This window comes from Thamnophis elegans, chromosome 4 (assembly GCF_009769535.1).
Source record: "Thamnophis elegans isolate rThaEle1 chromosome 4, rThaEle1.pri, whole genome shotgun sequence".
NCBI classification, from domain to species: Eukaryota; Metazoa; Chordata; class Lepidosauria; order Squamata; family Colubridae; genus Thamnophis; species Thamnophis elegans.
The window spans coordinates 92,156,793-92,278,645 of NC_045544.1; the positions used below are offsets into that span (position 1 = coordinate 92,156,793).

At 38.1% G+C, this 121,853-nt stretch overlaps 4 protein-coding genes and 1 long non-coding RNA gene across 5 annotated transcripts; 1 reads left to right on the forward strand and 4 right to left on the reverse strand.

Annotated features, from left to right (window-relative positions):
* The first annotated feature begins 59,549 nt into the window (after positions 1 to 59,549).
* Positions 59,550 to 61,667, forward strand: RD3 (retinal degeneration 3, GUCY2D regulator). Its single transcript, XM_032214896.1, has 2 exons — positions 59,550 to 59,864; positions 61,370 to 61,667. Exons 1-2 carry the CDS (start codon positions 59,569 to 59,571, stop codon positions 61,665 to 61,667), a joined length of 594 nt encoding a protein of 197 aa, XP_032070787.1. The 5' UTR covers positions 59,550 to 59,568.
* Positions 61,668 to 63,043: 1,376 nt separating this feature from the next.
* LOC116508338 lies at positions 63,044 to 64,935 on the reverse strand. The gene has a single exon (XM_032216910.1). It carries the CDS (start codon positions 64,246 to 64,248, stop codon positions 63,139 to 63,141), a length of 1,110 nt encoding a protein of 369 aa, XP_032072801.1. The 5' UTR covers positions 64,249 to 64,935; the 3' UTR covers positions 63,044 to 63,138.
* Positions 64,936 to 71,131: 6,196 nt separating this feature from the next.
* Positions 71,132 to 77,184, reverse strand: LOC116508174. The gene is made up of 3 exons (XR_004255291.1): positions 74,942 to 77,184; positions 73,542 to 73,634; positions 71,132 to 71,822 (listed from the first exon to the last, which is right to left on the reverse strand). It is a non-coding gene; the product is annotated as an uncharacterized LOC116508174 (long non-coding RNA).
* A 107-nt stretch (positions 77,185 to 77,291) lies between these two features.
* Positions 77,292 to 85,271, reverse strand: LOC116506917 (putative uncharacterized protein DDB_G0271974). Its single transcript, XM_032214805.1, has 4 exons — positions 85,124 to 85,271; positions 82,829 to 82,900; positions 82,024 to 82,170; positions 77,292 to 77,656 (listed from the first exon to the last, which is right to left on the reverse strand). The coding sequence occupies exons 2-4, from the start codon at positions 82,896 to 82,898 to the stop codon at positions 77,553 to 77,555; spliced, it is 321 nt and encodes a 106-aa protein (XP_032070696.1). The 5' UTR covers positions 82,899 to 82,900; positions 85,124 to 85,271; the 3' UTR covers positions 77,292 to 77,552.
* Positions 85,272 to 87,261: 1,990 nt separating this feature from the next.
* Positions 87,262 to 119,801, reverse strand: TRAF5 (TNF receptor associated factor 5). Its single transcript, XM_032215007.1, has 11 exons — positions 119,522 to 119,801; positions 97,948 to 98,174; positions 96,814 to 96,871; positions 96,233 to 96,334; positions 94,767 to 94,931; positions 92,700 to 92,777; positions 92,273 to 92,347; positions 92,003 to 92,095; positions 90,574 to 90,675; positions 89,399 to 89,567; positions 87,262 to 88,055 (listed from the first exon to the last, which is right to left on the reverse strand). The coding sequence occupies exons 1-11, from the start codon at positions 119,558 to 119,560 to the stop codon at positions 87,478 to 87,480; spliced, it is 1,686 nt and encodes a 561-aa protein (XP_032070898.1). The 5' UTR covers positions 119,561 to 119,801; the 3' UTR covers positions 87,262 to 87,477.
* Between the last annotated feature and the right edge of the window lie 2,052 nt (positions 119,802 to 121,853).

The following is a 121,853-nucleotide window of genomic DNA, read 5'->3' on the forward strand; positions in this document are numbered from 1 at the left end:
AAACTAGGCTTATCGATTTAAATATTAAACCTTATGTAACTTTGCAGAGCTAACAAATGACATGGTGAACAAAAAAAAAAAAGCTTTCATTGGCTGCTAATGGAAACAAAACAAATCAAACCCTCTGGAGAGTGCTGAGCATAGAAACCCACAACTGTTCTCCCGCCAGAAAATATAACAACTCTTGTTTGTGCAGCTGAATCTGTCTTCAGAACCAGCATGAGATGAGTTGGTAAATTGTCAAGAGAACCGTATTTTTCAACCTCTTAGCTATAAAATCATTATTTCTCAGGCTATTGTATTCATCCGCAGAGAAAGCTATGGTGCTGAGCAGCTGTGACAGCTGTGAGGCTGAGGGTGTGCCTTGCCAAACAGCTTCTTATAGACATCTCTGTACCACGATGGAAATAGGGTCTACTTAGGGTCTAGACTAGGTGGATTTATATGAAAATTATAAGAAAAAAAATCCTTGTAAAAAGGAATTATGTGGTTCCTTGCCTTAAGCTCCTTGCTGGAAAAGCAAAGTATAAATTATAACTATTGTCTGCAACATAGGAGTTCCTTGTAAGTCAGGAAAAAAAAGGTAAGGAAAATTAGATATTCCTATATTAGTGGAATTAAATTTTAAAAGAAATATGAGTTGAAAACAATAATTAAACCATAGTTACTAAGAGTACAGAACTCCATTAACACTGTTGCCATGTTCAGTTCTATGTCAGCGATTGCAGTTTAACTAGTGCTGATGAACTCAAATATTTGCAACTACTGTATATGATGTTTTTGTTAATCCTAATGAAGGCCTGATATATTACTGTTACTTCTCTCCTCCTGCTCTTAATTTTAAGAATTTAATCTGAAACTATTTTGAATTCCCCGCCCCCCCTTCCTATTATATTATAATTGGATTATCCTAACAAGTGTTTTTGGTGCCTGTTTTAGTCAAGAATTTCTGTTAAGAGATAAAATTGATGACATGTGAGTTAGCCTCTTATCTCATGGTCAGTGAGCTTTAAGTAAACAGAATCCTGATTAGGTTATATGGTTCATAGCAGAGATGTCTCAGGGAGTGTCTTTTCCTCTGACTTTGCACTTTGGTCAATGTAGACAGTGGTGGTAAGTTGTAAATTGAAATTGTAAGACTTCTGAGGAGATGTATATAAAATTGCCCCATTTGGATCCAAGTAGACCTGTATTATTAAACTTGGCGACTTTAGGATGTGTGGACCTGAACTCCCAGAATTTCCCAGCCACACATTGTAAAGTTGCGAAGTATAGAAAACACTGATGCAGACAAATATGGCCATTTTAAGAATTTGGGAGGCTTATTTGAGATATGCAAATTTAAGCTGTAATGATGTAAAAAAGATGTGGAGACTCTAAAAAGAGTACAGAGAAGAACAACAAAGAGGATTAGGGGACTGGAGGCTAAAACATATGAAGAATGGTTGCAGGAACTGGGTATGTCTAGTTTAATGAAAAGAAGGACTAGGGGAGACATGATAGCAGTGTTCCAATATCTCAGGGGTTGCCACAAAGATGAGGGAGTCAAACTATTCTCCAAGGCACCTGAGGGTAGAACAAGAAGCAATGGGTGGAAACTAATCAAGGAAGAAGCAACTTAGAACTGAGGAGAAATTTCCTGACAGTTAAAACAATTAATTAATGGAACAGCTTGCCTCCAGAAGTTGTGAATGCTCCAACACTGGAAATTTTTAAGAAGAAGTTGGATAACCATTTGTCTGAAGTGGTGTAGTGCCTAGGCAGGGGGTTGGACTAGAAGACCTACAAGGTCCCTTCCAACTCTGTTATTGTATTCTATTCTAAGCCCTTCCTCTTTCAACTTACTCTTAGCATGTCCCCCACTTCTATTGGCTTTATAGATTATAGTCAAGAGTCAATAAATAGTTAGTTGGGAAGCTCAAAAATACTCCAACCGCTTTTGGGAGTATATTTGAACTGATTATTAATACTGCTCTAAGTGATATGTGTCCAGCAAGCTGACCACTTCAAATAGTCTTTGCACAAGTCAGAAATCATGTGAAATGATCTACAGATGTAACATAACGAGTTCAAGGTTGGGATGAACAGAATTTGAAAAAGAGAATTTATTTTGATTTTTCTATTGATGTTTGTAACAGATTACTTCATTTAAAATTCAGCAGGCATAATGAAATGGATTCTATTTTTCCAGCTTGCCAAGAAACCCCTATTCTCTAATAATAAACATGTTGATCAGTTCCTTAAAGATGAAAACATTTATTGCAGACTAGGGACAGTTACAGCCTAGACTATTCACACATGTAATAACTGTACTAGCATTTTGGACTCCCTTATGGACTGAGCTCCTAGATTCAATGCCTGTTTAGGTCCACAAAGTTGATTATTTAGTTGCTGTCTTAAGGGCTAGGGAATCATCTGCCACTGTCTTCCTTTGGAAAAATTGTGAAATTTAAATATACTACACACACACACACACACACACACACACACACACACACACACACACACAGCAGACATTTGTTCAAATGAACATTCAACCTATCTATGGTACAGGAATATGTTAACATGTCACATGCCATTTTAGCAACACAAAACACTTTGCTGTATTCCTATATATGTTCCATATAATTATAGAGAAAAATGTGATAACCAAAATAAGCTAAGCAAGATAAATGCTGATTTGAAGACAGCAATCAAGAAGAAGTGTTAGTTGTTGTTTGATGCAGAAGTAATGGCACATTTGATGTTTGAAGAGTTAATATTGTAGGGGGGGGGGATGGAAGAGCTCATTCTGTAATAATGCCAGTGGGCACACCTATTCAGTGATATATTTGATCACAGTGTCCCAAAATTTCCTTTTGAAAGATTGTCCAATAAGGGGCAGTTCAAGAAAACCCACTACTTGAAACATATCTGGTGCTGCTAGAAATGGTCTAAGATCACCTGCTTGGATGGGGTTTATGTAGATGACCTACAAGGTCCCTCCCAACTCTGTTATTCTGTTGGAAGCCACTTAAAAAGTCACAAATTGTGATCACAGTACCTCAAGACATTGCAACCATTGTAAATGCAAGCTGGTTGCCAAGTGCCCAAATTGTGATCATGTGACTATGGAAGTGGTATGGTAATGGTGACTTTGATGCTGGGTCATAACTCAGTTGTCATTTTGAACCATTATTAGGAGTGAAGGGCTGTATTTGGTTCATCTTGCTAGTGATGTATGACTTGAACTAATGCTAAACATGAGTCTACCACTCTTTTGAAAGAGCACTAAACTTATGTTCATAAAGAACTCAGCCAACAGACCAGTAGAGCAGAGAAAGAGTAAGGTAGATTGGTGAACTTCATCCCATGAACCTCTATTGTTCTACCAACCTGTCAGTGGAGTTAGTTTTAGATGTGGATTTAGTATTTTTCGGAGAACAGCTGTAGAGCCGTGTGGAGAAATACAGTGGACCCCAAAACAATCCACAGCTGTAGTGTGTGTGTGTGATTGATGAACATCAGATGTCTGATATTCATCAATGCCAGATGCCATTTCATTCCACCTCTTCCCCAGACTCAGATAAAAGGATGGAATTCTTTCTAATTTCACCCAAACTTTCATACATTCCAAGGAAACAGTAATGTTAATAGCCATGGCCAGCAGTATGAGAAAGTACTCTGTGATGAGGGCAAAATGGCATAGAAGAAAAAACTTGGTTCACACAAAAGAAGAAAAAACTAGTTTCATGCAGACACACATAAAAACTAGCTTCACACAAAACTCCTTGGAAGAAGCAGCAGATAATTTGTAATGCACTCGTTTAGGACCGGCCTAGCAACACATAACCGGAAAGTATGGTTCTCTTTCCTGCTTTGATTGCTTTTTTAAAAAAATGCTAAAGAAACAGATCTAAGTACTCTTTTAAAAGACTAGAAGAAGCCAACATAAGACTGGACATTGCTTCAGAGTGCAGAATTCTGTTGGTAGATGCCCTCTCTGAGGAAATCCAGTCTTTCCTTCAATCTAAGGTCAAATGTTACTGAGAATACTGGAAGTAACTAAACAAGTGGGGAGATTGAAGAGCAGTGTTTCTCAACCTTGGCAATGTTAAGATGTGTGGATGTCTAGAATTCTTTGCCAAGATTGAGAACACAGTGAACTAAAGAGAAGGAAAGAATGAAAATCCTGGAAGCAAAAAAGAAAAAAAAAGATTGCCACTCAGGTTATATGAAGTCATTTTTATTTACCTATATAGTAGTTTATTAGACAAATCACAGCTGGAGTTCGTACACAAGCTGTAAGGAGACACATCCCATGACTTAGGGCACATAAAAATTAAGCAAAATATTAAGCCTTGGCCATCTGCTTGTAATGAGGGGGCTTGAGGTAAGATGAAGCACTCCATTAAGTTTCATATGAAGCATCATGAGGGACTCCTAAAATTAAGATTTTAGAGCAATATTTCTCAAACCTGGCAACTTTAAATTTGTTGACTTCAACTCCCAGAATTTCCCAGCCAAACATTTTGGGGGTTGCAGTCCCTATATTTTTAAGCGTCAATTTTGAGAATTCTATTTTAGAGGGCAGTAGTGGGAGTCCTTTTGTAGATCAAGTCCAGGATCTTTGATTATTGAGACACTATATGTCTCTCTATATTATTTCATTTCACTATTTCATTTTTTTATGAAGTAACTTCCCTCCCTGATGTAGATTTACAATCAGAAAGACCAAATGTAGGTGCAAACATGCCTCATACATTAATGCTGAACTTGTTAATTACACTGATCAAACCTGTCATTTCACATGTCTCAAAGTTCAGGATTTGCTGTCAGTTAAACCACTGGAGAGGGTGTGTTACTTTCTGAATATTTTCATCATAACATTTTCATTGCTGCCTGTGTTATTTTAGGAACAGCCTTCAGTGTTTCCTGTTCTTTGGGTGGGTTTTCTATTTGCTTCTTTTTTATTATTAGGATTTAATTAACACCTCTTTGCCCTTTAGGCTATAATTCTGTACACATTTACCTCACAGGAAGTACCTCTGGCTGGAACTTACCAGTTGCAATATGTTCTTATTGTGTGCCATCAAAATTACTCTTACGATACCATTATAATTATTTTTCTATTTATATGACTTGAATATCATTACTTCTAAATGAATGAAAACACAACAGCAAAGATTGTCTGACTGGCCGCTTGGGAAAAGGGAACTAGATGCCACTTGAGATAAAAAAAAACCCCAAATGATACAGATTGTTTCTGTTTCCGTGGTTAAGGGAATCTGTGGTTTTGAGTATTTTAGAAATCTCCTTACACCCAAGCTCATATGATTTTCTGGCAGCTGCACTTCCTGGCTGGGTTTCCAAAACTGGCAGCTGTGTTTGTTTTAAGGCATATGGCTAGAATGGGTCAAGTGATTAGCAGATTCTCGAACCTTTAGATATCAAACTATGACTGTCAAACATCTGATAGCTGAAGTACAATGCTTCTGAAATTAATTAGGAGGTATTCTTTCTTACATCTGAAAATTGCTTGAACTGGTTCGGGGATGTGGCAGGCCTGGGTAGCTGTCGGTTCCAGCGACCCAGGCCGCCAAATCACTATTGGTTCAGCCAAACTGATCTGAACTGGTAGGAACTGACCACTGGGTAGAGGACTAATCCTATCATGTCCTGAGGACCACGTCTTAATCCCATCACCCTGGAGTTGAAGGGGGGGGGGCAGGGAGCTGCTCTGTCTTTAAAAACATGTTTCTCCTTTTCTCATCCAGGGAAAAATAATATTCTGCCTTTTTAATATTTCCTAGAATATTTCATTCTTCTAAGAGGGGTGGGTGCTAACTTCCTACAGGGGCATTGTCCTGCTTCAGTATGTTGCAATCCTATGTCTATAAAAGATGCTAAGCACAGCAACGTAAGGAAGAAGCACCAAGTTCAACCGTAACAATCTTCAGTTAGAGTAATTGGGACACCTAGGAGGGTTCAGCACCAGTTCAATGTACCTTTTGAGTTTTGTGAGCTTACCTGTTGGCTGGGTTCAAAAGCTAGGCCACCTTATTTCTCACTAGAATTTATCATACTGCATTTGTTTTGAACCCATAGTAAAAGTAGACCTACCTTTCTTCCCTTTTATCTGTGTGTGAAATGGTAATGGAAAAGGAGATGAGAGGAGCTATGATTCACTAAAGCTTGTGCAAGGTCTGTTTCCTAATTTACAAGAATTCTGGCCTGCTGGTTCCTGGGCTTCAAACCTTTCAAGAGAAAGGAACTTCCATATCTTCTCAATCCTCCTCCCTGAAAGGAACAATTGGGATATTTATTCATCATCTTTAATTTGACAAATGCTTACAACATGATAGAAGGATATAGATTTGGGTGGGGGTCAGGGGAATGTAAGTAACTTGTTTTATTTCCGGTGGAGATGAGAAGATGTTTTGTTACTAAAGATAGTTTGGAGCAAGGCAGTGATTATTCCTAATTGGTTTTTGAGTTGGCAGGTTTGAATCAGAAGGAAGAATTGTCAGCATGGGAGCATTCTGTGTTAGGAAGCAATGTAGAAGGTGTCTCTTTAAGATCCTTAGAAATTGCTCCACACTTTGAATTTATAATACCTCTGGTATAAGGTAGTAGCTTCCTTGTACAGTTACATAATTTTAGGATGAAACTTATGATTAGCATACTCTACTGTGTATTGCATCATTATGTCTTTAATTATTGTTGCTGTATTAAAAAAACATACTGTGACATATGGTAGGTTTGGCAAAGGTTTGGGCCAATGGGTAGAATTGCATTAGTGAGAATATAGTTTGTTATAGATCAGGGATGTCAAACTCCCAGCCCGCCGGCCGGATGTGTCACGCACTGGCCATGCACACACACACGGTTTAGCGAAGGGTAAAAAATACTGATTCGTCGTGTGACGACGCCGTGACAACACGAGTTTGACATCCCTGTCATAGATAAAACAGTTCCCATAAAACGGCTACCAGATTGCAGCATATGTGTGTGATTCCATAATCAAAATGTTCAGCATGCCTAGTTCTAAATAGCCATTCTTTAGAAAGGTTGCTTGCCATAAGTCCACATGCTATCTCAGATACTTCGTTTCCTAGCAGCAGCATCCATCACCCATGTTATCTTCTAAAAATGCTTGAATGTCCATGTTGGTGTAAATAAATAAAGATGATACTGTGCTTGCTCTGCAATTTCATTGTTTGTATCGGTAATTTAAAAAATCAAGTCAGGTGGAATAATGAGTGCTAAGGGAAGTGTCTACAGGGAAACTCGTATCTATCTTGGCCTATGGAGCAGCTTAAAGGTAAAGGTTCCCCTCGCACATATGTGCTACTTGTTCCTGACTCTAGGGAGCAGTGCTCATGTCCGTTTCAAAGCCGAAGAGCCAGCACTGTCTGAAGACATCTCCGTGGTCATGTGGATGACATGACTAAACGGCGAAGGCGCATGGAACTCTGTTACCTTCCCACCAAAGGTGGTTCCTATTTTTCTACTTGCATTTTTACATGCTTTCGAACTGCTAGATTGGCAGAAACTGGGACAAGTAACGGGAGCTCACTCCATTACGAGATGCTAGGGATTTGAACTGCCGAACTGCCAATGTTTCTGATTGACAAGTTCAGTGTCTTAACCATTGAGCCACCATGGTCCTCATGGACAAGCTTAGACCTTTCTTTTTTAGCAGAAATTTCTGATGAAAAATTATCCTTAGAGATATTAATATGAGGTTTAGAAAAAAAGAACCTATTGCAATCAAGGGGACATTTTCATGTTTCACCACCAAATTTTAAAGAGAAAGAGAAATACTTTTTAAAAATTATATTTATCACCACAGGGGAAAATTCCAAACATTGTAATGCAAGTGAAAATTGCCTTTTCTACTCATAATTGTTTTAAATGTAGATTGTGTACATGATACATCAAAGAGCTTAACTGTTAAATACTGGGTTTAACAATTTGTGCCCTCCTATTTCTGAGTTTGTACTATGCATTAATTTGTCTCAATGTGATAAATACAGGCTTTAGAGTATTTGTACACTTAGGGTCAGGGACGTGCAGTCAGGGGAGGCAGGGGAGGCAGGGAGGCAGGGCCTCACCACTGTCATGATGAAAAGAAAAAAAAATTAAAAGGAAAAAGGCAGAGGTAGTTGCTGCCAGGGTCACAGTGGATGACTCTGCTTAGTGCTTAACTGCAGGAGGAGGCAAGAGAACCACGTGCCTCCTTTACTCTATCTTTATGATCACTTGAGCAGAGTTAAGCAAGGGTTAAAAGGCGAAAAATTCCTTATGCAAAGGAGGCACGTGACTCTCTCGCCTCTTCCTGCTCTGGCAGCAGCAGCTTTTGCCTTTTTCTTTTTACATTTTTTACATTTTCAACATGGCAGGCAAGAGGAGAGTGGAAATCCTCTGTGACACAGCTGGAAAAGGTATGTGGGTCGGATGGAGGGAGGGGGGAGGAATTCAAAATTATTGTAATTTAATTTGTAAATAATTTTTTATTGTGCGTAATTTGCGTGTGTGTGTGTGCGTGTTTGTTTCTTCACTTCACTCAAACAAACTCACTCTCAATTTGAGAGAGAGTTTGTTTGAGAAGAGAGGAAGGGGGAGAGGCAGGGAGGGCAGCCTTGTTTGAGAAGAAAGGGGCAGTCCACCAGCAGAAGTGGGTCTTTTACCTGCCTCTGCTGGTGAGCTGGCGCTTTCTTTCTTTTACCTGCTGTGCCCCCCTTCCCTTTCTCCTCTCCCTCCCACCAGGAGTCCCTTCCTGCTCCCCTCTCCCTTTCCTCCTCTCCCCTTTCTTCGCCGGCTGCCATCTCGCCCCCCGCCTCCTCCGTCCCCGCCGCTGTGTCCGACAGGCGTCTTGCGTCTATGGCAGACATAAATGTGAGATGCCTGTCGGGGACAGCAGCAGAGATGCTGCTTCTTGCCGCTGCCGCAGTCTGCCGCCTCATCCCCCTGCCTCCTCCGTCCCTGCCGCTGTGTCCGACAGGCATCTCACATCTATAGCGGACATAAATGCGAGACACCTGTTGGGGACAGCAGCAGAGACGCTGCTTCTCGCCACCGCTGTACTCCGCCGCCTCGTCCCCCACCTCCTCTGTTCCCACCGCTGTGTCCGACAGGTGTCTCGCGTCTAGGGCGGATATAAACGTGAGACGCCTGTCGGGGACAGCGGCGAAGACGCTGTTTCTTGCTGCCGCTACGCTCCACCACCTCACCCCCCGCCTCCTCCATCCCTGCCGCTGTGCCCGACTGGTGTCTCGCGTCTATGGCGGACATAAATGCGAGATGCCTGTCGGGGACAGCAGCAGAGATGCTGCTTCTCACCGCTGCCACGCTCCCCCACCTCGCCCCCTGCCTCCTCCATCCCCGCCGCTGTGCCCAACAGGCGTTTCGCGTCTATGGTGGACATAAATGCGAGACACCTCTGTTGGGACAGCGGCGGGGACGCTGGTTCTTGCTGCCACTGCGCTCTTGCCTCACCAACAGTAATCCTCACCGCACGTCACTGCTTAGGGTATGCTTTAGTAATCACCTACAGATTCCGTTGACTAAGCCCCTTGACCTCTTCTCTAAGGTGCTGTTTTAAGTACAGAGATTTTTCAAGTATTGTTGAAAAAGGAGATAATCGTCTTCTGAAGCAGGCTGACTCTGTTTTGTCTTTGGACTCTTGAATGAATGATGCAACAATATTCAGATTTGATGAAGCCAAGACTCACATTATTCAGACACCCAGTAGATACCTTACTTATAATTAGGTCTTTGGGCTTACATTCACTTTGATCATGTTATTAATGTACTTCTCATCTCTCTGGTGTACACTTTGGAAATGAATGCTACAGACTAAGATTAAACCAGAGCAGGCTTTCAAAATGGAATATGCTAATGTATATTTAAATTATACTCATTATTTCTAAATCTGTATCCATAGATGTAATTAGTGTATGCAGATGTGATACCATCTTTTGTTCTCTTTTTTCCATGCTGAATAAATGACCATATTTGCTAATTCTTTGCTGACTTCACAATCAAGCCAGTGGAGAGGGGGACTGATACAGGTGAAATTCATGATTTTAGAAGAATAACTTCTTCAGTGGGCTAGTAATGATACATTGTTGCCTAGGTCATCACAATCATTTCCTAAATGACCATGTTTCAGAAAAGAGAAATATTGTTTGTTGCTCCAATTTTACCATGGTTTCTACTGATAGTGCTTACAAACAGCAGTTCAGTGTTTGTGACATCGTTTCGACTAATTTTCATACAAAAACAAAAGGAAAAATGTTAATTTTGCCTACCATGTTAGGGAAGAAGCTGTTGTTGGTTGAGTAGTTGGAAGAATATTCAGTCAAAAGTGAAATGTTTTCCCCAAATAAGGTCCTGAGCAGAGATGGGTTGCTGCCGGTTCAGCCCGGATCGGCGAACCAATAGTAGCGGTAGCGGGAGGCTCCTCCCACCCACCCAGACGCTTCTGCGCATGTGCAGAAGCATCACACAGGTGCGGGAGTGTGCGCGGGACCATGGCCGAATTGGTAGTAAAGAAATTGGCAACCCATCTCTGATCCTGAGGGAGATGGGTGGTTAAGAAATGGGAAATATAAATGCATAAATAAATTTAAAAACCTGACAAAGCATTTAGGAAGGCAATGAAAACTGGTTCTTTTTCATCAGACAGTTGTGATTTAAAATATTTAAATAAAATACATATTTAAAATTTATTTAAAATAGTAACATATTTAATAGCACTGTCTTCAATTCATGACCAATTGTTTTAGCGATGATTCAAAGTTATGATGGTGTTGAAAAAAGTGATTTACAACTGGTTCTCACACTTATGACCATTGCAACACCTTCCAGTGATTGCAATTTTGATGCTTGGCAACCAGCTCATACAATGGTTGCAATGTCCTCTGTGTGTGTGTGTGTGTGTGTGTGTGCGCATGCACGCGTGTGTATGTCACATGATCCTCATTTTTGACCTTCCCAGAAGGCTTCCAACAAGCAGAGCCAATGGGGAAAACCAGGTTCACTTAATGACCATATGACTTACTTAACAATCACAGCAAAAATGATGATAAAAGATGATGACTCACTTAGCAACTTCATCACTTAGCAATGGAAGTTATGGACCCACTTGTGGTTGTAAGCATGTGGGAATGACCTTGGGAAGCAGAAAAAAGAGACCCAGCCAAGGGAACAGTCAAATAAGCAACTTAGCCCACAGCAGGAAGGTGGATAGGGACAGATAAGGAACTCTCCCTAATTTCCTGGGTTGTAAATGGGATGGGGGGGGACAAATATACTTTTAGACTTACAATATAGTCTAGACCAGTGTTTCTCAGCAAATGCTGGCTGGGGAATTCTGGGAGTTGAAGTCCGGACATCTTCAAGTTGCCAAGGTTGAGAAACACTGGTCTAGACAAAAAGCAAGGCCAGATGAGCTAATTCTACTTTATTGTAAAGTAGCATTAACAGAATCTTGCAATTGTACTTCAGAGTTATTTTCAAGGGCCATATAGAGCACATTACAGTAATCCATTCATGAGCTAAGTTTCAAAGGTTCTCTGAAGGGCCTCTTGACCAGACAAGAGTGCCACCAGAGAACTAGATGTCCCTATGCAAAGGTCCTCTCACTACAATTGCCACTTGTTCTTTGGGAATGAGCTATGAATTCAAGTCAACATTGAACAGAGGCCAATTTTCCAACTTGGTCCCCTCTTGATGGATTATAATGCCAACTCCCAGAATTCAGAGCCAGTAGAGTCATTGGGAAAAGATGGAAAGACTGCATTAATTGGAGGCAACCTCACTCTTTGCACACACAAACGTGAAAAAGCCTTCTGTTGAATGAAAGATTTCACAACTTACTAGAAAGGAATCAGCTAAGGAGAAATTGGTAGGGTTTGAAGGGAAAGAAATGAGTAATCTCTTGTCTTTCAATTTCCAGTTCAATTTATTCCCAACTCTATGGGAACCACCAATGCAAGAGAAATTGCAATGTAACATGCAGCTTATTTTCTAGGCTAGAGAAAATGGTCAATAATATTAGCTTGGCACCTTGCATTTGAATTCAGTTTCAAAAGAAAGAATTACAAAAATGAAGAATCTGGAGACCTAAAATTTGCTTGTAAAAGAATAGCTATTTGAGGAGCCTCTCCTGGTAATCTTTTCTATATAGATAGATTTTCTATCTCAGAACTGTTTAACTAAAACAGTTATCCTAAACACACAAGATATATGTAAAATTGTGTGTTTTCTTCAACTGGGGAAAAGGCCCCCTTTCTAGCAGTCATCAGTCCTTGTTTCTTCTGAGAGTTTTATAGTCCCGTGGAAGACTAAATTAAGAATCTCTAAGCTTCGGTCTGCTCCCTTTCCTCTCCCCAGATGGATTAAGTGATTATAACAAGGATACATGTCATTTTCTTAAACAATGATGTTCATGGCAAGATATGGCAAAACATCCACACATGGCAAGGTATTTATTTCATCTGAACCTTCTAATAAAGGAAGAAAATTTTGGCCATTGGCACTGACATCCAATGTTGTCATGGAAATGTTTACTGTAATTTATGCAACTTTTAAAAGACATTTTATTTTTTTTTAAAAGGTTTTCTACTGTACAAAAGACTGAGTCTCAGGTTACACCCCAAATAATTGTGGCTTATTTAGTATATAGTTAAATCATGGCTTAGTCCAATGAGAATCAGCCTAAAACTACAGCCCCTATGTTTGATATTAAGTTATGGTCGGAAAGGGGTTTGAAATGGTATGGCCTAAGTCCTGATTTGGCAGTCAGAGATCTCTTATGTTTCTAACCTGACAGGTGATCATGCAGATTCTGATGAGGGAACAGGTAGTTCACAGAAAGGGAGTGGAAAAAACCAGTGGCAATTATTTTATCCACAGTCAGCTGTTGGGCCAATTATGTAACCACAGAGCAATTAAGCAAATAGACCACTTGTTCTTTTCCAAATGTCCCTTAGGCAGGAAGCATGCCAGACCTCTTGGATCAACTTCCTTGGCACTGTTAGAATGAGAGAGCTTAGCTTTTGCCACTCCCTGGTTGTTAGGGATACCATCACACCTTAGTTGCTGCTGATATCATCCTTTCAAGCTCTGTGCACCACCACATGCCAATAACAAGCCTCAACCTGATAGCAGTGAAGTTGCTGAAAGGATAATATCTGTTTAGGATATAAAAAGTAGGTTAAAATGATCCATCTTAGTCAGGACGTTAATGCAACATGCCAAGTCATGGCAAGCCACATACAGCTGACTCTAGGTCAGAATGCCCTGTCTTGCTCACACATGCACATGCTATGAATGTTAGAAGTCTTTATTGAGACTTCTCAAACCTTGAATAGTCTTCCCCATAAATTCCCCACACCAACACCAGTGCAACCCTGAAGGAGTTCAATAGCTTAGTCCAGGAAAAACCAAGCACAAATCCACAGGACAAAGGCAAGTCCGCAAGGCATATCTAGAGTTCAAGAGGCACGATCCAAAGTCCGAGATACAAAATCCAGGTCTGGGAGCAAAGCAAGAATCACAGCGGCTAAAGAACCCACAGTAGGGAAACAGAAGAGTTGTTCCCAGTGTCCTTTCCCTCTACATGCTGAACTAAGTAGCTACTCCCTGGTGCAGCCCATCATGAGAGGCGATACTGCCTCCTCACAACTAGGTTGACCTTTGTTGTGTCTGCATCTTCTCATCCCTATGCACTCTTGGATTGAGAAGAGGAGGCAGTTCTTCCTCATCTTCGCTGGCCAACTGCAGCTGCGCTGCATCTCTGCCCGAAGCCTTTGGGCTTCCCAGCTGCAGCTGTGCCTCTCCTGTCCCTAGTTCAGCTGTCCACTCATTCGGTCACTCCTCCTGGGACTGCTCCGCTATGCTTGGCCTCACTGCTCCTGGTTTGGAGCCTCCAGCAACCTCTGGACATTCTTCTATGTCTCCCTCTGATATCCCTGGAACTGGCTCTTCCTCATCTGGACTGGCATCTGGAGAAGTGTCTGGACACCATCACAGAGTGCAATTAATAGTTTTACCTGCTATTTTCTTTAATTCCGTCACTTCACAAACATGGGGTCTGTGTGCTATACTTTGATTAGCTTTCCTCCAAACATTTTTAAAAAAAGTCGGAAAAGAAGCATCTATCTGTTGAGTATGGGGTACAAATAATATTTAAAAAGAAAAAGTGAAGTCACTTTATAAATTTTTTTGTAATGGGATCACTTGTCCCAGGACTTAGGAGGGCTAAAATAGGCTCCCATCATCCAGAACGTTCAGGCAATTTTAAAAAGTCAAAATGACAACTTTGACTATTTGATAAAGGCATTGCCATTTTTTAATGTGTTGCATACATATAAAATGTGTGAAACCTTGCATTGTGTAATCAGAGCTGCCATATTGACATTTTGACCTTCCATGTCTCGGCAACTTTAGAGATACAGCTGATGATCTGTAAGACATAAGATGCTCATTTAGGTCCTCAAAGCCTTTCCCCAAATATGGAAATGTTAGCTTCACCCATTTCAAGAGGACCCTGAAGATTACTAATGTGGGATTTGCATATGGTGTTTTGTTTTAATTTATGTAATTGTGAGTTGATCTCATTTCACTAATTAAACTAGGAAGCAGTTTGAGACAAAGCAACTGCTTCAAATTCAGTCAATAAATCCTGCTCTGCAGTAGTGGGATTCAAATAATTTAACAATCGGTTCTCTGCCCTAATGACTGGCTGGACAGGCGTGTCTGGGTGGTCATGTGACTGGGTGGGCATGGCCAACTCAACATCACTCATGTTGAGCGGCACCTCGCCTCACCCAGCCTCTCCTCACCACACCTGGCCATGCCTCACCCCTCCCCTCTTAGCCACTCCTTGTCACACCCAGCTGTTGGCCTTGCCGCCCAGCTAGCTGAGTGGCCAAGTAAGCGGTCGGGCAGTGAGGCGAGGAGTAGCTGGGAGGCGAAGGGCAAGGTGGGGCCAGGCATGGGGAGGCACCCTATTCAGCCAGTTTGCCGAACTGCACAAAAAGTTAGCTACCGTTCTACCAAACCTGTGCGAGCAAGCTGAATCCCACCACTGTTGCTCTGGAAAACATGACTAGGAGACCTATACTGAATTCTTATTCTTCTCATAGCTTTTCACCACCATCAAATTGACCACTGTGAAAATTAACGTCCAGAGTAAAGAGGAACATTAGTCTGTTCAAAATGCATATTTACATCCTTAAGAATACAACAATGCAACAATTACTAGCTCTATGTGGGAAGGAGTAATGGACCAAGAATCTTTTGGTGGTCTCTATCCTACTTGATAATTTTTCATTAGATCGCCTTTTTAAAAACCAGTCATTTTGTTTGCAGTTGTTGAATAATTCTGAGACGAATTGGGAAGAGGCGGTCTATTTGCAGAACTGTTTTCATTTCACCATTTTTTCCTCAGAGGTCTGTACAGGTAAAAACTGTTGTGTATGATGTGAAACAGAAGCCTTTGAATCCGAAACACAGATTAGATCTAAAAATAACAGAATTAATTGATTTATATGAAACAATTACTCAGCTTGAAAATTGTGATAATATGTCGCAGATGTGGAAATAGTATTGGAAACAAAGATCTTCAGTATGAAATTTACAGGGTCTATATTACAGACATAATTTATGATTAGAAACATGAATTACAACAAGAAAGAGTATATGACCACCATATTCCATATGCTTCATGAAAAAAGAAAAACTAACAGGCAAGAAAAACACATTTAGGGAACTTATACATATGCCTGAAAAACTCTCATTCAATTTATATAAAGCGTTTATGTTTTCCAAACAGAAACCTAACTCCCTCTTTGCACTCAGTTGAGGAGAATAATTGAATCACATAAGCATAACAGACACTGGGAATGAATACCAAGATCTTGTAAACTATTAACTTCTAGCCTGAAACAATTACAGAAAAGCAATTTTACTTTCGAATACCATACTCTCTGAGATTAAATTGGCTTCAATCCTTCTAGCTTTCCAAAAAGCCTGAAAGGCCTGGAACTATTCCCAGCTATTGAGGGGTGGGAGATTAACTGCAGTTCATGCAATATTCATAATTTATTAGATCTGGTTTTAGCTTGGTGATCATTATCAATATAAATTTATTATTTTACAAGATGTTTTCATCTGTTGTTAGTTACTTAAAATCTCTATGGTGAGGTATACATCTAAATAAGTAAATAAACTATATTATTTCACTGCCAAGGATGCTTGGAGTAAAATACGTAATGCCTCTGATTTAAGAATTCAGCAGTTTTTCTATTTTTGTACTCAATTTAATAATACCAAGATAAACATCACTGAGGAAGAAATTAATGATTTTTAATACAATGTAGCCCTTCCCAAGATTATTCATCACCAAGCTTTTTATCTAGGCGCACCCGGATATCTTCAGGAAATAATTGATGCTATTAAATTTGTAAAAACAGGGTAAGTTCTTAGTACAGATGGCTGTCCTATTGAGAGATATAAAATATATATTGGCTTTTTCTTTGGGTTTTTTCTCTCTCTGCTATATATTTTGAGTTACGAAGATGCTTTTTTAAACAAAAGGTTTTAAACTTTTTTTAAAAAGGAAATTTATATAAGTAATTTTGAAAGGTCCTTTTGGTTATGCAAGCTTTTGCTCAACATCCTTGTTAAATGATGATGCCAATAATTTGAAGTGCATGCTGTCTTTCTGCACCTTTCTTAATCCAGCTGAATCTTTTCTGAGGATATCATAGGTGCTCTCCTTGGTTTAATACATTGTGGACAAGTGCTGTGTGTATGCTTCTGTTTGCTTAAGGATTCCCTTTTGCTCTTGGATGTGGGATCTGCAGCCTAACTGATATTCTATGTCAAGCTCTGCAACACAGCTATATTTGAAAAGAAGGAATCATAGAATAAAAACAATACAAAACCCTCAACCATATTTAGTATGTTTGGCTTCCTTTCAATACATGGGGTCAGTATTGAAATGGGAATGGACAACCTAGTGAGATTGTCTATGGAAAATCAAATTAATGCTGATCCATAATATTATACCTGTGGTACAGGGGTGTCAAACTGCTGGCTTGTGGGCTCCGCAAAGGGAAAAAATGTTGCATTATGTCACGTGATGGCAATGTGATCCTGTGAGTTTGACATGCAAGCTGTAGTATATATCTCTGCAGATTCCCTTGTACTGTAGAGTCCTTGAAGCATCTTCTAGTGCAAGGAACATAGTTGATACTAATAGTGAAATCTCTCTGAATCTGCTTTGAAGTCTGTTGAATTCAATGGTGCTTACTTGCAGTTGGATTATAGCCTAAAGTATCATCTCCCGATTGAAGCAAGAGTTAAACTTGTTATGTGAAGTCTTAAAAGGTATGCCAGGGTTTACAATAGTTAGCACTTGCAGATTATGTTACAACTACTATTTTTTAAAGGAGATGAAGATGTTGTGTGTGTGTTGGAAATGTTGAGACAGAGAGAGAGAGACAGAGACAGAAGAAGAGAGACAGCAAGGCAAAGAGAAAGGGAGAGGAAGAGAGAGAGAGAAAAAAAACTTTCCTTCTGGAGACATTTGTTTTGCATATTTATTTTCATTTCAAAGTCAAAATAAAAACAATAAAGGAAGGTAGTAATTAAATCATCAAAAGTAGTGATTCATTGTAGATATATTATTTAAGTAAAGTCTGTATAAATACATGGATGGGAAGTATAAGACAGCAAAATGCAGACTAAATGTATGCAACCTCATTGTTATGGTGGCATAACTTTCTCTGGATTTAACATCCTGAATAGAATATTTATTAAAACAGAATGCTGGAGTCTGAATTTTTTTAAAAAATCCCACAGAAGGCAATGATCATTTTTCCAATGGCCCTTTAGTAATTATCATTGTTTGTTCCAGATCATTATTCTTTAACATTTCTCCTTGAATTACACAAACATGCACACATTTTTTTCTTGATTACTCAATAATATTTTAATTAAAAGTATGGAACAGACAGCACACAACTCCTCAATTAATTATTCCATAACATAACAGTGTTCTGTTTTTCTCCTAAGCATTCCAGGAAACCCCATGGTGATTAACAATCCCTCCCCCCCAACAGTCAACATTTGGAAACATCATATTAGAATATTTCAAAGTTTGTCTGAAAATGGGATGGGCATCATAACTGACTTGAAATGTAGAACCATGGACTGTTCCCTATCAGTGTCTATGACCCACCACTTTGGGTCACACCAGTCATCAATGGACCTACCTGATTATGGAATCAGAGTCATCTGGAGGCAGAGACCCACTTCCTGGGAATAATTTAGGAATACTGAGCTATGGATATGACTGAGCAGATTGATTGGCTGTAGGCTCAGTCTCTCTGATGGGGTCCAATAGGACATTTTATCCTTGATGGTGATGAAATGGTTGTAACAACAATAGAAACGTATAATTGAAGTTTCTCCCTCAGTGGTGAGATATTTGACTAGGCAGTGTAACTATAGTGGCCATATTATTTTCATATCATTTTCAGTGGCGAAGAACTGCAACCTGGAACATGGAGTGTGGAAGCAGTGTGAGTGGGAATAAGGACAATCTGTGGGATATTTTATTACTGGTCCAAGAATAAGAAGAAAACTGGATAGAAATGAAAAAATGAACCTACATATCCAGGAAGTCTGATGGTTCTAAGATACTCTGTGCAACAGATAAATAGATATGAGAGCTTATCCTATTCCTCCTTGATTTCCCAGCAGCTTTTGCTTATGGGATCCTGGATTAGTTGGAAGTAGAAGTAAGGACATGGTATTAAGATGTGTTGTGTCCCAGCCCATGAAAATCCCACACCTACAGGTAAGTCTTATATTTTTACTAAGAAGGGTTATCTTTCATGCCTAAAATACCCAGCCCAACCAACTTAACTCAACCAACTTAAAGACATATCATAAACAAGGTACTAGAGGGTCAATCAATAGTGGTATGAGGTCTACTCTAGGATCACTGCTTAAGAAGGAGGCTGAGGAGCTGAGGAACATGTTGGTGAGGTAAATGGAGTTATTGCTCACAGATCTGTGAGATGCATAGCTCCCCTTTAAATAGGGGTGATGTGATCTTGATTTGTTCCTTTGAGTGGCAGTGTTCCTTTTGGCCAATAATCTTGATGAATGCCTTTATTCAGCTGTCCTTTCTTCATTGTGGGCCCTTGCATTGGTTGACAAAGGTGTTTGCTCCTCATCATCTTCTGAGGCCAATAATAGATGCCTCTCCTGGTTGCTAGGAAATGCTGCTTTCCCTGCCTGTGACTCTTCTAGTTGTATAACCTCAGGCTGATGACCCACCTTTATCTTCTCTTTATTTTCTGAGTCTGAGTTGGCCATGACAAGAATGGTTCTCCTCCTTTCTCCAAATCCAAGTTAGTTTGGAGAGGTTGAAGCTAAAGCCCCTGATTTGTGAGGTGTCATAGGACTTGATGTTCTCATATTTAGCATCTTTTTGTATAATATCTTCATGAGGCCACTGGGGAAGGTTATTTGTAGGTTCAGAGTCATGTATCATCAATATGAGGATAATACCCAGTTAAATCCTGGTGATCAAATAAATCCTTCAAGGTGTTAGAGGCTGTTGAGATCTGGATTAGGAAGAACAGGTTCAAGCTCAACCCTAGTAAAACCAAATTGCTATGCGTGCTTGGTCCTTCTATTTGTGAGAATTTTCTACCTTTGATTGTGAATGGATTGAACGGATGGATTGAATGGATCTAGAGGTCTTGTCTTCTTGGATTCTCAGCTCATGCTTGAAGAGCAAGAAGCCACTCCTTCCTGGAAGGTCTTTGTACAAGTTCATCTTTTGTGCCAGTTGGGTTTATCTCTGGATCAAGACCCTTCCTTGTCTTGGTCTCATTTCAGGTTGGCTATTCTAATGTGCCCTGCATGAGGCCATCCTTGGAGACCACTCAAAAGCTACCACTAGTTTGGAATGCAGTGACACGAGCAAGTCTTGCTATGCCCATGTAATATCTCTGCTTTGTTGCCACTGAGTTTCTGGGAGCAATTCAGGATGCTGCTTACTTACAGTTTAAAGCCCTACATGACAGAGGGGCTAGCTAGCTGCCTGCTTAATTACTCAAAGTTGGATTGCTTCAGGTCTTATTAATCAGGATCCAGGAAGTAGGTCTTTTCTGTTAGAGAACCTGCCCTCTGAAACAGCATTCCTCTGGGGATTTGTGTGCCCCACCCTTTTAAATGACCCCTAAAAATTGGTACTTTTCTCAGACATTGGGTTGTTTCTCAGGTCCTTTGACTTGGGGGTGATGTAGAAGGTGTTTATTTGTTTCTTCAGGATGACTGGAGTATTTTTATATAATGTTGCCTTATTGTTTTTAATCTTAGGAAATCATCCAGAACTCTTAGGTGGGCTAAAAAATAGATAGAACGATCATCCTTGATGGTCTAACAAGAGCCAAAATGTGCGTGTCAGCAAAGAATCTTGTGTTGTCTCTTTCCAGTAGTTTTTCTTAACCCATATTGTCAAACTGTAAGAATAGTGCCTTAGTACTGTATTGTTACATTCCACATTCATAGAATAACATAGGAAGACGCATAAAAGTCAGAACATAGAATCAGCTCACATGTTCAGCTCTGAGACCCTGCCTAGATTCTTGTATTACCTCATTTGTTGTGGCTTAAAATGCTGTAAAACTCCAGTCAACTAGATTTTTTTCAATAAGCCATGGTTAAACTAACAATAGCTTAGTGCATTTTGTGAATCCAGCCACAGATTGCTGACAGTTCTCAAATGTTTCACAGAGCAAAATTTTACAAGGTGTATTTTTGGTATTTCAAACTTGTGCAGAGCTATAAAGTGATATTCCTAGAAATCCACATGCCTTTAAAATGGTTTATGTATTATGGTGAAAGTTCCTGCTGAAAAGGGCATTCTTTCTGTCCTAAACACATGACATATTTATGACTCTAAAGGTGGTCAGAGAGGGATATTCAGTGTTTTGGCCTTTTCTGTTATGCAATCAGTTCTGGAATTGCATGTGGTATTTCTTAAACCAGAGGCCTTTGTTTTCCCTTGAACTCTTACATGGTGCTAAAATATCCTTGAATGAAATCCAATATGTATTCAGCATTTATAGGCTAAGTTCTGGAAGGATGCCCAGTATGTGTGTGGAGCCCTGGAGGTATAGTTCAATGGCACATTTCCCAACAGAGAATGAAAAAGCAAAATTGGATTAACCATCCCTAACAAACAGGCCGTGCCTTTTAGTTTCAACAGTTACTTGAATTCGCGGAATCATTTGGGTGTGTTTGTCTCCTGTGTTGCCCAGGCCACACTGCATTCGGATAATTTTAGTTTATGCAACCAATGTTTGCTTGGCAAACATTAAATTTCAGAAGAATAAATCTTGCCATATCCAAATATATATATTTCCTTAAATAGATCGACATGTGGTTTAACTGTTTACCTACTTTATATTAGCACCTCATCATGAGAGAGATCTTAAGGTTTAATGGAAAAAGCCAGAGATGCTACTCTCAATGACATGTTTAGAATAAAATAGAATTCTTTATTGGCCAAGTATGATTGGACGCACAAGGAATTTGTCTTTGGTGCATATGCTCTCAGTATACATAAAGAAAAATAAAATTGAATACATTCATCAAGAATCATAAGATACAAACATAGTGATAGTCATAGGTTACTAATAAGCAATCCAATCATACTAGGAAACAAATAAAACAATATAATAATGTGGGAAGATTAGGTACTAGGAAGGATGATGATGATGATGATGATGATACAAAAGAATGGAGAGTTGGCAGAACAAAGCACTGCATGGCCAATTTCTGGAAAAAATAAAAGATGAAGTGGACAGTGAACAAACTTGGTTATGGTTAACAACAGGTACATTAAAGAAAGAAACAGAGTCACTAATCCTGGCTGCGCAAGAACAAGCTATCTGCACAAATGCCATTAAGGCCAAAATCGAAAAATCCTCTGATGATGCCAAATGCAGACTTTGCAAAGAAGCTGATGAAACTGTTGATCACATACTCAGCTGCTGTAAAAAAATTGCGCAGACTGATTATAAATTGCGGCACAATTCAGTAGCACAAATGATCCATTGGAATTTGTGCAAAAATTATAATATTAAAACAGCAACAAACTGATGGGAACATCAGCCTGAAAAAGTCACCGAAAATCAGATGGTCAAGATCTTGTGGGATTTCCGTATACAAACGGACAAAATACTGGCGCATAATACACCAGACATCACACTGGTTGAGAAAAATAAGGTCACAATCCTAGACATCGCAATACCAGGAGATAGCAGGGTCGCCGAGAAGGAACATGAAAAAATTGCAAAATACCAGGACTTAAAAATCGAAATTCAACGACTATGGCACAAACCAGCAGTGGTAATTCCAGTGGTAATTGGCACACTGGGTGCTATTCCAAAAGCACTGGAATTACATTTAAAACAGTTAAAAATTGACAAAATCACCATCAGTCAAATGCAAAAAGCCGCACTGCTTGGATCTGCACACATATTACGAAAATACGTTACGACGTCCTAGGCCCCTGGGTGGGGCCCGACTAGTAACCAATGCCAAATCCGGCGAGACAACTGGCCGCTTTGATACAATTGTATAATAACAACAACAACAACAACAATAACAACAACAATAATAATACAATCTTAGTAAATAATTTGACAGTGTTGTGGGAATTAGTTGTTTCGCAGAATGATGGCATTTGGGGAAAAATCGTTCTTGTGTTTTGTTGTTCTGGTGTGCAGTGCCCTATAGCATTGTTTCGAGGGTAGAAGTTGAAACAATTTATATCCACGATGTGAGGGGGGAGATATTTTCACAGCTTAGGTTAAGGGAGATTAATCCCACAAATCTGAAGATTGCCAGATTGACAAATATTATATGACATGTAATTTTATTTGGCAATATTGCTTTTTAAAACTAGGATTTGTTTTCAGGATGCATGTATGGGATTGCAGTTAGTTTAACAATTGCTGATATTAACTCACCATTAAAGTATCTATTTTTATATTAAAATATATACATAATATTGGCTCAGAGCTTTCTCCTAAAGCTATACCACACAAACACTGAAAGATATTTTGACCTAGTAATTTTCCAGCCAAATTACCAAATTTTCTTCTATAATTTGTATTTTATTCTATTTGTACTATTGTATTTTTCTTGTAAAAATATTCTACAAGCAAATCAAAACTTCCCACATGTCTTAAGATAAAAGGGACTTGTAGCCTATCTTTATTTTGTATTAATTGTATGACTTCTATCTGTATCTGAGGAAAGTTAATGCAGAGATGGAAAATATTACTTTAATACTGGTACAATTAAGTATAGTTTGAGCCTAACCTATATATGGGCTGAGACTAGTTGAAGGTATCAGAATATGAATAAAAAAATATTGGAAGTGTATGTGCTTGTAATGGTGAGATGAAAGTGGCGATATGAAAATGAACTGCTGCTCAGACCAACAACACACCTCTTGTAAAGTAAAAAAAAAACCAACCACTTATTCCTTTTCTTAAAATAAAATCCCATTCGTTCTCTCTCACACTCGTCTACTGCTTGACAGTCTACAACTATAATTAACAATAGAAAAAAGCTGTCAATAAAAACAAAGATTTTTGTGACTTGAAGCACACCAGACTATAGCATCACAATAAATTACATTCCTGCATCTTATTTCATCCTTTTCTGTCAAAAAATTTCACATATTCATCTATTAGTTTTAAACAGAACATTAAATTAGAGCGGAAGAAACCAAACTGTTGGAAAAGACAATGGAACTTGCCAATCAGAGAAGAGAAGCCAGTCAAGAAAGATAAAGATCTCTGAAAGGAATTTCATAAAGAATTTCGGAGACTTGTTAGAAGAGACCAGAGGCAGTATTACTGCAAAAGCCGTTAAGACCTTGAAAATGAAAACACACATAGAAAAATACAAAAAAAGTCTTCTAAAAGATCCCTGGATTCAGAAGGAGGTTCTAACCTTGAATTGGCATGCTACAAGACATCAAGGGACAATTGAAATTGAATCAAACAAAGGTGAAATAAATATAGTATACTGCAATTTTCTGAAGTAGAGATGTTAACATTCAATATATTTTAGAAGTATCTTCTCAAAGATGGCTGGTCTGGAGGGGGGGCAGGGAGGAATTGGAGGGTGCTTGGTAGTGCCAATCTGGGAATGTTGCATTTATTTAAGGAGCTCATCTTGCAATTTGGAGGCATCAGGTGGCCCCGATTCATTGCTTTCACTGAACTCCAGTGTGTGTCCTACTGGGGCCATTCTCCCAGCTTTAGAAGGTGTTGTTCTTCTTGTCCAGCCTTGTTTGTGATCTTTCCCACTGCATGGCAGGGGGAACTGTGGGATGGTTGGCTGGATTGTGAAGACCTTCAGATAGTCATTCATGCCACAGTTACCTCACAACTCAACTACTGCAATGATCTCTACCCTGGCTGTCTTTGAAGATTACTCAGTAGTTTCAACTGATTCAGAATGCAGCAGCCTGGACAATTATATTGTTATACCAATGTGAGCTGTGCTGGTTTCCAGATCCAGTTCAATTTGATGGTTACAATATATTAAATTCTATATACCATTGGATAGGTCACTTGAGGGGTGGCCTATCTCCCATGATTTTTGCCCATTTGGTAAATTCTGTTAGAGATAGTAGTCCTGGGTCCCTTTGATACCTCCTTTGTCGTGGCATCTACCTTTCTCATAATGGTCCAGAAGACCTTGAAACATGGCTATTCACCCAGCCTTTGATAGATTGAGGAAATGATAGGTAGTAAATTTAGACTATGCTATCGAGACAAATGCTGATGTTTTGTACCTCTCATGTGGTTTATTATATTTTTTTGTATTTCTTCTTTTAAATAGTGAATCACCAATGTTACCTTGAGGTAGGGTGGTAGAAATCTAATGAAGGAAATAAAGACAATATTCCTATTTGAAAGGCTCTGTAGTAGTTGAAGATGAAATTAAATTAGCATTCCAGCCATTACCAAGTAAGAAGGCTGCAGGAAACGATGGGATATCTACAGAAACATGGCAACCAACAGAAGGATAATTTATAAAGTTTCTAACCAAACTATGCTAGCAAATCTGGAGAAAGAATCAGTGGCTAAATGATTGGAAAAGTTCAGTCTACATACCAATATCAAAGAAAGGAGTTAACAGTGTGCCATCTATTGTGCAATAAACTTAATTTCACATGCTAACCAAATAATACTTGGGATCATCCGATAGAGATTGGAGCCATACATGGAAAAGGAAATGCCAGGTGTTCAAGAAAAGGATGAGGAACAAAATGCATTATTGCTGATGAACCATGAATAATTGAGAAAGTTAACATGTGCACCCACTGACTATAGAAAAGCCTTCAATGGCATGTCACTGTGGAATTCAGTATCGCCACTGTTGAAAAAGCCAGACAGAAGAAATTCCCTTTTAATATATTCCCTTCGGATTAAATGGAAACATAAGAATCCAAGACGGATGTAGATTATGGAAGGAAGATTATATCAGTGATATGTGGTGAGCTTCATGGCCGGTGAGGCAAGCATGAAAGCCCCACCGAAGCCCCAGTGCCGCGTCCGCTATAGAGCGGGACCGGGACCCGCTCTATGGCGGATGCGGCACCGGGACTTTAAAGTCCTGCCGCCAGGGCCCTAACGCCACTTTAAAGCCCTGCCGCCGGGGCCTGAGCGGCCATGATTCCCCCCTCCTCAGCCAGCCAGCCCACCCAGCCCATTCCTCCCCCCGCCACCGCTGTGTCCAACAGGCCAGGTGTCTCGCGTTTATGGTGGACATAAACGTGAAATACTTGGCCTGTTGGACACAGTGGCGAGAACGTCCCTGCCACTGCTGCGCTCCGCCACCTCACCCTCCCGAAAGAAACACATGCACACACACTCACACACACACACACAAATTCCTCACAATAAAAAGATACAAATTAAATTACAATCATTTTGAATCCCCCTCCCTCTGTCCGATCCACATACCTTTTCCAGCTGTGGATTTCAACTCTCCTCTTGTCCGCCCACCATGATGAAAATGTAAAAAATTAAATAAAAAAGCAACTTACTTAGACAAGGCATGATTTGCTGCTCCCAGATCGGGAGGCGGGAGAATCACGTGCCTCCTTTGCATAAGGAATTTTTTGCCTTTTAACCCTTGCTTAACTCTGAGCAAGGGTTAAAAGGCGAAAAATTCCTTATGCAAAGGAGGCCCATAGTTCTCTCGCCTCCCCCTACAATTAGCACTAAGCAGACTCAGAGTCACTGTGACTCTGGAGTCTGGCAGCAACTACCTTAGCCTTTTTAATTATTTTAAAAATTCTTTTCTTTTCCTCATGACACTGGTGAGGCTCCGCCTCCCTTGCCTCCCCTGACTGCACATCCCTGGATTATATAATGAAAGGCAAAACATCAGAATTTTAACTCTTAATTGTAAATTTATTTTCAAGAAATTAACTAACAACAGTTAAAACATAGAAAGCAAGAATATTATTAGAAATAACTAAGTGAAAGTATCTACAGGAAAATATCTTAGAATTCCTCTTTTTGTGTTATCTCCGTGGCATAAAAGCCACTTATAAGACTACCAGATCTGCAGATGACCAGTAGATGGCAGCACAAAGATACAGAAAACTGAATTTTCTTTCTCTATTCTAGTGGGTATCTGGGGGTTTGGTAGAATTGGAGGGAATACACTTTATTCCCGCATGTGGGGTTCCCTAAAAAATCTGTTTTCCTAGAGATGGAGGAGGCTGATAGATATAGAAAAAGGACAGGTATGGCAAATGTCAATTTACTCTCTCATTCCTTGGAAGCTGTGGCCAGCCTGGTCCCTCTTTAAAAATGCTGCTGACTCAAAACCCAGGATTAAGGTTGTTTTGACCACACATCTGAGAAACAAAGTATACTATTCATTTGGTTGTTCCAGAAATACACAAACAAGGCTTTGTTACATTACAGTGCTAAACACCTTCCAGAAATGATGTTACTGACCACGGAGGTATAATTATCTAATTTCATGTGTCACTGATTGCTTCAGCTTGTGTGAATAATAAAGCCTGATAAAATGATTTGCATTCAGATTAACAAGAATAAGCAATGTCAGCAAAGAAGCAAGCAATCCATATTTAAAACCTGCTCTGGATTGCAATGCTCAGAAATAAGTAATTAACCCTAAGATCCCTTAACTCCATGTCTGGAAGAGCTGAAGAAACAGGCCAGGGCTAACTGCTTTCTTCAAATGATATTGACTCCCCTCATGAAATGATGACATGTAGCAGTTCTGATACTGTTATTAAAATTCAAAGGAACAAGAGATAGGGAAAAAAATACAAGAAAGAAAAAAAAAAGATGAAGTACAGGGAATTGTCGACTTATGACTGCAACTTCGCCCACCATTTCTGTTGATAACGAGACAGTTATTAAGTTAATTTTGCTCTATTTTATGACCTTTCTTGCCACAATTGTTAAGTGAAATGCTGAAATCATTAAGTTAGTAACACGGTTGTTAAGTGAACCGGTTTTCCCATTCACTTTGCTTGTTGGAAGGTCACAGAAGTTGATTACATGTGTCTCGGGACCTTACAGCTGTCAGAAATATGAACCAGTTGCCAAGCATCTGAATTTTGATCACCTGACCATGGGGCTGCTGCAACGATTATAAGCAGTGGCGAGATTCAATTTTTCTTACTACTGGTTCTGTGGGCATGGTGTGGCTTGGTTGGCGTGGCTTGGTGGGTATGGCAGGGGAAGGATACCGCAAAATCCCCATTCCCTCCCCACTCCTGGAGGTAGGATACTGTAAAATCTCCATTTCCACCCCATTCCAGGGCAAGGATACTGCCGAGGTGGCGCAGTGGTTAAATGCGGCACTGCAGGCTACTTCAGCTGACTGCAGTTCTGCAGTTCGGCTGTTCAAATCTCACCGGCTCAAGGTTGACTCAGCCTTCCATCCTTCCGAGGTGGGTAAAATGAGGACCCGGATTGTTGGAGGCAATATGCTGACTCTGTAAATCACTTAGAGAGGGCTGAAAGCCCTATGAAGCAGTATATAAGTCTAACTGCTATTGCTATTGCTAAAATCTCAATTTCTACCCCACTTTAAGTCAAGGACACTGTAAAATCCCCATTCCCTCCCCACCCCACTAACCTACTTTCCAGCTCCGTTCTCCTGTGCAGGGCAACAGAAGAAAACCCAGCTGATCAGCTGGGACTTGGGAGGCAGGGAATAGATAGGGGCATGGCCAGCCAGAAGTGGTATTTGCCAGTTCTCCGAACTACTAAAAATTCCCCTCCAGTTCACCAGAACCAGTCAGAACTGGCTGAATACCATCTCTGATTATGTGTGAAAAACAGTCATAAGTCACTAAAGTTACAGTGTTGCTGTAACTTCAAATAGTCACTAAATGAACTGTTGTAACTCGAAGACCGCCTGTATTCCTATTTCCCCAATAGGGATCCATTTCCCTTGTATCATTCCATTTCTCACCACTAGATGACACTACAAATGCTTAAAAAGGACTAGTAATTCTGGAAACAAAAATGAAAATAAAAGGAAGGGACTGGTGAGATAAAAATTCCCTTATTTATTTATTTACATATAAATTATTTATTTAGAAACAAACAAACAAACAAACAAACAAATAATGGCTATGATGAATGTGGAAACTTCGAGAAAAAGAAAGTTTGCTTGGAAAAGACCACCTATATCGACAATCAGAGGTCAGTAATATTAGAACGCATTTCAAAAGTTGAAAACATAGACCCATGTTCAAAATGGCTGCTCTGGGAGACATGAGATGGCTGCCAGAACAGGCATGACCTGTCACATACCAACCATTTCCTAGAAGGCAAAATAGCTTCCTGGGATGGTCCTAATAGTCATCTCAATTCTTCAATCCCTGGTCGCTATGCAGCCAAACTTACTTGCCCTTGGACATTCTAGCAAGTCCAGGGAATCCCAATATTCTAGTAGATCTTCAGAGGAGGAAAGGGCTGAGGGAGATGTTCTCAAGAACAACTCCGTGTTCAGTGGACATAAATATTGAGGGCTCTGGAGAAAGGGGAAATAAGGCAGAGTGGCCAATAACACCCAGCACTTCAATACCTTGTTTTTACCACTCAATTTGTACATGGCAACTTTGCTTAAAGTTACCTGATAAATTTTGGGCTTGGACACAATTTGGGACAAAGCTTCTTCATATTCTTTGCCTACGTATTGTGACTAGAGCTTGCTCGCTAAATGAGCCTGTGATTGCTCTTACAGCAGAGAATGCACAGAAGAGTAATTTGTCATAAAAATAACCCCTTGCAAATTGAGTTTTTGCATTCGTTTTTACAAATGGATTATTTTAAGCTACTATTATATAAACGTACTTTGCTACATCAGGACACAACATCTGTTTATTTCAAGGACTACTGCAAAATTCTGCCTTTGTGGAGATTCTGGTACTAGCCATAAATTGTTTCCTGCGTATATTAATGATGTGCCTGATGTAACTGTTACAATAATTTTATGAGAATTTCAAGTGCCAATTCTTTATATTCAGGTTCTTAGTCTATGAGCCTCTGTTCCCACCATTTCTCTTCGATCTGGATACATTTTCAGATTGCCTGTCACAATTCTATTTGCAAAGAATGCGATAGCTCTCAATGCAGAAACAAATGCACATTTTCTTTTAATGTAATTATGAGCAATCGAGGCTTTATTAATTATTTTATTGTTCTCAAGGAACTATGAGGGACAGTTGATTTTTTATTTATTTTAGAAACACAGTTGAGCTGCTAAACAGTGTGAGGCTCTAGGTCTAAAAATAAATATTAAGAAAAAAAGATAGCCATACCAATAGCATAGAAATATCATGTATGAGACTCTTCCTGTAATACAGATTTTCTAATACACATTTTCTAATATGATTGATTTATGATAATAGTCACTCAGTTGTGAATGAATGATATTTAGAAATAAGATGGTGTTTGCATGGAGTCATCTCATTTTCTTAGGATTAAAAGTGTAGTACTGATTTAATGCAAAAATACTTCTTCATAGAACAATTAATCAATGGAACAACTTGCCTCCAGAAGTTGTGAGTGCTCCAACACTGGACGTTTTTAAGAAGATGTTGGATAACCATATGTCTGAAGTGGTGTAGGATTTCTTGCCTAAGCAGGGGTTTGGACTAGAAGACCTTCAAGGTCCTTTCCAACTCTGTTATTCTAAATATGTGATATGAATTGCCTGTAATAAAGATCTAGGTAGGTAAACCAATAGGTGATTTTGATTTAAAGCAATTTCTTATGTTCCTTCCTGTAACAAGAAGTTTGCTAAAGATCCTAAGTAGATCTGGGTGATACAGTATGTCAACAGTTTTTAAACAGCTAATACTACATTATAGTTAATTTATATATACATGCATGCTACTTTCATATACCTCTGTCCTTTTAAAATTTAACTTTAGACTAACATAAACTATATTTCTCCAGTTTCAGTATAGCTCTCTCATGAGTACATTACATTGTCTCTCAATATTTGTTCAGTTTTACTTGAGGATGAGCCAAACAATAATGAAGTGAAGTTATACAAAACACAATTGAAATACACATGCAATAGATTAGTAGATATTGGAAATTCTCTTGATTCTGATTTTCACTTTTTAATGGTAGTAGCAATGGCAAAGTTTCAGTAGGTCTAACAGAAAACATATGTAAAAAAAAGAGAGAATATTAACCAATTCAATAATAGAGAGGACAAGACATTACACAGAGATTTTATTTAAAGAGAGCTGGAGTTTGCAAATATGCAGCATTAGCAATTCCAACAGCTGGAATAACAAGGAGATGGAGATCAGTTTATGTGTTGCCCTGTTCAGTTCAGTAAGATTAAACTCTCTTAGCATCTGAGTAATAAGGGATGAAACCTTGGCTGAGCCAGTTTTCCAGATCTTCCAAGAAAGCCTAACAATCACCTGAATTTGAGAAACAGTTAAATAGCACCTTAGCTTTCTGATTGCATCTCTACTGTTTTATACAATCTTTATTCGATATGTGCCTGTGCATATAGTAATGTGGTGTATTATGTGTTTTTGTTCTTATTACTTTAAAATCCCATTTAAAGTTTCCATTAGCAGCAATTTCTGCACAAATCTATCATTTCACTGAAATGAAGAAATTCCTCAATAACAACAACAAAAGGGTTTGTTTTCTTAAGAGCTGTGTTCTTATTCAGTTCTGGCTTTTAAAGCACACTCTTAGGGTTAGAATTGTTTATTTTGTATGTATGGTGATGTCCTTGAAAACAAAATCTCACTGACTACCACTTACTCTGAATAATTTCGCATCTTCTAATCATGTTTTACCTTAGGAAGAGGAAAAATTGTGTTCCTGTGGATCTTATCATCTGGAATTATAAAAAAAATATTTTTATTTATTAAACACTTTCATAAACCTGGCTTAATAGCAGTAACTGTGAGAGGGATCTTGGTGTCTTGGTGGACAGTCAATTAAATATGAGCCAGCAGTGTGGGGCAGCAGGCAAAAAAGCCAATGCAATCCTAAATTGCACTAACAGAGGGATTCAATCAAAATCACATGAGTTACTAATACCACTTTATAAAGCCTTAGTAAGACCACACCTAGAATGCTTTATCCAGTTTTGATCACCACACCATAAAAAAGATGTTGACTCTAGAAAGAGTGCAGAGAAGAGCAACAAAGACGATTAGGGGACTGGAAGCTAAAACATACAAAGAACAGTTGCAGGAATTGGGCATGGCTAGCCTAGTGTAGAGAAGGAGCAGGGGTGACATGATAGCAGTATTTCAATATTTGAGGGGCTGTCACAGAAAGGAGGGGGTCAACTTATTTTCCAAAGCACCAGAAAGCGAGACAAGGAATAATGGATGGAAACTGACCAAAGAGAGATTCAACCTAGAAACGAGGAGGAAATAATTTTCTGACAGTGAAAACAATCAACCAATGGACAGCTTGCCTTCAGAAGTTGTGGGAGATTCATCACTGGAATGTTTCAAGAAGAGACTGGACAGCCATCTGTCAGAAATGGTATTCTATTCTATTCTATTCTATTCTATTCTATTCTAGTCTAGTCTAGCCTAGCCTAGCCTAGCCTAGCCTAGCCTAGCCTAGCCTAGCCTAGCCTAGTCTAGTCTAAAATAACAAGAGCACAATAATATTATTTTACTGTATGCATCTCATCTAAAAACCATACTGAGATTCAATTGGAGGAGTATCTGAATGAGACATATAAATCAATCTCAATTGTTATCACCTTGAGAAACAATTTCTGAGTATAAATACATCAGCAAATCTACCTCAGTACATGCAGGAAGGCATCTTTGAGGATTCAGGGCAATTGAATTACAAAGCAAATGTAAGCTGGAGAGTATATATATCATTTTGCTTTAGAACCAGCTGGAAGTGACATTGACGTGAAGCTTAAAGCTCTGCTTATCGCATTAAGTTGACTCAAGCCATGTGGTCATGAGAGCATGTGTTACGTGCAAGTCCTCTGTGGAAAAATACAGCTGTCATGTCACTTTCACAAAAACAAGGTCCAGGAAATAAGCTTTGAATGTTGTCACATGGCACTTTCCTGAGAAAATTAATCAGAGAGATGGGAGATCTGCTTTCCTACTTCTGATCTGTTTTCCATTAAACCAAAGGGAGAGGCAGGCTAGGTATTAACAAGGCTTCTTTTGTACTGAGGCAATCAGGTATTTATATTAAGGCATCTTTTATGCAACAGCTCCTTCTGTCATAACACTTTAGCACTGCAACAGTAAATTCCTGAATTTTCTGAAAGCATGCTTTGATTGACCGTAAGTTAAGTTAGACTCAATTGCCCCTCATTTCAATTTTAAAAGGTTTGTGAATCCAGTTCTTGAGCTTGATAAGCCATTAATTATGGCTTGTGTTGTACAAGCCCAACCAAATGTGATTAAATAAACCATGGTTAAACTAACTAGATCACGGGTGTCAAAGTTGCCACGTCACATTGTTGTCACGTGATGTTTTGTGACATTTTTTCCTTTTGCAAAGCTGGGGTGGGGATGAGCGTGATGCACCTTGCCCGCAGGCCACCAGCTTGATACCCCTAAACTAGATATTGACTTCTTGTATAAGCCTGTTTAATGGGTATAAACAAGATTTAGAATAATGCCAGGGTATGTAATACAAACAAGCTTCTCAGATATGGGTTGCAAAAAAATAGTAGATATTGGATGACGACAAGGTGATAGCAAAGAGAGAGAGAAAATTCTGTTTCTATCTTCTCATCAACCAGATATTTTGCAGTAATCATTTTTGCAAAATAAATTCAGAGGAAGTTATTGTGTGGCATTATAGAATAGACAAGACTTTGGAATTCATCTAATTCCATCTCCTGCTAAATGCATGCCAGAATCCATTACAACAACAACAGTGATACATGGCCATCCAGCCTCTTCAGTGAAGTAGAATCCAACCCTTCTTCAAGTAAACAATTCCACTGTTGACAATTCTTACCTATGCGGTTTTTGAAAATGTCCTCCAGAATTCTATTCCCTTATAATTCGAACCACTAGTTTTTGTCCTGTCTTCCAGAACAACTTTGAACACTTATATCTGTCTTCTGCATAACAGTCCTTCAGATACCATACTTAAGATTCCTTGCAATCTCCAATGTAAATGTTTTCAGTGCCTCCAATCTTTCCCTATAAGCTGTTTCTTCCAGGACTCCTATCATTCTGATTCCTCTCCTTCAAACATTGAACAGTAATGTTTCCCACCCCTAAAATGCATTGTCCAAAACTGAATGGAATATTCTAGCTGCAGTCTGGCCAGTATGGAATAAAGAGGAATTATTATTTTTCTTGATACACTGCTTCAGTTCCAAAATCTTCAAAATCTTTTATACAGTTTACAGCAAAAGTAAAAGTATAATTTCTATTCCATAGTATAAAAACCTATACTTATATGCAGAGTAGCATAATTTTTTTTGCTCCACCTCCACTAAATGTGCTCTTTAATAAACCTGGGAAACAACTAATGCATTAACTAAGTATTATTCTTGTAAATCAGAGTAATGCTCTAAAATGAAAGCTAAAATTGCCCTGTCAGTTTTCTGTCATTCACGTGAGTTATTAAAGCACCATTGTTGTAAAGTTCTTAATTTCCATAAAAAGACCTTTCTAACAAATCAGCATCCTTTTAGAGAAGTTGACAGGTCTTAAACAAGAATACTTGTCTGATTATATATTTTGAATGTATTGTGCGTAAATGTCAAGATTTAACTCATTTCTCACTGCTAATTCTTCCCAAGAATGCTTTGCAGAAAAGATGGGACCAAACTAACATTATAATGATTATACCTTAAACATGTCCATTAGTTCTAATAGAAGCATGGATCCCCAACCTTCTGGTTTGATGGAGACATCTAGAATTTTTCAAGCAAAATTATTTCCAAATCCTTACTGTTAATCTTGGGGTGTGAGAAAAGATACAGATAACATATTGACAGGGAATCTGAAATAGCTCTTTATTCCCTCACATTGGATGACACTAATTATTATTTAACCACATTTTTGCAGATTACTATTGGGAACATAGCTGCATAGCTGTAAAATTGTACCATTAAAAAATAGCAACAATCCTGCGCTCATAAACAATACAAAGGCAAGCATTTACTATATGGTAAAAGCCACAACTCATTTCTTGTGAGCCTTTGTTGTGTCAGCTCTGGCAATAGAAGTTCATTACTGTACTTGGCTACTTAACTCAATACTTAGTAAAGGCAGAAGATAGGTTTATTTAACAAATCTCATAAGAGCAACTGTCTATGAAAGAAATGACTGATGGTTCTACAAGATGGACATAGAAGGAACTCCACTTTCCATTCCAATTTTTTTTGGTATTTGACTACTTTTCCATCTGAATGAATTATCATCGCCATTATCGTCATCATTACATCATTTCCTAGCTATTTGTTGAAAGGAGTATGATGAAATTGATAGTGAAAGAATGAGTAAAGAGATAAAATAAATTTTGGTAGCAAGCTTCTCTCCATCTCACATACTGTATCCTTGCAGTTTAGACCCTGCTGGATCATTCAGGGAAATGGCTGCCATTTCAAGAAAAAAGCCTGAAAAAGCTCTGCTGAAATTGAAGAATGCAAGATGCATCTTTATGCTATATTTGCTGTTGGTGGTTTCCGCTAGGGTATGTTAAAATCTGTAGGATGGCTAGTGGGGGAATGAGACACTGCCCCTTTCGTAAAGGTATGGCTTTAAAGGTGTGGATCTTGGATTACTATGTTGCATCCACCATCAAGTTTCTCTGTAAACAGATTTTTCCTGATGCTTTGAGAAAATGTGGCTCTTAAAACAGCTTCTACCATATATTTTCAAGACTTCTCATTTATCCCTTCTTTTGGTTGCACTGTTTATTTTTCCGGGGGGGGGGGAAGAGGCTGCACATTGATATTATCACTCCCAAACTCTGGGATTAGTGGGACCATCACAGGTCCCACAGCAATAAAAGTTCTCCTTAGTCCATGGGAAAGGAAAATTATCCAATATGCTGCCGCTTTGAATAATGTCTGGCTCTATTCTGAAGAGAGAAGAGAATGGACAAAATTCCCATCTTTTTTCACTCTTAATGATAACAATGTAAAGGAATTTTTTTGTTAGAAATAACATCCAACTATTTCTGGGTGCTCAGAATGGATTGATTTTTAAGGATTTGGACTCTTGGAAAAAAAGGATTTCTGCCAAAAGTAATGACTCTATTAATATATCAATGCCGTATATAAGGCTCTTAGGCAGGAGACCTCCCCAGTTCCTCAAAGTATAATTTTAGTGGCTTTTTCAAAGCATCATCCTGGAACGGACACAATACTAATAATCACTACTCTATGTTGTAATGGAAAGCAGCAGTATCAACGTGGAAAGGAGAAGCCACAATAGTTTCTGGCATGATGGTTCTCTTTAAAAGACCAAATAATAATAATAATGAATTCTTGGTGGCAGATCAAGGCTAAAAGGTTAAGGCCAAGCTAGGTAGCTTCAAAGGCACAATGTCTACAGAGATTCTCTGTCATCCAGGTGCTGGTTGTCCCAAAGGTGCTTTTTCAAGAGGCAACTGGACTTTTTGATATTCCTTTGAAGATGTTTCACTTCTTATCCAAGAAACTTCTTCAGCCACCATCCAGTTAGAGCTGAAGAAGCTTGTTGAATGAAAAGTGAAATGTCTTCAAAGAAAAACCAGAAAGTCCAGTTGCCTCTTGAAAAAGCACACTTAGTACTTCAAAGGCATATTTTCTTATGAGACGCATGTGTGGCTGCAGTAATATAATATTTCATTCAATCCTGGAGGATATATTCATATGCACATAAACATAATTTAGCATTAATTTGATGAACCCAAAGATTGTTCCTCTGCAACACCCTTTATGCAGAATTCAGAAACTATGGATATATTTGCAAAGAATCCACATTCCTTGTAAGTTATTTTGGATGATATTTTTTTTCCCTACCTGCACATTTTCTCCTTAATTTTTCTCTTGGTCTCACCCCATTAATGACTAGTGGTGAAACCTCTAGCTGAATTCATGTGTTGCAGTAATGAGTTGCTTCAATCACAGTTTCTGGATAAAGCCACAATGGCTTAGCTAACGCATCCCACCGACCCTTTCTCCACTTCCTCAGTACCACAGTAGAAATAGGTGCTGGCAACATCTTATTTCTTTTTTCTTGCTTTATGAAAGAACTCTTCAGGGATTAGAACTGCCCATGTGATAAATATGGGAAGTCAGGAAGCTGCTTTATAATGAGTCAGAGTATAATGAGTCAGTCCTTAAGACTCTGCAGTGAATGTTGTTCTCCAGGGTTTTTGAGTGGATACTTTCCATAATAAATAAGAAGCAAACCAATCAACTAAGAAAAATGTATTAGCAACTCCACTGGCAATCCTTTTTCTTGTTGCACAGTGACAGTTATAAAGTTTGCTTAATCCTTGATCAAATCATGAATGCTTGGAAGTTTCTCCTCATTGTGTATCCATTCATGCACTCTACTTACTACAGTATTTGTTTTCTGATAATCTGTTCAACAGGAGGCCTACCTTAGTAATTTATGTAATAGTACTAATAGTAAAACATAATTTGTCAGTGAGTAGTTTAGTATAGATCATGGAAGGAGGCAATGGCAAAAATCTTGCCAAGAAAATTGCAAGGACTTGCCCAGCAATATCTGAAAATCAGACATGACTGAATGAAAGAAAACAAATAAAAACAAAAACAAATGACTAGATCATACAGCTTGATTTCATCCCAGAATTGGCGCAAAGGCTTCAGAGCAGGAACAGTAGATTCTGCATCCAAAATTCAGAAAGTAGAACATGACTAACAAACTTCAGTGGAAATTGTCTTCTCATTTTGTTTATTTGAATTTTTAAAATCCTGCCTTTATTACTTTATAAGTAACTCAATGTTGTGGACACATATAATATCCTTCTTTTCCGGTTCTTTCCCCAACAACAACAACTCTCAGGTTCAATTGTTCAATTTCTAAAGCTCATGCTTTTCAACTGGGGTCCTGGATTAATTTTCTAACTTATTTACAAAACGCATACAAATATAGTATATATCAATGTTTGCATTTCATTAAATGATTAGTTTTGCCTCAGTTTTTTTTTGCAATAGCCATATTATGGGATGAAGAAAGAATATGAATGTACCAAGAGCTCTTTTAGTTTATGCAAATTAAATACATTAATGGGAATAGCTACTGTATATAGGTAAACTCATATATTTGCCTATATATCGGTAAATATACTTAATAACAGAGTTAGAAGGGACCTTGGAAGTCTTCTTGTCCAACCCCCTGCTAGTCAGGAAACCCTACACCACTACAGACAAATGGCTATCCAACTTCTTCTTTAAAAATTCCAGTGTTGGAGCATTCACAACCTCGAGAGGCAAGTTGTTCCACTGATTAATGATTCTGTCAGGAAATTTCTCCTTAGTTCTAAGTTGCTTCTTTCCTTGATTAGTTTCTACCCATTGCTTCTTCTTCTACCCTCAGTTGCTTTGGAGCTTGACTCCCTCTTCTTTATGGCAATCCCTGATATATTGGAACACTGCTATCATGTCTCCCCCAGCCCTTCTTTTCATTAAACCAGACATACCTAGTTCCTGCAACCGTTCTTCATATGTTTTAGCTTCCAGTCCCCTAATCAACTTTGTTGCTCTTCTCTTTCTAGAGTCTCAACATCTTTTTTACATACTTTTTTTACAACAGCAATTCTGTGAAGTGTGTTCGGCTGAGAGAGTGTCCTTAACCCCAAGTTACTCAGCCAGCTTTAATGCCTAAGGGAAGCCTAGAACCACAGTCTGTAAATATTTTCACAGCCCTCTTTTTGACTCGTGCAGTGTACAGAACTAATCTCAGATAGTTGTGGAGTTCCTGGGGAATACTTGAAATTAAGCTTTTTAAACGGAACCTTCCCAACAAGGAAGATTTCTGTGCCTTAAAATTGGCAGCCAAATATGGAATAGAATAGAATTCTTTATTGGCCAAGTGTGATTGGACACACAAGGAATTTGTCTTTGGTGCATATGCTCTCAGTGTACATAAAAAGATATGAAAAGATACATTCGTCAAGAATCATAAGGTACAGCACTTAATGATAGTCATAGGGCACAAATAAGAAATCAGGAAACAATAAATATCAATATAAATCATAAGGATACAAACAACAAATTTACAGTCCTGCAGTCATAAGTGGGAGTAGATGGGTGCTAGGAACAATGGGAAGACTAATAGTAATAGTAATGCAGCCTTAGTGAATGGTTTGACAGTGGTGAGGGAATTATTTGTTTAGCAGAGTAATGGAATTCAGGGAAAAAACTGTTCTTGTATCTAGTTGTTTTGGTGTGCAATGCTCTATAGCGTCGTTTTGAGGGTAGGAGTTGAATCAATTTATGTCCAGGATGCGATGGGTCTGTAAATATTTTCATGGGCCTCTTATTGATTCGTGCAGTGTACAGGTCTGAAATTAATAAATAAAAATCTTTTGATGGGACTGAAATTTCAAAAGAAGTCCATATAAATTGAACCAGGAACAATTGTAAGAAAGATCAAAGGACTTGATTTAAAGAGCATCCATTTTAAAGAATTCTTATCAGGAAGGAAAAAAGAGAGGAAAGCTCAGGAGAGATGTGTTCTTTTGCACATAGAATCATAGGGCTGGGAAAGGACCTTGAAGGTCTTCCAGTCCAACCCCTTGTGTTAGATATTAGTTATAACTACAGTGGTTTCCACCAAGGTCCTCTGTTCCAGTGGGAACAGAGGTTTAATCCTATTGGTTGAAGGGTCTGACAGCTCCCTATAAAAGGGCTGCTGTCAGAATCAACCTTCGCTGGCTTGTTCTCACTTGTTGTACTCAATAAAGAGCTGTTGTTACCTGTGTGTGCCTATCCATTACCCAATCTAACACTGGCGACGAAGGTGGGATTGGCAGGCAACTAGGCGAACCAAAAAGAACGTAGCAATCCAGCAAGTACATCCAGGTCGGAGCTCAGCATGGCTTTGAGCAGCCATTTTTGAGCGGCAAACTCAAATTGCCCTCTGTACAGAAAACGGCTATGCACACCCCACCGACTCCGTATGACCCAGTCACTGAGCACTGGGAATTGTACATGCTACGATTTGACTGCTTCCTCGAGGCAAACGACCTCATGGGCCTTCCTGAAAGCTGCAAGACGAACATGTTCCTCGGATACTGTGGCCGGGAAGTATTCAAGATGGCAAAAAGCCTTTCTGAGCCGACACCATTTCAAACAGTCGCCTGGTCCGTGCTGCAGCAGATGCTAAGGACCCACTATGCGCCCAAGACATCCAAGCACGTTCGCCGGCATGAGTTTAACATCAGAAACCAGAAAAAGGGCAAGTCGATTAATGAGTACGTTGTGGCGCTTCGCAAGGTCGCAGCATACTGCAAATTCCGAGACCTGGACCAGCTGATTCTGGACTGCATAATTTGCAGCGTACGGGACATTACTTTGCAGAGGAGGTTACTCGCTAAATCTAACCTCACTCTGCAGATTGCCTTGGACGAGGCCAGGGTGTCCGAATCAGCCGCCAAATCTACTGAGATTCTGCAGCACCAAAGCGTACCACAAGACGCGCGAAAGAGTACACGCGTACATCGCAAGGCTTCAGAGCCCGAGAGCTCACAAGGCGAGGAAGATGACAGCTGCCGCATGCGCAGTAGCCGTGCCCAGTTGGCATGCAAATTCAAATCGCGTCTCCCACCTTGCGCTAGCCACGGAGACCATGCCAGATCAGCTTGCCATTTTTGTGACCCAACCTGCCAGTGCTGCGAGCGAAAGGGGCACATCGCCAAGGTGTGCCAGAGTGAATTCCCTGCCACCACCTGGCAGCCTAGAAGTGCACCAAACCGCCAACAGAGACCCAACCCAGGGATCTGGCAGAATCCACCATGGCACTCAGAGGGCGACAATAGAGTCACCTATCATACATCATTTGGCTAAGTCCGCACCAGGTGGCCAAAAAAGCTGAAGGTCACAGTCCTCATCAAGGAATCTCCATGTGAGATGGAGATTGACACCAGGTCATCACTGACCATCATGCCATGGTCTACCCTTAAGCAGGCTATCCCTAGCCTACAGAAGCAGCATCTACGGACCCCTGACATCTGCCTACGTGATTACCAGGGAAACCAGGTCCCCATCATAGGCCAAGGTACCTTCCAGCATTCAAGCAGTTCAGCGGGAAACTCCCAGTGACAGTGATCAGTGGCAACCTGCAGAGCCTCCTAGGGCTAGATTGGTTCCAAGCCCTGGGCCTAGAAGTGACCGGTATCAATGCCTTGAAAGACGATGGCGCCATCTTTAAGGAGTTCAAGGATGTCTTCAGCACCGGTCTGGGTAAGTATGTGGGGACTCCAATTTCCTTTAGTTTGGATCCCAACATAGTCGCAATTAGGCTAAAACCCAGGAGAGTACCTTTTGCTCTCCGCTCCCAAATTGACAGGGAAATTGACAAGCTTGTAAGCCAGGGAATCCTAGAACTGGTTGATCACGCACGCTGGGAGACCCCTATAATGACACCTGTGAAATTTGACGGGTCTGTCCACATCTGCGCGGACTACAAGTGCACAATAAATAAAGCACTACAACAAAGCACCTACCCTGTACCCATTGTATAGCACTTACTTCATTCATTAGGCCCAGGAAATATCTTCGCAAAATTGGACATGGTGCAGGCATACCAACAATTGCCTGTAGATGGTGCTACGGCGGAGGCCCAAACCATTGTGACGCACAGGGGTCCGTTCAAATGTCACCGCCTGTAATTCGGCGTTAGTATCGCCCCTGGACTATTCCAAAGCGTCATGGAACAGCTTTTGCAGGGGATTCCAGGAGTCGTCCCCTATTTCGATGACATCTTGGTATCGGCTGCAAACAAGGCACAACTTTTGAAACGTGTATGAACAGTTTTGGCTCGAATTAGAGACAAAGGCCTCCATCTCAAAAAAGAGAAATGCCAAATTAATGTGCCAAGGGTTGAATTCCTAGGATACCTAATCAATGGTTCTGGGATGCCTTAAGCTAACACCTTGCTTAAGGCCTTCCAGTCAAATGGTTGTCCAGTTCTATTTTTGAAAACCTCCAATGATGGATCACCCACAACCTGAGGAATGTTTTCTTTATGAATATGAATTTTCTTTTGCTGTATATGAACATTCACAATCATATAGTGTGTCTAATGTTTACTTTGTATAGCATTCAAGATATATCAATAAGGAGCTTTCCAAAATTGTTCCAGAGACTTTGGATTTCACTCACAAAGCTGGCCAGGCAGCATATAAAGTCGACAAGTAGAAAGTGTAGGAAGTGTGGTTAAAATCTCCTGAAGAAAAAAGATTTATGAATATGTTTCTTAGCAACTGTTTGCACCTGGATAGTGAAGCTAATGCTAATTTAACAGAGGGAGCAATGATTCTCATTAACACCCCTTCCTCTCTCAAAGCTGACTGGAAATTAGGGTCATGTATGTTGTTAAATGAAATTGATCAAACGAAGCAACCAAGTGAAAAACACTTCTTTATGCAAATGAAACATTAATATATTGAATTTATTTTGGGGCTTGTGGTGAAGGCTTTGAGTGTAAATGGATTTTTAAAATGAGAAAACATTGCAGAGAGCAGATGTATTAACATGACAGCTAAAAATGGAACTAATATAGATGCCTACTGAAAGATATAGGAACTAGAGAGTAAAAGTTAAATGTTTTTTCTGAGAAATTTTAACTGCTAGGCCCTATATTTGATTTCAGTTTGGCCAGTGCTGCAGATATGGATTTGATGGAGGTTAGTTGTGATAGATAGATGATAGATAGATAGATAGATAGATAGATAGATAGATAGATAGATAGATAAATAGATAGAATTTAAAGTATTAAGATAGGTAGTATTTAAAGACTTTAACATGTCAGTATTTCCATATTTTGATCAGAAAACATTATTTTTGTATTTTATTTGCAAAAGATTTATATTGCTTTTTGCTTGGTTCCTAGACAGGTCACATTAAAACTATAAATAGTGTGTATCGTGTATGAATGGCATCAGAAGCTATAAGGGCTTCCAAGTATCACATATATAATTATAGAAGTTTGTATAAGTTATTTATTGTACTGTCCTATTTCTGCTTCACTACTAAAATTTCACCAGTAACTTTTTTTTGAAGCCCCTCTTGATAGGAAAATAATTTTGGCCTGATTCACATAAAATTGAATATTTAATGAATTTAAACAAGGAAACACTACTATGGAAGTTGGCAGCCTTTTAACTTACTAATTTAGGTTGGTTGGTAGTTTGAAAGAAAGCCACACTTTTCACATGCAAATTATTATATAACTGAATCATGAGTTATAAGTGCATCTTTTTTGAACAAAGATGACCTTGCAGAGAAGCCTCAAATTTTCTGCCAATAACTAAAGGCTGGCATTATTGCTACTGCAGTTATTGAGCAAGTTTTATGTAACTCCATTCATGTAATTAGCTTTTGTATTGATCTAAAAATTACCATATTTTTCAGACTATGATGCACTCCCCCCCCCCGCCAAGTGGGTGGAAGTGTCTGTGTGTTAGCGCGAACGTTGTGTGTTATAGAGCGAACATTGCGAAGCCCTGTCGGCCCCCACCCTTCACCCTCTGCCTCCCAGCAATTTGCCTCCTTGTTGCAAACAGCAAACAACCTGGTCAGTTTTAGCACAGCCTGATTTAGCACAAGCAGCTGATTGGTGGTTGGATTGGCCTCCGGGAATACCGACAATCAGCTGTTCCAGGCTGCAAGGATCACTGAGCCTATTGTTGCCTCCGTGCGCCTATCATCACCTCTGTGCTCCCATTGTTGCCTCCGTGCACACCATTTTCAGCCTCTGCACATCATTTTTGGCCTGCGCGCGTTCCATTTTTGGCCTCCACATGTCCCATTTTTGGCCCATTCCAGGCAGCTGCTGATTGCCACTGAATGGGCCAAAAGGGGGACATGTGGAGGCCAAAAATGGGGCACACTGAGGTAAAAAATGGGGTGTGCGGAAGCCAAAAAATGGGATACATACAGGTAAAAAAATAGGCTGCATGGAGGCAAAAATGGGGCCCATAGAGGCGATGATAGGCGGTGGCAATCCCTGCAGCCTGGAACAGCTGATCATTGGTATTCCGGGAGGTTGATCCAACTGCCAATCAGCTGCTCGTGGTAAATCAGGCTGTGCTGAAGCTGACCACCTTGTTTGCTGCAAGGAGGCAAATTGAAATTGCTGGGAGGCAGATTATTTTTTCTTGTTTTCCTCCCCTAAAGCTAGGCGTGTCTTATAGTCCAGAGCGTTTTATAGTCTGAAAAATACAGTAATTCCAAATGGATTGGAACTAAAGAAGGTAATAGAAGATTCAAGCAATGTGCTCCTCCCTCTGCTCACCATCAATGTTCTCCAACTTGCCTATAAATTGAGTTACAAAACAAAACAATTTCATGATTTGATTCAGAAGAAAGAACTGTTAATGAATACAGAAGCAAAAGAAAAAATTCTATCACGAATGTTTTGAGTCTGATTATTACCCTAGACAAGGAATCTTCATAAACCATGTTATTCCCATATAGCTACTGGCTAATTTATATGGAGGTCCCAACTGAATAAGAAGCAGAAGTCAGGAGGTCTTATGTCTACAAATTCAGAATAACAATCGGAAGGGACAGTGGAAGTCTTCTAGTCTTAATCCCCTGCTCAGGCAGAAAACTCTATACCATTTCAGACAAATTTCAGACTAACTATGAAGCATTCCTACAAATTAAATGTTGCTCAGATGCTTACTATTCCTGGCATTTGCATTTCCAAATAATTTGGAACATAACAAATTATTTTTCTCAGTTGATCAGAGCTAGTAAGTTATTTCTGGATGGCAACCAATGGAGACTGAATCATCTGTTCAGTTCACTTTTAATTAAAAACCTAGTAAGATTATGCTACACAGATTATACACTAATTACTATATAATTTGAGACATACAGGACAGTGGAGGTAATCTGTCAGACTAAAGCTGAGATTTATGACGACAGACACTTAATCTTCTATGATTAATGGGGAGCTGAAAACTCCTCATTAGTCTAATTCCTTGGTTAGTCTAGTAGAATTATTTAATAAAAACATTAACATCCATTTTTGCTTTTGCCTTGACAGACAATTTCAGTTATATGAAATAAAAACTGTTCTTGCTAAATCTCTCACTTTTTAAAATAATTAGACATATCTGCTCCATTTTTTTCATCCTGATATTTCCAGCCATGTTCCCAGAAACTTCCCATGCTCTAACACTGTTACCATTTTTATAAGTATTGTGTTTTTAAAAGTCCATTTCAAATCCAAGGGTTGAATGTGGAACCAACAGAGGAAAAAAGATTCAGTACCTAAAAAAATCTGAACTTCTCTGGTCTAAAAAGTAACTCGCTATTTGGCTACCCTAAATTAATTGATTTTAATAGGAGAAGAGAAAAACTAAAAACAAATTAGTAGAGTCAAATGGAAAACAATAGAGATATGCAAATATCTTACTATCCTTTGTTTTATTGGGCTGCACTTAATTGGTATTTGCTTTGGCTGAAGCACTTTAATTATGCTTTTGAATTGTTGTGGCCAGCAACATTTGACAGTCACATGAGTATATATGAAATCATGGACTTTTGTCTTACATTTTATTTCAACCATTTGTTTCTCCAAGAGAAAGTTTATACAGTGTAATTCTCTCTATCCGAAATTGAGAATTGAAGGGAGGAGAAGACATTAGAAATTATCTCATCATTCTTTCATTCTATTTTTTTTTACTATAAAAATAATTAAGGAGCACATTTGGAACAATGCTTTTTATTGGAAGCACTGTAATCTAGCCATGGATAAACTCTTAACTTGGACTCTCTAGATAATAAACTCTTTTGATTTAATTTAATCCAGAATTCAAACACATTACCTCTATGTTTCTAAAGTTGAAGTAGCAGTCATAACTTTTACAGATTTATTGCCCAACTCAGTACCATACAAATGAGGTAGAACAACGACTCCTAGTGTTATGGTTATTGGGAATTCATTGCCTTAAGAACTTTTTGTCTCTTAGAAATTTTCTAGATTAAATTCATCTTCCTTTTGGACTGTAATGGTTGTACACAAGAAACAACATCAGCTCATAGGTGTTTCTACAGCCGTATAAATATCCAGGCAGAGATTCAGCTTGGTCTCTCTCTAATGATTTTTATACCAAGTTAAGTGATTTTTATTTCCATAGATGGTTAATATACAGTTTACACTTCCATTTTTAAATGATTGCTACTTCAGATTACATTGGTTTATATTTACATATATTTTAGATTCAACTACTATATTTATCCATGATTTATTGAACAAGCCGTATGTTTGTTTTACATAACACTAAACCAAAAATCACAATGAATAAGACTAAGCTGAAACCAAATAAAGCACATAACGGGTAGTATAATAATGCTTGCAGCAGAGCCATATTGAAATCAGAGGGGCAAATAAATCATGACTGAACAACATGATTAATTGGAAATTTAACTCAGTATTTTTAATTTATAGATTTCCCAGTTTTATTATTTTACAGTTGCATTGTACAAGCAGGTCTCAACTTACGATCAGTCATTTAAATTTATGATGGCTCAAAAATGTGCTTTATGGTCCAAAAAGCACTCCTGCACATTTTGAATCCCCTCTTCCCAGTCACATGATGGTCCTTAGACACTTGTCTGCACTTATGACTGGTTGCCAAGCCCCTTGTGATCATGTGATCACCATTTGCAAACTGTCAGGCAGAAGTAACCAGATCCACATGTGTACAATTGAAACTTACTACTTTATTATATTCTATTATACTGCCTAGAGACTGTCAGCTTCAGCCTAGGAACAGATAGCCAATGCTCTATGGAGCCTAAGGGGAAGTAAGTTCTTGACCTCTTTAAACTGTGCAAGGATTTGAGGCTAATTCTGCCTCTTTCTGCCTAGGTTGGTGTTTCCAAACACAATCTTCTCTGCCAGATTCCTTACAAAGTCATTGGGGAAGCTGGCAAGGAAGGTTGCAAGCTGCTATTGCCTGCCAAAGGATTTCATCTCACATTCATGCAGAAATCCTTCATTGGACTGCAGAAATGAGGAATGGATCTTCAGGGTCCTCACTTCTATACTCCAGCCCAGCAGAGGAGTTCTGTTTTCCTGCAGGAACAAAACTCCTGTGCTGGGTTGGAGAAATGAAGCAGAAATTGCAGACATCCAAGTTTTTTTTCTCCTGCCCAGCACAGGAGTTTCCTTTTGCACATGGAGGAAAACTGCCAGGTCACTTAATAACTTCAGCCTGAAGAGCTGTGACTGCAGTTTTGAGTGAAGTGGTCATATGGTATCTTACTTAAAGACTGTTTTGCTCAATGACTGAGATTCCAGTCCCAACTGTGGTCATAAATCAAATACTGTATTTTTATTGCAGTCAACTGATCTGGGTTCTCTATTTATACATAAACATTGCCATTGCAGGGGCATCCAGAAGAACAAGCAACTGAAAAAAAATATGTTTTGTGATGTTGCTATAGAAATAGTAGACAATCCATAACCTGATAGAAATCTTTCCGGTCCAGATTCCCCAATGCCTTCAACAACGGGAGAGCTTCTAACATACTAGGAAAACTTCAGGTAGATTTTAAGTGACGAATCTGGCTTGAAAGTAGTCCATTTTGAAGAGTATACTTTAAAAAGTGTGTAGAAAAAAGCAATAAAGATGCTTAGGTGTCTGGAGGCTAAAATGTGTGACAAACAGTTGCAGGAACTGGGTATGTCTAATCTAATGAAGATAAGAGTGGTATGATAGAAGTCTTTCAATATTTGAGAGGCTGTCACAAAGAACAGCAGACAATTTATTTTGAAAGGCAACTGAGGGCAAGACAAGAAGTAATGGATGGAAACTTATCAAAGAGAGAGCCAACCTAGAACTAAGAAAAATTTTCTAACAGTGAGAACAATTAATCGGTGGAACTGCTTGTCTTCAGAAGCTGTGGATGATCCATGACTGAAGATTTCTAAAAAGAGTATCATAAAATGTTGTAGGATAGTTTTTGTGTCATAAAATATTTTTTAAAAAATGCTACATTTCCATTTCATTGGAGTTATGCGTCCTGGATTTTGGACAGATTCTATGAATCAGCTCATTTGAGGCACCTTGGTTCAAAATATTTTGTCCTGTGATGCGCCACTTTGCCCAGTTGAAGGTTACAGATATGTGAATTTTAGTAGTATACCAGAGAATTTTGAACCTGCTGTATCATCTTTTCAGAGATATTTCCTTACCGATGCTTTTGACAAAGCTTTTAATGTACTGCCTTCACTGGGAAAGCTGGAACTATATTCAGAGACTTATCTATCTTGAAAAGAGCTTACGTTGAACTGTATAGCACGGTCAAACATCAGCATAGGAAATGTTTTATTATATTTATATTATGTCATAAATTGTTTTGTCTCCAGATCCAATTCAAGGTGCTGAGTAAAGTGCTTCATAGGCCTGAATTATTTGAAGGACCATCTCTTCCCAATTACATCTGTCTATCGGATTTAGCAGAAAAGATATATTGTTACAGATGTACAGTAGCTTCTGTACATCTAATGGGACCCAAGAAATAGTCCTACTATCCTATAGTATCTGCCTTATGGAATATCATTCCCTCTCCCCCTACCAAAGGTGAGATTGGCTCCGTCCTTAGTAACTATCTGCAAGTCCCTCAAATCTTGGTTAAGTCATCAGGCCTGGGGATCTCAAGGGAATGGTAAATTGTTGAGATAGTTCTATTGTGTTAATATTTGTTGCCCTCTTGCTTTTAAAACTAATTTTAATATTTTTACTTAATTGTATTTATATTATAAATATAAATCATATGTTATATCATTTAAAAGAATTGTATGCCACTCACGTTTTGTGAAATACGTGGCCATATAAATATGAATGGATGGATGCATGCATGGATGCACTATAGCCAGTCTGAAAATAAGTAGAATGCTTCATCAATGATTCAATACTGAATAAAGAATAAAACAAGAATGTGCAATGTTCCCTTTGTTATTTAATGCAATTATGGAGAAATATAGCAGGATGTGAATGTATCTTTTATAAAAATGTAGACAATGCCATGATGTCAGCTGAGAATGCAAATGAGTTACATAAAGTATTATACAGACGTATAAAATATGAAAACTATACAAATTAAAAATACTGTTTGGAATTGTGATGTAATTTTATTCGGTCATGAGTTATTTGCTACACTGATTTTAATTTGGGCTATAAAGAGATTTACTATAGCCATGTTTGTGCCTTGATTTGAAACAAATAAGGAAAAAAGCCCAACAGACTTAAATTTCCCTTAGCTGGGCCAGTGTTTTCAGAAGAACTTCCCTCTTATTCCAAAACCATCCAAGGGCAGCCTGCCTCAAAACTTGTACAATCTCATAGGTTTTGTCACCCATTATCTTAGAAGGAAGTTGGACTCCCTGGCAAATAAAAGCAGAATAGGAATAAGCAATGGACAGAGAGTATTTCAAGTCAGTTTAATTTTCTGCCCGTTCGTGGACAGGTGAACTATAATTCACCAGCGGGGAAAACACCCTGCGTCTACTTTTCTTCCACATGAGCCCTTCACACCCACTTCCCTCCGCCCTCCCACCCCGACTTTTCCCTCTCATCTGGTCCCGCTACAGCCGGCTCTCCCTCCTGCCACAGGCCAAAGAAGCTTAGGAGGGTCACTATAGCAACAGCCAATCAGAAGGCAGGAAGGCGGGAGTTCTTCGGAGAAAATAATTCAGCCCACCCTGATTATTTAAGCAAAGGCAGAGACTGGGGGTGGAGAAGCAGTTTCTGCGCGCAACCTCGCGCTGAATTGGGCTACCGACACTCGGGCGGGCGCGCAGTCTGGGAGCACCCCTCTCGCCTTGGTCGAGGGACTTTTTTTAGAGTTGTGCTTGGATTTGTCTCTCAGTTCGAACAAGCCGTCCGGTAAGTTGACAACTTGCAGAAACTTTGAGGAAAAGGGAGGAAGAGAGGCAAGGGTTAGCTTTCTGCTTCTGCCTGAGTAATTCTCCCAATGAAGTAAAGCGCAGGTGACGGTGCGAACATCCAGGTTGTAAATAAATGCTCTTTCTTTGTGTGTATGTGTTGCTGCTTGGAAGTGAGACCCACTGAAGATCAGTGGTGCTTAATTCCTGTTGGATATGAAACATCACTGTATTCTGCAATGAAGTCGTTTATCCAAATGGACAAATGTGAGGTGTGTGTGTGATACAGGATGAGTATAGACAATTCTGAAATTTTGCGATGTATACTTAGTAGCCTGGATAGCAACAGTTACTTTCTCTTTTTCCATTTGAGGCAGGTTTGAAATGAGTTTGCACGTGCCTTTTTTTTTTTTGCTTTCATTCCTGTTGCACGTGCCTCTATTTCATTTTATTTCTCACCTACCTCCTTCCTTTGCTTTCATTTTAAGTATTGTTAGGGAAGAAAGCATAGTTTCTATTGCTTCTTAAAGATGTTAAATGCACACCTTTTTAAAAAATTTACAGACATGAAGTAATTCCTTAATCTGATTGTATGTAGAGAGAATCTTTCTTTGTCTTGCTTCCATAGACTATTCTTTTCTTAAAGTCCTATGTAGATTTTTTCAGAATCTGGAATGCTTGGAACAGGTTAGAAAGACTGTCAGAATTCTCAGGCAGCAATAATTCTAGTGGGGAAAGTTGGAACATTGACCATGGAGGTGCTGATTTTGTTTATAGTCACAATTTAGTTCAACTCTTAGTAAGTACAGTACATTATAGGTGGTACAGATGCAATATAGGTGGTACCTTGCTCAATAGTAGTAACTGTGAGAGGGATCTTGGAGTCCTAGTGGACAACCATTTAAATATGAGCCAGCAGTGTGCAGCAGCTGCCAAAAAAGCCAACACAGTTCTAGGCTACATAAACAGAGGGATAGAATCAAGATTACGTGAAGTGTTAATACCACTTTACAATACATTGGTAAGGCCACACTTGGAATACTGCATTCAGTTTTGGTCGCCACGATGTAGAAAAGATGTGGAGACTCTAGAAAGAGTGCAGAGAAGAGCAACAAAGATGATTAGGGGACTAGAGATTAAAACATATGAGGAACGGTTGCAGGACCTGGGTATGTCTAGTTTAATGAAAAGAAGGACTAGGGGAGACATGATAGCAGTGTTCCAATATCTCAGAGGTTGCCACAAAGAAGAGGGAGTCAAACTATTCTCCAAGGCACCTGAGGGTAGAACAAGAAGCAATGGGTGGAAACTAATCAAGGAGAGAAGCAACTTAGAAATGAGGAGAAATTTCCTGACAGTTAGAACAATTAATCACTGGAACAGCTTGCCTCCAGAAGTTGTGAATGCCCCAACACTGGAAGTATTTAATAAGATGTTGGATAGCCATTTATCTGAAATGGTATAGGGTTTCCTGCCTAGGCAGGGGGTTGGACTAGAAGACCTCCAAGGTCCCTTCCAACTCTGCTATTGTATTGTATTGTATTGTATTGTATTAAGTGAAAAGTTAATGAAGACCGGGTGTAGGGATGTAGCTAATAAACGGAAGTAAACGAATCCTGCAATTGGGAGACTGTCATGAAAAAGTATCAAAATACTCATTGTACAGAAACCTCCTAGCCTTTAGTAAATGGAAATAATCTTATGTGCATGGATTCCTGTCCAAACACTCTGCATAACAAAGAGTGCAGGAAAAAGAGGGAAATGTACATCCTGTACTAAGGTTTATGATGATACTAACACCTCCAATAGAAGAGAACATATAGTTTGAACTATGGGTTCAGGTTGAACTGTATATTACGGTACTTGGTCTGATGATATTACCTAGTTGGGTAACGAAATGTCTGCAAATAACCAAGCTCAGAGAGCATCAAGGAGTCCACATAATACTAATACCACTGGTTGCTCAGCACTTTTTGAGTAATGACTGATCCCATCTTTCTTTCTTCCATTTATTTTATATCATTGTCCTTTAAGAAGTTTCAGTAGGTGGAAGCATCTTCCCAACTTTATTCTTGAAAGCTAAGCAAACTTTAGTCTGTTTAATACCTGGAGAAGAGGCTTCCAAAGAGTAAAGGGGGGTGTTCAATACACTGTGAACTTGGAGGAAAAATCTAGAAGGAAGGCAGTGTCTTTATACTGTTGTCATGATAATGACAATTGTGTCCATTAAATAATGAAGGCATTGACTTGAAAGATACTATTCACTTTTTACACACTTTAAAGTAGTAGCCATTTGTTGGGAGAAAATACTCCTAACATAGGCATTAATCTATATACAATTAGCCTACATGTGTGCAAAGTTCACCTTCCCCTCATCTTACCTCTTAATCATCTTTGCTATTGGGGTTTGAAGAGTTCAGAAGTATTCAGATACAAAAAATTATTTAAGTTTATTTGAATGAATCTCAAAGTCACCATTCCTATATTAAACTTAAAGACCAAGTGGAATATTGCATCAAATTTCTGTAATTGTTTCACATTTGTATTTTGAATTTATACATTGCTTTCATTCAGCAATTATTAAGACCTGCAATCTGTTAAGAAGATTAAAAATTAGATAGTGAATTAACTTCAATTTCATTTAAACTGTACAGGATTTTTTTTGCAATTTGTTTTAAAATGGGGATTTTCAGCATTATTTTAATCATAGCTGTTCTCCACCCCCACCCTCACCCCCATAGGTATTAAGGTTCAGCAGCATTATTGCAAAGCTATTTATAGGAACTTGCTAGATTTAGTCAATGCTTTCTTGAGAAGGTTGCAAACTAAGAATGATTTATCATGTTATTAAGCAAAATAGTTCTCGGTCACATGACTTCAGAATGTCATTTGCATTGAGAAAGTGTTGAATTTTAATAGCTATTATATTTAGTGAAAAACCAAATCAGTGATTCTTTTAAAAAAGCTGTAACTGAGAATATTCTATTTAAAAAAACCATTTGGTTTAAATGGATGACAGATTGGGATGATCCTATGGTAGGTTTCTAGAATATAAAATGCAATAATATGTAATGGAATGTTTTCAATACAATAAGTTAAAATAAAGGATATTTTTGTGATGGGTTGGTGGACCATAAAGAACCAGTATTATTTTTATCCCTAAAGAATGATTTAGTAAGTACTAAACCTCAAATTGTAGAATGTGAGATACATTTCATAAAACCAAGTCCAGATTAAGGACTTTATAAATTCAGTTGATTTTTAGTGAAAGAAAATTTAAATATTTTGGATAATTCCATGTATCTTCAGAAGGTGATTGTACTTCTAAGTTTGTTGCTTTTTCTGTGCTCCACAGTAATGTAGTTTAGCTTTTTAGACTCCGGTGCTCTCCAACTGCATTGGGATAGAATTCAAATTGTTCTCAACTGAATCTAGCCTACCTGGAAGGCCCCATGTTGGAGGAGACTGGCCTAAATGCAGAAACCAAAGAAATATTGTTTAAGCAAATACTATTTACCCAGCGAGTTTCCTTCCATCAATGAATATTTTTTTCCATGCTTTGCAGTTGCACTAACAGTGCTGTAGAGACCTGACTCCAAACAGTTGTTCTGCACCTGAAAGGTCATTGGGCAGAGAACAGGAACTTGAAATATGTATGAAAGAATGTATGGTCAGATGTCTCATGGATAATAAATTCTAGGCATTTCTAAATAATAACACTTCTGATTTTTAAATGGACACATGTGCAACTAAAGAATATATATTTTAGATGCAGACTTTAAAAAATGAATTTGGCATGTTTTAAAACTCTTAACTATGTAACAAAATCAATATTTATGGGGGCGAGAATGAATATGTATAAATAAATCAACTTTCCACTGGCGGTGAGGTAAACCTTATGCCATAACTTGACAGAAAGTCCTTTGACATCTCACAGAATTGAATGGGGAGAGGGAATAGAACCACTATGTTCTATCCCATTTAAAAAAAAGACTGTTATGTATTGGATTTATGATAACAAATGCAAGTAACAGTATCCTGTATTAGCTTGCTTGCTTAGCAAACAAAGTTGGAAAATTGTGCTTTTTAACAAAGCAATGGTATTTTAAAAAGTCTTTGGTTGCTTTTATCTATAGCTTTCCAGCTAAGCACATAAATCTTTATTCCTGGAAAATGTAATCCATTTGGAAACCTTGGGTATAAAACAGATGGTGAGGAAATACAATGTACACACTTAACATAAAGGCAGAATTGTGGAGCATTCTTTCTTGGATTTCTGTGCATTGCTTAGTTTACTCCTTAAAGAAAGAAGTATTGCTGAGTTTATATGGATAGGATAGGTTAAATTTATGGCTAACCTATGACTTGACCAAAATGGATGTGGAATACATAGTTTGACTTTTCAATTTATTGTCTCTCACAGATTTGGGTGATGAGTGGATTTAGTATTATTTATTTATTTAGGGAATTTATATTGCCGCCTATTCGCACAGGACAACTCAAGACGGCTTACAGAATATAAAACCCCATATAAAAACAACAAAACTAATAAAAGAGGTCATATAATAAATTAATATACTAAAATCACCCCCTCACACACACAGGGTCTGCTTTTTTATATCAATAAATAAATTATATATTATTATATCGGTAAATAAATCCAAAACCAAAACAGCCTAGATAAAAACAAATAATGTCCTGTTCTGTAAGTTTCTATTTCAGGTTGGTTATAGATCTTAAGAGGTTTAATCTTATTAAAGTTGGGAGGTTTCCGTCTATTCTGCTGTAGATTCACATTTATTTTTATCTATAATATTAAGAATTATATGGCATTGACTTGTTGAGCTGTCGTTCAGCTGATTCAACATCCAATGTGATACAGGTGTGCCCAACCCCAGTCCATGGACCATCATCAGTCTGCGGCATGCAGGAAAACAGGCCGCGCAAACAAGCGAAGTCCCAGCCACGGGATGCAGGCAGCCCATAAAACCACATCCCCTTTGGTCCTTGGAAAAAACCCTCTCCATGGAACCAGTCCCTGCTGCCCAAAAGATAAGGGCCCACTGCCTTAAACAATTTACAATTTATTATTTCAAAAACTTCTCTTGGTTATTAAAGCTGATGGGTTTTTTTTAAAACAGTCATAGATACCAGATCTGTAGTATCTGTAGTCTGAAAATAATACTTGAAAGTAAATTGTGGTGGGATAGATACCAGTGAGAAATCCAAGTAACTGGCTGAGAACATTATATATTACATTCATATCTATTGGATTGCTTTGAAAATTTATGCATCTCAAGTTCTTTGTGAACTTCCACAGAGGATTTCTCAGAAACAGAGTCAGAAGGTGCTCTTGGTATTCCACCAAGAAATAGCAACTGGGCAAAGCAACAGCATTCTGCAAGAAGACAAAAAGAAAAACTGTAGTATTTGGTGACTCAGTACTTAAAGAAATTCAATCAAACCTATGTCAACTTGGACCCATTGGATTATGAAGTGTACTGTCTTCTGAGAGCATAGATTAGTATGTTACGGGTCAACTTCGAAGTCTTATCAAGATAATTGAAAATGATTCTTTCTTGGTAATCAATGTGGGAGGCAAACGATACTTCAAGAGCAGTTACAAGCATATTATTCTGGACTAGATCTAGTAAGAGAGCTCATCTGTTCACAGAATAAAATTGGTAAGGGAAAGAAGAATATTGCAACTGCCTATGCAATGGTGGGAAAGATTGAGGGCAAAAGAAGAAGGGGACGACAGAGAATGAGGTGGCTGGATGGAGTCACCGAAGCAGTAAACGTGAGCTTAAATGGACTCCAGATGATAGTAGAGGACAGGAAGGCCTGGAGGAGTGTTGTCCATGGGGTTGTGATGGGTCAGACACAACTTCACAACTAACAACAACATGCAATGGGAGAAATTTGATATCTGGAACTGCTTTGAGTTATCGGGATAAACTGCTGGAATGGGATGGGTTAAGCCTCACAAAGCGAAATATATTTTGCTGAAACTTATAGACTGTAAGGGGAAGTGGGAGTATTCAGTAACATGGAGTATTAAACTACTCAAATGAAAAATCAAAAGCAGCATTGGCTTATATTTAACTTTTCAGTTGAAGATAAATCTTTGCCTAATATAATTAAAATGGTAGGATTTTTCCTGAGAGTTTTAAAACTTTAGGTTCATATTAAGAACATAAGAAATGTTTTAATTGAATATATTGTCATTCACCAGGTAGGCAAGTTATATTCTTTTTATAATTTCTCAAAACACTTAAAGGTACAATTAACAAGTTGACCTAGCGTAACAACTCTCTTTTCACCCCTTATAATTTGCTATTAAGGAGAATTATTCCATGTAATCATTTCTCCAGAAACAAACTTCAGTTGCTCAATAATCTTCAAATATATCTACTATTACAAAATTTTCCTTTCTAAATTAAACTGGCCCTTATTTTCATCAGCAATTTGCAAATGATTACAACCAGGCCTTCTGAAAGAGCTAATTGTTGCACAGCTCTAGTAAATTGTTCAGAGAAAACACACAAACACTCAGCGCAATTCCTTTCTCTGATTTCTCTAGGTGCCAATTAAATAATCAGTTAGAATCCTTTAGTGAATTATAAGTATGCAGTTTCAAACATTATTTGTTTTGCTTTTTATGACCCTATAATCCCTTGTATCAGAGTGGAGTTGGACCTACTGAATGGAGCTGATAGTTTACCAGCCGGGTGCCCTTCCTGATGCCTATGCAGAGTTTGCAACAGATATTTACTCTTTGCACCCTGACAGATAAATGTCTGTTGCTTCCTAGGATTGAACTCTCAGCCTCCTGAGCACGAGGCAAGCATTTGCACCTCTAGGTTACCGTGCCACTGGACAATTTTCAAACATTACTAAGTTCTATTGAAATATAACTTGCACTGAATGCACTTTCACTTTTGCAGTAATTCATCCATTCACTTGACTTGCATCCAAAGCTGGTCCAACATGTAGTCCAAAAGAACATGGGGTTTTCTCTGGTTCTGCTGGAATTGTTTCTTTCATACCTTTTATAATTTGTTAATTGCTGGCTGAATTGCCTTACACAATGCTGGTTTATAGGTTCCACCACAAAACCGTGGTAGACAAAAGCGCGCTCGACGAAAGCGCGTAAGTGATGTCATCACAGCGCGACGAAAACATCACGCTGTGAGCGGTAAATTTAAAATTAAAGCGAAAACCTTACCCTAACCCCCCCCAAACCTAACCCTAACCCTAAACCTAACCCTTAACCTAACCCTAAACCTAACCCTAAACCTAATCCTTAACCTAACGCTAAACCTAACGCTAACCCTTAACCTAACGCTAACCCTAACCCTAACGCTTAACGTAACCCTTAACCTAACCCTAACCCTAAACCTAACCCTTACCTTTATGTGAATCGGCTTGCTTTAATTTTATTTTAATTTCAATTTAATTTATTTTTAATTTTTTTCGTCGCGCTGCTGATGACGTCAGGTACGCGCTTTCGTCGAGCGCGCTTTTGTCTACCGCGGTTTTGACGGGTCACAGGTTTATAAGCTGCTGTTTCATTGTCTATTTCTCTAACTAGTACCATCATTTTTCTGGAGTAGTTTTTTTGACTTATTTCCTCCAGTTTCATCTTAGTGTGCCAGGTATCTGCTGCCACCTTGACTGCATAACTTTAGACATGAAGAAGAGCAAACAGTTTAGTGAATGGTCACTGAGTGAATAGTCACTAAGTGACAACTACCCTACTGCTCATACAGGAATATGAGGAACTTAAAATAAAGTCAAGAGAATAACTGATTGCAGATGGATTTGGTTTTCATTTGTTTTCATAAGCACAATTAAGAGAAGATGTAATACAGATAAGAATAACTAAAATTATAAAATAAGATGGAATTTGAAAATGAGTTACGTTACAGATGATGAACATGTGATTGCTAAAATGTATAAACTTTTGCTGAGATTTGAAATGGAAGAAAAGAAAGTTAAAGAGTACATGATGAAATGGGCTAAGAATTTTGGTCATACAGATAGAGCAAGAGAAGAGGAGTTATTTTAAAGGCTAAAGTTCACACTCTGCTACAGTTTAAAAGATAACTTGTACTAAATAATGTACCATTGGTATATAACACTTGGGAAATTATCTAAGAAATATAAATATATTTTAATCAGTATTACAAATGTGGAAAACATTTTATCAAGCATGGTGAATTTGTGAGAGAATATCAGAATATCAGAACCAGAGTAAGATGCACAATTGGCCTTTCTGATGGCTTTCCTGGGAAAGTTAGCATGCCCCAAAGCGTTATCACCATTGCTGTTCATTCTCGTCATGGATACCATCATGCAAGATCTGCATTATAGTGTCCCCTGGGCCTTGCTCTATGCTGACAATGTTTTGCTCACAGCTATCCACCAGGGAAGAACTGCATGCTTGGGTCTAGATGTGGAATGACAGTCTTAGCCGATTTGGTTTGTGACTTAAGATCAAGAAACCTGATTATCTAGAGATCAGCCTGAGCACCTCACTGTCAAGATCAACGGCAAAGTGCTAATGAAAGCAAACTCCTTCCGTTACTTAGGATTCCATCTGCAAAATGACGGTGGCATTAATAGGAAAGTGCGCATGAGGATGAATGTAATGTTTGGTAATAGGTGCCTGTCAAATTACTTAAAATAGAAACTGTATAGAATGATGGTTGCCCAATAGCACCGTATGGTGCTAAGCGCAAACCAACTACCTAAAGTACTGAATGTCTTTTGCATACCATGGAAATGCAAGTGTTGTATTGGCATCATTAGGCATCTCCCTTCTCAACCACATCAGCACCAATACAGTCCAGCAGCATATGGGTGTTCCACCAATAACAGAAAATCTGGGAAAACCACCTACAGTGATTGTGACATGCCCTATCAGCAGCACCTCACACCATGCATGATGTTTCCATGCGTCCTTTTCGGCACTCAGTGCTGAAAAGGTTCACCACCACTGTTATAGACGCTTGAGTTCCTTAAGACAATGTTGACCTTTTAACCTTGAGAGAATGGCTGATCTTTCAAGTCCTTCCTTCCCAAGTGGGACTAGATGCAAATAGCTTCTTATTTTGTGGAATAGCCTGAAAAATCCTGAGCAACAGAGGTGGGGGAAGCCCATTATGCAATCATCCTTATGTATAGAGGGTGAAAATTGGTGCATCCATTGCCAGAAAAGGCTACTTGTGTGGGAGGGTATTGTTGAGTATGGAGCAATGTTTGGTGTGAGGATGACCTTTTTTTAAAAAAAAGTTCCACGTTTTGAAATATCAATCAAATATCAAATTAAATATTCATCCTAAGAAACTAGTGAAATTTCAGATCTATCATTGAGGATCAAGGTATCTCCAACTGGATTGAGAATGATTTCTGAAAAACCAATTGGCAAACTGCTGCTAGTTCAGTATATAATTCTGTAGATAATGTCTGAGCTAAGGAAATAATATTAATTTGACTCTAGATAAGCATGTCCAGGTAGCCCTGTTCCAGTTCATTAAAGAGATTTCCTTCCTTCCTTCCTTCCTTCCTTCCTTCCTTCCTTCCTTCCTTCCTTCCTTCCTTCCTTCCTTCCCTCCCTCCCTCCCTCCCTCCCTCCCTCCCTCCCTCCCTCAGATGTCCATTGGAGGTCAATAAGAGGACTATGAGAACACTGTAGAATTCAGAGACTTGCTGGGTATGTACGTATTATATGTGAATACCTCTCTCTCTCTTTACACACACACACAAACAAACACACACACACACATGTTGCCCACCGTATCTCTTGTAAACATGAAAAACATTTTGGTTTCACTTGTTCTTTGCAGATAAAGGAAGGAAAAAAGAAGAACATGGCACTGGCATCCTGGTTTGGATGGAATGAACCTTCCAGTCGTATTTCTCAAAGAAGCCCAATGGAAATGGTGACTGAAACCCTGATGATGGAGCTTGATTGGCAGATCAAAGAAGCTGAGAAACAACAGCGGGAGAAAGAAAACGAGTATCGCAAGCTCAAAACAGGAGTTGATTATGGTTGGCTGGTTAACTACCCCAAGCACAGCCATGATATCAGTCCAGGGGAGCGTCTGCAGCTGGAGGATATCTGTTCCAAACTACATCCATCCTATTGTGGACCAATTATTATTAGGTATTTGTTTGGAATCTGTCATGCACTGTATATAGGATGAGTGTGAAGTAGAAATAACTTAATCCCAAAGACTGCTCTGGCTGGAGATGATGGATTCTGAAATCCATCACATTTAGAGAACACCAGATGCAGGGAATTGGGTAGAATATCTAGCATTGAAACTTGATTGATTTTCCCCTGCAGCTGAACTGGACTAAAAAAAGCAGAGTAAACCATCGTTTTCTGTTTTTTACAACTGTTTATGAATAATTCAAAAATGATTCACGGCTTTCTAAATGACATGTCTAGAATCAATTACTGAATGTTCATTCTATTTGTATGTACGAAGAACTCAGTACTGAGAGTCTGTTTAGAAACTCTTGCTGGAAATAATTTGCAGAAATATATCACAAATGCAATCAGTTGCTTCAGGTGCATATTCTGTCTTTACAGGCAAAAGTTTGCGATTGTCTAATGGGTTTTATCCAGACATTTGATTATTATAATGTTTTGCTTGGCAGAATTTGGATAGGATAACTTGCTGCCTGCTACCAATTTAACCAAATAACATCACTGCATATAATTTATAATGCCAAGTGATTCTTTTTAAAGAGGACCTATAATTTATATAGATGGGGAAATTCAAATGATGGAAATAGTTGATGAGCTATTATTTCCTTCATTTATACTGACCACCAGGAAATAATGTGTTTAAGAAAGGGAGGGAGGGAGATGGGTGGTTTAGAATTATGAAATGGAAATAAGTAAGTAAGTAAGTATAACTATTGTACTGTAATAAGTAAAAACAGTAGAAGTCAAATACAGATCAGTTTAAATAAAAACACAATAAAGAATATACAGTGTGTAAAAATACAGAAATACATAAATGTGCCCTTTACTCCAAAAGAGATGGTGGTAGAAGTTGTGTCAATCCTGATATATGAGAGAATGTCATAAGACAGGGATATCAAACTCAAGGCCCGTGGGCTGGATCCGGCTCATGGGATGCTTAGATCTGGCCCGTGGGCCCGCTCTGGAAACAACGAAGGACCAAAGTTCCTCTGTCAGTGAAAACAAGGCCTGGGAAGCTGCATGTGACCTCTCCGAGCTCCGTTTTCGCTGCAGGAGGCCTTTGCAGCCAAAAATGGAATCTGGGCAGGCTGTTGCTGCCAAAAATGGAGTCTCGATGAGTAATGGCCACACCCCTCCTGGCCATGCCCCCTGGCCCACGAGGTATAAAACAACCCTGATGCGGCCCTCAATGAAATCAAGTTTGACACCCCTAACATAAGTTAACACAGTGTTTCTCAACCTTGGCAACTTTAAATCCTGTGGACTTCAACTCCCAGAATTCCCCAGCCAGCGCTGGCTGGGGGTTTCTGGGAGTTGAAGTCCACAGGATTTAAAGTCGCCAAGGTTGAGAAACACTGAGTTAACACCTATATCTCTCTGCTCTGAGAATTTAAGTGAAGGTGGACTGTATATGCCATTCTAAGGCTAGAATCTTTTGCTCATTTATTTCTTAGATTTCGGCAACTTATTGCTGAGTATGAACCAGAGCCTGGAGAAATACCTCAGCTTTTCCGTTCCGTTCTGCACGATGCCACTGAGAAGATCAAAGAGGAAGAGGACGCCAAGAAACTTGCAAGGCAATGGAACACCAAGAACAAAACCAGCCTCTCCCTCACCACTTTCAGATCCCGCATCAGGATTTCCCCTTTCAGCAGTGATATCAAGACCATTTCAGAAGACGTGGAGAGAGGCATGGATCCGACTAAAAGAATGTGGAGCATGCCTGAATTTAGGGATACCAAGGACTACTGACTTTATTTGTAACAATAGTTTTTTTTTTTTTTAGAAACAGACTATTTTATTTATTTGGGGGGGTCTATTTGCAGGATGATTATTTTTGTCCTGTTTCTAATTGTTTCTCTGTTGGGAAGAATTCACCTGAATTCTTTTTAGGTACCTTTTAATCCATGCCTGGATTATCCATGCCTATTATTATTTATGCCTGCAAGTTTCTGTTTCCCTTGGGCAAATACATTTTAAAAAAATCATTCCGACAGATTAGCCTCACTTTTACCAGTTTATTATGCTATGAACTTGCATGCAAAACTACACATATTTCAGCCTGGGTATGTGTTTATTTAAAACATTTATATAGGTGCTTATTTGTCACCTAAAAGGCCCAGGGAATAATGGTGAAAAGCATGCTTATTTATTTTAGTTTTCTTTTGGGTTTTCCTCTCAATCCTTTTGCCCATGATCACAGAAAAATTGGCATACACCGCACAACACCCAACCACCAACCCTACCCAGCCATATGCAAGGATCCATGCATAAAAAGGCAGAAATATCTCATTTAGAATTTCCCAACATTAAATTTTAAACAAAAGTAAGTATTATAAGATAGCAGTAGTTTACCCTTTTTTTCTTTTTGCCAAAATGTTATCAGGCATTGCTGTCAATATCATCAGCTGGAGGAATGCCAATAACTCTTAAATAGAAAGGTGAGCCTTGCTGGGTACTTTGGCTACAAAATTTGAGGGAAGGGAGACATACACCTTGAAAAATTTTAGCACCTGGAAATTCTTCCTTTTTGGTAATTAGTTGCTATATAGCCTTAACTATATACAATATATCTTGGCTAATCAGTGACTACCATGGACAGGCTATGTTAGCTCTATCTTGAAAAAAAAACAGGGACCTCCATGTAGATATTTTAAGGCAAAACGTTTCTTTAAAACCGAAAAACTGAAAAAAGCAATGGGCTCCTATGCTTAGGGGAAAAAGGAATGCTTTGAAACACCATTTTCAAGGTGTATCACCAAGGCAGTGTTTCCATTTTCCCTCTCCTGGGTTGATAATTTCTATAATAGATACAACAAAATGTATTTTCCTTATTTTTATTGCACACATTTCTACACTACTGGTTCAGGAAGAAACATATTTGTCTCTTGGATGTATACATTTTTAAAAAATGAAATACAGTGCTGCCATGACCACGATAGAATGTATCTCTAAACGTGAGTCAGACATTTTACTGGGCTTATTTTTTATTTATTTTTTAAGAATACCTGATTTTAGTTTTCATGTTATTATGACAAGTTTACATATAAGTGTTCCAATTAATCTTCAAATAGTTAGAATAAATCTGATGTAATTCAACAGACCTAGTTTGAGAAACAAATATTTATAAAAAATATTTGGCTAAAACTCGCTGAATTAAGAAAAAAACCTCATACCTAGGAAACAATTGTGTTATTCTTTGTCTAAAGATTAATCAACAGATCTAACTTTTTAAAATTTTCTTGGTTTTCCTGGACATTTCAGTTCCTTTTGTCAACTTCTTTTTTGTTTTATAGATGGGGGAACTGAGGAAGTCAGTCATTGTAAAGGGGTCACCACGCCTCAGTTTTTTATTCAGGCTAGGCTCTGCATAGGAAACTTCCTTTTTTCTTCGTCGGTATAGACATATTGGAGAAGTTTCAAGAGGGATGGAATTTGTTAAATCGTTCAGGACTTTATTCCATTGATGGACAGGATAATTCTTATCCAGGATAGATAGTGAGTTGCTCCTGGAATTCTGTGGCACATTCCAAAGGTTGTCTCCAAAAATTGTGCTTGAATTCAATGCCAAAGTAGAGTCATCTACTCCATGTAATCCTGCATGACTATTTCCACTGCTTGCCAATACTTTGTCAGTGAAAGAAGAGAATGACTTCTTTACTTCATGGAAAGGCATACTTCTCCAAGTCTCACCAAGAGCAGATTGCAAAGGAAATTTCTCCAGACTGGTGGATGTCTTTCTGGCATTGCCACTTCCTTCATCATCCACATGAGACAATGGAATTCTCATAAATTTTGGTGCCACTCTAGGACAGTTGCTATCATCCTGACTGCAAGAAATATCATGAGTATCATTGTGCCCTCTTTCATCCTCTAACAATCTCGTCATCTTGATTGCAGTTTGAAAGCAGCTGTTCATAAAGAGCTGCAGTTCATCAGTATATTTTTTCTCAGAAGAGAGCTTTTGGCGTAAGCAAGCATTTTCAAAGTGACCCAACTCTACTTCTTTCTGCAGTCTCATCTTGTCATCAGTAAGATTCTTGGCTGTTATCTTGGCAGCATTGAGGGCCATAGCCAATGCCTTGTTGTTCTGTCTCAGGGAGACCTTAATTATAGAGGAATTATTAATTGTTCTTGTTCTAATCTTTGATGCAAGGGAAGCATTCATCTTTGCTGCTTTTAATACTCCATTTTTTTTTGCTTTCATCTCTTCCCTTACTCCATTCTTAAAGAACATTGAGGATGTTTCTGTGCATTCCTGGAACGACACTTCCTGTCCTGCCGGCTCCCCTTTCTTACTGGGCTTATTTTTGTGGTAACATTTAACAGCCATAAACTCACTTTAAGAATGGTCACTTGAGTTCTTGACATGGCTTCTAACTTGCATACTCTCTTCACACCAGAGGCACAACTCAAACTGCCAAGGTGAAGTCCTTCTCAGTGTTTTACAGCCCTAGAGAGAGACTGTGTAACATTGTTGTTGAAGATAGGAGGACTGACTATCTTATTTATGCCATAGTCTTTTGTGCAAATTGTACACTGTGGTATTTCAGTCATCTGTCTAAAGAAAAAACTTTTCTGTTTCTGCTAGATATCTTGTTGATACAGGAACAGGTGGTGGTTTTCGATTAGAGCTTCAGACCAATTCTGAAAATTAATGGAGCACTTGAGAGGGTTTTGTGCTGCTTGCAGAACTCAAGTTCCCAAAAGACTGTTGGGGTTCTTTTATATTATGGTGGCTTCAGCTTTATTTTAGAATGCTTTTGCTAATGTTGGATTTCCTGAAAGTAAGCAGAGTATGCACTGAAGAATTTTCTCTATTCCTGCTTATCTTCTTTCTCAAATATATTTGACAAAGACACCAGCAAATAGCATTGTTTAATGCCAAATGGATTTAGGGCTTCAGTTATGTGCGAGTGGGAGTACAGAGATACTGACAATTTGACAATCATACATTTCTAAGCCATCTAAGAAAACTATTTTCATTGTGGCATTTCTATACTGTTTCTCCAGTGTTGAAATATTGGCACATATTTAACCCTAACTCTAAAGTAGTCTGGTCAAATTGCATGAACTCCAAATAGACTGGAATGACAACTCCTAAACCTCAACACGATGTAGTACTGATGGGGGTACTATATCAGTCAAGGCTGATTTAAAGGTCAAGAGCAGAAACCTGTGAGATGGTCTCCCCTCTTTCTGCTCAGGCAGCCTGAGAATGTGAAGAAATTGCTGGTCTGAATCCTCTCTATCTATATTGGACACGTGGTTTTTATGGCACATTTTGAACATGGTAAATATTAACATCTCTTGTACAATGGGCTCCTTCTTTGTGGTGTTTTGGGTGCCTGGTCCTTTTTGCATTAGAACCCGATTTGTGGGGGAAACTACAAAAACAGCCATTTCCTATCAAGTCATACAATCACTTTTGTATCTAGGAGTGAAATGCTTCAATTACGAAAGTGCTTTTCTTAACTTTAACTGCCTTGTGATTGATTGTGATAGATACAGATCTGCTGTGTTCTATTTATTAACAGTTCCAGTGTTACTTTAGTATCCAATATACAGTATGTATACACACACACACACACACACACGCACACACGCACACACACACACATTGAGATAAAAAAAAATCCTGAAGTCTCCAAAACTGAACATTTCAACAAGAGAATAATTATGGAAGCCATTGAAATAGAAAAATACCCCCACAACATGAATAAACGTGATAATACCTCCCGCCTACCAGACATCTGGAAACCAGCTCTAGTCAACAAATGAGCCCCACCCACCATCCAGGTTGTTACAACACAAAATAACAACTGACACACAGTCAGCACCTCAGCCACACAGGATGATATGAAACAGCCGACCAATCTACAAACACCAACTCCATCTACCAATCAGGATGCAACTACACAGCCAATCAACCCACTTACAGCAACAAAGCCAGCACTCCACCCCCCAAGATTTATAGAGAGACGGCAGCTCCGACCACGCTTTACTCGCACGAGCACGAAGCCGAAAGAGCTGAAGATGGCGAGTGGGAGCTCACTGAAACATTGCCAAGACATATATATATTCATTCATAGATATAGATATAGATTACAATTAGCAATGCTTTTCTATTGCTATTAAAATGCAATTTCTTGAGTAAGCAAAATAGAGACTGTGTTCAGGAGTTATATAGTTATACCTGAATATAGTATCCACTCTTATCTGAGAGAGAGTAATATTGAAGAATTGTGTGATTGAAACATACATAGAACTGAAAGATTTTATGTATCACTCAGGTTGTATCCCATATTCCTACCTCCCCAGGAAAATTCCACAGAAGACAGTGGAGTTGTATATATTAGTACCTACACATAGAATTCCAGTGCAAATTGCTAAAGTAAACAACTGGAAAAAGGGTTGTTAATGTGAAAAGAGAAACTTTAAAATTTGATTTAGCAGAAAACGTTCCTATTAAATGGTTGATTAAAAATAGGCATCCACTCTGGATGTGTTTTGTACACTAAGAAGATCCCACCTTCATCCTATTTATGTATTTCTTTCTTTGTTACATAGTGGTGTTTTTTGTTAACTTTTGATGTTTATGGCCTTTTAATGTTTAAATTGTTTTATATTACTGTTTTCCGATATTGTAAGTCACCCAGAGTTGTTTTAAGAGTGAGATGGGAGGCATATATTTAATAAATAAATATCTATGAAACACAAAACCAGCTGGCATTCTGAAGAATTGGCATGACTTTCACAAAGAAAAGTTAAACTTGTTATCTGAATTTTCTTTGGTGAGATGATCTACCTATTAATATACTCAGTAATTGGGCTTTTAAAAATATTTTGCATTGTTTCTCACTGAAAGTCTAAGATAGTGGAAATATGAAGAGCAACAAGAATTTATCTGCATTCATGAAGTAAATTATTGTCCAAAGGTCAAGCTGCTTTCTTCACCACATTATCCTTTTAAACATTACCCCGAGGATTGTGCTAATACCTGCATTTTTGTTTCCCTAGCTGACTTAGATTTGTTTCAAAGAAACACTATTGAGATATATCAGAATATAAGGGATGTGTTGTATGGTATAAAAAAATTAAGTGCATTTAAAGTTCAAAATTCTCCTGTTTGTAAAAATAAGAGTAATGATAGGGTGATGGCTAATATTTTCTGGACCGAGTGCCCAAAGCGCACGCCCAAACCACCACATGCACGCGCAACCCCCCGCATGCGCTCCACACATGCACGTGCAGTTCCACCCCCCCCACATGTGCAGCAGAGCCCAGAAGACCAGCTGGCTGGCAGGAGGCGTACGTGCCTGCGCGGTGGAGTTGAACTGGGGCAACGGCTCACATGCCCATAGAGAGGGCGCTGCATGCCACCTCTGGCACATATGCCATAGGTTCGCCATCAGGGCTGTAGGGTTTAGAAATATGAAATTTATGTTGCAGTAGCCTCTAGATCACAATGACCCTAAGATGCATAGATAAAGGAATAGTTGCATTCATTCAGATACACATTAAAATGCACATTCTAAATATATTGGATGCAGCATATATAAATAAACTCATTGCCAATTCTGCATAAGTACCGGGAAGTACTTAAAACAGAGCCTCTCAGTGTTTTCTCTAACAGCTAAAATTGGCAGTGAATAATAAGATACTGTACTGGTTTTAAAATTCTTCATGTTGATTATCAATCCTTGATAAATTTACAGGTGGACAGGGTGCCCTCTGGTGTTACTTTAAAGGTTGCATCACACTTCAAATACCCTGGAAGAAGTCACTGGCCCTTTTCATACCATTGCAAAACCCATGGCATCAGCAGGAGCCAAGCTCAACTCCAAGATGTTACTTTTGTACTACACCTGGTTTGAATTATGGAGTGCCAGTATGTTGTAGTGGTTATGGTGCTGGATTAGGAGTAGGAAAATCCATGTTCTAGTCACATGGAAGTCAGTTTGTAACAAGCTAACTGAAAAATAACTGCATCGTGTGCCAATAGCTTTGCTATGAGAACTGAAGCAAGAACAATGAAAAACACAAATCTTGTAACCAAGTGGGTCAAATCCTAGGGACAGCAATACTGAATTATAATCATCCCATCAATACATACTATCCAGGCAAATCTCAGAAGAGTAAAAACATTAAGATAACTGTTGGATCAACCAAATGCCTATTTAAAGGCATTTTAATAGGCATTCACCATGCTTATTCTTCCAATGGTCAGTCAGGGCTTCCAAATGCAATTTAAAGTAAGTTTAATTTTTTTTTTACTGTACTGGTGGTCATTTGTAAGTCCCCATATGGATCAAGTTGTAGGCCTGCCTGCCTGCCTTCTGTTGTGTGTCTCTGTCCAGTGAAACCTAATAATCCTTTTTTCAGTGAAATGGGTAGCATATTAATTTTATAAATAAATAATAAACAGAATTGGCATACTTTGAGTCCTACTAAGCAGGGTCATCTTGTAGAGCCTAAGAAATCCATAGAACTCTGATCCTGCCTTGAAAACGTGGCTGTTTCCACGGGTACTGCCCTGGTACACTATGCACACCTGCCACTGAGAGTGAATTCTACTAATTTGAATTGTTTCTTTTCCCTGGATGGCTGTTTTATTCGTCTTGTTACACTGCTTTTACTGGGTGTCCAAAATGATACACAAGTAGGGGACTATAAACATTGCATTCATAAATAAGCATATTCCATTTTCCCTCACACATGGCAACCAGCACTGGAACATCATTGCATCAGTAAACTGACATCTAGCAGTACTCTTTAATGCAATCTGCACAGACTGGGGCAAGATTGTTTCCCAATGTATATATTTGTCAGCATTCCAAATAGCATCCAAAATTAAATCAGAGTCCAAGGCAAAGTATTGCTCAAAGTTCCAATTTATTAAGAGCGCCATGTTGGCACATCTTGGAAAACCCAAATCTGAAGGTCCTCGGTTCCCCCCCCCCCCACATTAAAGTTCATGATCTTGCCCCGACATCCACAAGTCCATCACATAGTCCAATCTTCCACTGCCATGCTGGCAGTTCCACCCATCCAGTTCCGGTCAGGGGCAGAGATGGCAAGACAAAGGATGACGTTGGCATTCTAGTAAGGAATTTTATTCTGGCTGCATAGCATTTTACTCTGTACTATCTCCCCTCTGAATTCCCCACCATAGAAACACCAGAGTAGAATCATAGAAAGTGTGGCAGGCCAAAGATCCAAAAGGAACATGGCTGCAGGCCTGACAATATTGCTGTGTTACGTTTGCAAAACATTTCACAGATCAATTTGTATTTGCTCAGATCTTATTCCCAGCTTAGTAGAATCAAATGAAATTAATTGGACAACTTCCTGCAAGCCTACGTGGAATTCTGATCTTGTGGAGTGTTAAGAAAGTGGCGTGATTAACAGAATATGCTCTCTACATCTGGGCTTAACCTATGCCCTTCGTTGGCTCCTTAAGGCAGACAAATGAGTAAATGGCAGGACTTGAAGCAATCAACATCCTCCTTCAACTTTAGAGGTGGTGTTAGAGAAGATTGTGCGGCTGCAGTTCCAATGGGCCTTGGAAAAGTTACATTCTCATTTTCAATTAGAGTTCAGAACAGTTATGGGAAAGAAACTATATTGGTTTTTCAATTACCTCTATCAGGATTTGGTCAGTGTTATCTTCTGGTTCTATTATATCCCTCAGCAACATCTGACACCAGCAATCAAGAGGTCAGGCTGGCATACATGTGAGGGAGTTGGAAGCACTTTTCTGCATTAGAAATTGGAAGTGATTTAGCTCTTGGCCACTGATTTATGGGGCTCAGAGTTCTCCTCCCCCCTTTCCCTATCTTATTATCTATATTAAACCATTCAGGGGAGGGAGTCATCCATTGATTTGGGGTGACACGGATAAAAAAGATGGGTCTTTACCCAATTGCTCACCCCCGTACTTTACTACTGCATTTCTACAATGCACTCTTCTTAGTTATGACTTTGAACACTATCAAAAGACTGTTTGGAATAAGTAATCAGGTGAGAGCTCCTTCAACAATGTAACACCAATATTACAAGCACTGCTCTTGATTCAAATTAAAGAAGTTGCTAATGATCTAAAAAGCAATGCGTAGTTTGGGTTTAGGTTGTGTAATGAACTATCTCTATAAATAGAATCTGCTTCTGCTATTCAAGCAATCTAAGAAAAATGCTGTGAATCCCCCTCTTTAAAAAGTTAGAGGATAGGAACTTAGAAGCAAATGTTTATGGTAACTATTCCATCTGTGGAATTATCTCTCCCCCACCCTGAGATCTAGATGTCCCCAATCTTGATTATATTTAAAACCTCCACAAAGCTCTTTCAATGACCATTTGGAGAGTGAATAATAACTATGTTTTAATTATTGATAAATTAAACAATACTTATTTAACATTATTTCAATAAATTGCTTTAAATTGTAAAGGTGTTTACTGTTTTAAATGTTCTTGTGGTAAACAAGTCACCTAAGGTGTAATATTTAAAAAATGCAAAAATGAAGACAAACTGTTAAGTCATTAGACATTTTTCTTATTAAGGGCTTTGGGGAAAGAAAAACCCACACCCATAATGCAATGCACTCCGCCCTGGTGCCTCACCCCCCTCCCCACAACCCGTTTTAGGCCTGGCAGGCCTCCCTGAAGCCTCCTGAAACCAAAAAGGGGGTGCAGGGGAGCATGCCGCACCCCCTGGCTCCTCCCACTCCTGTGCAGCATGTACAGCAGAGACCCAAAACTCAGCTGGCCGGTGGGAGGTGCTCGCACATGCACAGTGGAGCTGAGCTGGGCGATGGTTCACATGCCTACAGAGAGGGCTCCGTGTGCCACCTGTTGCACGTGTGCCATAAGTTCACCATCATGAACTTATGTGGTAGCTGTAGTTCTCAACAGTATCTTTCTAATCCTAATGCTTTCTTCACACTTGTTAATACTTCACTAAAACAATTTATATAGGAAGCAGTATGTTTTATTGGATTTTTTTTCATAAAATGAACTTCACACACTGTGAGGTTATATGCCACAACCAGTCTTTTGAGGACTCTGTTAGCCATACCATTACACTCAACTGAAATTGGTAGCCCACTGAGATTTTCATAATATGGACTTTGATACATGCCTCTCTGAAGGCCACAATACTGATCAAGGATCATCCTATCCAAAATAAGGAAAAAACCAAGCAGCAGTGGGCAGTAAGCTAATTTCATAATGTTCATTTAATAGTTGTACCACGCCAGTTTCAAAATTAAATGCCTAGCACCTCATTAAATAAACTGAAATTATAGTGTTTTTTTTTACTAACTTTAAAAAGAAAACACTTTACAAAAGAAAATGATTTTAAAAAATCTACTCAATGCTTTAGAGAATGTACACTACGCAGAAAGAGGTATGTTGCTGTTTGCAAATATTCTCAATACTAAAAATATCTATATACACGGGTCTGATTCTTCTTTAAGAACTTCTCTGCTATTATTTGGCTTTAATCAATAAAATGACCAAGGACAACGGATGGTGAAGTTGCATTCTGCATGCAATTTGGATATTCACAGTAGGCTGAAATTCCAACGCATCCTTTCATTTTAATGAATGATTATGCCTTTGTCCTAGTGTGATTAGGTTCTTTTCAACTTCAATATGGCTCTTTGTTGATAAAATGTCACCAATTATTTTACCCTTTTAAAGGAGTTGTCAATTATCGTCATAGTGGGACAATTTCAACTCCTCATGCATCAAGATGTTTTTTCATGCTTCACCCTGAGCTTGTATTTGGTGCTTTAAAGGAGCAAGATGACTGAATAAGCTGACACACTTATTGGTCCTCATTTAACAGCTTTTTCACTAAAAAGTAGAGTTCAAGAAATCAAGAAGTTCTGCTCGGTTCCGATCTCGCTGAAAAAAAAGAGAGCAGTCATTAAAACCTAATTTTAAGTGATCAAAAATACATTTTGCAAATAATTTTCAAAGACTATTCCCAATAAATAGTATCCCCATTAACTATTTTCAAATTATTCTGCTGCCCAGTTATTCATAGGTACAAAGCTAAGTTTTAACTGCTGCATGTAAGGAATAAATTAAGCTAAGAAATTTTAATAGATACTATGACTTTGGATAGGGTAGCAAGGGCAAATGAATATTCCTAAAATTGTATGCACTTACATAATGTTGCAGATTAAAAACTAGAAATGATATACAACCAGCATACATTTAATAATGAATAGTATATTTTATCTCATCTCCTAACGAAGGAGGGAAACTGAATTTGTGCCAAGGACTAGTTTCTCTTATTCCACAAACTTCTGTGAGCCTTAGGGCATTTTCAACAGAGGGTGAACTTGACTCTTGAACAAGGTGAGCTTGAACAAGGTGAGCTTGACTCTTGAACAAGGACCTCTCTGCCCCCTCTTCCTAGGAAGGAGAATGACTATTCTCTACCGTTTCTTCTGCAAAAACACCTCCATTTCTGTTCTTCTGCACAGAATAATGACAAGAAATACCACTCTGGAAGGCATGGAGTTCCTCTGGGGGAACCTTCTATAGACACAAAATAATGAGGTCTCCAGACAACCCTGCCAGAACTTCTGTAGCAGTGGTGGGTTCCGGATCCTGTTCCAACCGGTATGGTTGGAATGGGCCCAGCGGTGTCCAGATGGACGTGCGCAGTGCGCGCATGCATTAGTGACTCTGCGATGCTCCAGCTGTTCAGCAGAGCGTCACGCAGGCGCTGTATGCACCATGCACGTAAGCCTGAAGACTTAAAAGACCGGTAAGGAGCTTGGGTGGACGGGTGTGCCCTCCGGAGCACTGTACCAGAATGGTATCTGGTGCTCTGGGCAGGCTCCGGTACACCCGTACAGCCTGCAACCCACCACTGTTCTGTAGGTCTGTTCAGTTCTTTTCATGTGGAGTTTCAGCAGCAAGACAGTTAAAGTACTCTTTTCCTTGCCCCCTCTACCTTCCTTCTAGTCACAAGCACTTATAGCTATATATGAGAGGGAGGAACAACTGTGGGAACGGCATAGTTAAGAGTGTAAGAGATATTCTAAATAAACATTTCTTGCAATTTTTAATAATCTAAGGTAATAAAAATAGATATGACGGTTCACAAGTAAAACAATTAAGAAAGGACATAGGGTTAATGTAGCTAAAGTTGACCAATTCCATGATACAATCGTGAGAAGACTAGTTTTCTCATTTCCATTGTGTTCCTTTATTTTGTTCTAACAGGAGATTTACAAATCACATTCCATATCTCACTGCTCATAAACAGATATTTCAGTAATAAGTAATGGACTTGTGTTGCTGCCTTTCCTGATACTTTTTGATTCAAATTTTGGTGAATTTGTAAACATTTTGTAAATGTATGTGTGTCTGAAGGTTAGAAATAGTTTTTTTTTTTTAATTTATAAGAAAATATATTCGAACATATTAGATGGAACATATAACAAACACATATAAGAAATTATCTATATTTCAGGATAATTACTGAACACCCTAAATGCTAATGCATTATAAATGCAGGTAACACCATTTTTAAACATTTTTAAGTGTTTAAAATTTTTAAACATTAAATATATCGATGTGAAATATGTTTTTCATATTCAGAAATACCTCTTTATCCTTTTTACTCTTCTTTATTTTCATCTTTATTTTCTTTCCTGTGATCATACTGTAGTTATGGTTCTTCTTTTTATCTTTGAGATACTAAAACAATACAATATTGTGGTCTATAAATAAAATGTACATTTTAAATTACATCAGTAAGGACTTATAAACCATTTTAATGTCACAACAATCACAAGAAAGTGTGAATTTGTGCTGAATAAAACTTTATTAAAAGAACAAGAAACCAAAGCTACCCTATGTTCCCCAACGAAAGAATACTGTTCCCAAGGAAACAACTTAAAAAAGAGGAAAAAGAATTCCCCCCCCCCCACAGGAACAGGATCCTCCTGCTATATATGTTGTTTAGTTGCTTGACCTTAGTTAAATTTCAAATAAATTTGAGAAATGGAACGTAAATCATATTAAGCAGTAAGGATGGACTCTCGCTCATCTATCTATATCTATCATCTATATCTGTCTGTCTGTCTCTTTCTCTCTCTCTCTCTCTCTCTCACCTCTCTCTCTCACTCTCTCTATATTTAATTTGTATCTCTCTCTCTATTCTATAATCTTTATCTATATTTATCTGTGGCTTTGTTAGCTAAAGTAATGGTATTTATAGGACCATGACTTTTCTTGAAAGAATGAAACTGTAACAAAAAGGCACTATTTTACTAAAAAGTATATTATAGCTTTCCCCCTCTATTTTCTTTGGATTGGATAAAGCCAAGAGTCCCAACCTACATGTTCACTAAGTAGACATGGCCCTATGGGCAAACCGGAAGTTCAGGAACGGACTTCTGGTTTGCTTGTAGGACCGGTTTAAGCCCTCTGGAGCCTTCAGGGGCCTTCCAGAGGTTTCCCTGAAGGCTCCTGAGGACAAAAAACGACCCTATGAGCAAACCGGAAGTCCCGTGCCCTGACAAATGGCTCTGCGTGCCACCTGTGGCACGCGTGCCATAGGTTCACCATCCCAGGTCTAGACATTATACTCTTGTCTTCCTGATGTTAATCTGATTTATTTCTGACACTCTGGTGGTATGTTTAGAGTGTCAATTTTGGATTTATAAAATCAGGTTGAAATGTCTACTTTAGAAGTTCACTGAAGGACTTTGTGTCAATCATTATCGAGTGTCTAACTTCCTAAACTGCTAATTAGTTTTGAAGGCTAAAAGGGGATGTGTTAGAGATTCAAATATGCCATCTTTGATTACTTGGAGAAATATGCCAGAAAAGAAAATATAAGGAAACAAAAGAAGAAAAGATAACCACGAAGTAGCATAATAGTAAGATACAATCTGAAAATTACAGGAAAGAGTTAATCAAAGTCATTCCATTAACTTTTCACAGACTGTCTAATTCTGAGAAGAGGAAAAACACACTTTGTATTAAGTTTTTGCACTTACTTTAGAAAGCTGTACAGGACTTGATTTCTCTTTCTTTCTCTTCTTTTCTTTCTTTTTTTTCATCTTCTCTTTTTTTCTTTTCTGATAAAAAAGAGATACCTGAAAATTTGATTATGTGTCATTGTGTCATTTTATTACTCTTTGCAAGCACAATATAGATTTTTTCCCCTTGACAATCTGTCCCTAACCTGATCCTTCAGCTCTTCAAACATGGCATCTCTTATCACTCAACTGAATCCATCCACCTTACTGCTGGTGGCACTCTTCTCTTTCCTTTGACTTTTCCCAGCATCAGTCTTCTCCAGAGAAATGGGTCTCTGCATACTGTCTGACATAGGATAATCTGAGCCTGTTCATCTGTGCCTTGAGTGGAAACTCTGGGTTGATTTCTTCAATAATCCATTTGCTTTCTTGGTTGTCCATAATATTCTCAGTAGTCTTCTCAAACACTAGCACTAAGACTCTTCAAATGCTGCTTCTTCAAAGTCCAACTTTTACTTCCATAGAGAATATCATTGCTTATGGTTTTCTTGGTAAAAATATAGGAGTGATTTTCCACTGCCTTCTCCTATGTTGTACGAGTTGATTTCTTTTCTATTGTCATGAAAGTGATAATCTGCCCCTAGCATCTTTTTTTTTAGATTGCTGCTCCTCAATGTAGGTGCTTGCTTTTTTTACCTGGGCAGCCTTTCAGGCTTTGAGTGACTCTACTGTACTCAAGGCAGAAGCTCCCAAGGTTTGTGGCTAAACCTTCAGGAATACCCCCTACCATGATGAAGCAGCACATCAGGACGTGGGTGGGGAGGAACCTGACAATTACCCTGGCCCAAAATCTAGGTGCCTATCACCATCTTGCATCAATTTAGATCTTTTCCTCAATTAAAGAAAAAAAAGGCAACTTGACTATGAGAATAATATTGTTAATATAAAGTTTATATTAGAAAGGGACCATGGAAAACTCAAACATATTCACATAAGTTCTATGAATTAATAAATCAATGTTCTCATCCTATCAAGGCAGCATAGGGTATGGTGGTTAAAATCTCCCAAGGAGATTCAAATCGACACTCAATCAAAAGTCATACTACATGATTTATCAAATATTTGGCAGTTACCTTGGAAATCTTCTTGTTCAACCTACAGCCTAGGCCATGAATCCTCAAGACTATTCCAGATAAATAGCTGTCCAACCTTTCTTTGAAAACCTTGAGGGATAGAACACTCCTGGATTCCAGGAGTCAGGTGATCAGGAAATTCCTTATTTCCAGTTTGAATCGCCAACATATTTATTCCAAACTAGTAAAACTTCCACTCACTGATTCTTGACCCACCTTCAGGCACTAAGAAGAATAAATTCACATTCTCCTTCCTGTGACAGCCTTCAAGTATCATGTCTTCCTGTAGACCTCCCTCCTCCAAGCTTAAATTAAAGCTCTCTTCCATTCTTCCCAGTCTTTGCAAGGCGCATGGCTTCCTGTAGATGGTTCACCTTTTTATGACGATAATGTTCACATCTAGAATCTTTCATTCCTTCTTTAGGCTAAAACCTTTAGTTGAATTTATTGATGGAAACATAATCTTTACTCCAAATGGTTTTGCTTTCCTGCCTAGTTTCTTATAGTCCCTTGATATTTGTCCCAGGCTCCTTCTGGCATTGAGATTTGTTTCAAAATGAGAAAGAACAAAGGGTAAGTGGCTTTGAACCAGTCAGCCCAACCTGCTTCACAGGATTGTTGTTATGGAAAAAAAATAGAAGAGAACAATACGCATGTTACCTTTACCTTCTGAACAAAAATAATATAAATTTAACCAAAAAAATGAACTGGGGGAATGGGGTTCTTAAATCTCTCAGTCTATAAGAAATAATATGATAAGTTTGGTACTCAACATCTTCCCAAACTCTTTTAACTGTGACCCAGGGATTAAAGATAACCTTTTTATGATATTCATATGGAGCTTCCTTTGTCTCTCATGATACATTGTATCAAGAAACTCTGTTCTAGAGGCATTGCCAAGTACACGGTCAATGCTGGATGCTTATTACAAAAGGCACACAACTCATATATGTGAATACTTCAGTCGACGTAATTGGGATACTGACTGAATACTGAGATACTGTTTCCATATGTACTTATGCAAGTACATCACTGAGTCAATTGAAAAGCAAATAACCATTATAAGACCAATAGCTATAGCAGTAGCAATAGCACCTAGACTTACCTACTGCTTTATAGTGCTTTTATAGCACTCTCTAAGTGGCTTACAGAGACAGCATATTGTCCCCAACAATCTGGATCCTCATTTTACCAACCTTGGAAGGATGAAAGGCTGAGTCAATCTTGAACCAGTCTGGATTGAACTCCTGGCAGTGGACAGTGTTAGCCTGCAATAATGCATTCTAACCACTCTGCCACCAGGGCTCAAAGTGACCAAAGTGATAATTTACCGCTATTGGGGAAAACTCATGTTGCCAATATATGTTAAGAGGCAGTTGCTCTAAAGCAGCATGATTAATACTTGAGTGCAAAAGTAGAAACGATAATTTTGATATAATTAATAGGGACATAACAGCTTTTCCTTTATGTGAATCATGTGTACATGACAGTACTGTTCATTTCACTGCTGTATTTTTACTTAATATTTTTAGTAATTTTAGTTTTACCTTTTTGTTGTTTTTTTCCTTTTTCCTCTTCTTAGCTTTTACTTTTGAAGAATCTAAGCATTAAAATTTAACAAATGCATATTAAGACTCAAACAACATTAAATAGATTTTTGTCACTAAAATTGAGATTCAAAATTTCCAGGAATTTTATTATTTGGATATTAAGACATAGGTACTTGCGCCAGGAGTGGGGAGATCCCGATTCAAATCCTTACTCTAGTTAGTGTAGAAACTTAATTGCTGAAATTTAGCCAGCCATTAAGTTTACCCTACCTCATATATTTCTTCTTATGGTAAAGAATTATTGAAGGAAGTATTATGCACATTGCCCCAAGCTCCTGAAGGGGAGACATGATGTAAATTAAAACAAGAACTTTAGTATATTCTGTGATATGTGAAGGAGTGGGCTACATATACAGATATTCCCCCCAACTAGCTAAAGAATGACATATTACTATGAAATTCACTCTCATAATAATTTGTGGAAACTGTTTCACCCAATTAAAAGTAATTACTATCTTAGGGTAATGGATTGGATTATTGGTCCCCAAGGGTATAATCTTGGACAATGCTGCTTATGTCACTGATGGTTAGGTCAGAGTTCTCCAACTCTTCCGGGTTGATGAGCCCAGAGCAGGGAGAGGAGGAGAGGATGATTTTGTGGGAGGGGCAAGTGCATGCACACATGAGTGCCCATGACATTCATGGCAATGCTCGCGCAAATGGGGCCACAAGCACCTATGAGGCTTGTGCGAGGAGCCATGAGTGTTTGGGACGACGCTCACGCAAGTGGGGCCATAGTTTTCATGCGGCCTGGTGGCGATTATCCAACGGCCTGGGTAGTGGGCTGTGAACCACAGGATGGGGGCCCCTGGGTTAGGTGGTATTTCCCCCTAAAGTCCATTTGAAATGAATGGTCACTGTTAGTTGCAATGCCAGATGAATTATATAAACCTACCACATTACTTGATTTTCTTTTTTTTATGTATATAAAAAGTTTTTATTTTTAGACAAACATAGACAAACAAAACATAAAACCATCTTTCATTACATACAGTGTGTTGATTGGTTACAAGGTTTTTGTGCATTCTTTCCATAGTCATCACTTGCAAGTTATATGAATCACATAATATCAAATCGAATATGTTTGTATACATTATTATCATTATACCTCATTTATTTGACTATCACTATTATTCCTTCATTTTAAACAAGATATACTAAATATTGGGTTCATTTATATTATAACAATTCATTACATCATCTTCAATCTATCCAATTATAATATATCTTTATGTTATATTCAGTATCATTCTATTATTCTTGTATTAATAACATTCTCTAATATCTTTTATTTCCATGTTTTTTTAATCTAACCATTAATAAAACAAATCCCATATCTTGTAAAATTGTTTTATCTTCTTGTTCTCTAATTTCAAATGTCAATTTACTCATTTCAGCACATTCCATTATTCTATGAATAACTTCCTCCTGCATTGGTATTTCCTCATTTTTTTCCAACCAGGTGTGGATTTTAGTCCAATATTCCTCATCGTAGTCTTCACTTACAATTGATATAGAATCTCATATCATCAATCTAATATATAGGTATAAAATTATTATCATTATGAAACATTTATTTGACTATAACTATTATTACTTCCTTTTATGTGAAATATTCTAAATTTAGAATAAAATTATATTATGGCATTTCATGACATCATCCTAAAACCATCCAGTAATATTACCTCTTTATATTGTATACTACATGAAATTGTTTACCTTTGGTTACAAAACATTTGTGCGTCTTCCCCAGTGTCTTCACTTACAATTTATATAAAAGTTCATATTATCAATCTAGTGTGTGTGTGTGTGTGTGTATGTATATGTATGTATATGTATGTATGTGTGTATATGTATGTGTGTGTGTGTATATATATATATATATATGCATTATTATCATTGTTAATCATTTATTTGACTATAACTATTGTTACTTCATTTTATGCGTAATATTCTAAATTTAAATGTTTTTATTATAGCATTTCATTACATCATCCTGTATCCTTCCAGTAGTAGTGCAATCTTATGTCTCATGCCATTTGCAGCATTTGTGTTCTAATTGCTTTCTTGGTAGATCTTATATGGACAACTCTTGGCAACTTGTTTTCCATTGCATATCTTGTAAAGACTTGAGACTCCTCGTCTGTTCCTTCCATAAACTTTCCTTTGGTTGTCACCGATGCTTTTGCCAAAATTTCTATTATTACTTCTGCCAAATTTTCTCCTTTTTCTTCTTCTATATTCTGGAATCTGAGGTAAAATTCTAATCTGTCAATCTCCCATTCCAATATTCCACTCGTCTTTTCCATCTATGCTCAATCTGCTGTCAATATCATCAATTTTCTTAATTTTTTTGTTAATCTTTTTCTTTAATTTTTTGAAATCTGTCCTCATATTTCATCATCATTTGATACGTATTCTCAATTTTTCATCTATTTTTTCTGTTCTTTGTTCAATATTCTCCATTCTCTTTTCAATGCTCTCTGTTCTTACTTGTATTTTTTGAATTTCTTGCATAATCATCTGTAATGTCACTTCCTTTTCTTTTCCGTGCTGCAACATTCCTCCAGATAGTAAACACTGCCACTATATAGAATAAAGCTTTTTTATTAAGTTCCAAACAAATTCACCGCAATCTTCTCTCTTTCAAGTCAAGGCTTTCTTTTCACTCCAGTCCAGCTACTGATAGTACCCCAGAGGAGCACCTGTATAAACAATCCATGCTCCTCTCGCTATCATTTTCAATAAACAAACTCAAAGACCTTGAAATGTAGATTAAATGTTCAAAGAAAGAAAAGAAAAGCAATGTTTCCAAGCCTCCAAGTGGCAGTGTTATTTCTTTTCTTCTACTTTTACTCCCCTCTTTATATTCCAGGTTTAAGGAGGAAAAAAAGTTCTTAAAGAGAAAATGCAACAGAGCATTGAAAAAGAAAAAAAGTCTTAATCTATAGGTATTAAAAAAGGAAAAATAGAAGAAGAAAAAAACCCAGTCCGGTTTAAAAAGTAAGAAGCGTTTGTAAGAATTCCATCAATAAAAGGATTAAAAAAAAAAAAACAACCACACACACTAAGTTTGACTCAGGCTTAATCTCGCCGCTTAATCTCTTCTGTCTTCAACTTTAACTTTACTTTTGATCTTTTTGGGTGTTCGCTTCTCTAATAATAAAATTTATCTCACCAATTCGACACACTTTTTCTCCCATTTTGCTTCCGTTCTGGAGCTATCCCAACTTTCAGCAGCTTCAATGGTTGCTTCTCTATGGCCGGAAAAAAGGGCTTCTCCTGGATCGACCGGGGACTTTGCGATGCCCCTGGTATTGGCAAGATGTGCCCTTCTCTATCACCGTGTCTACGGGAGTTTAGGTCCACAATGACCATCCAGTGGCAGAGATATCGACGGCGATCCTGGAGTTCCAAGATGGCACATTGTATCGTCACGACGTCAGCTCTGCCTCCCCACATTACTTGATTTTCTGTACAGTACTTACCAGTACACTTCAATATATTGGCATTATTTCATTGAAACAAATATTTATATTTCATTTTTAATGACTAAGGGAATGGTCATTAAGCGAAATATCATAACTACATGGCTAAGAAACAGCAATTCTGGCAATCCCAATTGGTGTCATTGAGTGAATCCCATATGGTCATTAGGCAAGGGCCCACCGAGCCATTCTTGGAAGAAAGTAAAGAATTACTGCAACTCCGTTCACCCACTTATCTTCCCCCAAGCTTTTCCATTTGGTTGCCTGACTTTGCGCTGCTGTCTTGCCTGCTGTTGTGATTGCCATACTGTTTAGCACTACTAGCTGGGTCTTCTTTTCTAATGCCTTCTTTCACATGCTTGCTCGTCCTTTTTTTCTTTTGCTGGCGTTGTGTGTTAGCCAGAACCTTCTTTCATGCTCGCTTTCTTTTGCACTAGCAGAAGATCCCAGCACTTAGTAGTGTACTATGCACCCCATGCCCCAAGAGTAGCTCTCATCTAGAACTCTGTAGGATATGTTCACAATGTCTACTCTGTGCGCAGCCAAGGTGGTGAACCCAGCAGACGAGTGGCAAGCAAGGATTACAGTCAGTTAGAGATGTGTTCATGTGTGGCAACAGCAGGATGGGTGGACCTAAATATTATTCAAGTATGGCCATGGGGGGCACTGCATTAGCCAGGGCTTTGAAGAACAGTCGTAAGTTCATGTTTTCAGTACCATCATAACTTCCATCAGTGGTTAAATGAATGGACGTTTCTGGAGGACCACCTATATTTACTCCTGCTAGGTCAATAATTGTTATTGGCTATATAACATCTAAAGGCAGCATCTACAAAATGAATTTCATAACTGTAACAAAACATTCTTACCTCTGCTACTTGAACTGCTTCTGCTTTGTGAGGCAGAAGACCTGGAAGAAGACCTTGAAGACGAGGATGTAGAAGAATTAGAAGATGTAGAGGAAGAGATGGAGGATGATCTGCTTCTGCTTCGCTTCCGTTTCCTTTTACTTTCCTCTAAAGAAATAAAAAGGACAGAAAGAGTGAGTAGGGTTTCCCTTTTCATATGCTGAGTAGCATTAGTGTTAGATTCTCCTTTAAATGGTTGTCAACTATTGTTAGTACTGAATGACTGAAACATACATTAAGTAATAGTTAAATAAAAAATAAGCAAATAAATATATGGATCTATTTAGTACATTCTGCCTTTTTCCATCTAGAATGCAAGCACAGAATGATTGATATACAATATATCTAGATCCCATTTTTTTAAAAAAATGTGTTATTATACTTTAATTACTCATTAATTATAGGCAACACATGGTGCATTAAAACTTTAAAACAAATCAAAGGAAAACAGTAACACCAATGTTAAAAGCAATATTACTACCTTATCTGAACCAGACCAAGTTAGATTCAGCAAGACAAGTACTTCCAGACAATAATTGTCTGGCAAACATCAATATTACTTCATCTTTACAAAGTTTTACATTTAAAATAAATTAAGCTTATTTTTGAATGTCAAAGGTTTGAAAATAGAAAATGGGAAAAATATCAATTTTGGTATGTTTTTTTTTAAATAAAAAGTTCCATCTGTAGTGTTTAGCTTGTACCAGAATCAAAAGTCTAATATATTTATTGACACTACTATTACAGGGCCAATAATCATTCTTACCTCTGACTTTTGTTTTCTCTTGTGATGTTGCACACCGCATCTCATCTATTGCTTCATGGTGGTCATCCATATCTGTGAGATATTATATAAATCATATAATCACAGAGTTGCAAATATTATTTTTCCTAAAGAAATGTAAATGACCTGTTAACTTTCACTGCCTATTTCTAATACCAATACCAATACCGAATTATGATCTGCAGAACTTCCTTAAAAGAGTTTCAACATAACACTTGTAGGAAGCATTAAATTATTATGTAACAACACTAATTATTCTAACAGACCATCAATGCACTTGCTTGTGGTCCTAACTCCTCGCTGCTTTAAATTTATGACTATCCTTTTATAATACAGTAAATCAGAAGCTAGTTACATTTTAGGCATACACAAATTGATTAATTTACAATTCAGTGTGTCATGAGAACTCAAAAAATTGGTATTTGAAGATGCAGATGTTAAAACACTTGTAACCAAACGACATGCTGCATGTGATGATGGTTTTTTTTCTTTTTTGTGTTTTTCCCCTTTTTTTCTTTTTCTTTTTTTAACCCTAGGTTATTGTGGCGTCTATTAAATATATAACAGAGAGATATGGGGTGTGTGTATGGGGGGAAATGTAGTAGGGATGGATTGCTACAGGCAGGGGAGTAAGAAACAATACGAAACCAAAAACTATTAAATGAAACAACGAATGTATAAGAATGATAAAGGTTAAAGCACCTGTAATCAAATGACATACTGTATGGGATGATGGGTTTGTGTGTGGGGTTTTTTTTTTTGTTTTTTTTTTCTTTTCCCTCTGCCTTTCTTTTTCTATTGTTATGTGATTATGTTGTCTAAAAAATAATATATATATATATATATATATATATATATATATATATATATATATATATATATATATATATATATATATATATATAACTAATATAATATAATTCTTCAAAGTGATGAGCAACTTTATAAGTTTCTTTATAGGATAAATCTGCTATCATAATAAAATATGCAATTTAAGAAGGCTTCTGAAAAGTGGCTTCATATTGCATAAGGCGATTTGGAATGAATCTTTAATACAGAGTTTACTGTGAAAAATTCACAGTAACACAAATTAAATAGCCCTTAATATATACTTCAGTCCCAATTTTTGGAAGTTATACTGCACATAAGGCATATACTTATAGATTAACTCTACAACTTTTACCAGATGTACATTGGTTGTCTATACTTAACATGTTTTATCTCACAATGGTTTTGTTATACTGTTTATGTTCACAAATCAAAAGTGGTTGAAATTACATGAGATCAAACCATAACTAATCAATCACATTAATGAATTGAGTTCTGGGAACTTATTTTGAATAGTAATTTCAAGTACCTCCAATAGCGATATCAATCTATTATAGCAAATCAAAACAGAAGTATCAAGAACTCTAAGCCTATTCCTTAAGGGCGAAGACATAAAGGCTCCACAGATATAAAGGCTCCATTAATAAAGTGTTGCCTTTAGTCTTATTTGATGAATTAATTAATTAATCAATCAATCAATACATATGCTACCATATGAACATTTTGTATTACATTTTATGAAGAATCACCTATAGAAATGTTCAGTTAAACATTAAATAAGATAAAGATCTATTATACAAAAATGATTTTGTCAGGATTGAAATTAGAAAATTCACTAAGCAATAAATTAACCAATTTTAGTTGAACAGCTTAGAAACCCAGTTTGTATATGTCATTATGCTTCACTGTGTCATGTGAAGGCAGAAAATGATGCAGCAAACCCCAATATATAAAAGCACCAAATATTTTTCTAAATCTCTTTTAGGTATTATGAATCTCCGCTGTTTTTCCTTTTTTTTCTTTTAAAGGAAAAAAATATTCCCAGTGCAGGTCCATGGAAATGTCGACTATCCTTTATTTATCAAAAGAGAAACCACGACTGTAATCGCTCTCTCTTCGATTACAAGCTACATGCAAATATCAGTGTGGTCGTGGCAAACGCGGCGAATTCGTTTCACCCGGGGCGTCTCTAAAGGCTCCGGGTTACAGGAGACGCTTGTGCGATCTCTCTCTTCCCACCCCAGGCCCCCACCCAGACGTTTTTTTCCCTCGCAACCTCACAACCAGAGTCTCTCGGGTTTATTTGCACTCTCGTCGCCGTTTCAATCAGGAAGGCGGTGCTCGTAATACTTAGGATTAGGGTTGCGAAGGATGCATTACGCGTCTCCAGAACTAGGCAACAGCACCGAGAGTCGCATGAACTTAGTCCAGCAACCCAGAGAAGCCTACCTACAAGTTCACCTCCGGCTACTTTCAGGAGGGGGTTTCTAGCAGGCAGCGGAAGCGAACGCAGCGGCGATTTACGGAAAACAGCCGCTGCGGCCCAGTGATCTCCAGGAACCCGGAACCACAATGTTGAGCTCTGCCGCTTGTCGGGACTAGGCCGGCGCCCACATCCCGGAAATGATTGTAAGCGAATACCATGTGGCTAAGCTTCCGACGCCTGTCGGCAGTTTCGAACGAAGCGCATAAGCAGAGAAGGGTGGGAGGCATTGGCGTTCGTCCTAAACCGCTTGGACTGCGCTTGAAGGAGCTGGCGAACCACAAACTCTTGTCGCTGCCCTTACCCACCTTTCAGGCTCGCTTATGAATAGTAGGGCTCAGTGTCTTATGAATTCAGGAAACTGCGTCTGAATAAGCCATAGTTAAGCCAGCAGTAAGTCAGGTACAATGGGATTCCAGGCCGGGTGTAGAGAAGCACTGCACTGCCATCTGTAGCAGGGTTTGGCATAAAAACTCGGTTCCATGTTTTAGCACAAGCTCTGCAAATAATCTTCAAATTCGTGACTACGCATGGTTTGAGATCTCCGATTTGCAATAAATGGATTCTAGAGAAAATAGTGCGGATCTGTATCTCGTAGGCACTAAAAATTAATGGTTGTTACTGAAAATTGATTGTTCTTGCAGGAAAAATGATCTAAATTGGGACAGTAGTTTCAAATGGGTTCCATTTAAAAATTGGAATAATGCATTAAATCTGTACTTTTGCATTGGGCTATGAAAAAAATATGGCTCTTATGAGGGATCTGGCTTGAAGGAACAATTGAAAATAATGAAATCTGAAGGCACCAGAAAATGTTTTCCCATTCTAAATAGTTAATTGAGTTTGGCTTCAAATGATGCAGAGAATAAAGAATATAAAGTAAATAGTAGAGACTTTTAGTATTTGGTTTAATTCAAAATTATTTTGTAAATATCTAATTGTCAACCAGAATGTAATAGACTGGAGGTATGCTGTTGCACTGAGAAGCAGTGGCACATCATTGAGACCTGAAGAACCAGGTTGGCTCAGATTGTCCTGGAGAAGATCTATCTGTGGTCATAAGAGTCAACATTGACGATGCCATAACATAACCATTTAAAGCTTTCTCAGTTATTAAACTGAAACAGTAACAGAGCATAATAATAACAAGATCAACTTTTGCTGGATGTTCATAATTCACGGAACTATTAACATGACATTTTAAATATATATTTTATTCATTTTCAGATTCCATTTTACAGTCACTTATATACTGGATATTTGCTATAAGAAAAGAAATAAAATAAAATAAAAAAGAAAACACAACTCATCATCATTCACAACCCCACCTGACACTTCCATCCTCCATACACCCCATCTTTCCCCTCCAACTTTCCTTTCCTCCCTCTAACACTCCCCTTCCCTACTTCCCTATCCCCTCAAACCTTCCTTTCTCCCCTTCCTCCTAGCATTCCCCTTACGCCCTCCTTACATTCCCCTTACTCCTTCCTTACTCCTCCCTCTTCTTTCCCTCTACCTCTCCCCTTGGTGTGTTCCTTTATTCAACTCTTATTGAGCTATAATATGATAAAAAATAAAGAAATAAAAAATGAAATAAACCAAGGAAAAAAAATATAAAGAAAGAAAAGAAAAAAAAGAAAGAACAACCGTATACAAGTGCATTCTTCTTCTTATTGAAACTATATGAGCTCCCACCCACCCACCCCCCATAAATCCCCATCCCTAGTCCCCCCGACTTCCCAGGGCCCACACCTGGCACTGCCCTCTGTTAAACCCCTTCTAAAGTATCTTATGATCGTATGAATTCAAAATAAAAGTAATATATATATATATAAATAGATAAAAAAGAAATTACAAATTATAAAAAGGAAAAGAAAAGAAAAAAAAAGAAAAAAAAGAAAAAAAGAGCTCTTTGTATTAAGCTCAGCCCCCCATCTTTATTTATGTTTAGACAGTATAAATCATTCTATATGTATTCTATTCTCGTCTCTTGCTTCTTTGTTATTTACCCCAACCTCCTATAGACTCTCCAGTTCATCTTCCTTAACCTTATTTTCAAATAAAAATTTACACAAATTTGTGCAAACATCAGTTTACAATCTAGCTCAAAATAATCTCACCAAGCTTTCCCTTCTAGTAAGATTTAAGCAGCGTGGATCTTTCCACATATAACATGACATTTTAAAAGTACAAAAAAATACAACAGTCTTTCAAAACTGTACAAAAAAACAGCTTGGTAGACCACAGAGCAACTTTCATCAGTTTGAAAGAATCCAGAGAACATAAAAGTGTTCACTCTAATGTTTTATAGTGGATATTCTCATAATTCCTCAAGATCAGTCAAATCTACCATTACTTTCAGAAAGAGTGTATCATCTTTGATGTAGGTGTTTTTTGCATTTTCCAACAAAGAGTGTGCAACAAACCGAGGACATCCAGAAGCCACATTCATTTCTCCTCTTGGCCTTTTGAAGCTGAAGCTGTTAGGATCAGCTTTGAAAGTTTCACATATATGTTTTTTCTTTCCACTTTGATCCAAAAGCATAAGTGTAACCTTTTGTTTGAAAGGCCATGATAATAATGCATCAAATTCTCCTCTCATCACTACAAAATACAATGAAACATGAGTTCCCCATCCTGTGCCATCTCCATTTAAATATGCTCTGGCAGATAATCTATATCCACAGCGGCTGGTATAAAAAGGTTGACTAAATAAGGAGAAGCTGTGCCCTTCTATAGCTTCTTTCTTCTTAATTTTGTAGTCCATAATTTTCCAGATCAATTTTCCATTGTAACTTGCTCCTTCCAAAATCTTGAACCGTTCTTCGTTTTTGTTAAGTTGTGTCCCGTGCATTCTGAAGACAACATCTTGTTGGGTAGCCAAGTCTTCTAAAACAACTAGAGGAATAAAAGAGGTACATTTCAGGATTTGCTTTTTTGGCTTTTGGGGGGATGAGGGTAAGGGTGGGGTGAAGTGAGAATGACATAGAGACTTAGAAACCAGCATTTTCATTGCTTCAACATAAATGTTTCAAATTAATATCTCATTGTTTATATTAGTTATTAAAAATCCATCACACAATTTTCTGTATAAAAAATATTTGCTTTTTAAAGACCCAATCTACTCTATTGATTGAAACCACCTTTGTTCTTAAGATTGGAGTAAGTTATCTTGTAATTTTTAATTACATATCGATATGACTGCTCTGCAACTTAAAATTGGTTGTACCTGGAAAAAAATGCTTAAGTTGTAGAGTACAATCCCATATTTAACAAAAAGTAAATCGGTAAAGGTAAACTGAAATGCAACATTATCAAATTTTACTAAGCCAAAGTTTACTTAATTTTATTTACTGAGTAAGTTATATTGTGTTAGCCATCTGGAGTCACAGAAGCAAGATGAGTGGTCATATAAATTGTTTAAATGAAGAAAAATAAATAACTGGCGTTACCAGAAAATGGTAAACTCTGGGTTGAATATGCAGTGATTGGGTTCAAATAACAAATGGACCAAAGCAGTGTTTTCACTCTAGAGAAAACATGTTGAAAGCAGATGGTCAGTAGGCCATCAACTAGCCATGACAACTCAGAGTGGTTACAATTAGTGTTTCCACCACACGGAAGAATGTTCATGGGACATTAGGGAGTCTTTAGGAACTGAAAAATGATGTCATTATTACTAGCCTGTTGCAAAGGACACCAAGAAAAGAAGTGTTGCTCTTAGTCACAATTATTTGCGCCTATTTATTCTCTCTCTTTCTCTCCCTCCTCCCCGTCTCTCTCTCTCACTGGCACCCCTCTCACAAACACATATCCTACATAGAAATTGAGTGGGGATAGAGTAGGGTGTCTTCTTTTATTAGTTGCCTATCCCAAATTTCTACAGGAGCTGAAGGAAAATATCTAGCAGTTTTTCACAATACAAACCTGTTGATTAGGTTGGACTGATCCCAAACATGTGCATTTAAGTGAATTAGTATAAACTTAATTGATATACACATTATTGTAAAGAAAGATGGCACAACCCATTTTGGCTTTGATTTAAGATGCACAAAAGTGGATCCCTCATCTACAGACAGATGAATATTACACAACCAGACAACAAAAACTGAAGGAATATTTCAAGAACTGGGAATTGTCTGACCAAAGCAAAACTTTGAGAAATGTTATCTGCATGATTCTCTTTTGACTTCTAATTGGGGTTGTCAACCGGATCTAAGAGAAAGTAAATCCAATAATACCTAGACGTTGTTCACATGATTCAAGAAGAGCAACTTTCTGCTTTAGGTTATCAATGGTGTCCAGTAGTGTTCTCGGGTCCAGTTTGCTTTGCTGCTGATATGTCTTTTGTACCAGCTGTCTTACTTGTGTTTCCAGGAAGGTATTTTTATCAATGTGAATGGCCAAAGTCTTCAGTTGCATTGTTGATGGGGGGTAAGAGGAGGAACACAATTTTAAAATAAAATGAAAATGCAGCAACTAGCATTATTTAATATCTTTATTAAACCTTCAATGGATCTGTTAGGAACAAAATTTCTTCATTTTGGAATTTTTCCAAATAATTTCTTTCGGCAGAAAAAAATTAGTCAACAACATTTTCCACGAACTTTGCTCAAAATGTTAACTACTTGAAAATCAAAATTATCTACACCTCTACAAGGAGAGAATGTAATAGAAATCCTATTTGTGTTAGAATTCTGCATAATAAAATTCAAGATGGTGAAAGTGTAGCGTTCGATACCTGAAGTCTTACAGATAGCTCAGTGATCTATGAATGTAATATATATGAGTTGAGTAGATAGAAGTGTTAAATTCTAACTGTTTTAACTGTTGTGCCCTCTACAATAGCACTGTGACATGATAAGACTTCTTTCGGAAGACTTTTTAGAGGCATAAGAAAATTGAGCCTCCAGCCTTTTTCTTCTTCCTTATTTTTTTTTTTTTTTTTTTTGCTGTAGCAGTTCCTTGGGGATACAGGCAGTTGTTTATCTAGTATTTCATTTTTGAAATTGTGACATTCCCTAGAGGAATGAGATGCATAATTACTATTTTTTATTTATGACATAAGCTTCAGACTTATATCAAGGACCATCTCAGTTAATGAGATGATTAGGACATCTGAGTCTTGTAAAAAAAATTTTTTTTTGATAAAAGTAGTATATTAATAAAGCATTACTAATATTAAAATTATTCAATGTTTTCAGAATGTAAATAAATAATAAAAACAAAATAAATTTTAAAAAACTGATGCATCAACTATAGCAAAACTAAAATCTCACAAATAGATTCTCATTGATTTTCCATTGAGGTAAGGAAGATAACAGGAAAGGAGAATTATTTTACCTGAGTGCTTGCCAGCAGGTTGCTGTTTTTGCAAAATAACAGGAAAGGAGAATTATTTTACCTGAGTGCTTACCTGAGATAACTCTCTGAATTCTCTCTCACAATTTTTAATCATATCTGACAGTTGCAAGATTTTTAACTCTTTATATTTAAGGCTCTTATAAAGATCCGAAATCTGAAAAGTGAAAGATTAAAATTGTTGATGTAAGCAATTAAAAACAGTTTTCTCACATACATATGTACAAACACACACACACACACACACACACACACACAGCAACACTACAGCCTACAGTAAACTTCCCCAACTTATGCTTATCTTGGTTAGTCAAACATTTGCCTCAGCAGTCACACATACCTTGGATCGGTTGGCTGTAGCAAACAAGCCAACTACAAGGAATTCTTCAATTTAAGAGTGTTTGCTTACCAAGTATTCAAAGTTATGATGGGCTTCACAAAAGGTAATTATCACATCTCATGACCTGCTTTATGACTTTCATGACTTAACAATTGTATTTGCCAGACTCAATTACAGTTTGTAAGTAGAGGACTACCTGTAATTCACATCTTTCTAGAAAAAATTACCTGGGACAGTCGTAACATCCCGTGTTCTATTTTTGACTCGAACAGGACATTCTTGTACTTAGGTGCCCTCCATTTTACATTTTTCTGAATAGAATTATCACCATCTTGTCAAACTTAAGCCACACCTTTCTAAATCTAATAGTTTCCTATATTGCTAACTGCCTAGCAATGTTTCTGGAACAAAATGCCTGGAAAAGACTGCATTTGGATCCTGAGTCAGAAGACACTCAGACCGTTCAATTACTATGCAACGATATAACTTCCCACTTTCATGTACTAATAGAATCGGCTGACTACTTAGATCTGGAGAATAAGGGGAATTCAGAAGTAAGAATCCCATGAATGCCTATCTATCAAATTGTGTTAGTGTCATAATTTCTGCATTGTAAGAGGAATTGAAATGAATATGTATTATTATGGCACTACACTTTTCAAAATCATTGCTAAAAATCATTCAGGTAATTTGACATGTCAGAAGAAACTCAAACCCTGATGGTTCTTTAAAAAAAAGAATAAAATTTTTCATCCACTGAAACACATTAGACTCTACTTCATCTTGCCAATAGTATCTATGTCCATCCTTTGGCCAAAGGAGAATCTTGAAAATTTTGGTTTCAAAAGAATTGCTGCAATGATCTGATGTCAATGTCACTTTTGTGTTTCATGCTTCTGAGGAAACATGATGCAAGCAGCCTACAGAAATTCAATAGTTCAGGCCTAATTAGTAGCAAAATGGGAAACCACTAAAAATGTCCCAAGTAAGATAAAGAGAGAAAGTTACATGCTAACGCACTAAAGCAAATTTACATATTGATGGTACTCCATTAGATGTGAAGTCATTTTTCAAACCTCATTCTACATCTATTTTTTTATTTTTAAAAACAACTTTTGGGAATTTACAAGAATGTGCACTTTACCTGATCTTCCAACTTTGAGTTCTTATCTACAATGTGTAGCATATGTTCTCTCAAGAAGATATCCTCGTGTTCTAAAAGCTTGCTTCTTTTAATCTACAAAAATACATGAATAAGTTATATCAAATGTAAAAGGTAATTGAGAAAGCACCCTGATTAGTACATCCTCTTACCATGGTTTTAAAGTAACTAGGATATTGGGAAGATATTCACTGTTGCTCAAACTTCTGCTTCTACTGTAATACTAATTATGTCTGTCTTATTGTGCCATACCTTTTTAGGACAGCCACACATTTTATATGGACAATCAATTTCCATTTCAGGACATACCAAAACATGATCTTCTGCCTGTAAAAATACAGATTAAGATAAGCATTAATGAAATATTTTGGAATATTTCAATATTTAGGAGAAGGGAGGATAATAAGCATATTTTAACCAACATTCTATAAAAACTAATTTTTGGTAAAAATTAGACAATTTCCTAGGAATAAGGAAATTGTCTAATGATCATTTAGAATTTCAATAATAATTTTAATACTATGTGATACTGTTATGGAAATATAGAATTACTTTACTAAGATTAAATAAGTACTTTGCATATCAGATAAAAACTAGCAAAAGTAGGCATAGTTTGTTATTAAAATATTGTATTATATTTTAAAATTCTTCTTTTAATGAGCCAAAAATAATATTGTACCTCTTTCATCAGAATCATCTGCATGCAGCCATAGGGACAAATCCAGGGATAATCTGGGCAATCTACTTCCCTATGGGTCTGAAAATAAATTGGAAGATGGTGATGATGAGAGTTAACAAGCCCAACAAAGAGATTTGTCAATTAGTGCAAACAGGTAGCATACAAATGATTGTAAATAAATATTTATTTACCACCACTCATTTAAAGTCCTAATAGAATCAATTACAGGCACAGTCTACAAGGACAGTTCCTTAGCGGGATTACTGATATTACTGGAAGGAATACAGTTGAATAACTACTTTTTTCAAAAGTTCTATATGTGGATATTGAACTTGCTCAATGGACAATATCAGAATGCAGCAATGGGGAGTCTCCATTCATGCTCCAGCTAATCAGCTATGTCTTTTTCCTAGATATTCCATTTCCTTTCCTCCCAAATATAGTTAGCATATAATGGTGATTGAGTGTATGCAAATTCCGCCACCCTGCCCAAACACCTGCACAATCACAACATACCTCTAGTTTGGTGGGGAATTTGGGCTATATAAAAAATAAGCTGGCAAAAGAATTGATATCACAATTAATATATTAAAGGTAGACAATTTAAAACTGTTAATCTTTCATCATCATATTTCTGTAATGGTCTAAGAATAAACTTGGGGAGAGGAGGAGGAAGAGCTGCAATAGTTAAACAAGTCAGTGGCTAAACAAGATATATCTCAGCTCACTGAAGGAATGAATGAATGTGTGGGAAGTAACTCAGAAGGGACACTCAATAGTTCTCTGAAAAATAACAGCAAGGAAGGGAAGAAGAGATTTCAGATTTGCAAAATTGATGCCAGCCCTTCAAGACACCTCATAAAAGAAACTGCAACCCTGAGTACTAACACTATCTTTATCCCAAGGTTAGAGCAACAGATGATTAAAAGCACTTCTGATCTTCCAGGCCTTTACTTTCCAAATAACTAGGGAGGATCCATTATAGTTACTGGTTTATCTTGCTTTTATTTTCCTCCATTTTCTGCTGTGCTTAAGCAGAAGAAAATGGTCCTTATTTGAAAATATGTTGAAACAATTAGCAATAAACTAATTGGTTATAAAATAGAAAACTGGTATCTGTTTCTAGTTATTTTAGATTTTTAGAAATAACACCATAAAATTGCAGAGTTTGTATTCCTCTTGCCAATTGGAAAAAAACCAAGCATAAACAAAAAAATGTTACTCTCCCAGCCCGAAGCTGCTGTAAATGACAATGATTTGATACTTAAAAACAGCAATACAAAATCATTTCAGGAAACCTCTGAGAAAGTTATGGCAACAAGAACTACTCCTTGCAGTTCTCATAAGGTCAGATACAATAATGATAGCATCTCATAGTCGGTAGCTCTTTAGCAGCCAATGAATTTCAACTAGTGTCCAAAATGCTTCTAATTTGCATTTTCAAAATTATGTGGTATATATAGATCATGGGTCATCAAACTACGGCCCATGGAAGAGAGAGAGACACAGAGAGAGAAAGACACAGAGATTTCTCAAGCTTCTCGGGGCTGAGAAGAATTGTTGAAAAGCTGAGTTTCCTGAAGTGGACCACTAGACTCCTAAACAACTGAAAAAAACAATCTAGTAAAAAGAAAAGGCAATCAAAGAGCAACATGAAAACAAAAGCAAATAAAACACGCCCAGGAGCAAAATAAATTAAAGTTTAATTTGTGGCATTGTTCAATGGACTGTTGTTGGCCATGCCCACCTAGTCACATGACCTAGCCATACTCACTCAGTCACATGACCACCTAGCCACGCCCACCCAGTCAGTCTGCGCCCCCCCCAACAGTCTGAATTGGCCCCCCGTTTAAAAAGTTTGAGGACCCCTGATATAGATGATAGCATAATCCAGAGTGCCTTCATTATTTTCAAGACTGTGATAGATCATATGGGAGACAGTAATCTATAAACTTTCTCCAATATGTTATCTTCTGGATGTGTTCATATATAATTCACAGCATTATAAAAATAAAATTATAATGTAATTTAAAATACACAATTTAAAACATTTTAGCTGAATCTAACCTTTAAATTAACTGATATCTCAGGGTGTTTACAGTACTGGCACTGTTCTTTTCGAAAGTTACATTGCTGAATAAGGTGTTCTTTTAAATCCTTCAGAACAATTTTTTCATTACAGCCTTCATTAGTACACTGCACAGTTTCAAACAAACACTGTTGCAGGTGATCCTGTAAATAGAAAGTAGAATAATGCATTGTAGATTGCATTGTACTCTCATTAGACAGATTGTTATACTATACAGAGAAAGCAGCCATATCCTCTAGGTTTCTACTTACAAATTGTGACATAAATCCTCCTCCCTCCAAGCAAACATAAACCTCTTTTTTCATGTCTTATTATCCTGCGAATGATAACAGTTGTGTTTGCTTGAAATATCAAAGAATAGAAGCTTTTGAAGTTTTGACTAAAAGTAAAACTATAACCACTTCCTAGTCCGCTACAAAAGCATTTTGCATAGTTGGACCACTTCTTTTTAATTATTTTTTGAGGAAGCTGTTCTCAGTACAGAACTGATGCTACTTAATGCTGTAGACTTCTCGAGTTTATCGTACACTCATTAATCACTTTACTTCTTTAATATGCTGAGAAAACTGTAACTGTTAGCACCAGATTAAGCAAGCTTATTCCCTGTGCAGAAAAGGCTTATATATATATCCCGTATTTTCTACAGATATAAAACACTGTCATAAATTTAAAACAGATAGGAATTGCATGAATTTTGAAAGAATGTGAACAGAATTAGAATCAGGAAAAAATCATGCAGAAAATAGAACATTTTAACAAGAACATCAACAACAAAAGTACGAAGGCATAAAAGAAGTGCAAGGAGATCATAGCAGGTATAAAAAGGGTTTTTACAAGAATACCACTAACACCATTAGCTCTATCCATAAAAATATTTGAATACATTTAGAATTGAGTCAGGAAAATGATCATGGAGTGATTATGGAGTGAAGTGATTGCCCCTAACTACACATAAGTCTATACAATTGATGAGAGAGCAACAATAATCATGCCTATACTGTCATATTTAGAAAGAGACAGAGGAAGATATTCAGTCTTACAAACAATTTGGTCTAAATGATATTTAAAAACCTTTTAAAAAAAGCAAAGTACTCAAAAATTGTCAGAGTATTGTAAGTTTTAAAAAAGAATACAGGATCTTTTAAACTGTTCCACAGAACTCTAGGTTTCTGTGATAACTTTAAGACATTCAGTAAGAGATTAACGACAACAAAAAGTTCATTTGAATGCAGCTGATTTTCTATCACTAGAGTTCTGCCTCTTGATCAGGAATTCTGGATTTTTTGTTTTTTTTAACTTAACAAGTTCTGTATCCTGAAAAAGTTTGAAAACCCCTGTCCTATTTTCTTCAAAAAGATATTTGATAAAAAGGTGAAGTAAGATCGGTTTCAGTTTATAGAAGCATTATTTTTAATTGCTTAACATATAATACAAGAATACAAACCTGGTATCGTCCGAGACATAACTTTGCAGTGCAGGCTGGTGAATTTTTACAAAACACTTGCAAATTGAGTACTTCTCTTTTGCAGCAATTATCTTTGAAAACCTTAAATTTAAAACAAAAAGTATGATTTTGATATACACACAAGCAAAAAAATAGTAATTCATGACAACCCTTTGCCTGTAAGACACAGCCTGGCAACCTTCCTAAAATTAATTATTACATTTTATGTATTACTTATGTGCATTTTATATAGATGATACCTTCTCTGACAACTGCAACATTATGTGAGGAATGAAAGAAATGGAAAAGAACTACATCATTAAGATAAGATTTCCCATACCTAGAGACTTAATTATAAGTTTCAGTACAAGCTTTATATCATATTTGAAAATGCATTCAGCAAGGATTATTTTCAAATTTTTATATTTCTTTTTCATTTGGGTTTAAATTTACCTTACTTTGATTATAATTTCCATTTAGCAGTACACTAAAAAAACCTCAATAAACAGATTGCAACACAAAGCATGATACTGATTATATGAATATGAATATAAGAAAGTCATATAAACAATTTTTCTTACCTCTTGAAGTTTTATTATTTCATTGTCTATAGGACATGTAGGTACTGCATTTAAATCTCTGTAAGGACAGAAACAAATTTTCTTTGGTTATAGACTTGAAACTTTTGTATTTATATTTTGTATTTATAATTTTTATGCTATTGGTGTATAAAAATAGTAAAATTTATAACATTTATTTTGCATTGTTAGTTTGCAATATATATTTCATGAGAGTAGCTCTATCTATATCTATGTCTCCATAAATCTATATCCATAGAGAGAGCTATCCTTACGAAATGAGGTTTCTCTAGTTTCAAAAAACTACTGTGAGAAGTTCAAAGATACAGGAAGCGTATGAGCTGTTTATTCAACAAAAAGAGGAAAGAAAAGATGCAAGTGAGGCCAGTATTTCCAGACATGATTCTACACAGCTTTCCCCTCACATGTTCATTAGTAACACCCTAATTAGCTAATGTTACTTTATGATAACAGCTATCACCTACATGTCCACTTCATTCATAAGATATAACCAGAAACTTCTGGATATTTCAGAAAACGAAAACAGCAATCTTCTAATGAAAACCTAGTGAATCAAAATGAGACTTTTAACTATCAGATAGGAGGCTTTAAAAAAAAAAGATCTTTTTTTGTAACGATATGACACCAAGCCACACTTGATTCTATCATTGTAATGCTTTTGTGCTCTTAAAGTCACATATGATTTCAAGTGCTGGAATAAACAAAAGTTCATGAGAAAATATAGCTGTTTATGATCTTATGTTCAGAATATATGGGCCATTTCTCACTAGGGACTTTACCATGTGCTTCTCACAGCATTACCCAGCCAAGATATAAAATCTGCCCACATTTTACCTATTTTGGTACAATGCTAGCTGTACGTTACTGGGGGAAATTACTATGAATAGTAACCAAATAGCATTAAATATATCTGAAATTCATTTATTTTAGGGAGCACTTACATACATAAGACTGATGGAATTATATAACACCCCCAGAAAAGCAAAATTAAATAAGCATCCTTTTATGGGTTACCCTTGTATATTCTATAAAATTACAAACTGTATAATTGTTATGAAGGAAACAGTGACAGCATGAATTTGCACAAATATTGTAAGAAAAAGAAGCCTTTCATACCTCAAAGAATCAATGCAATTCTGGCAAAATCTATGTCCACATCCTGTATGATGAGGATTATGGAGGACTAGGTGACAGCGTGTACATTTGTATCGTTCATCTAAGATTTCCACAAACTGATAGTTGACATCAGGATCAAATTCTAGAGATACTGCATTTGAGGAGTTCTGTCTGACGTATGGATTTGGCAACTGGCCTGCAAGATCTTCAGAGGCCATGGGCTTTAACTATGAATAAAATCATGAAGAGAAATGTAATACTTGAGTATTAATGTTACTTCTCCCTCTCTTTTTGTTTCAGTACTAAAAAAATTATCCAGATCCTTACCTTAATTTGGTAAGGAAATTAAAATGTTACAAAATGCTAGCAATTTGTCTACAAATCAAAACACTGAGTGTAAATAGTTATAATGCCAGGCAACAATAGAATAGAAGACAAAGAATAGGAAGAAGATTACGAAGTATCAAAGTATCAAGATCTGAAAATTGAAGTTTGTGGATTATGGCATAAATTAGCTGTGGTGGTACCAGTGGTTTTTGACACACTGGCTGCCACGCCAAATTGTTTAGAACAACACTGGGTATTGACAAAATTTCCATCTGTCAATTACAAAAGGTCAAACTGCATGAATCCACACATATAATACATTATGATATCATCTTAGGTTACTGGGAAGAACTTGATGCTTTTGAAAGCCAACACTAGCTAAAGAACTGGCAGCAGTGATTTCACATTGTATGCACTGTATATCATCATCTTCATCTTCATTCTCATTATCATCATTATGTTACAACCCACTTTCTGAGAACCCCAAACCCCATACCATAAGAAAATTGTTGCTTCTATTAATGTACCTTTTATTTTGACAGCTAAATTACATCATCCTGAGCAGGGAGGAAGGTTGACAGGAATTCTCAGTAAAGCTAAATGATAAGGACCTTGTTATCGTTAGTGATGGCCTAAGTCTGTTTCATCCATAGCAATGCTTTTCAAACTCTGCACCTTTAAAATGTGTGGACTAGCGACTTCTAATATTTTGCAGCCAGCATGCCTTGCATTCATTTTAAAGATTACTATAGAGTCGTGATGGCGAACCTATGGCACGCGTGCCAGAGGTCGCATGGAGAGCCCTCTCTATGGGCACGTGCGCCATCACCACCTGGTCTTCTGGTTTCCGGCACGCGCATACGCGCCAACCAGCTGATCTTCACACATTCCAGAGACCCAGTAAACCAGAAGACCAGCTGGCCAACACACGCATGCGCACAGGCCAGCTGGTCTTCAAGTTTCTGGGGCTCCAGAATGCATATGCATTCCAGTTTAGGCATTCAGTGCCGAAAAGGTTCGCCATCCCTGCTATAGACTATTTTTTACAATAAATTGTTGATGTTTCCCATCTCTCCTTTGGTATTTCCTTCCACTCTCTTCCCCAGCAATAGTTAAATGTATCTTCCTTAAATTTCCAAGGATGATGCTTCAGGCATCTAAGTGGCATCACATGAAAATGGACCATCTACAAAAATGTAGGACATAATAAATGCATTTCTCTTCAAAACATGGCAAAACTTTTCATTATTTTCACTGTGAGAGCGAATCATGACTGTCCTCTGGAAAATGTAAACACAAAAAAAAATGATAGTACCCTCAATTATATATAATCTGGATCTGAAAATACTATGAATTAATGAGATGAAGGTTAAGTTTGTCCATATGACAGAAAACAAACATTTATCTAAAACTAGAATTGATAAATAGATCTGATTACCGTAACTGGACACATGTCTAGAGTCTGACCTTATCCACTTAATCAGCTCCAGTTACCCACTGCTGTCTGGGGAATCCTGAGAGTTCAAGTGCACACATTTCAAAGTTGCTGAGATTGAGAAATACACGTGCAGACTCCCACATTCTTGAAGCTGAAAATTATTTACTGTACATTCATTTTGATTCCATCATCAGTGGGAGCAGTTTTAATTGCACAAAAATAATCATAATAGATATAACACACACCCAATAAATACATCTAAATTCTTCTTTTGATTTCATACAGTATATCAAGAAACTGTATGGTCTGAATTAATGTATCATTCCATTTTTTAATTGTTGCAATTAATATAAAGAAGTTCTTCATTCCAAAATTAAGATTCATAAAACTGCTTTTTACAATTTGATTCAAATATAAGAGTAACTGTAAGGAGGAAATTAAGTTTAAAAACCACACAGAGCTGTGGTACTTTTAAAAACATAATGCATATTTCCATCAGCTTGCATTTGTCAGAAACTAAATTTACATTTATGAGACAGGAAGCAACTTTTCTACATTTGTGTTTCCTGCCTGTAACCCATTGTAGCTCGTGACGTTTAAAATTCCTACAGAATATATACTGTATTTCTTTTGTTTTTAAACTCTATTTGGTACCTTCTTATTAAAATGTTCCATGCTGTTACTAACTGTATCACCATTCATGGCTCACATCAGGTCAATTAAAGCATTTCCCCAGCTTCAGATGTTTCCCTATAGTATTCAGATTGTTTTGGTTGCAAATCCATTTCTATGAAATATGGTCAGTGTTTCTTGACCTTGGGAAGTTTAAGATGGGTGGACTTTAACTCCCAGAATCCAGCCATAGCTGACTGGGGCACTTTGGGAATTGAAGTCCACCCGTCTTAAACTTGCCAAGATCAAGAAACACTGAGCTATGCCAAATGGTATTGTACTACTGATATTTAACAAATGTTCAAAGTTACAATGGCAATAAAAAAAGGGACTGGTCCACGCACTTATGATCACTGCAGCATCTCCACAGTCAAGTGTTCAAAATTTGGGCACTTGGCAACTAGCATGTATATGCGATGGTTAGAAGTGTCCTAAGGTCATTTGATTTCTATCTGCAACCTTCCCAGCCAGTTTCTGACAAGACAATATGGGAAGCTGGATACACTTAACAACTTCCTGATTCACTTACCGTAATAACTGTAGTGATTACATCATGACAGAAAAGATTGTACAATTACGCATAACTCACTTAACAACCATCTTGTTAGTAATGGAAATTCTAGTTCCAAATGAGGTCCTAAGTCAAGGAGCCGTGGTGGCACAATGATTAGAATACAATATTGCAGGCTAACTCTGCCCACTGCTAAGAGTTCGATCCTGACCGGCTCAAGGTTGACTCAGCCTTTCAGCCTTCTGAGGTCAGTAAAATGAGGACCCAGATTGTTGGGGGTAATAAGCTGACTCTGTAAACCGCTCAGAGAGGTTTGTAAAGGATTATGAAATGGGATATAAGTCTTAAGTTATTGCTAAAGACCACCTGTAATCAAAAGATGAATGAAGGTGTGTGTGTTATAAAAGGCACAATAACTAGAAAACTGTTCTGCATTCATCTACCCAATACTTTTGCCTGACCTCTGTTAAGTAAATTACTCCACTCAATTCTTTCACATTAGTCAGAGTGAACAAACTACACTCACTTGTAGTCAGAGGTGAAAGCGTGGATCCACTTCAGCCAGGGCCAGCCTGTGACAAGTAGGCTGGACTCACACACATGTCCAGCTTCTCACAAAAATCATACTGGTAGCTATTTTCAGTTGATCAGGAGGAAAACATGTCTGCTCTGGATTTTAAGGCAGAAAAGTGAAGGGAGAGGGGATTTCAAAGGCCCTGGAGAAAAAGAGAAAAGCTCTTCTGTTTGCTGTCTGAATTAGGTGCCAAGGCAACTCTGCAGGAAGCGTTCTTCTCCTCCATGCAAAACCTCTTTGCAGAACCATCGGGGAAGGCAAGCCAGGCCTTTCTTGCCCAGCTCCAGGCAGCATAGTTTTACCAGAGCTTAGCCACCGGGGGGGGGGGACAATGCAGAGTGGGTGCCGCATGAGGCGGGTAGGCTGGTGAGAGTTGTATGGTATGTATATGTGGAGAAAGATTCCCCTCGCCCTGCTCCCCACCACTTCCTATCAGCAGCCTCCAGAGCTGCCACCACTGAAACCATCAATGTGACAAACTGGGAGGAGGTGGCGCGAGGCGGCATGGCAGGTAGAGGCAGCGGCAGTGACCAGGTAATATGGGGGAGGGGGAACTGAAGAAAGCCCCTCCAGCAGTGATTGCAGTTGATGCACAGTGACAGTGGAGGTCTTTCACTGTCGTTCCACCCTGACTCAGGAACAGGTAAGGGGACCGAGGCTCCTCCCCCCATCCTCCTGGCAGTCCAGCTCAGGAGGGGAGTGAAAGGGAAGAGGCAGGGGTAGGTCGCTGAGAGGGGACTGGTCTGGCAGCAAGGGCCCTGGGGTGTGTGGCTCCAGGGTACATGGGGCAGCTCCACCCTCACCTGCCTTGGCCCATCTTGTGGCAGCGCCACTGGCACCGCATGGCCTCCTGCCCTGTTGTAGCCTTGAGCAACCAGATAGTGGGATGGAGTGGGTGGGGATTAAACTACGACTTATTTTTTGGGTAGGACTTATATTCGGCAAGCATGTAAAATGTTAGGGCTTATTTTCAGGATAGATCTTATTTTCATGGAAACATAATAATATATTGAAGTGGCATATCACTATTTGGTTCACTATGTATGTTAACACTGGCCATGCCTCAATTTAAAACACCTTTTAAGATAAAGTGCATTTTGTGAAGCATTTTACTTAGTTTTTTATAACAAACTAACATGCTTTTCTGCAAATAGAATAGAATAATAGAGTTGGAAGGGGCCTTGGAGGTCTTATAGTCCAACCCCCTGCTTAGGCAGGAAACCCTACACCACTTCAGACAAATGGCTATCCAAAATCTTCTTAAAGACTTCCAGTGTTGGGGCACTCACAACTTCTGGAGGCAAGCTGTTCCACTGATTAATTGTTCTAACTGTCAGGAAATTTCTCCTCAGTTCTAAGTTGCTTCTCTCCTTGATTAGTTTCCACCCATTCCTTCTTTTTCTACCCTCAGGTGCCTTGGAGATTAGTTTGACTCCCTCTTCTTTGTAGCAACCCCTGAGATATTGGAACCCTGCTATCATGTCTCCTCTAGTCCTTCTTTTCATTAAACTAGACATACCCAGTTCCCAGTTTTATCTAGTTGTTAACATATTCAAGTATATGCAGCTACAATCCTAAATATTGATAACAATTAATATTCTTTCTTATTAGGTTTTACAAGTCTGTGATGATGTTCATATTACATAAACAAATATAACTCCAATAATTCAAAACTCCCTGAAATAGATCTAAAACATTTTCTTGCATTTTTATTATTTTGAATGTATGTAAATAAAAGACACTCAGTTCTTGAAAAAAGCACCTAATTATAGTAAGGTGGCATTTACTAAAATTTTCAAAGCAGTTTAGATTATTAGTTATATAATATGTCACTATATTTTTTAATATATGTAATCTCAGATTTTGTATCTGAATTTTTATTTCTTTTTGAGGAATAAAAATTCTTAGAAAAAAGCATCATTGGATTACACTTCTTTGCTAACAAGGAAAACAAACAGCATTAAAACTTAATTTCCAATTGTGTTCATATTTATTAAGAAGCCAATCTAAAAGTATTCAAAGAATCATTCAGCTGTACTCAGAATTGTAATATGTTTTATGCTAATAGTTGATAGTAGTAAAAATATAAAGTACTATAAATAAATAAATAAATAAAGTACTATAAAGATAGGATTACCACATTGTATGGAACATGCCTATCAACTTGAATAGTAGATGAAAAGATGAACCTATATAGAATATACTTTGTCCAAATTACACATATTGCTGAGAAAGTGAAAATAGTTGTTTTCATACCTTTCATTCCAAAAGTGGAACATGAAGACTCAAAGGGGATGAATGCACCCAAGAAATGTCAATGTCTGCTATGAATACATTTATCACTCAGAAAATATTAATCTGAATTAAGGCTTTTTATGAGATGATAATAAGGTAGAAAGACAACAAATTACCAATCTCTTTTGCATGATCATATAAGCACATAGCCAGTTGCAATGCGAAAAATCTCTGTCAAAATAAGAGATCCATTTAATTGTTTACATATGAGAGTATATGAATGAGAGAATAGCTGTTACACACAGATGGGGATTAGTTATAGGTATTTTTTTAAAAAATAATTTTTGAATATCACAAACCATTAGTTTAACTTTTTTTCTCTTGGGTTTGTCTTTTAAAAGTATGGCTTCTAAAGGATATATTTTACCCATGAGTGAAACCTATGTAAACAGTTATTAGGAAGGGGGAAATTTCCAGGATTAGTTTCAGCTGAAATTGCCATCCTTAGGGCTGATGATGGTAAGGTGGCTACACCTCATTTGGAGGGACTTGAGTTGGGTTGTCTTCTCTTTAGATAAATTCAATTATGTGGTACATCTAATTTAATCAACAATACCTGTTCTTCTATTTTATTTATTGTTTTGTTGAGCATTTTAGCAAATAACTATTTTAATATCTATAGCAGAAATGAAGAGCCTGAATCTTAAGAGAAGTCAGCCATGGCTTTTCGCAGATCAGTTCTTCTGTCTTCCCAATCACACCTCAGGATATACTGTAGATGCTTGTTGCTTCCCCACAACTACACAACTGATAGGGGGAAAACTTACACAATTGGATGATGCATATAACTGCCTTTCTCCACTTAGCAAACAAACAGAATAAAACCTCTCTCTATAGAGGACACAGACGGTGATGGCACGGGGACCTCATCATTTAGTTGCACAAAAACCTTTTTAACAAAATAAAATTATGAAAACATTTCCCCTCCTCTGGGTAATGAAGATTTCTAGACATACAAATCACGATCTGGGGTGAAAAGAAGCAGGGGAGTTTATCTGAATTGGAATAAAATTGAAATAAAATACAAGTAAGTTATCCTAGTCAATTTCATACCCAGTATAGCATTTTATGAAATACCCAGTAGAGCATTTTATGAAAAATGATTTTTCATAAAATTTGGGCATAGTGGCAAAAATAGCAATAGCAGTAAGACTTACATACCACTTCATAATGATTTACAACCCTCTCTAAGTGGTTTACAGAGTCAGCATATTGCCCCCAATAATCTGAGTCCTCATTTTACCAACCTCACATGGAATCTGAATCAATCTTGATCTGGTGAAAATCGAATTCTCGGCAGTGGGCAGAGTTAGCCTACAATACTGTATTCTAATCACTGTGCCACCATAGAAAATCCCCAATAAATTAAAATGAACTGGATGAAATAAATCTGGACACATGGAAAGTATGTCATTATCACATGGGCTGTTGTATCTTTAATTTTTTCCCCTATTTATGTTCTATGCAGGAAGCACAAAAACAGTGGACTACTGTGTTTTCCCGAAAATAAGACCCGGTCTTATTTTCTTTTGGCCCCCCAAATAAGCACCAGATCTTATTTTCAGAGGATGTCTTACCTTAGGACCACCGCAGACAGGCCTCCCATGCCCTGACACCTGTTGCACCACTGCGCAGGTTTTGCGGCCACTTGTGGCTGCTTGCAGCCAGACACCTCGTGGCTCGTTGTGCCAGTGCTGCCACTCACAGCAGGAAGCAGTGTTGTTTGGTATGCTGTTGTACACACCAGTGGTGGCACCAGTGCAATGAGCCTCGCAGAGTCATGCTGCAAGTGGCAGCACCGGCACAACTTGCCATGCGGTATCCTGCTGTGAGCAGCAATATTAGCCCAATGAGCCACATAGCATCCTGCTGCAAGTGGAGGCACAGGCGCAAATCATCATGCAACGTCCTGACTTGAGCGTCCTGACATGGCACTGGCGTGACGTGCCATGTGGCCTTCTGCTGCAAGTGGCAGCACTGGGACAAGTACCCACAGAAGTTAGACAGCGACCCGAGAGGGGTTGGGGCATGGTAGGCCTGGCTGTGGTGGTCCTAAGGTAAGTGGATACAGGATATGTAGGGCAGCTCCACCCCCCCCCAATACCAGCTTGATTTATACATCCATGCCTCCTGCATCCAGAAGGTGGGCAGGGCTTAACTAGGCCTTATTTTTTGGGGGGGTAAGGCTTATATTAGCTGCAGGCGTGAAAATAGGATTAGGACTTGCTTTTGGGATAGGTCGTATTTTTGGGGAAACACGGTATATCTGATGTGATGTGATATTCAAATAAAGGTAAAAAATATGCTAATTCCCTCTCACTGCCCCCATCTCAGCACCCTTACCACACCAACCCAACACAGCCCAAACTAGTTTGTCTGCCCCCCCCTCCGAGGTTGGCCCAATCGCTGCTGCACTTTAAAGCTGTACATCTCCACCCCATGTGCAGGCCACACCCCGCTGGTTGTACTGAACATCGTTTTAAAATTTCCCCTGAAAATAAGTCCTGGTGCTTATTTTGGAGCCCAAAACATATAATACCGGGTCTTATTTGGGGGGGAAACATGGGTATGTTCTATTGAGATTATTTTATTTGTAAAGCAAAGTTAAAGGAGAAAATGATTCAAAAACATTCAAACATAACTATTACAACACTAGTTGATGTTGCACCAAAGCCCCAATGCATTTTGAAAGTAAAGCAGTGACTTTTGGGAAAATAAATTGATTTAAATGACTATTTCTTGTTTAACAGAGCAGCCAGAAGGCACCCCACTGTTTTGGAATTAGGAGTGCACACCAACGCTCCTTTTCCCTTATTAATTCAGACAACTGCAAAAATGTTTAAGAACAGCATTAGTATTTGTTATTTTGCTTTTGCAAACAAAAAAAAAAAACCTTTTCCCTTAAACCTCTTGGAGTTTATTTTAATTGGTTATGCATCTCAAAAGAGACAGTATTAGTCTTTCATCATAATGAAACTGCTTGTAATTAATATTGATTTCTCATAGCAAAATCACTTGACTTACAGAAATAGTTAATAACTAATCCAAGATTTAACATTAAAATATTATTTTCAAATGTACAAAAATATATCATATAATGCAGTACAGAAAATTGTATAAATAGTGGTTATAAATTGTATAAATACCCACAGATGTAAACATATATAACTATCTTCCTCATGACTAATTTATTGCTATTCTCCATTCCCTTTTCTAACTTTAAAAAATATTATTCTATTTTACTTTAGTATAGTATCAAATCTATAATTTAAAAACCAACTACTATTTATCTAAAAGAGAAAAAAAGAAATGTAGATTACCGAGGACAATTTGGAACCATAACAGGATCTGCAATATTGTGTCCAGGATACCTAACATTATTTTGGTATTGATACCTTATTTTTTACACTAATGCAGCAGCTTTCATGCAAGCAAAGTCAATTTACTGCACTAACTGTAAGTAATCCTCTTGAAGAGAGCCAGGTTGATGTAGTGATTAAGAAAGACATCAGGCTGGAAATCAGAGTGAGTTCTTGGCCCATCTGAGTCACAAAATCCAGTAATTAACCTTGCACCAGTCACTCTTTCTTGGCAAGATTTTCACAAGTGGTTTTACATTATCTGGTTTCTAGGGTTGAAAGAGTGACTGGTGCATATATTCTGAGATAGGGCAAGTCCCTGAAAAACTCATGTACCACATAAATTTAGCTCATCCTTATGAAGAAAAGGTCTAGTACAAAATTTATCAATCTATCGAAACAATTTTCCATCCCTCTTACCCTACTATGGCCAACTTATGCTTGGTTGTCTCACATAATGGTATTACAAATGTAAAAATCTAATGTAGCTTATGAGTTTTTTGCAGTCTCCCAGTAGTTTTCAAGGAGCATGACTGCACATTTTATCTCCAGAATAGCAAACAAACAAACAAACAAATAAACAAACTCATATATTGTGGGCACCCAAAAAACTGTCGCCTTAAATCGCCTTAAAGGCTGGGTGAATTAGCTAAGAATCAAAAGGATAGATTAAAATCTATCTGAATTGATCTTAGTGAATATTTGCCAGAGCCTCAAAGAGACAGTCCTAAGATAAGAGAAAGCCTTGGAATTTTTCCGGTGTTTATGTAAAAAGCAAACTCTGTCATCTAGAATTCATTATGTGGAAAATAGTTCCTGTCTTCTGAACCGTTATCTGTTATCTGAGATACAGAGCTAAAAAGCCTTGAACACCCTTGTAACCTCACAATCATAAAATGCAGTCTAGTGTAACGAAATCTAAATTACTCCCAAACATGCTCGCGCTGAATTATAACTTTCTGCTATGAGTTACAAGTTCTTATCTCCTGTTCCTTGTTATTCAACTGTAAACCATTGTTTTCCTAGCTGCCTCCCTTTTGTCAGGATGTTAATTTAGAGAATACTGTGAACTATTCTGTTTGATTTATTGTGCCAAATGTTGATTACACATGCGCTTTGAGGTGTCTTTCTCCGATAACGATGTAATGAGCTTTGCCTAATAAAAGGACTCTCTCTGGAAAGGGAGCCTTTAAGCCTTTTCCAAGCATTCTACAGCCAGTTAGAGAGAATAAAGTGATTAAGTCAAGAATGCAGCCTCGTGTCATTCTTTAGCATTACAATCGTGAAAGTGCTTCACCCGCGGTTGGGGAGACCTCTGCATTTCTGCAGACTGTGTCTCTTCAATTGGTGACCCCGACATGATCCATTTTTACAACGCCAGGAATCAGTCGAGGTGCGACGCAGGAGCCCGGACAGGTCGGACGGACTCACCGCGTACCCAACAACCCTATCTCTTACCCAGCGCAAATTCGTAAGTATGGGGGTAGATTTGTCTACAGGGCGGGCGGCCCACCTTATGGGAACAGCTTGGTCTAAAGACCAGGTGAATCACCTTAAGGAAATTGGACAGATAGTTGGAGTTCATAAGAATATATTAAAAAACAGGGGCGAATTTCCTACAAAAAAAGGGATTCAAGAATTATTAAAATATATTTGGCAAAACTGTCCCTCATACCCCCTATATGGATCTTTAAATATTAAAACATGGACTGATATAAGTTCCTATTTCCATGAAGAGCCGAGAGCACCTCCATCCATATTGACTAACTGGAAAGCAGTGTTAGTTGCTCTCTGTCTTCATCACGGAAACACAGTCACTCTTTCAAAAAACCAGGCGGATGAATTAACACCTTTAAACCCCACCGCCCCTCCCAAATATGAGGAAATAACAATAAAGGCTGTAGGGGGAGAAAAAGGGGAAAGCAAAGAGGAAATTTTAAAGCAAACTCCTCAAGAAGAAAAATCTAATACCCCAGAAAAATCTAATATCCCTCCAAAATATGACAAAGTAACAACAGAAATTGTAGAGGAAATTAAGGAAGAAGAGATCAAACAACAAGCTCCTCAGGCAGAAAAATCTAATATTTATCCAGTTTTAAAAAATACTGAATGCTCATACGGTCCTCTCACTGCAGGAATCCAGAAAACAAGAAGTGGGGATAATGTAAAGCTGGAGGATTTAAAGATGATGGCTGCTTTTCCTGTTGATTTTACAGGACAAAATCCTGTGTTCACTCCCTTGCCATCTAGTGTTTTAAAAGATTTAAAATCAGCCATAGTAACTTACGACTTATTGTCTCCATATGTTCAAGGTTTAATTGCAAGTTTAGCTGACAATTATGTTTTGTTACCGGGCGAATGGTGTACACTAGCAAAAACGGTTCTTAGTATGACCCAGACAATGATATGGAAAGCTATATTTAGAGAACAGTGTGAAGTGTTGCATAGAGATCATGCTAATTTCACTATTCCCCAGTTACAAGGAAGGGGAAATTTTGCCACATATGCCCAACAAATGGCCATCCCCGAGAACTCTTTGAAGGTGACCGGAAAAGCTGCAGTATTTGCCTTTGCACACTTAGATGATATGAAATCTGCCGCTACCTCTAGTTTTACTACTATTAAACAAGAAAATGGGGAACCGTATAGCAGTTTTGTGGAAAGATTGCGGACTGTAATAAATAGAGAAATTAATAATGAGGTAGCTCAAACAGAATTGATGATAAAGCTAGCCTTTGAAAATGCTAATGAGGATTGTAAAAAGGTCTTGGAACCTCTGAGGGAGGATCCTTCAAAGACCTTGGTAGATTATCTATGCAAAGCCTCAGTGGTAGGGTCCGCTGTGTATCAGGCACAATTGATGGCTGATGCATTCATAGTAAGTCAGAACAATCAAAAACCTAGAGGACCAAGGGTGGGAAATTGCTTTAATTGTGGGAAGCCCGGTCATTTTAAAAATCAATGCAGAGCCCCGGGGGGGGGAGCAGGACCACCCGCTAAGAACGAAGGAGCCCGGCCAAAAACCCCTTGTCCCAAATGTGGAAAAAATGGCCATTGGGCAAGAGAATGCAGAGGAAGAGGTGATCAGAGGGAAAATGAGAATAGACAACAGTTTTCGGGAAACTAGACAGCGGGCGAGGCTCCAGCCCGCTAATTAAAGGAGCCACTTTTAACGTAAATTGTCCAGATTTTATTTCCAAAAATCATAAATCCATAGTTTCATTGCCATCTGATAAACCAGAACCCATAGCTATAGTCGCTTCTCCTAGAGAGCCCGTGGATTTTGCAGAGAAAGAAGCAGTTGTGCAATCAGTGGTAATTCAAGCCTCAGAAACAATTGAAATGTTTACTCCAGGATTAGTGTACTTTTTGCCATTAAATATGTCAGCTACCCATTTTCCACCAGCAACTCCCTTAATTTTGTACCCCCACAGGGATCTTATATCCCATAAGGTTCTGGCTTCACCTTTTTTGCTTGAGGACACAAATATTTCCTCCCTAGCTTTGGCGTGTATCTGTAACAGCCCGCTCACAGTCAGGGAGGGAGAGGACGCTGCTATTGTAATACCTGTTTCCTTAGAAGTCAATCCTTACGAATATAATCCTCTGAGGCATTGTGAAAAAGTACCTTTGGGAGATTTAATTACTACCCATGAAAATTATCTTACTACAGGAGTTAAAGCTCAAAAGCCATTTTTGACTATAATTCTTAATGGCGTCCCTTTTACTGGAATTTTAGATACGGGCGCTGATGTTTCAGTGATAAGTTCTGCACAGTGGCCCTCTTCTTGGCCTTTGCAAACTGCTGCTGCCGTTAAAGGAGTAGGCGGAGTCCAGCTGGCCCAGTCTAGCGCGGAATGGTTAGAAGCTTCTATCCCAGGTTCTATGACTAAGGCACGTATTCGTCCGGTTGTTTTAAAATTGCATGTTAACTTGTGGGGGAGAGATTTGCTCTCTCAATTTGGGGCAACCTTAACTTTGGAATGAAAATTAGAGAGGTAGAGAGAAAAAGAAAGTGAACAGAGGTAAAGAGAAAGAGGAGAATTGAATTGAATTGATGTTTGATCAGCTAGCTAAGTTTATAAATAAACTTGGGCTTGAAGCCGTGGGGGAGAGAAGAGTAGTTAGGATTTAAACTGCTCTCTGAGTTTCCCCGCTGCTTGAAGAATGAGTCATAAATTTTCCAAAGATAGAAATTTGAAGATTTAATGTGATAGAACCTCCCCCAGGCCTGAAAGTTTTGTTTCATGGTATGTGTGTGTATGCTTGTGTGCTATCATTTCCAAACTTGTTGAGAGAATGCAGAGCGGAAAAAAGGAGAGATCGTAGAAAGTTAACACCCAGCCATCCCCCCCTCCTTTCCCCCTGAGTCATTCTTTGGAAGGAAACAGGAGAAGTGGGGGGAGAGTGTGTGTGTGTAATTACTTTCAGACCTAGAGGGACGTTGAGAAAATAGAGCTCATTGGCTTATGTACAGCTCTCTGAAATAATGGTAATGAATGTTTTGTATTAAGGATGAATGAAATGGATCCCTTAATGAAGCTTACGCTAAAAGATGACACTCCCATATGGATTGATCAATGGCCACTTCCTATTGTTAAATTAGAAGCCTTAAAAGAAATTGTGCAACAGTTGTTATTAGATCAAAAAATAGAATTCTCAAATAGCCCTTATAATACGCCTGTATTTTTAATTAAAAAGAAATCAGGGAAGTGGAGGATGCTTCAAGATTTAAGAAAAATAAATGAAGTGATTCAACCCATGGGTCCTTTGCAATGTGGACTGCCTAATCCTAATATTATTCCTCAAAATTATGCTTTAACAGTTATTGATTTAAAAGATGCCTTTTTCTCTATACCCCTGCACAAAAAGGATAGGATATTATTTGCATTTACAATTCCTGTACTAAATTATAGTGAGCCAACAGTAAGGTATCAGTGGAAAGTTTTACCCCAGGGTATGTTAAATAGCCCAACGCTTTGTCAATACTATATAAATAATATTTTAAAACATTTTAGAGCAAAATATAGGGGTATCCTATTTTACCACTATATGGATGATATCTTGCTAGCAACAGAAAAGAATGCACAGGATATACATTCACAAGTGATAAAAGAAATCATACAAGGATTTAATGATAAAGGATTTAAAATTGCTTCAGAAAAAATTCAAACAATGCCACCGTATTTGTACTTATGACATAAGATAATGACAACTCATGCCTCACCAGTAATTCCAAAGCTGCCTGAGATGGATAAATGTACTTTAGTGCAAATGCAACAATACTTGGGTTCAATTAATTGGGCACGTCCCTATATGGGATTAACTACAAGTCAATTACAACCTTTGTTTGCATTGCTGGCAGGGGGGAAAGAGTCCGCTGCCGTACTAACCATAGGGGATAAAGAGAGACAGTGTATTCAGATGATTGAAACTGCCATGACAAAGAAATGGGTAGACAGAATGATTCCACAGATTCCTCTTTCAGCAGCAATCTTTAACACTGAGAAATTGCCCACAGGGTGTTTGTTGCAAATACAACAGAGAGAAGCTTTTATAATTGAATGGTTTCACTTGGCTAACACTTCAAAAAAGACCGTTTCAACTAAGCCACTATTGTTATCCCAGATAATTATAAAATTAAGAGAAAGGGCTCGAGCGGTAATAGGAATGGATCCAATTGCAATCTACGTTCCGTTTCCTTTACCGTGGTGGGAAAAGTATTTCCAAATATCAGATGCACTTCAATTGGCCTTAAGTGACTATTTAGGGACAATTAAATACCACTATCCTACAGACTATAGGTTTTTGTTACTGAATCTACAACATTTACAATTGACTTCCTTACAAAGTAAACTACCAATTAAAAATGCAGTTACAGTTTTTGCTGACGGAACTAAGAACAGGGGTGCGTGTGTGTATCAAATTTCAGGACAGTGGGTGACTTATCACACCCTCCCTCAGAGTTCAGCTCAGCGTTCTGAGCTGGCTGCCTCTATATTAGCTTTTGAGAAATTAAAAGACCAAGCATTTAACTTAATTCTGGATTCATTGTATGTTTACCAAGTGATTAATAATTTGTTTGATGCCTATCTTTCACCAGCCCTAGATAAGCAATTGTTAGATATGTTTTTACAGTTACAGCAATTAATTGTGGATAGAAAATTTCAATATTTTGTGGCTCATATTAGGAGTCATCAGTCGCTTCCTGGGATGCTAACAGAAGGAAATGATTATGCAGACAAAGCCGCTAGGGAAAATTTTATTGGATTTGCAACTCCATGGGAAAGCCATGAGTATTTTCATCAAAACGCTAAAGCATTAATGAAAATGTATAAAATTTCAAAAACAGAGGCTGCCGCAATTATCCAGCAGTGCTCAACCTGTAGCAGGCAAGGTAACGCAATTCCTATGGGAGTTAATCCCCGAGGAATTAAGCGTTGTAAGATATGGCAAATGGATGTCACTCAATATCCTCCTTTTGCACCCTGGAAATATATTCACGTTACAGTGGATACCTTTTCAGGATTTATTTTTGCAACCCCACAGAGAGGAGAAGCAACCAAACAAGTGATCAACCATTGTATGCGTTCTTTTTCAGTTTTAGGAAGTCCCCTGGAAATTAAAACAGACAATGGACCCGCATACAGTAGCACTGCATTCGCTACCTTTTGTGATCAATGGAAAATTGTCCATAAATTTGGCATCCCATACAATTCCCAAGGACAAGGAATTGTAGAAAGAGCAAATTTAACACTAAAAATGATGCTTGATAAGCAGCAAGGCCCCTTTAAGATAGGGCTGCCTGAAATCCAAAACCGCTTGAGTAAAGCCTTGTACACACAGAATTTTTTAAATCTTACAGGTTCACCTATAGCCTCCACAGCTGGAGAGAGACATTTTCAGAATAGCGTAGTTTCTCCCCGCCCTCTTGTTTATTACAGACAATTGCCAGACCCTCGGTGGAGGGGCCCCGTGGAGCTCGTTACCTGGGGACGTGGTTACGCTGCAGTGCAACTTCCGGACAAAGTTTTGTGGGTTCCTGGAAGATGCATACGACCGTTTCATGAGAGACCGGTAAAAACAGATGATAAAAAGGATCCCGAAGCAAGCCTGTCCCTTTTGTTTCAAGCAACAGACGACTAAAATTGCTATTGCGACCAATGTGCTGGTTTTGCTCCTGTCCCTGCGAAGCCTGTTGCTGCTCTCATTGTCCTCACTGTGAGCTTTGTACTCAGTGCAAAATCCTGTGTGACATTGTGATAATTGAACAGTTCTTTGAACAATATTTTAACTATACCGATCCATCCCTCATCACTACTGACCTTCGTATCACACCAACAGTACAACAAGCTATTGACAATCCTTTTTCTAACGATTATCACGTAAGATCTATTGATCCCTCTTTTGACATCTAGTGCTAAAAATGAAAATCCGTTCAAGAAATTCCTTTCACACACAACCGCTCAAAAAGAGCGATCATTCCGTACTTCAATGGGGAAAACTGCAATTCTCAAGGGATATGCATCTACCCTCACAATACATATGGAGAAGCCAATACACAAGTTACTTTAACTTGTTATTTGAAAAATCCGGAAGCACCGTGTTTAATTAAATGGCGATTTTTGCCTGCAAAATACAAAAAGGCATTCCAGTATGTGAGAGGTATTTCACACCCGAAAGAGAATGGCTGTTTTTCACAAATTAGAATAAAAATTACAGAAAATTCTATAGGTTGGTATCAATGTATACAATACCAAAAAGGGTTACCTAATAAAATAACAAAAGCAGAAGTAGCTTCAAGAGCAAGTATAAAGTTTCCCCCAGTTAGTGAGTGGTTTTTAACATTATTGAGTTATCAACAAGAGATGGGAGGAGGCAGCTTTCGCCACCTTACAAAAAGAGAGATAAAAGAGGACATTTGCACAGCCTGTTTACAAAAGACCAAACAAGGCACAAAAATTTCTATGACCTTAATATATTATACTATGCAACCAGAATGTAATGGAACTATAATACCACCATGCACATATAACAATACACAATACAATCAATGTTATACACCAAATGGGATACAATGTTATGAACCAAAAGCGGTAGGGCCCACTAGAAGCACGGTTACTATTGTAGGATACCAGGGAGGTGGATCCTCGGATAAAGCAGTACAGTACAAAAAAGGGGAAAACTTTCTTATTGGTACTAATACCACCAAAGGAACTACGATTGACATTTGTTTTGATGTTTGTACAGCCATTGGAAAAGGAAGGGGAGGAGTCACATGTGGGTCACACACTTGGGAACAACAATATATTGTCAACCACAGGTATTTATGGCAATCATCATCCACTGGATCCTTATATGGTGGTTATGGAGGGACTACCTATTGGTATGCCCCCCTAAATCACCAAACTGCCACAGGCCCTACAGGTATTGCTTTATTTCAACCTTCAGTGGCCACGGACTGCTCTTCAGGTTCTTGCACGCCCTTGTGTCTTCATCTAAATCTTACAAAAATTAATTCTCATTATACTCATCATAACTCAAATCCTACCACCAAATATCTTACATTAGGAATTGGCATAGATGGGACAGGGAAAGATCCTTATGGTTGGATTGCTATAAAAACTGAATTAACAAAATTAACAAATCAGCCTGTAAAGTTTTTTTGGAGTTATGAACAGGAAATTGAAACACTTAACGATTTGCCCACACCTCCAAGAGCAAAAAATATGTTTATTAATTTAGCTCAAGAGGTAGCCAGAGAACTTATGCTAAAAAATTGTTTTGTATGTGGAGGAACCACTATGGGAGATCGCTGGCCATCGCATGTACAAGAAGCAAATTATACTGAAATAGCACAATGGAAAGGGAATTTACCTTTAATAATAACTTCAATGAAACCTGGCAAGTTACCTCCCATATAGTAGGTCATATATGTTATACCAGAAATAAAAATAATCAGACTAAAAGAAATAAACCTATGGGATTTCTAAAATGTTCTAATGAATGGGAAAATAACACTTGGGTTTCACAAACTAATATGACCCAACCTGAAAACTCATTGCTGAAAGTAACTAAATTACAAGGACTTTCAGACCCTGAAAATGATACTATTGTGTGGAATTCACCTGATGGGTTATATTGGATATGTGGTAATTTTGCCTATAATATGTTACCTGCAGGTTGGTATGGGTCATGTATTCTGGGTGCCATTCAACCATCATTCTTCCTAATTCCTATAGAGAAAAAACAAAAATTGGGAATCCCTGTATATGATACTCTTGAAAGACGAAAACGATCAGTAGATCTCTCTAAAGGGATTAAAATAGGAAATTGGAAGGATGATGAGTGGCCACCCGAAAGAATTATTGCATATTATGATCCTGCAACATGGGCACAAGATGGTTCGTGGGGATATAGAACGCCAATATATATGATTAATAGAATTATTAGATTACAAGCTGTATTAGAAATAATTACGAATGAAACTGCATTGGCCTTAACAAAGCTTGCGAAAGAAAGTGTGCTGTCAAGAACTTATATTATGCAAAATCGTTTAGCCTTAGATTACTTGCTTGCTGCCGAGGGAGGAGTGTGTGGTAAATTTAATCTTAGTAATTGTTGTATACAAATAGATGATTCTGGAACTGTAATAGAAAAAATCACTCGAACAATGATACAAACTGCACATGTACCAGTACAAACCTGGAAAAGCATGTTGGACACTGACGGATGGCTGGGAGGTATTTTTAATAACTGGAAACAAGGGTTATTTTTTATCGGAATGATCTTTTTGGGATTAACCATGTTGCCTTGCCTTATACCTTTGTTACGTTCCACTATGCAGAGTATAGCGGATGCAGCAATTAAGAAGCATAATGCCTTATTAGTAACTGCCAACACATCAGAATTAATAATTCCAGGCTGCCCGATGAAAAAAGAATCTATAAGAATAAAACAGCCCATGATTATTGCCTCTCCTTTAAAGAAATAAAAAGGAGGAAATGTGGGCACCCAAAAAACTGTCGCCTTAAATCGCCTTAAAGGCTGGGTGAATTAGCTAAGAATCAAAAGGATAGATTAAAATCTATCTGAATTGATCTTAGTGAATATTTGCCAGAGCCTCAAAGAGACAGTCCTAAGATAAGAGAAAGCCTTGGAATTTTTCCGGTGTTTATGTAAAAAGCAAACTCTGTCATCTAGAATTCATTATGTGGAAAATAGTTCCTGTCTTCTGAACCGTTATCTGTTATCTGAGATACAGAGCTAAAAAGCCTTGAACACCCTTGTAACCTCACAATCATAAAATGCAGTCTAGTGTAACGAAATCTAAATTACTCCCAAACATGCTCGCGCTGAATTATAACTTTCTGCTATGAGTTACAAGTTCTTATCTCCTGTTCCTTGTTATTCAACTGTAAACCATTGTTTTCCTAGCTGCCTCCCTTTTGTCAGGATGTTAATTTAGAGAATACTGTGAACTATTCTGTTTGATTTATTGTGCCAAATGTTGATTACACATGCGCTTTGAGGTGTCTTTCTCCGATAACGATGTAATGAGCTTTGCCTAATAAAAGGACTCTCTCTGGAAAGGGAGCCTTTAAGCCTTTAAGCCTTTTCCAAGCATTCTACAGCCAGTTAGAGAGAATAAAGTGATTAAGTCAAGAATGCAGCCTCGTGTCATTCTTTAGCATTACAATCGTGAAAGTGCTTCACCCGCGGTTGGGGAGACCTCTGCATTTCTGCAGACCGTGTCTCTTCAATATATCAACTCTTGTTCCATTAAATGATCTTGTATAGTAGAGGGATTCTTGATTTATCCCATAGTTTACATTGCTTGGAACATTATTTCTAGAACCCACAAAGAATCTTGTGTAAGTATGTCACAAATTGGTTCCAGAAGTAGTATTTTAAAGCTCTATGCAGGTTCTGAAGACTATAACTACAATCATGTACTGTACATTTTCTGTTTACTCATAAGTTATGTCTATCCCTATTTTTTTGAAAAGGATCTTCCTAATTCCTTACCATGCTTTTTGAACCTTCAGAGGTTTTTTACACCTACTGGTTTTAAAATTCAAGAGTTTGGATCCACTATATACCTCACAGCCGTATTTGAAAGAATATGCTTTTCCTTTGAACTCAGGGCACCCAAGTCCAACCAGTCTGATTTATATCTTTTTCTGCTGACTTCAGTAAGATTTAGTCAGTTAGATTGCTGGGGTGATTGTGCTACCAAACTAACAAAGCATCGCAGGATGCTTCTGGGAATGCAAACATGAGCAAAAATCTTGATTTAATCAAAACAGAGCTGGAAGGGACCTTGGAGGTCTTCTAGTCCAACCCCACTGCTCAAGCATGAGACCCTATACCATTCAGACAGGCGGTTGCTCAGTCTTTTCTTAAAAACCTCCAATGCTGAAGCTGTGGGAAGCCTCCCCATCTAGAAGAATGAAATATTTTGGGGGATATTAAAAGAGGCAGAATATTATATTTCCCAAAGCAGAAATGGAGAAACATGCTCTTAGAGGTAGAAAGCAATCCCCAGTCTTTCTTAATAGCCGACAGCAGATGCCCATTAAGAAATCCTGGGCCAGCCTGCAAACAAAACACCTTCACCTCTAAGCGATGAATTAAAATTTACATCCTTCCTCCAGCCAGATTCTAAGGACAAACTCCTGAGAGTCCCTTGGACTGCAAGGCATCAAACTGGTCAATCCCAGAGGAGATCAACCCTGACTGCTCTTTAGAAGGCCAGATGGCTATCCAACATCTTCTTAAAGACCCAGTGTTGGGGTATTCACAACTTCTGGAGACAACTTCTGGAAGCAAGTCATTGCACTGATTAATTATTCTAACTCTCCGGAAATTTCTCCTCAGTTAATCATCTTTGTTGCTCTTCTCTGCATTCTTTCTAGAGTCTCCACATCTTTTCTACATCATGGTGACCAAAACCCAAAAATGAAACTTGGTCACCTAATGAGGAGGAAGGACCCCTGCAGCATTTCAGAAACTATATACAAATCCTTGCATCCCTCAAGCTAATTCGTCAGCTGTACCCAAACTGCTCGCTGTGGGTTCTGCTCATCAATAAACTTTCTTTTCAGTCAACCTCCATTTTATTTCCAGCGCCTTTCTCCCAACTTGAAACTGAACCAGATGGATTTTTTCTTCCTATGAAGCTTTTTAAAAAAAGATTTAAAACTTAGCCTACACAACTGCAGAATTGGCCATGCCTCTCCCCCCATCTAGTTACACACGTTAAGCGCGCGTCCTTGTGAAGTCACTAGCTCAAAACTAAAACACCAAACAAGGGAAAGAGCCTCGAAGTTTAAGGGAGCCGCAACTGGCTCGGTTAGTGCTAAAACTCACGCTTAAAACGCGCTCCGGTCGCTTACCTGCGGCGCGTCTCTAAGCGTCTGCGCCGCCTCCCGCATTCGCTTCCGCAGCGGCTGCCGAGCCTCCAGCGGTACAAGGCGCGTTGGGTCTCCCGGCAGCCTTCAAAGCACGTGTGGAAGGCGCGCGTGGAAGATAAACCCGGGAAAGGAAGGCGAGGAGATTTAGACTAAGGTCGGGGAGGAGAGGAGAGGAAAGAGACCCAGCTTAGCAAACTGAGCTGGAGGGACGCGCGCCTCCTGGCACTTGGGGTTTTCTTTCCCACACCCGCTCGACCGGAGGCGTCGGAAAGGGCGGACTGGCGAATATGCGCCTCCTCCCCACGAAGCTTGGGAGATTTACAAAAATAAAAAAGGCAGCAAGCGAAGCTTCGGCTCAGCCAATCGGTGGCATCGTTTCTCAGAAGTATCAACGGGGAGTTACTTCAGGGACTCCCAAGGTAAGCATGCGCAAGGTTCAGCCTTCGGTTCTGGGGGCGGCCAAGTACTGTACGTGCGCGACTCCGTTAAGGTTACCCAGGCAGGGTAGGTAGCGCGAGGTTTCCTTAAGCAAATCTTGACTGCACGGCGTGGCGCGTTTAGCTGGCAAAAATTAAAATTTTAAGAGGAAGTTATTATAAAGGCTTTTAGGGTGCAGAAGAGAGCGGATGGGTTTTCCTCTGGAAGCAGAAAAGGATCAAAAGAAAGAACTGAGAGTCAGTTGAAATGTGTGGGTCAATATAGCTCAGGGATCCCCAAACCTGGCAACTTTAAGACTTGTGGACTTCAACTACCAGAATTCTGGGAGTTGAAGTCCACAAGTCTTAAAGTTGCCAAGTTTGAAGACCTCTGATAAGAGATGAATATTGAGGGGAATCTCCTGACACTAAAAGTTCCCAGGCAGAGGAAGGGACTGCCCTAGAACAGTGGGGAACTCCCTCTCCTTTAAGGTTTTCAAACTGATGATTACATTGCCACCTGTTGTTAGGAATGGACAGTGACACCATCCCTGCACTGGACAGTTGATCTATATAGTTCCAATCATGGAAGCAAATAGTGTAGACAGCAGCCTTCGGGCCTGAGATCCCTACTGATTCTCATAACTCATTTTTAAGCGGAATCAGATGCTATATTTGCATTATCTCTACAAATGTTTCTGCAAATCTAGTCCCCTGTGCAGAAATTTTAGTACAGGTGGTCTTTCGACTTACAACAGTTCATTTAGTGACCAAAGTTACACCACCATTGAAGTCACTTATGACCGTTTTTTCACAGCTTTGCAGCACCTTCATGATCATGTGATCAAAATTCAGATGCTTGGCAACTGGTTTATATTTATGACCATTGCTGGATCCCAAGGTCATGTGATCACCTTTTGCAACCTTCTGACAAGCAAAGTCAATGGAGAAGCCATATTCACTTAACCGGATTACTATTCACTTAACTGAAGCAAGAAAGGTCATAAAATGGGGCAAAGCTCACTTAACAAATGTCTCTCTTAACAACAGAAATGTTGGGCTCAATTGTGGTCATAAGTCGAGGACTACTGTATAGTACTTCCATCTTTTATCTTCATTTGCCTCTATTAGAAGTTTTTCTAGTAGGGCTTAAGTAGTCCTACTTTACCTGTGGGTTCTATATTCTTAAAAACAACTCATTTTTCTTTTACTTGTTTTCCTCTAGTTGTTGGTATTCATGATTCAGGCAACTTTCCCTGCCATTTCTTACCTTTGTCTTTGCTCAATAGTCAGGCATCATGCTTAAAACTTTCAGCCTTGGTTTTACCTCTTGAATCATAACTTATTCTAAAAGCATGTTGGGTTTTTCCCTTCAATTTTTTGATGTTATATTTGTCTGCATCACCTTTCCCAATGGTGTTTGTTTGATAAGATAGAGGATACGTGAAAGACTGGATTAATGATCAAATAATGTCAAATAAACTTTATGGAGAATCTTAATGTGAAATTAGCCAAAAAAAATTGTTTACCACTAACACATAAGTAGTGGAAATAGAAGTTTAGGGTGAAGTTTTATTTTGAAAGCAATAGAATATGAGCCCATGCACAAAAAGGGTGGCGTCTCCTGCAGAATTCAATACTATTTTTGTCATTTTGATTGAATTTCATATTCCTAAATAGGAATACTGTAAGCCACTTTGGTTATCAAGTGGGATGGCATATAAATTTAATAAATAAATATAAATGTCAGCACTAAAGTGCCAAATTGTTATTAATAAAGGTAATATATGGTCTGGTGATTAAGGCACCAGACTAGAAAGCAAGAGACTGTGAGTTCCAGTCCTGCCTTAGCCATAAAAGTCAGCTGGCTTACCTTGGGCCAGTCACTCTCTCTCAAC

Coding starts and splice junctions, on each gene's coding strand:
- RD3 (XM_032214896.1), top strand. CDS start 59,569: ATGGCACTGGCATCCTGGTTTGGATGGAATGAACCTTCCAGTCGTATT. Junction 59,865..61,369: donor TGTGGACCAATTATTATTAG/GTATTTGTTTGG, acceptor TTTATTTCTTAG/ATTTCGGCAACTTATTGCTG.
- LOC116508338 (XM_032216910.1), bottom strand. CDS start 64,248: ATGGCTGTTAAATGTTACCACAAAAATAAGCCCAGTAAGAAAGGGGAG.
- LOC116506917 (XM_032214805.1), bottom strand. CDS start 82,898: ATGGATGACCACCATGAAGCAATAGATGAGATGCGGTGTGCAACATCA. Junction 82,171..82,828: donor AGAGAAAACAAAAGTCAGAG/GTAAGAATGATT, acceptor TTATTTCTTTAG/AGGAAAGTAAAAGGAAACGG. Junction 77,657..82,023: donor AAGCAGTTCAAGTAGCAGAG/GTAAGAATGTTT, acceptor TTTAATGCTTAG/ATTCTTCAAAAGTAAAAGCT.
- TRAF5 (XM_032215007.1), bottom strand. CDS start 119,560: ATGCGGGAGGCGGCGCAGACGCTTAGAGACGCGCCGCAG. Junction 98,175..119,521: donor CGCTTAGAGACGCGCCGCAG/GTAAGCGACCGG, acceptor TTTTATTCATAG/TTAAAGCCCATGGCCTCTGA. Junction 94,932..96,232: donor TATGTCTCGGACGATACCAG/GTTTGTATTCTT, acceptor TTCTATTTACAG/GATCACCTGCAACAGTGTTT.